We start from the raw sequence: 144179 nt of genomic DNA, 5'->3' as shown, positions 1-144179 counted from the left end.
TCGTCAGCATACACACACCCCCATGGTGGGGATAGTAGGGGGAGTGTCCTGGCGTCCACAAACCCCACCCCATTGGTGGGGGTGGGGAAGCTGGAGAGTATGGGGATTGCATATCCTCACAGGTAAAGATAGTAACATAGTAACATAGTTCATAAGGTTGAAAAAAGACCAAAGTCCATCAAGTTCACACCTGGGAGTCAGTGGGAGGAGCCTTACCTGTGGGATATAAAAACCCTGCACGCCCTCCAGTCTTGGCTTAGTTATTGAGCTCTCTAGTGCCTCTTATCCTGCTCTGACCCAGTCCTCATTTATCCTACCCTTTCTACGTGTTTGACCTCCCGGTACCTGACCTCAGCTTTGTTCTTTGGACTTAGTTTACCTCTCCTGTTCTGACCCAGCTCTCTCGTTGTTGCTCCTCCACTACCTTCCTGGACTCGGATTTTCCTCTTGGACTTTGTCTTTGGCTACTTCCTTCCATTTGGGGCCACCCTGCTCTACGCTCCCAACCTATCCTACAAGCGTCCCGACACACTGTTTCCATTTATCCGGGGATTACCGTGGTTGAAGAAACACAATCCAGTTATTCAATGGGCTACAGGATGTGTCACATTCTCATCTTCGTTTTGTACTTTGCATTGCCTGGGTAGAGCTCATTCCACAATAAACTCTTCTATCCCAGGGTTACCGTCCTACTACATGGAGTTTAAAGATGTACTTGATGAGAAAGGTACTAATTCCCTTCCGCCTCCCCAACCATATGATTGTCCAATAGACCTCCTACCCAGATCCAAGATACCCTACGGCCGGATATATCCTTTATCAGACGCTGAACTTAAAATATTACGAGAATACCTCGATGAACATTTAGCCAAAGGATTTATTCGTCCCTCTACCTCAACAGCCGGGGCAGGGATCTTCTTTGAGGGCAAAAAGGATGGAGGCTTACGCCCTTGTGTGGACTATAGAGAACTTAACGCCATTACTGTGAAAAACTGGTACCCTCTTCCACCTATCTCTGAACTGTTTGAACACCTTAAACAAGCCACCATATTTACTAAATTGGATCTTCGAGGGGTGTATAATTTAATTTGAGTCAAAAAAGGACATGAGTGGAAGACAGGGTTCCGCACTCGTTATGGCCATTTCGAATATTTGGTTATGCCATACGGATTCTGCAATGCTCCAGCAACCTTCCAGAACATTGTCAATGACATTTTTTGGGATTTATTAGACACATTTATGGTGGTATATTTAGATGATATCTTCATCTTCTCATCTACACTTCAAGAACATCGCAATCACGTATGTCAAGTCCTTACCCGTCTTCATACCCATCATCTATTCGCCAATATAGAGAAATGGCAAGTTGAGACTGCCCAGATTGACTTTTTGGGGTTCTGCGTTTCCTCAAAGGCCATCAAGATGAACAAGACCAAGGTACAGGCAATTGAACAGTGGCCACAGCCACAATCTTGTAAAAAAGTACAACATTTCCTCTGCTTTGGGAATTTCTATAGACGCTTTATTCATAACTTATCTAAGATAATTCTACCCCTCACGTCTCTTTCGTCTAAAGCCACAAAATTTCTGTGGAGTATGAGTGCCGAGGACGCCTTCACCACCCTAAAACAGAGATTTTACTTCCGCTCCGATACTGGTACACCCCAATCCCAAATTCCCTTTTGTTGTTGAAGTAGATGCCTCCACAGTAGCAGTGGGTGCAATCCTCTCCCAAAGACAAGGGGTTAAAGAGTTGCTTCATCCCGTGGCTTTTTATTCACGTAAGCTAACCTGAACAGAACTATGACGTGGGAGATCGTGAGTTGTTGGCAATAAAATGTGCATTAGAGGAGTGGAGACACCATTTAGAAGGAGCACAACATCCATTGCTCTTTTTCACTGATCACTGTAACCTTGAATATCTGCAAAGAGCCAAGAGATTCCGTCCCCGACAAGCTAGATGGTCTCTCTTCTTTACTAGATACAACTTCCACATTACGTACAGACCAAGGAGCAAAAATGGTAAAGCTGATGCTCTGTCCCGTTAATTCAGGACAAGAAGGGCTTTCTTCCGATACCATTTGATCATATTATCTAATTTTCTATGAAAAAAATATGGTTAAAAAATTGAAAGAAAAGAAAAAACCTTTTCTCACTTTTATTTGAAAAATATTTCACTCATCCCAAAAAAGCTAATAAAAACCTGCTAAATAGATTCTACTATTTGTCCTTAGTTTAGAAATACCCAATGTTTTTATGTTTTTTTTTGTCTTTTTCTGAAAGTTATTGGGCAATAAGTACAAGCAGCGTTTTGCTATTTCAAAACCAATTTCGGTTATCTTTAAAGCCCGCCAATGCAATTTACCCCGTCAAACCATATATTTTTGAAAACTAGACACCCCAAAGCATACATTTTTGGTGGTGCTTCAAGTGCAGATACTTTGTCTTCTATTGTTCTTATTCCACTTTCATCTACAATATACCCACAAAATTCTAATTTGGGCACCATAAGGATACATTTTTCCAAATTTGCTTTTAGTCCATGCTGTTGAAGACAACTCCACATTCTTTTTTGTGTTATTCCATGGATATTCTCTTTATAAGCATGTCATCTAGCATGCACCAGTCATCGGAATTTTTGCCACTATACTGTCCATCCGTGCAGGTGCTATTCCAAAAATCATTTGATTGTAAGTATACAGACCACGATGTGTATTGATGGTAAGTAAATGTTGTGGGTTTGGATGAATTTCAAGCTGCAGAAATGCTTGCTTGAGATCGATTTTTGTAAATAATTTTCTACCAGCTAGCGAAGCAAATATTTTCTCTGTCTTTGCCAAAGGATATGTATCCACCACCAGATCTAGAGAGAAGACATCACAGATGCTAAAGGGGACCCTTGTTTTGTACCATTGCGTATTTCAAAAGGGTCTATTCTGGCTAATAGGGAGTCATATAGGGCACAAATAGCCACCAAAAAGGAATCTGTGATACCAAAAGATATCAGTGTCTCCCTTAGGAAAGTCCAGCTGACCCTGTCAAAGGCCTTCACAGCATCCAAACACAGGGCCAGCATTGGACTCCCCCCAGTTTCTCGCTTTAAACATCACATCACTGATTTCATCATCCTGGAGAAGGTGTAAGAAGCACTTTAAAGGCCAAGCGCCATCACTGTCCATTGGCAATTTTGACCCCTCCAATTAAATCTCAGAAAGATCTGATAATCCTTCTATTCTGAGCCACTTTTCCTTGAGAAAGGTGTTTACGGCTTTCATGATTAACAGTGGTGTCCACAAACCATCCGATTTTGGTATGTGAAATAGGGGACTGATCTATCTTGAAATTGACTGGTCTGCTAATTCTATCTTTCCCTGAACTAAGGCACTGGAAATCTCCGAAAAGATGGTAGTTGTAGTGATGCCACCTCTGATATAGGAGCCTCTGTTTCCAGTTGAGGACTTATTATTTCCCGCTTGGCAATGGTACTGGGCATGCTCAGGTACATAGCAGGATGTTCCTGAATCCCTGTAGGAAGACCCCCAGTCGAAAAGGGCCACTTGGAACGGGGAAGATTCTTCTTCAGCTCAGGAAATGATCGCCTTATTTTGTAAGACCCTCCACTATCTGAATAAAGGCAGAAACAAACAAATAAGAGTCTTCCAAATTGGGGAATTTATGGGACTTGAAAGCTAAATCAAACATGCCTGCAGATTGCAGCCATCGGGTTCTTCTTATGTTGGTAATATAATTGAAAGACTGTTCAATGAGAAGAACAGCTCTGCTGATACCTTCAGTGAGGCCAATTTAGAAGCTATAAGGGATGAGGAAGATGTGCTCTGTGAATCCCTTTCTCTGTCTGCTTTTTCAAGCATCTGCAATTTTGAACTAGACATTATGTAAGGTCTGATCCATGGTATCAGTAGATACATTACTACTTGTAATAGAAAGTAAAGCCCAGTCCACTTCAGCAGCCATCAAAGATTATATATCAGGAATTTCAATATGCTTTCTGGGTAGTAAATCATCTCTCTTCTCCAAAGATGCTCTAAAAGCCAGTTCAGCAAAATATCTCATTCAGAATGTGAGTCCATAACCCATCTAGAGGTAAGGAGCTTTGATGGTAAATTATTGCCCAGTAAATTAACTCTGGCTATTTGCAAATTGCTTAACTTCTCTCTCTCCTAGAAGATGCAACTGAGCGTACCACTTCCTCAGACTCCCAGTCAATTTCAAATGCACCATGGCGGGAGTTAATCAGACTGGAAGTGGTTAAATGAGCAAACGCTCTAGAAGACAAAGCTGAGGCACTACACTGACCTCCAACAAGCATTATCCTTTATGTGGGAAGTTTGCTTATGTTGCTTTTTAACATTTATGTCCACTGATGGGCCAGGCACGTCACGCAAAAACGGTCAGGTGACGACCACTGACACTGGGCACGTCATTTCATTAAACAAGCTTAGAAAGTGATCTATGATCACTTTCTTCACGGAAACGGTGTTGCTGAATGCCTCGACCTCGAGATCGGCATCAGGGGCCATGTTAACATCTGTATGGTGGCGGATGCCGTTTTAAAAAAGTTTGATTGCCTCCAAAACTTTAATGGTACCGCTGAAATGCCTCGATAACAAGGAATTCAGCAACACCGAACACTCAGCCCAGGACGCACTGTTACTGCTCCAGAAAGCGGTCACAACCGCCACTGCGAGTGATTTTGCCATTCATAAGATGGTGGCGCGTCTTGTAAAAACAAAATAACAAAGTTGGAAGAGTTCGCTAAAGGGTCTCTTGAGAATTCTGGCTCCACTTGCAGGCTGAATACAGGTACTGCATTCAACCATGCAAGTCAATGGAGCCCAGCTTTCTAATAACAATGTGATTAGTAGAATATTTTTAAAAAAGCAAAAAAAAAACCATCCAGTTCCAGCAATATGTAAAAAAAAAAGGCCAAAAAGAATAAAATAAAAAAATCAAGTTTATTATTATGAGCAAGTGCTAAAATTAGCGCTGTATCTTCCCAAAAATCTTGACATGGTGAGAGCATTTCAAATACCAAAGGGGTGTCTAATTTTAAAAAAATGAATGGTTTGATGAGGTAAATTAGAGTGACCGGGCTCAAAGATAAGGCATAGGCACAGACTGACCAACATGGGGGGAAAAAAGCGCACTCCCCAAATGTGGTCTTTTACCCCCCAAAGACCAGACAAACCCATGCATGGGTGGAATCACTGTACTCGGAAGATGTTGCTGAACACATATTGGGGTGTTGTTTGATAGTGACGTATACCTGGAGCTATAAATTTTTACCTGAAGTACAATTTGTGTGAAAAAATAAAAAAAAAATTATTACCACAAACTTTGGCAAAGACTGGTGGTAGAATCTCATGCATGGAAAGGGTTAATTACTAGCAATTGAAATTCCTTGGGGTGTCTAGTTTTCAAAAATATATGGTTTGATGGGATAAATTAAATTAGCCAGCTTTAAAGATGGCCCTATTAGGATATGGGGGGCAGTAGGACCAGATGTAAAAGTTCCAACTTAAAAAATAAGCACTTCCTAAATGTGGCGTTTTACCTCCCAAACCACCAAACAAACCCATGCATGTGGGGTATTCGGGAGATATTGCTGAACACATATTGGGGTCTTGTTTGAAAGTGAGCAATTTTTGTGATAAAAAAAACACAAAATTACTTCCACAAAGTTTGACAAAGGGTGGTAGTACAATTAGTGCATGGAAAGCATTTGAAATACCTTGAGGTGTCTAGTTTTTTAAATTATATGGTTTGATGGGGTAAATTGCATTGGCCGGCTTCAAAGATACCCGAAAAAAGCACATGGGGCAGAATGACCTGATTTGGAAAAAATGGTTTTGAAAGTACTTGTACTTATTGGCCAATAACGTCCAGAAAAAGGCAAAAAAACCATAAATTATTAGGTATTTCTAAACTCAGGACAAATAGTAGAATCTATTTAGCAGGTTTTATATTAGCTTTTTTGGATGAGTAAAAGATTTTTCAAATAAGAGTGAGAAAAGGTTTTTTTTTTCAATTTTTCATCATTTTATAATTTTTTATAGGAAATTAGATAATATGATCAAAACATGGTATCGGAAGAAAGCCCTTCTTGTCCTGAAAGAAACAACATATAACTTGTGTGGGTACACTAAATGAGTGAGGAGAAAATTACATCTAAACACGAGCACCGCAAAAGTATTAAAAAAGCCTCGGTCCCAATGGGTACAAAAAGTAAAAAACAGCCTGGTCCTTAAGGGGTGAAACACACTTTTATTTTTATGGTAATCTGTGCTTTTCCTCAAATGAGCAGCAGGGGGGAAGTTCCTGTCAAATTCTCCTCAGAAGAATCAGAAAAGGAGGAGGGAAGAAGTTTTTTATATTTTTTTATTTTTTACCGGAACCGCATCCGCCTTAAAAGAAGAAGACTGGTCTCTGGCAAGAAAGTCTCTCTTATGAAACCTTTTAATGCTGTGGAGACTGCCTGTATGAGAGGCATCCATCAAAAATCTAAGGTGATTTGGGACTTCCATGTGCTGCGGAACCCACTAGCTGTTTCTAGGTGGGTATTTCTCCTGAAGGGACAAATACAGCTTTCATTTGAAATTACATTTGAAACTGGACATTTTGCCTCAGAAAAAAATCTATAGTAACGGTAAGGCCCCATCCAGGCTGTGGAGCTGCCTATCTCTGGTTTTTCCTTTTTTGCTACAATTCCCTTGTCTCGCTACAGTTCCCTTGTCTCGCTACAGTTCCCTTGTCTCGCTACAGTTCCCTTGTCTCACTACAGTTCCCTTGTCTCACTACAGTTCCCCCTTTGCTATAATCCATTCCTGGATTTCCTTGTGCTCTGCCGCTGGCTTCTGATTCTTGTATTTCGGTCTTGCTCTTAACTTCAAGCTTCTGTTTCCTTTATACGTGGTACCCCACCCATTTGTAATGTTTGTCTCAGTCTGCAGTCTATAGGTATGTTTTATCTCTGTTCTGTGTTTAGATTTAATGTTTAGTTTCAGGTTTGGTGATTCAGTAGGCAGGGTTTAACGCTAGGACCCACCGAATATTGGAGTACTTAGGCGTAGTGGTGGGCTAAGCATACTATGGCCATATGATGTGACTAAATCTCCAATTGTTATCATATAGTCCTAGGCTAGTCCTGTATTTATGTGTGTCAGTGTTTTATGTACCTTTGCCCTATTTTCCCTGAATCATCTTGGTTCCTCTCTCATCTCTCCATGTCCCAGTTTAAGATATCCTATGCTTAAAGGATCTTGGCTACTCACTCCATCCCCTGTGTTCCTTGCCTTGTTCCCTTTCCTCTGTTGTGTCCTATACCATGTATGTCTTGTCTGGTTAAGTTTCTTGCTTTGTCTCCCTGTTCCTTGCTAAGTCCTCCTTGCTCGCTAAGTCCCCTTGCTTGTTATGTTTCTCTTTATCCTCTGCTATTACTCTGCTTAGCTTCCCTTATCCCAGCCTGCAGCATCCTGCACATTTCTCTGTAGAGCTGTCTCATGCTTGCTCCAGTGTGCCTGCAGGATATCAAGTTTTGTTTTGTTCTGGTCAACATCTGCTGCCATGTCAGGGCCCTGGTATATGGCTGCACAACCCTAGGTGCTCAACACTCAGGGAGTGTGGTTACCCAGCACCAGGCCCTGTCTGACTCTGCTACTGCGCATTAACTCCTGAATACCCTCATTGGGTGCTCTGGGTCATCATAGTTGTCTGTATGGACCCAGTCCCCGACAGTAACCAACTGAGCATTAATAATTGTACAGTAGCATACCTCCTCAGGTCCCACTTGTCAGGGGGGTAGTGTCACGTTCTACCCAGGCTGTGGAGCTGCATATCTCAATCTTGCTATAGTTTCTCTGTTTTGCTTCAATCCGTTCCTGGATTTCCTTATGCTCTGCTCTGATCTGCCATTCCTTGCTTCTAGTACTGCTCTTTGCTTCAGCTCTGTTTCCTTCATAGGTGTGCCCCACCCGTTATGTTTGTCACAGTCTGGAGTCTAAAGGTATGTCTCAATGCTATGTGTTTGGATTTCATGTTTGGTTTGTGTCGTACCTCTGTAATCAGGGATTAGCGTTAGGACCCACCATCATTGGAGTACTTTGGCGTAGTGGTGGGCTAAGCATACTATGGCCATAAAATGTGACAGAATCTCCAATAGTTATCATATAGTCCTAGGCTAGTTCCTGTATTTATGTGTGTCAGTCGGTGATGTAACCTGTGGGGTGTCCTGTCTTGTATTCCCAGTAGAGGGGTGTCCTGTCTTGTATCCTCGGTAGAGGGGTGTCCTGTCCTGTTCATGTCTTGAGTATTCCTTGTCTTCCCTGTTGTGCCCTGTATCATGTAATCTTGTCTGGTTATGTTTCTTGCTTGGTCCCCTGCTCCTTGCTCTGTCCCCCTTGCTTGCTATGTTTCTCCTGTACTCTGCTTAGCTTCCATACTCTCAGCCTGCAGCATCCTGCACATGATTCCAGTGCTATGTCTCATGCCTGCTCCAGGGTGCCAGCAGGATATCTCGAAGTTCTGCTCTCTTCTGTCATCATCCGATGCTATGTCAGGGCGCTCGTATGTGGCTGCACAACCCTAGATGCCCACCGGGAGAGTGCTGTCGCCCTGCACCAGGCCCTGTCCAACTCCGCTACTGCACCGTAACTCCTGCACACAATCTTTGGGCTCTCTGGGTCTTTACAGTCATCTGTATGGACCCGGTTTCTGACAGGTAGGCTGTTTCGGGGAGACAGAGATGGCACAGGCAGGTTGCTAAAGGGGCAGCGGTGGCCATTGACGGTAGTGCCACTGCTGCCCCTTTAGCGACCTGCTAAACGGGCAGCAGTGGCACTACCGTCAATGTCTGGCTCAGTGTAGTGATGGGAGTTATGCTGTATCATATCTGTTCAGTAAATGTTACCTATTCAAACTTGTCAAATGTATTTATAAGTTATTTTTTTCCAGTTGATACACAGTTGTGAAATAAATATTCTTGCCAGCATGAATTTCTTAATGGGGGAGGTGTGCCACATAAAGGATCTGCCTCAGGTGCCAAATACTCCCCCCTGTGTCTGTATATTTTTGTAATGCATTTTAACGACGCTTTAACTATTATGGTAGTGAAAGGTATGGCACACACGCTGTTAAATTATGCTACAGTGTTTAAAAGACCTCCAATGTTTAGCCCTGGTAGGGCTAAATAGACCTCAATCACAAGCATTCATTAACAATTATCTCACAAATAAATTCATATATTTTTTTATATAGTTTATGGCATACCTCAAAACCATGCCTAATATTAAAAAAAATATACAATGTTATACAATTTATATAAATTTATAATATATATTCAATATTGCTTTTATTTATTATGTTTATTTTAAAATTATGAAAGTAGTGTTTGCAAAAAATAACGTCATGTTATACACAAAATGTATTCAGTAAATATTTTTGTAACAAAGAAGCAATATAACATTTTAGTTAATTACCCTTATATATGTATAGCTAAATTATGTAAGTCATTTTAAAGCTCGCCAGGCCTGGAAAAATATGGTTACTGTTTATGAGTTTCTTATGGATTTTGTTTTTTAGACTTTTTACATGATATGTAGTTACACAATATAAGTAATAAAACACAGCTGAACGTTACGATACCACAATCAAAACATCATTGGTTAATTAACAAAAAATTTACATTTATTGGGATTTTACTAAAGCCAGATGCAAATTAGAATTAATGCCGTAATCTGGTCCTCCAGTGAAAGAATACATTAAATTACACTGCAATTTCCCTGTCCAATATCCCAAAACAGCGAGTTTCCAAAGTAGAAATGCATTCTAAATCTGTAGCACAAGAGTTCATTGAATATCATTGTTAGTGAGCTGTAAATGTCTGTGCCCTAATGAAGCTGTAAGAAATTTAAAGTGTACACCTACTATTTGTGCATAACTGTGAGCCATGCATTGTGTGAGTAGTCTATATTGTCTTGTTTTATAACACACTTACATTTACACATAGAACACAGGCAACTGTTACCACAAACATATGGTAAGCAAGAGAAAGATATACTGCCCTATAAGTCAAGTTCTATAAAGATTTAACCTCTTCAGAAACAAGGCTATTTTATGCTACACGATAAGAGACATTTCCATGTTTTTGCTGTGTCTTTGTTCAACTGTTATTTTTCTCTTTTAGCGTACCCACACACATTTAATATATATACACTATATGGACAAAATAATTCTACACCTGACCAATATACCAACACGGGCTTTGATGACATTGCATTCTAAATACATAGACATTAATATAAAGTTGGTTCCCCCTTTTCAGCTTCCACTTTTCTGGGAAGGCTTTCCACAAGACTTTGGTGTTTCTTTGGGAATGTTTGCCCATTCGTCCAGTAGAACATTTGTGAGATCAGGTACTGATGTTGAAAGAGAAGGCCTGTGCCGCAATCTCCGTTCCAGTTCATCCCAAAGGTGTTTGATGGGGTTGAGTTCAGGGCTCTCCACACCAAACTTATCCAACCATGTCTTTATGGACAGGTATATAAATTATAGACAGCTGGTAGAAATGGGAATAAATGCCAAAAATATATTCATTAATTATCCCTGATTTGGAAACTGCCCAAATTTCTTGTATGATTTTCATTTAGTTTATGGTTTTTAAAAAAACATTTTTTAAACCTAACCCTAAACGTTTTGTAATGCCCCACTAACTATCCTCCACCACATCTATATAATTTAAATAAAAAAATATATATTAAAAGTTAATCCTTAGGGTCAAGTTAAAAGTGAGCGTCCTGGTAGTATGGGCAATGGGGCAAAAGTACTGGACTTACCTGTTTATGTTCCTTGATGAAGGGGGGGGTGAGAGAGAGAGGGGTTGTGTCTTGGTTTGTTAGTGTGTGTGTCTGGGATTGTTAGTGTGCGTGTTTCTAGGGATGGTGGTGTGTGTCTGGTTATTTTGGTTTGGCTATGTTAGTATGTCTATGTTTGTGTCTGGGTACGCTAGTCTGTGTGTCTGGTTATGTTATTGAGCATGTGTGTTAGTGTCAGTGCATGGTTTTTAATGATACCCTCGAGATGCCACTTTGAATAATTAACACAATGGTCTATGATGGGGAGAGGTCCAGGCTGTAAGTTGCTGGGACCAAAAAGGTAGGCTCTGTTCTACACGCCTTAAAATAAAATTAAAGGATTTTATGGAAGTCCACAGTCTGCAGAATGCTGAGTAACAGGCAAAGCATGACTTCAAAAAAGACCAAGCATGATTATGAATATCATTATGTCCCTTCCTTTGCCTACGGTTTCACCATTAAAAGAGCAATGATATAGGCAGATAACTAGTCATCCTACAATTCACTTTCTACCAACTAATTATTCAAACAAATGTTTGGGAGTGTTTGTATTTAAAAACGTATGCGTATGGGAATGCATCTGAATAATTTGTTTAAAGAATACACCTACTTTTTATTGACACTAAAATCACTTAAATCATTATTATGATGCTTGCTTAAAAATCTTTGAATTGCAAGACTCACAAAAGGACAAAATCTATGTAAATTATATGCAATAGTAGCAACAACAACAAACCCTTTCCAAATTATAACTTTTAATAAAGAATTATTTATTATAAAATGTACTATGAAATCAAGTCTTGAAGTAAACTTTCCTTTTAAATAAGATGTAAAGTAATTATGGTGCTAATTTTGTAGGCTACTTGGTTTTCATTTGCATTTTAATATTACAAAATTAAGACAACAACCCAAAAGAAAATGTTAATAAAGTCTTAACAAAATTGATTTATTTATAACGTACTGAAAATGAAAATAAAATCTAGACCGTAACTACATTTTTACATTTATTAATTTGAGTAACGGTTATTTCTCTCTACACATCTATATCCTTATCGATTGGTCTAATATTTATCCCTGCTGTAAATGACTGTTGACAATCAGACTTCCACTGGTAATGGAAGTTGAATACTCCAATTATATAAATAGTATGGAATCAGAGGGCAGAAGAAACTCTAGGAAACCCTAGATTATTGTTGTTTGTTTATGCAAGTAATGTCCTGTAGTTTATAATTTCTAATTTAATTGCTATAGTTCACCAAGTAATTGAAGCGTGAAGATTTTAATATTGATCTGTTCAAACCACAAGACATTTCACTTGCTAAATATTTTTGTGCATATGTGTAAATGCAAGATTACACTTAATGAAATGCTCAGCAACATCTTTAACCTTAGAAATAGCTTGAAGATGTACCCACACCTCAAGGACCTCTTAAACCAGAAAAGGTTTTCTAGATATACAGTGCTTATGCAATTAAAGAAACAGAAACTACATTGAACAATATTTTTAATTCTAAAGCCAACCTGATAAACAGGAGCATTCGTTTTAAAATAATACTTTATAGATAGTGTACAATACCTAAAGTAATAACTTGCTTGACATGAATCTTGTTCATTGGGTTGCACTGAAAAAAATTCTCATATCCTTTGAAACGTTTTTGACAGTTTTCTTTTCTTCTTTTTTTATGCCATTATTATAAACTATAGGTTAGTGCAGAACACAGTAAGAGAAGTTAAACATACACAATTAAGCATATGGCAATTCTGAATCTAAGACAAAACATAGTTACATAGTAATTTAGGTTGAAAAAACACTTAAGTTCATCAAGTTCAGCCCTTGTACCTACTTTTCCTGCTTTTTATCTGAAAGAAGGCAAGAAAAAACAAACCCGTTTAATCTATTTTTAAATTATGTCACTTATTGATTCCTTAAGGCAATCGTATTTCTCCTTGGATTAAAGAAAATTAGAGGCTTGGAACACCTGGGTGGTATACGTAACCAAAACCTTAAACACAGTGTCCCTAAACATTGTAATCAGTGTAGAGCTTTTTCTTTACCAAATTTTAAAATCATTGGTATTGACGCAGTCTCCCCCCATTGGAGGGGAGGAGATCTACAACAAGAACTAGCACGGAAAGAGACAGAGTGGATCTTTAAATTTCAAACCCACAAGAAAGGGGGACTTAACACAGATCTAGACATCCTGGCATTCATGACATAATATATATATAAAAAAAAATATATATATATATATATATATATAAATACATATTTTCACAGTGATAATTTTTCTTGTCTCTCTTATGGAGATGCACACTCTCTTCTATGGAGATTTCCTCTTTATGCACTTTATCTCTTAAATGCACTTTCATATGTTGGCATGTGTCTAACACTGCACTCCAATATAATTATGTTTTCCCTTATATGGAATCATTTTTGAAAACTGCTTTATATGGCACTTTATAATATCGGCACTTTATACATTGATTTATTACAGTGTATCTATGACAATTCACTATACAGACACTTTAAAGATATGTCAGAATGAATTTTATTCTCCTTAATGAAATTAAATATATAAATTAATTATATGTGTAAAATAAATGTATTTGGGTATCTAATATTCTTCTGTTAAAAAATCAAATTATGATATAATATTTAATATATTTATTAATAATATCCATTTATAATATTAATATTTATACTTATTTATTAAACCAATCATATCTATTTCGATCCATTTTTATCCTAATTTTATCTAATCTTAATAAAATAAATGTTCTTAAAAAAAAAAAATATATATAATAATATGTAAATTAATTACAAAGAGACCAAGAAGGTTTTTATCAGTGGATTTTTATTAGTTGATTATTTATTTGAGGAATATTTATTTACTCTATATATATGTGTATCCATGCAGTGTGATTGATAATGTGGGAAATTCTTTTACTTAACACTGCATTTTGTTGTGTTCTTGCCGTGGTCAATGGCATCATACCCACGAGCTTAATATCTCCAGATGAACCGGGTAAACGATGAGGGAAATGCTATGCCACCCTGCCGATCCTGTATAATCATGTGATTACGCAACCACGCATCCGAGACGTAAAACAAACGGACCGGCAGTCAGACGATATGATGCACGTGACCATGTAATCGCGTGCACGGCGTAGACGCCGGGCAGACCAACAGCTAAATCAGACGCGCGATGACGCGAGCCGGCTAAAACTAGGAAGTGAATTAAAATGAAATAGCCGGATTGGACGCGTGACATCACGGGACGGCCGAAACCCGGAAGAAAAGTAGTATTTAACTAAGGCACGGACACCAAACACATTTACTGACCCTTACAAAAAAAAATACTGTAGTTTTTCTGAAGTAATACTGCAGTTTTTTGGACATGAAAAAACTGCAATACTGCACTTTTAATGCAGTATTACTTCACATTTACTGCACTTTTACTGCATTTGTACTTCACTGTACTGCAGTTATTTTTGTAAGGAAGTACAAATGCAATAAAGCTACAGTACTTTGAAGTACAACTGTAGGTTTGCAATATATAAAAAAAAGTGCAGTAAATGTGCAGTAAAAGTACAGTATTGCAGTTTTTTCATGTCCAAAAAACTGCAGTATTACTTCAGAAAAAACTGCAGTAATTTTTCGTAAGGGGATATTTACTGACTGCATACACGAATCTACTTGTTTTTTTCCTCCTGAAGAAGCCAGCGAACTACTGGCGAAACGCGTAGAGAATATTGATCTTCAACAGTGGACTTGGGTTTACATTGCGTTTTTGCACACTATTTGCATATAGTTGTGCCCTGCTTAACTGTAAGTGTATCCAGACCTCCCTCTTCCCTGAATTGTGAAGATACTGCACCATTTGTGGTCTTTTTGTTCTTATAGATTTTAGAAGATATTAAAATTCTGCAATATCCTACTGAACCTTGATGAGCTTTTTCTGTTCAACAAGTTTGTGAGTGGATCTTACACCCCTTTTTTATTTTCTTCTTTGTTTACATATTGCACTATTAGTGTTGTTTTTGTTTCTCCCCATGTATATGCGCTCCATGGTTGTCGTATTGTGTTTTTGAGCATCTTGAGGAAGAGTGTATTTATTATTATTATTTTGCACTCTTTACACGTGGAATTTGGATTGTTTTTGTATATATCAAGAAGATCTACATGTTTATTTTTGCTAGTTTTAGCCCTTATGTTCTCCTTTTTCAAAACAATATCCAGTCCATTTTTGGAGGCATCTATTGTATTTGATAGCATCAGCTTTCTTGGCAGTTCCATACCTTTATTGTCCTTACTGTAAATATTCCCTTCCTTTGTTGTCTATGAAATCTTTGCTGTTTTTGTTTTAGAAGATTACATCTTGTTCTTTGTACATTTCTCTTAACAGATCACTGGCAAGTTATTTCTATTGGCCCTCAGATATTTATACAATGTTATATTATCCCCTCAAAGACGCAGTTTTTAGTGTATATAGATGTAACTTCCTTGGGAAGAATTCCTTGGGAAGAACAGTATTATTAGCAAAAATCCGCATGGTTTTATGAAACATAGGTCCTGTCAAATGCGGTATTCAATACATTGGCCGCACATCTAGAGAATTAAAAATTAGGGGCATTGAACACTTGGGAGGTATTCGGAATAAAAACATAGTGTTCCCAGACACTGCATAAATTGCACAAAGTTCTCTCTCTCAGACTTTAAGATGATAGGAATAGATAAAGTATCTCCTCATTGGAGAGGTGGAGATATAAAAGAAATATTAGCTAAGAGAGAGACTGAATGGATATATAAATTTCAAACATATAAAAAAGAAGGCCCAAACGTTGAATTGGACATATTAACATTTTTTGAATTATTTATTTTTTATATCTTATTTTTTGGATATATTTTTGATATATTTTTTCTAGCTTTTATATACTACATATACATATTTTTATATATTTTTTTTAAATATTTTTTAATCTATTTATACACATATTGATACTTATATTTGTAATTACATATTCACATTTTATTTTATATATTAATATTTTTATATATTAATTATTTATTATATATATTAATATTTTTTATATATTAAATATATTTATTATATATTTATACATATATATATTTTTTATATTACATATCTATTTTCTTATACATATTCATTTATAAACTTTTTTCATATTAATATATTTACTTTTTTCATATTAATATATTTATTTTTCTAGTTTTTTATATATTTTATATTTTTTATATATATTATTTTATATATATTCATATATATTTTTAATAAATTATTTTATACTATTATCCCCGTTTTTGGGGATTTATTAATAAATTTTTCCAATTCACCATTGATTGTTAGACCTTCTTTTTTGCCCTCCTTTTAATGGTATTTCTTTGATGGTATCTTTTCTTTCTGTGATATCCCTTTCTTTTTCATCCTTGTCTATATATTCGTATGTATATCTATTACTTACCTGTATATCCTAAGCATGAAATACACACACATTATTTCACTGATTTTATATGTTTATTGATTACATCCGTTCTTGTCCGGGGGGTTTTATCTCCACATATCCAAGTCCGATACCTGTAATGAAAGAAGAACATAAAGTTCGCTTTACTTATTTCTGTTTACCTGAACGAACTTTATTGAACACAACCTTGAGGAACACAGAGATCGGTGCGGACGACGGGAATGATGCGGACGTAACCGCGTCAATACATGGTTATGTGATGACGCAATCACACCAGACACAGCCGCAAGGACGCCACCGAGACTCCTTTAAAAACCGGAACCCGAAGAGGTGGATTTACAGATTACTCTTCATCCATTTGGATTTTATTTACTCTTTTTCTCCTGAAGAAGCCAACGGAGCTTGGCGAAACACGTTGAGACCGAGGTTTTATGCTATTTGGACATCCTTTATCTGTTGGACGTTTTATCTTGCGCATTTGCATAACATTTTCGGTTATGCCAACTTATTCACGTGAAGGTGTTTTTTTCTGTTTTAATGTCTTAATCTGGACCTGGAATGCTATTAGGTTGGTTTGACAAGACCTGTTTTTCAAAAAACAATGCTGACTTCTACTAATAATATTCCTATTCAAGATGTATTCTTGAATGTACGCCTTGAGCAACCCTTGAAATAAATTCCCCACTACATATGTCAAGCTCCCTGGCCTGTAATTGCCCGGCTGAGATTTTGATCCCTTTTAAAGTATGAAAACCACATCTGCTTGCGTCAATCTATTGGCTTTTACCTGAACTGAATGAATCCCTAACATTAAAAAATATTGTCCAGAAGTAGGCTTAGGTCCCTAAGTACCTTTGGGTTTATACTATCCGGCCCTGGGGCCTTGTCTACATTAACAGTGTTAAATTGCTTAAGCATTTTCCTGTGTCAGCCAATCCCATGTTTGTTGTAACTGTTCTTCCTTGGTATAAACAGAAGAAAAATAATTATTAAAAATACCTGCTTCCTCCCTTTCCCCACTCAACAAATTTCTCATTTTGGATAACATAGGACTGGCATTTTCTACCTTTATCTTTTTTCCATTTATGTACTTTTTTTCCCCCTACTGATTTTGTACGTTTGCCCACTGGCAAAGACATGATCAGTCTATAATTTTATTTGAACAGTGAGAGACAGAATAACAAATAAAACATCCAGAATAACGCATTTCAAATAAGTTATAAATTGATTTGCATTTTACTCAGTGAAATAAGTATTTGATCCCCTATCAATCAGCAAGATGTCTGGTTCCAAGGTGTCTTTTATACAGGCAACAAGCTGAGATTAGGAGCAGTCTCTTAAAGGGAGTCCTCCTAATGTCAGTTTGTTACCTGTATAAAAGACACCTGTCCACAGAAGCAATCAATCAGATTACAAACTCTCCACCATGGCCAAGATCAAAGAGCTATCCAATGATGTCAGGGACAAGATTGTAGACCTACACAAGGCTAGAATGGGCCCCAAGACCATAGCAAAGCAGCTTGGTGAGAAGGTGACAACAGTTGGTGCGATTATTCGCAAATGGAAGAAACACAAAATAACTGTCAATCTCCTTTGGTCTGGGGCTCAATGCAACATCTCAGCTTGTGGAGTTTCAATGATCATGAGAACGGTGAGGAATCAGCCCAGAACTACACAGGAGGATCTTGTCAATGATCTCAAGGCAGCTGGGACCATGGTAACCAAGAAAACAACTGGTAAAACACTGCGCCGTGAAGGACTGAAATCCTGCAGCGCCCGCAAGGTCCCCCCGCTCAAGAAAGCACATGTACAGGCCCGTCTGAAGTTTGCCATGGAGGAGGTGCAAACATTATGCTTTGGGGGTGTTTTTCTGCTAAGGGGACAGGACAACTTAACTGCATCAAAGGAATGATGGATCAGCCTAGTATTGCCAAATCTTGGGTGAGAACCTCCTTCCCTCAGCCAGGGCATTGAAAATGGGTCCTGGGTATTCCAGCATGACAATGACCCAAAACACACGGCCAAGGCAACAAAGGAGTGGAACAAAAAGAAACACATTAAAGTCCAGGAGTGGCCTAGCCAGTCTCCAGACCTTAATCCCATAGAAAATCTGTGGAGGGAGCTGAAGGTTCGAGTTGCCAGTCAGCCTCAAAACCTTAATGAGTTGGAGAGGATCTGCAAAGAGGAGCCCTCCTGAAATGTGTGCAAACCTGGTGGCCACCTACAAGAAACGCCTGACCTCTAATTGCTAACAAGGGTTTTGCCACCAAGCACTAAGTCATGCTTTACAAATTGGTCAAATACTTATTTCATTAACTAAAATGCAAATCAATTTATAACTTATTTGAAATACATTACATTTTTTTATAAAGCGCCAGCAGATTCAGCAGCGCTGTTACAGTCAGAAGAACAATTTAGAAACACAATCTTACAATCTAGTCGGTGGTTGAGGGGGAAGTGAGACAATAGGAGAGGACTGCTTGGATGAGGATGAGTTAATCTGGTTCCAATGATGTGTTGAAGCTGTTGATTCTGGAGGGTATGGGGAGCCAATGAAGTGGTAGGTTCAAATAAACCTACCATTAAAATTATAGACTGATCAAATTATTTTTTCCCTTACTGTAGGGCCACTAAACCAAAATCTGAAAATGTATAATCTATAATGGGCATGTTCCAACTTTCACCCTGTAATGTCCGAAAAAATTAAAACAAAAAACTGTCCATGCGGGGTTTTTTTGTAATCTGGAGACGCATCTGAACAAATTTGGATGGGTTTTGTAATGTTAATAACACATAACAGGCATAATATGCCTGAAGAAGAGACCTAGATAGTCTTGAAAGCTTGCAGTTAATTATACGTTAGTTAGTCAATAAAGGTATCATGTTTACCATATTTACCCATGGTACAGCGCTACAGAATTTGATGGCGCTATATAAAACAATAAATAATAATAATATTTACTTTCTAACACATAACATGTGCAACACAGAAGGGTTTGTAAAAAAGTGCAAGAAATTATTGCTACGGCTAACAATTGCATGAAGACTGCTCAAATACTCCTGATGAGATACTCTGGGTTGTCTGCTTTACAGAAAAGTATACTTTTATGGGGTATTTTGAATAAGGGGATGCTAAACAAGCCTAAATGGGACTTGAGGCCAGTAAGGCAAAATGTGAAAATTTCAAGTTTGGAACTTGTGCCCAGTAATGTCCAGAAAAAAAATCATAAGTAACGCTGAAGTGATTGGGGACCAAATGGCTGCATTAGCAGTGTACTAAAGTTTCTAATGAGATATTCTGGGTTGTCTGCTTTACAAAAATATATGCTTTTGTGGGTATTTGTTGGTTTCTTTAAAATTGTAGTTGCAAACCCAGCATGCCAAATGTAAAAAAGGAGGCATATCTGTAAACAGGACACCTGAATTGATACATTTTGAGGCTATTTTTGTTTTGGATGCTTTCCAATAAAGCCTTTCTTCAATTGTTGAACTGCTCCAAATTATGTGAATATAAATGTACGTGCACGGAGAGAGAAATAAGACACACGACACACTCTGGGTCCGGTCCAAAATCACTCTGCTTTATTTTGTTTATATTATAGATTATATAGTGTCCGGAAAGAGAGACGTCAGGTTACGTAAATCTTATTAATTGGTTAATCCTGAAACTATGCGGAAATAGGCAGAAAACCGTTAGAAGCAAATGTTAGATACTTTCCTGCAACTATATATAGCCGGATGGCGCTTGTGGTTAGTAAAACATAGATAATTGAATACACTGCTACTTGCGTCTCCCACGTATCTGCGTGAGATGTAACCCTTTATTGGTCGAGGCCAGCTTATATTCATTAAAGCAATAAGCGTTTCTTGCTGATATATAGTGGTTCCATAACATTTTCATCCTATTAAACTAATTTTGTGAGGATTAAGAGAAGAAAATAAATGCAAAATGTGTTTTTGTTTGATATTTTTCTATTGTTACAGAATTATGCATGTAAAATAATCACCTAATTGTGTAACTATGGTTTTAAAAAAAAAAAGCTTTCTCTCCTCGAAAAAAGAATGCATAGTTTACATGGGTACACTACTCGCAGGAAAGAGAAATAATCGTTAAACTGACTGTAATGTCCAAAAAAAATTAAAACAAAAAAACTATCCATGTGGGGTGTTTCTATAATCTGAACAAATTTGGCCAGATTTTGCTGTCATAACACATGACAGGTATGGTTTTGTTTGATACCTAGGAACTGTGTGGGTTTTTTTTGTCTTTTTGTTCATATTCAGGATGCTTGAAAGTGGCCAGCTGGTAGAATACTTTATAGTATATATATATATATATATATATATATATATATATATAGTAAATGTGGTTGTGGTTGAGATTGCCCAGAAAGTATATTTGTACAGAGAGCAGGAGAAGGAAGCAGAGGAGAACAAAGGCAGGGTTTTATCAGAAAAGGAAACGGAGCATGTCACTATTGCAAGTAACAGGGATATTGGAAAGGAGAGGTCCCCTACACTATCATTTTGTGCAATGGGCAATTAACCAGTGATACCAAACACTCACACAGTTTTTTGGAGCACAGTGGGAGATCGTCATAAGTATTTTACATTTTTGGATTTAAAAGATGCCTTTTTTCTGTATTCCCATAGCCTCAGAGAGCCAGAAGCTATTTGCCTTTGAACGGGAAGACATTAACCGACAACATAACTGAGTGCATATCCTTGCTACAACATCTTTGCAGCAAGGGATATAAAGTCTCTCAGAATAAAGTTCATGTAATTCAGGAGCAGGTGGAGTACTTGGGATTATATTATTAGACAAGGGGAGAGGAACATCACACCCACAAGAGTTGAAGTAATATGTCAAACATAACTGCCTAAAACAAAAGATGACAAGGTTTGTCCTATATGGATCACAGAATATGGGACACCTACCAAAAGATTGTACAAGCATTTAACTCATTATGCCCCGAACAAGAGAGAATGGACTGTTCATGCCCTGGCTCTTCTATGTGTAGAGAAACCATTCTGTCAGTATACTCAAGAGAGGGGTTGTGTCTGGGGAAGGGGCATAACTAGAAACCACCGGGCCCTGATGTGAAAGATTCCTCCCCAGGCCCCCCAACTTTGACAGCTAGTTTGTGCCATCATTGCCCCTTTCCCCCCTCCTTCCAACATAAAACATATTTAAACACACAAATTACACACACTCATACTCACTAACACACATTACTTACACATCCATACTTACACACACAAGTACACATCCATGCTCACACACACACAAGTACACATCCATGCTCACAGTCACACATCCATGCTCTCACACACACATAAAGTACACATCCATGCTCACACACACACACACACAATTACAAATCCATGCTCACACATACACACAAGTACACATCCATGGTCACACACACACAAGTTCACATCCATGCTTACATACATGCATATCTATATACACACAGAAACACATATAGATCCTTCCTCCCACCCCGACTAACCTCTCACTGCTCCTGCAGCTTTCCCTCTGGCTGCTCGCACAGTGTTTGAGCAGCCTCTGTTTCACCGTGTGGTAACATGACCCCTGATGCACTCCTGTCCTAGATGGGTGCGGTCCAGGCTGGAACAGCCCTTTCTAAACAATTTCAAACTGGTATGAGGAGACAAGAAAAAAGGTGTTGCAGGGGTCGCACCAGGCCCCCTAGAGGCACAGGCCCATTTGCAGCTGCGACCGCTGCAACCCTTGAAGCATAATGATAGACTGCTTAAAAGACTTGCACTAGAGCACTCATCAAAGAAGCACTGCCATGGCTAACTTTTTGTTGCGGGTAGCCTTAGGGCCAGGATTACATGTGGAATGTCAGCGGATTGTTCAGTCATATGAAATTTGTATAAAATTAAACCCAAAACTCGGGAAAACACCCATCCCAGGTGCACACCAATGGGCCTATGAGTCCTTTGAGCGGTTACAAATGGACTATACAGAACTACCACCTACACACAATTACAAATATATGCTTGAATGTTAGAGTTGGCTCAGTGTCACTAACGGCTGGCCAGGAGGTGAATCCACGCTGCAGTACTAGGAAAGGCGCCCCCCAAGCGGTGATGAGAGACAACACAGGGCAGATAGAAGGAACGGCAACCAGGGGTCCCCAATAATGCAGGAACACGGAACAAATACAAGGGTCAGGCAAACGGATAGTCGGGGTCACGAGCAAAGGTCAGGGCAGGCAGCAAAAAATGGGTAGTCAGGAACAAGCCGAGTTCAGATAACCAAAAGACGAAATTCAATATAGAACGGTAGTGAAGGCAAACAAGGCACTATCACAGGCAAGGGATAGCTATAAACTGAGGGTTTAAATATACCTCCACTCCTAGATCCTCCTACCCACCTAATTAAGGGGGAGGAGGAAAAAAGATAAAGGTCCCTTTAAGACCCATCATGAATATTCATGAGATAGCCGTTCGCGCATGCAATCCACACGGGGGCGCGCGTCCAGCGGAAGGACGGACCTTGCCGCATTTCCCGCGAGCGGGGCGAGCCAGGGGCTGCCTGCGGAAGCTGCGTCTCGGCTCGCCCTGCTCGAGGACACAGCGGATCCGCCGGCAAGGTAACAATCAGGGACGACATTTCACTGCAGAGGTAATTAAACATGTTACTCAGGCCCTTGGGATTGAGCGGAAATACCACACTCCCTGGAGGCCCTATCATCAGGACAAGTAAAGATAATGAATCAAACTCTGAAATGGACTTTGACCAAATTATATGAATAAAGAAAGTTGAAGTGGGTTGAGGCGTTATCTCTAGCCCTAACTCGCATATGCCATACCCCACTAAAAAAAAAACAAAAAAACTCAGATAAGTCCATTTCAATTTGTTTATGGGAAACCTTGGAGTAAAACTGTTTTGTCTGCCGAACCTTGTTTGCATGTGGGAAACCACCAAATTAAGGAGTCTGTTCTCTCTTCTCTCCATAGGTATTCTGTTAACAGCAACACATACCATTGGCAGGTCTGGTGCAAGTGTTCCAGCCAGATGACTGGGTATATGTAAAGTCTTAGAAAACAGATAAGCTTGTCCCTGTGTAGAAAGGACCGTTTCAAGTCCTGTTGACTATGCACAGTGCCGTCAAACTCCACAAAAGGGAAATGTGGATTCATCACACCCATATGACGGGCATTATAATCCCTGACCACCACTCAACAATGGAGATTTTCCCTTTTGTGAAAAAAAGGGATCAAGCTTATCTCAGACCCCACGATGCCCATCCGACATGTATGTATTGTCTTAGCCGTCTGTGGGTTCCTCCTTCTAGGATGGATGACTTACCATATTCTGCAAGGAACTCCCCCTATGAAAGTAGACAACAAGACTACTCTTTGAAAGGAGAGCCCCTGTTACCAGAAAATCCTCTGTTATTATCAGGGAAAAATGTATGGACATACCTGGCTAAGGAAGTACTAAATGTTTCACACGGATGTCTTTCTAACATTGTAAACCCTAGACAATTGTTACGTACTTTAATAGCTATCCCAACTTCCCAAAGGGAGTTGTTTGAGTACTTGGGTTCCATCCGACCAAATGATACTGCAGGTATGGATGTCTAATATACCATGTTCCAGAGCCCTTATGAGTTCTGTTCCACTAGTCCAACCACTCCATTTTTTAAATGGAAAAAAAAATCTAATATTAAAACTGATCAAATCTCCAAATCATTGTATGTTACAAAATGTCATGTGACCTTAAGATAATCAACACAACTATAACTCTTATAGAGGACTGTCAGTCAGAAATGAAACTTCTCTCCCAGTCCAAATATGTCAGTTTAGGGGTGTCCCTTGTGGGGGTAAAAGGAATCTACAACACTCGGGTAATAAATGCCCTTGCATGTTCCATGGTGAAGAACCTAAATCATACATATTGGATTTAAACCCAGTATTAAAAGTATTAAAGCAGCACCAGCCGGCGGCATCAGCACCCAGCGGCCGTATGCGATGGCCGCCAAGTGATGGGAGCAGCGTGAGGGGTGAAACCCCCGCCCCCTCGCACGGACCTTTCACCCCTCACGCTGCTCCCATCACTATGCGGCCATCAGATTGTTGGAAATCTAATCTAAATGGCCGCTGCGTGCTGATCCCGCCGGCCGGAGTTACTTTAATACTTTATTTATTTATTTTTAATATGGCAGGCCGATCCGGCATATTAAATAAATCAATAAAGAATTAAAGTAGCTCCGGCCGGTGGCATCAGCAGCCAGCGGCCGTTTAGATCAGTTTTCCAGCAGTCTGATGGCCGCATAGTGATGGGAGCAGCGTGAGGGGTGAAAGGTGAGTGCGAGGGGGCGGAGCTTTTACCCCTCACGCTGCTCCCAACACTATGCGGCCGTCAGACTGCTGGAAAACTGATCTAAACGGCCGATGCGTGCTGATGCCGCCGCCCGGAGCTACATTAATACTTTTTTTTTTTTCATTTAAAAGCCAATCCGGCTTGCCATATTAATTTTTTTTTTAAAAAGTATTAAAGTATCTCCGGCCAGCGGCATCAGCACCCAGCGGCCGTTTAGATCAGTTTTCCAGCAATCTGATGGCCGCATAGTGATGGGAGCAGCGTGAGGGGTGAAAGCTCCGCCCCCTCGCACTCAGACTGCTGGAGCACCGGATGTCGTGTCACTGACATGTATACATAGAAAACAGTCTGTTGCTACCAGGGGATGGAGGTCTAGACGAAACCCCCCAAAAGTGGAAGTAGAAGGTTAGTAAACCAATTTATTTTCGTACAAGCTATATAATTTTGTATTCGTTAAAAACTAAAAAATAGGTATGTGTGTGTGTGTATGTAAGTGTGTCCCCAGTGTCACTTCTGTCCCCAATCAGCCCCCATGTCATTGCTGTCCCCATTCAGCTCCCCAGTGTCGCCTCTGTCCCCAATCAGCCCCTCCCAGTGTCACCTCTGTCCCCTTTCGACCCCCTCATATCATTGCTGTCCCCATTCAGCTCCCCAGTGTCACCTCTGTTCCCAATCAGCCCCTCCCAGTGTCATCTCTGTCCCCAATCAGACCCTCCCAGTGTCACCTCTGTCCCCCTTCAGCCCCCCTGTCATTGCTGTCTCCATTCAGCTCTACATTGCCACCTCTGTCCCCAATCAGCTCCTCTCAGTGTCACCTCTGTCCCCCTTCAGCCCCCGTGTCATTGCTGTCCCCATTCAGCTCTTCAGTGTCAGCTCTGTCCCCAGTCAGCCCACTTTAAGGTATGATCCTGGTAGGGTACTCATATTAGCCTTTACAATTTTCCTGCTGCTGTGTACTATACTTCCCATAATCCTCAGCCAGTATCATGGGGGGCATTTAACGGGCTGAGTATCAGGGGGACATTAGGTTTTGCTTTTTTTTTTACCATCCTTTGTTGCTATTAAATTTACTTATGTTGAACCACATTTGAATCATATTTGTATTTTTATAATGAATATGCGTTCAGGAAAAGATGGGCATGTATGGTGGGCTGATTCGTGGCACAACGGCCACTTCACTTGACTTGCCCCCCAGGCCTTAGGCTGCCAGCCCTCCCCTGATTTAAACGGTGCCAAAGAGGCTATTTTACAAAATAGAGTTGACTCTTTAGAAGATAAGGTATAAGGGTTCGAGAAAATGTTTACTTTTAGAGCTTGCATATCCTATTCTTGCCATGTAACTTGCACATTGTCTTTACGAATACGTCTTCCTGTTTTACCAAAAGTTCACGCATCGTCTGTTGCACCTTATTATGGAACGAGGAGTCAGATAGTTTTGCGAACACTAATTTAATAAACTCCTCCATCCCTGTGGCCACCCTATGCCCTAATACTGAAGCCCCTCATCAGACCAAGGACTGATTAAGGTTTGAGTCTTTAAAGCAGGAAACAATGGGCAGACTAGATGGGCCAAATTACTAATTTGCTGCAAAATTCTAGGTTTCTATTTTTGGTAAAAAAAAAATAATAAAAATTCCATTGCTGTTGAGTATTTTTGTGTATGATTACGTGGGACCCTGCTCAAATATGTATTGAATTACTCACTTATAATACAATTTGACAAATCCAAAAATAGAATGGCTTTTTTGAATAAATTTGAATCCATTCAGGCAGCATATACTTTTACCCTTACTAAGCAGTAAACGACACGTCTGTGTTTTACTGTCAGTTCCTGCCAGCAGCTGCTTACTCTGTGCTCTGAGAATATCTTAATACCAGAAGCTTCTGAGTTCTTGTTACTGGTGTAAAGTAACACACAACGCAAACTGAAAACGATGATCAACTGTGGATCAATCTTTGTACGTGTAACAGGAGTGTGAATATGGAGTACTTGGGAGCTCACCTTGCCTTCAAATCTCGTTGGCATAAAACAGATGAAGAATTATGCAGACATAGTATGTCTTTTGTTCTTCACAAGGCCATACGCACAGATTTCTTTGACAGCTACCTCTATCTTCTTGAAAGATATCCTCTTGGTGAGTTCAGAAAAATAGAACTGAAGATTCAGGCAAGTAAAAACCAGCATAACTTTCAGGTTGATAGGGATTCCCCTGAAAATTAGTAACATTGCGTGGAAACCAAAAATAGCTAGGGATATAAGTGGTTAATGTTCTAACCTCTTATATTTTCAGATTCTTCACATTTAAAGTTATGTGTTCCCTATACGGAAAGTTTTTTTCTTGACATGTAACCATACTTGCCACGTTTTGTTACAGGTGCCTTGGCACATAAATAGGGCTCTCTCAGATATACAAAGCTTAAATGCAGTGCTACCTGTGCACACTGTAATGCATTATGAATAGACAGTATTTTTTTGCCAAGACAGACCCATATTTGACAGTACCAAAAAATCAACTGTCCTGGCAACTTCAGGACTGTTTGTTGTCATTGTCATTATTTGTTATTTAATATGCTATGCTATAATAATGAAACTTGCTTAATATATGATTAGGTTTAAATGATGGGGCTTATTTATTAGAGGGAAAGTTGTCAGCAGATTTTGTAAAACAGTTTACTATTCATTATGAAAGGCCCTTGTGAAAATACTTCAGTGAGTAGGTCCTGAGTAACACAGAATTCAATGTGTAATGAGGCTTTAGATTTAACAATGCATTATACAGAGCCAGCATTGTTGCCCCTTCCTAATGTATAATGAAGTAAAGGAGTTGAAACCGCAACTTTCTTGCAAACCCAGACACAGATGTAATATAGTTTTTTTTAAATATTCATCAACTGAATTACTCAGCAAATAAGAACAATATTAATAATATATATCCGCAGGCCTGGACTGGCCAGCTACCACACAGAACAAATGCCCGCCTACACGCTACACATACAGCTGTGCATATCAAGCTGCCGGCCATATCCAGCCGTCGGTCCTGTATATTGGATATGGCTTAAGAGTTATATTTGGAAAGTATATTAATCATGGGTATATTATGGCTTTGTAATATGTGATACATTTAAGTGACATAATTATAGGAATATATTATTGATGATTCAAGCTATAAAAATTCATAAAGGCATGTCTTTTACGGTAAAGAAGAAAAACAAACACACACTCTAAAACAATGACATCAGTGTAAAAGAACATTGTTGATTTTACTATTCTATACACCGCAGTAAATTGCATGATAGTAATATGGATTTGTATATGTCCATCTTTCCAACTGCTTCTTTGAATAAAAGTGAACATTTAGTAGCATTTCCTAGTTTAAAACAAATGTTGGTAATATTGTATTCTTTATTTAGTTTTGTTATACTTAGCCCTGTTGTCAGTCCAGTATGTTAGATAAACATACCCAAGCTTCGTCTTCTACATTTCAGATTACTTTCATTGCATTAATACCGTATTGGCTCGAATATAGGCCGCACTTTCCCCCCCACTTTAAGTCTTTAAAGTGGGGGTGCGGCCTATATTCGGGCAGGCAGCGGGGTTAGGATACAGATCCCCCGCAGCGGTGCAGGGGACCTGCATCCTACTCCCCGATACGCTCAGACAGCCTCCCCTGCCAGCACTTCCCACATCCAGTGCCGGCACCGGAAGTTGTATACGCGTATTGTGTAGATGTCCCCCGCCGGCCCCGCAAGACACCCGGGAGTCTGCTCCGGTAAGTCGGGGGGGGCAGAGGTGGACAGTGGCAGCATATTCCGGGGGGGGAGGAGGACAGTGGCAGCATATCTCGGGGAGGGAGGACAGTGGCAGCATACCTCGGGGGGAGTACAGTGGTAGCATATCTCGGGGGGGGGAGGAGGACAGTGGCAGTGTATCTCGGGGGGGGGGGGGGGGACAGTGGCAGCATATCTCGGGGAGGGAGGACAGTGGCAGCATATCTCGGGGGGGGGGGAGACAGAGTGGCAGCATGTTTTTTTGGTGCTTTTTTAAAGAAAAAAACTTTTTCTTTAAAAAAGCACCAAACTTTTAGGGTGCGGCCTATATACGGGGGCGGCCTATATCCGAGCCAATACGGTAATTATTTATGCAATGTCAACTCAGCATGGTTAAAGGTGAAATCCTACCTCCTCTGCTAAATGTAACACTTTTTATAACTAATGGCAGAATTATAAAACTCATTCATTGTATTTCTTAAATGTCCAAACCCCAACAAACCATATATTTTTTAAAAAAATAGACAATACAGTTTATTTCAAATGGTGGTATTTTAATGCTTTCCATGCACTGATTCTACGACCAGCCTTTGTTAAAGTTTGTGGTAGTAATTTATTTTGTGTATTTTTCACACACACATTATACTTAAGGCAGTAGCGTACCTAATGGGGTGCCACTCGTCAGGGTGGTACCCGGTGGGCCTGGGGCTGGCTGAGCAGATGTCTTTGCGACCCGATGGCCGCCTAATGCGGGCCCGCAGCTTACAGCTTTGCGAGGAAACTCTTTTGCCACCCAGGTTCCTATTTCCTCACACAGTGTGTAGGCCCCACAGCGGTAAGCTGCGGGCCTGTGTTAGGTGGCAATTGGGCTTCATAGACCTCTGAGCAGCCCCTCTTTCTGAGAGGTAAGGGGGTGCGGGAGAGTGAATGGGTGAATGAATGAGTGAGTATTTAGGGGCAGAAATTCGACAGGCTGGCTGTTTGGGGGGCAGAGTTGGCACAGGCAGCTGTTTAGGTGGGCAGAGGTGGCACAGACAGGCTGCTAAAGGGGCAGTGGTGGCACAGGCAGGCTGTTTTAGTGGCAGAGGCCTACCACGTCAAAGTCTTGTATAGTGTATAGTGATAGGGGCTATGCTGCACCACCATCAATGTCTGGCTCAGTATATTATAATGGGAGTTATACTCTACCAAATCTGTTCAGTAAATGTTAATTTATTTTTCAGATTTTTTGTTTTTTCCGCTTGTCAATAATTTTTTTTTGTGTGTGTGTGGGGGGGGGCATATACAGGATCCAGCCCTGGTGCCAAATACTCTAAGTACGCCCCTGACTTCAAGTATGAATTTACAGCTCCTGCTATATGTCAATGCCAAACACCCAACATTTCCTGAGTACAATGATACCACCAACGCATACGTTTGTTGGCTTGTTTGGAGGCTAAAAGAATTTCTACATTGGTCATCCTGCACCCATGTCCTACTTGGCAGCCAGTTCAATTTACCCTAGAAAACTAGACAACCCAGGGAATGTCAAGTGCTGGTATTTTAACACTTTTGTATGCACTTATTCTACAACCAGTCTTTATGGTGGGAATTTTTATTACACAAAAAAATAGTACCAGAAGCTTTGGTAAAGCATCTCCAGAAAGAAACACAATTTTATGTTTAGCAGTATCACCCAAGTTAGTGCAGTTGTGCCAATTCACTGTTTATTGAGGTGGACCAATAATAGCAAGTTTGCTGTTACATACACTTTTAAAATCAAGGCCACTAAAGATGTACTAAAGCAAATATTAAGCACAAATAAATTATAAAATGTATTTTTTTTATTTTTTTGCAAAACCTGACCAGTATTTTAAAACTATATACAAATATTCCTGTTTAATTTTACTGATTTCAATTGAATTAGGGGCATTTAGGGTACTCAGGGGAAGGTTGACAAGTGGGCCATAGGCACAGTTAGCCCTTGAACAACTTAAGGCAGAATGTACATCCCAAGTGAATCATTTCTATGTACCTTTTTATTGCTTTCTTTTCTCTAACTGTGCACTGTACAGGACTGAATGGTGCCAGCCCCCCCTGTGAATAAAAGATGATAGAGTAAGCCCCTGGCAAGATCAAACTATTTCAAGATGCCATTCCGAACATGGCATTAGCTTTGCAAATGATTAATTCATAGTTACAGCATACCAAGTGCATTTGCAAGAGAGAGTAACACTTCAATATAAATTCAACTAATGTGAAATGTTCATCATGATTTGCCATACATGCATTTGTTGGCCAGCTAGCTCTTCTGAATACACCAAGACGCCAAACAGAATTCAGGTGTGATTAATGAAATGTACACACCTCCCCCGGGTTAGCTCCCCCATATTAAGAATTTTTACAAAAGATCATTGCATTTGTTAGATCTTTGTTAGATCAGGTTTGATCAACTGTTTTTTTCATTAGATCTACTCTAAAATAGACAATATTAACAATCTTTTTCGGGGGGGGATAACCCATAGCCAGCCCCCCCTCAACAAAAATTTAAACAAAATGTTACTGATTATGATAGCTCCGCGTTAGATTAGGTTTGATCAGACAACATTTTTGTTAGATCTAGTCTAATTACTGAGATATTGCATATTTAATCCAACTGAAATTTGGATTTTTTTTTATATTGTGTGCGGGGGATGGGTATACATACGAGTTGGCCCGCCCTCAACTGAATTTTTGAATTTTTTTTATGGATTTTGGTAGATATTTGTTAGATCCGGTTAGATAAACAGTTTGTTCCGTTAGATCTATCACGCAGGAGGCGGTATTCACAATCCTATTCACACCCTCAACTGAAATTTGGAATTTTTTAATGGATTTTGGTAGATATTCGTTAGATCTGATAAGATCAACTGTTTTTTTTATTAGATCTACTACGCAGGTGGCGGTATTCACAATCCTATTTTGTGTGAGGGGGATGAGAATACATACGGGTTGGCCCCCCATTTTGTCTGATCTAACCTGATCTAATGCGGAGCTATCATAATCAGTAACATTTTGTTGAAATTTTTGTTGAGGGGGGACTGGCTACAGCTGAAAAAGATTGTTAATATTGCCTATTTTAGAGTAGATCTAATGAAAAAAACAGTTGATCAAACCTGATCTAACAAATGCAATGATCTTTTGTAAAACTTCTTTTTTTTTTTTTTCAAAATCGTGTTTTATTCAGTTTTTCAAACATTTTGGGAAGGAGAGGGGGTAGGGGTACAGAAAGGAAAAGGTGGGGGGGTGGGGACATAGAGAGACAGGAACACATGGTATGAGACAAAGGAATGCAAGAACACAATGCCAGGCACCGTCTACAAGTACACGGGAACAGCGGGCGGTCCACAGACGACAGAGAGTAGTATCACAAAAATTCGTAACAGTGGCAGAGCATACAGAGCAAGACAGCCCCATACACATCGCAGGTAAGTACGCCGACCAGCCAAACAGCCCGACAGTATAAGGCATCTATGCATCATGCCCAACAAAAGAGGACAACCAATAAAACCAAGTGGCCGTGTAGGCCTCCCTGAGTTTCGGAGTCGATGCAGAAAGATCCTCAATCCTCCTGATCTCCTCCACCCTTGCCACCCAGTCCCGATGAGAGGGAGGGTGTGGACCTTTCCAATGTAGGGGTATAAGGCTTTTAGCAGCGTCAAGCAGATGCCGCACTACAGATCGTTTGTAATGTGAGAGTGAGCAGGATGTGTGGTGTAGGAGCATGGGCAGAGGCTGGAAGGGAGGGGGGGAATCAGAGAGCTCCGAAATCACCCGGTGAACCTCTTTCCAGTAGGGCTGTATCAGAGGGCATGACCACCATATGTGTAGCAGGGTACCCACCTCCCCATCACACCTCCAACATCTATCAGAGGTGCCCGGAAACATCCTATGGAGCCTCTCCGGCGTTCTGTACCAATTCGTCAGCAACTTATAATTAGTCTCCTGCGTCTTAGTCGCCCTAGAACTTTTGTGGGTGAAAATGAAAATCTTATCCCAGTCAGCGTCGGAAAGCCGAACGTCGCAGATGGACTCCCAGGTTGCGCAAAAGGGCGGTCGAGTCGTGTGAGTCGCAGTCAAAAGCAAGGAGTAGAGCAGGGAGACGGCCCTCTCCGGTGGGTGGTCTCTTGTGAACAAGGTTTCAAAGCCCGTGAGAGGCCGGAAGAGACGGTCCCCAAGTGGCAAAGTGGAGAGGTAGTGCCTAATTTGGTGGTATGTAAAGCGCTCCAGCCAAGTAGGCGAGCGGCCCGGCACCAAAGACTCCAAAGATAACAGACCCCCCTCCCCCAGGAGTGCCCGGACCCGGACAGGGACAGGGACCCCGAGGAAGTCCAGTCGGCCCCCCACGCACCCCGGCGCAAAATCTGGGTTCCCCCAAAGGGGCAGCGAGGGCACAGTAGAGAGGCGGGCACGCCGGCACACATCCCTCCAAACCGCCAAGGTCGCCCGAATGAAGGGGTGCGACACGCCACCACCAGGGCCCCACAAGGCATGAAACACACGTCCCCTCAAATCGCCAAGCTCCAGAGCGACCCACGGCTTAGTGAGGGGGCCAACGGCACCCCACTCCAAAATACGAAGCAGGTGGGCAGCCCGGTAGTACCCTAGAAAATCCGTCAAGGCAAGGCCGCCCGAGGCTTTGGGTCTCGTGAGCTGAGAAAAACACAGCCGAGGGCTCTTATTGCCCCAGACAAACCTTGTGACCAAAGACCGCAGCGTCCGGAAAAACTCTTGCGGGACCCGAATCGGAAGAGTCTGGAACAAATACAGCACCCGCGGTAAACATAACTCGTCCTATCCATGAGAGATACAACGGCGTCCACCGCCGCAGGTCCCCGGACAGGGTGGTGAGAAATGGCGCAAAGTTCACATGGTAAAGGCGGGCAGGGTCGGCGGTTAGCCGGATCCCCAAATACTTCAGCTTCTCCGGGCACCACCTAAAGGGGAAACAAGGGAGGAGCGCGGTCGCCTCCCGCAGGGGCAGGGAGACATTCAAGATTTCAGACTTCTGGTAGTTTATTTTAAGGTTGGACAGCTCACCGTATAAACGAAACGCTGCGAGGATATTCGGGAGCGTAATACTGGGGCGATCCACAATAAAGAGAAGGTCGTCGGCATAGGCCGCTACCTTGTGATGTCTACCGCCTTCCTGGAACCCCAATATGTTCGGGTCCGAGCGGATGGCCTCCAAGAAAGGTTCCAAAGACAGAGCAAAAAGCATCGGGGACAGGGGACACCCCTGTCTAGTCCCGTTCCTTATCGCTATGGGGGGGATAAAGCGCCGTTAACCCGAACTCGCGCGGTCGGCGAGGAGTAAAGGGCCCCTATCCAAGTCAGCATTGAGGGACCCAGGCCCAGGTGCACCAGGGTAGCCTCCAAGAACACCCAGTCCACCCTATCGAAGGCCTTCTCCGCGTCGGTCGATAAAAATAAAATACTACGGGTGTCCGCCCGCGCCCTGTGGACGATGGAGAGAAGCCTTGTGGTATTGTCACGCGCCTCACGCCGAGGGATGAACCCCGCTTGGTCGGGGTGAACCAGCTGCGGCAGGAAGCGAGCCAGGCGCAAAGCCATCATCTTAGCGAAGAGCTTTAAATCGGCGTTGAGGAGCGAGATGGGTCGGTAACTTTGACACAGACCAGGGTCCTTACCCTCCTTCGGAATAACCGTGATCGTGGCAGCCAATGATTGGGGGGTGAACCCGTGGCCATCGCGGAGGGCGTTAAGCGCCGCAAGCAGATGAGGGAAAAGGTGCGCCGAAAAGGTGCGATAGTACCCCAGGGGTAGACCATCCGGGCCCGGACACTTGCCCCGCTGAGTGGCCTTCAAAGCTAAGGAGAGCTCCTCAGCCGTGAACGGGTCCTCCAAGGACTCCGCTTGTTCGCGAGTAAGCCTACGCACACCATGTTCCGCAAGATAGCTGTTGATACGGGCCCGGTGAGCGTGATGGGCCTCGCCGTCAGAAACCCGTGTGGACCCGTAAAGGGAGGAGTAGTATGCGTGGAACGCATCAACTATCTTAGAGTGGTACGGGGACAAATCCCCGGTGGGCGTCCGGATTTTAGGAATATAAGTGGTACGCTTAAGGGGGTTAATCATCTTGGCTAACAATTTGCCGCATTTGTTGCCGTGCTCCCTGAAAAAACGCTGGCTGTACAAGGAGGCCCGCCGAAACCGAGAGTTTAGAATGTCAGATAAACGACCCCGTAGGGAAGTCAATTCAGCATAGGTCTCATCGTCTAGGGTATCCTTGTGCGTGGATTCTAAGTGCTGAATTTGCGTGGTCAGCCTATCAATCTCCAGCGCACGCTCCCGCTTCCTCCGCGCACCCTGTTGTATGAAAAAACCCCGGAGCACGCACTTGTGAGCCTCCCACACCACCAGAGGGGACATCCCCTGCGTAGCATTGTCCTGGAAATAACGCTGCAATTCTGTCTCCGTCTGGGAAACCAGGGCCTCGTCCAGTAAGAAAGAATCGTTAAGTCGCCACGTCCACTCCCTGGCCCTACACAGCTGGGAGTCTAGCGTGATGGTGACCGGGGAATGATCAGTCCAGGTCATCGGCAGGATAGCAGCCGTCTGCAACAGGTCGAGGTGAGTCTGAGAAAGAAATATGTAATCCAGGCGAGAATAGCAAGCATGGGGCGATGAATAGAAAGTGAAGTCACGGGTCGTCGGGTACACAGAACGCCAGCAGTCAATCAGGCGCTGCTCGGCAAGAGTCTTGCGAACAGAGCGCAGCTGATTCACCGGAACACAACTAGAACCAGAGGATGTATCAGCCTCTGGCAGAAGGGGGACATTCAAGTCCCCCCCCAGAACCACGAGGCCCTCTCCAAAAGCAGAGAGGGATGCCACAATAGAGCGGAGAGCCAAGTGTTGAGCCCTGTTAGGGAGATATATGCTAGCGAAGGTGTAAAGAGCCTCCGCTACGTGGCCTTTAACGAAGGTAAAACGACCCGCGGGGTCAAGGAGAGTATCCTTTACAACGAACGGGACCCTGCTGGAGATAAGTATAGCGGTACCTTTGGTCTTAGACTCCGGATTGTTACTAAAATATCCCAGAGGGTAATGGGAATTCCTGAGGCTAGGGGCCTGGCCCTCCCTAAAGTGGGTCTCCTGAAGCAGCACCACAGAGGCATCATGCGCCTTAAATTCTCTCAGAGCCCTGGACCGTTTTTCGGGTGTATTAAGACCCTGTGCGTTAACAGAATAAATAGTCAGCAGAGCAGGCTGGAACGCCATGAAAGCCTATATGTGAAAGAGATCTCAGAATCGTGGAGGGGAGAGGGGGGGGTGGGGGAAAGGGAAAGCCGGGGCGGGGAGGAGGAAAGTGTGGGAAACGTGTAGTGTGTGGGGAAAAATGTGTCAAGTGCCGGGCAGACTCCCACCCCCAAGGAAGGCGAGCGGGGTCCCCAGCAAACAGGTCGTGACACCAAGCCCCGTGGGGCAGAGAACTAAACAGGCAAAGAGGTCAAAGAGCGGCAAAGGCTCTACAGGTGAACCAGGTATAACAAAACCAGAAACGCCCCGCCGCCCGCCCAAAACAGAGCGAAAAAACAGGGCAACACCAAATTTGAAGAAAACAGGCAGTAATCGATGAGACACAGTGTTTGTAAAACTTCTTAATATGGGGGGGGCTAACCCGGTGTTAGGACAGTAATTGATTGGTTAAGGAGTATTTAATTTTAGTGTAGGATATATTGCTTGCTTCTCTGAACAGGTGGTTTTCAGAGAGCATTCCAAGAGTGAAAAAATTAGAGGAGTGACAAAAAGACGTAAAATGTTCCAGAGAATAAGTACAACTCCTAAAGGAAGAAATGATTGCAGCTTAGGCAAGATACATGTCATAGGAAAGAGAAGAGGGCAGTTGAGAGAGTATTTGGATATTACATTGGGTTGCCATGCTGTGAGTGGCTCAAAGTTAGAGCTTGGAGTATGAATTTAATTCTGTTAGGTATAGAGGGCCAGTGGTGAGGCAGACATAACAGGGCAGCCAATGCAGCTCAATGCCTTCAGCAGATCACGGTATATACAGAATGTACAGAATGTATATTTAGGCAGAAAAAGAGATTGCAGAGAATGAGATTACTATCAAGTAAATATGTGTAAAATATTCACGGGATTGCATAAACAGCATGTTTTGGATTGGTAAATAAATTGTGATTGCATCATTAAATACTTTCTGAAAATGTATACTACACAGTTGCAGATTGAAATTTCTTAATAATAATAATAATAATAATAATAGGCATGGCGAGTATTACTGTATTTGCTCTAATATAAGAAAAGGTTTTTTGGGAGCCAATGCTCTGAAAAATACCACTTCTCTTATATTTGTGGTTATTGTATACTATAACCTCAAATAGAGGTCTGACTATAAGATTAAAATCCAGATTCCCCACAGCGCTGCAGGAGACCAGGATCCTCCTCTCTGGCAGCCAGTGGACGTCTGCGCAATGCGCGCAGACAACCTCTGTTGCTGCCTGGTACTTCTGCTGGGGCTTCTATGATGGAGCGCCGGCGTGACATGACAGAAGTGCCGGACAACTGCAGAGGTTGTCTATGCGCATCGTACTGATGTCCACCGGCTGGCTCCACTAGACACCAGGGAGTCTGAAGCATGTGGGGGGGGGCAAGTCTGGGGATGCATTGGTAAGTCTGGGGGGCAGAGTGGCATATAAGGAAGTATAAGGCATATCTGAGGGCAGATGTGCATAACTTGGGAACAGGTTGGCAAATAAAAGGAAATAAAAACAAGAAATACATTTTTCGCAATCATAGTTTTATATGAAAAAATAGTTTACATGTGAATTAATATTTTCTAGTAAAACCTTTTTCCTATAAAGTAGTCTTATATTCAGGCCTTTTCTTTTTTCCTAAATTAATGTTCACATTTTTGGGGGTTGCCTTATAATCAGGGTAGTCCTATAATATAGCAAATATGGTATCTTTCCAACATAATGGCACAACTGTCTACAATTCCACTCAGCAGAAAGATGCACCATAAAGCCCTGTATCTGACTCTTACTGTGTTTGCTAATTGAAATGGCAGTTAATGTCTGCTTTAACATTAGAGTGATGTCATGCCTATAGAAAAGGGAGTATGTTACACAGTCGTGTTTTACTCTGCCAGTTTATTTTTTTCCCCAGTAGGGTATGGATTGGGAAGAAGACTGTATTCTGTCTCATACATTATTTCCATCCATATTGTTAGTTATGTTAACACATTTACATAGAACATTGCTAAATTCATAATATTTGTTTCTGGAATTTGTCCTGATCTTATTATTTTATGTAATGGTTGCTTAAAAAAATTAGACAATTATACTCAACATTACTTTAATTTAGTAAGTTTAATTGTGGTTTGGATTTTCTTTGGTTTATTTTTTATTTGTTGATGACCTAAGATAATATGTGTATATAGTCTGCTGTGGTAATTTATATTGTATACCTGTTGTTGGCGTGACCTGTTTTATGCAAAATTATGCTAATATTTAAATACACAATTTAGACAAAACACATCTAACAATACAACAATAAATTTGATTCAGGAATACAGTTAAATTATGTAAAGACGAATACCAACAGATGTTATGATATATAATGATATACTTTATTAATACCTCTAGCGGTAAAAACAATATATCGAAAAAAGGTTACCATAACAAAGTTACAGACAGTCAACAATTATATTCTAATAACATTGTAATAACATATGTACTTAACTTCAGAGAGTATCAGCATATCAAATGACTCCTTTGGTGTTCAGTTTCCAAAATGGCTCTAGATATCAGGATCATATAGAAGACTTTAAAGGATTCTTTCAGTAGTTGTTTTCTAATTCTTAGTTACAATACTAGGCACTTAACTAGTCCTAGCTTCTTGGCACTTAACTAGCCCAAGATGGAAGAGCAGCTTTCTATTTCATACTTTTTCCCTGGCAAACTTTCACAGCTCCCTTAGCTTCTGCCATGCTGCTTCCTTCCTGTCCTTCCAGTCTCCTCTGCTCCTCCCCCTTCTTCCTGGAGTTCCTGATATCCCATTGTTCCTGGCATAGCCCACATGGCTTTTCATGTAGGTAGCCATTATCTATGGTCTTAGATAAACAATAGATGTACACGTCACTCACTCTCTAGTGCTACCTGGCGGTGGAGGTAAGGCACTTCTTAAACAATAGAACTAATTGGTATTGTAATGTATGCCACAGTTAGGGGAGTGGTTTATCCAAAGGGAGATACAGATATTGCATCTGTGACGTGAATCACTAATAATGGACGATGCAATCCATGTCCACAACAATACCTTATGTTTCTCTTCACCCCATTTCCTCTAGAGTATAAGCTTGCGACCAGACCCCTCTTTTCATAAAGTTTGTCTTTGTCAATTGTAGTTTTGTCGTACTCCTTGAATATATGTATTGTAAGAATCACTACATAAATTGTTGGGGCTAAATAAATGATAATAATAATATTATTAACACACAACCAATAAAACTGTAGAACTATCTTGAAAGAAAGGAGACTGTGTTCAGATACTTAAATTCCTTATGTAACCCCTTCCGTACCGGGACGTACCTGCTACTTCTTGGTCACATGTCACCGTCAAACCGTGACGTACCAGGTACGTTATCCCCCAAAAATGCCCCCACATTGCCACAATCATGGTGATCGCGGGGGCGCTGCTGCTGCTGTCTGCCCGGGTGTCTGAGCAGACGGAGTGATTCTGTAGGCTCAAAACTCGATTGCAGGAAAACCAGCAACCGCGTTTTCAGCTGCCACAGGCAGGTTCAGGGAAGGGGGTTGTTTGTTGATTGGGTCTCCACACAAGTGTGGGGACCTGACACAACATCCCCCTGCTGCCTGATCGCCCCTTCAGTGCTGCGATTGCGGTATTTTAGGGGTTAATACCCGTTTCGTACAGGGCTCTGCTGCTGGTGGTCTGCCTGGAAGCCCAGACAGACCAGCAACAGCAAAAACGATCCCCCACAATCCCTTTGATCTCTCCTGTAGCCCCAACCAGCCCCAACCCTCCCCTGCTGCCTGATCACTCCATGAGAGCGACAGTGCTGTGTTAACTCCTTCAATGCCATGATGTGTATTACCTGACACACTTACACTTGCCGGTGACATTTTAAGTCACTGATTATTGAACGGTCTCCCTGATCAATGTCAGTGGCCTAACCTTGTCACTAACAAGCCTGTAAAAATTACCCTAGTTGACTTGTCTACTGTTCATAAACATATACTTTTATGGGGTAATTTAAATTGGGGGGCTTCCAAAATGTCCCAAATGGGATATGGGTCCAGCAAACCAATTTCTGAAAATCTGAAAATTGAAAACTGAAATGCGCATATTCCAGTTTTGGCCTTATAGCTTCCTCAAAAAATGTATGAACCATGCATGAGGCCTTGTTGGAATCAGGGGAAATTGGGAAAAGAAAAAATGTCGGTGCGCTAAGCTAGTCACAGGCTCAAATAATACAAATGTATAATACGAGGCCTACCAAACAGGTGTAAGCATGCTGCAAAAACAGTGTATTGGCTGTACAATGTATACAAAAAACAAAAACTGTCTGCGCTTCTTACCCTAATAAAGTTGGCAACAAATATATAAACATAATATAAATGAGAGGTTTTGGTTATATGAATTGGCCAAAGCATAATTAACGCTGCTTTGTGTGCCCACTATGTAGGAGGTGAGCGTAGGTTCTCACCCTATTGAGAGTGTGCCTTGACGTGGCAGGTGAGCTTAATTATGCTTTGGCCAATTCTATAACCAAAACCTCTCATTTATATTATGTTTATATATTTGTTGCCAACTGTCAAAATTACCCTAGTTGAACACCTTGACTTGTCTACTGTTCATAAACATATACTTTTAAGGGGTAATTTACAGTGGGGGGCCTCCAAAATGTCCCAAATGGTATATGGTCCCTGTAAACCAATTTCTAAAAATTCCAAATTTGAAAACTAAAATGCGCATGTTCCAGTTTTACCCTCATAGCTTTTTCAAAAAAGGTGTTTTTTTCTGCAGTTTCACATATTCTATACAAAATATAATATGAAATCTAAAGCAACATTGCAACAGATGCAAAAAAACACAAAAATATAAAAATACCTCAAAATTTGGCATCAATTGGTGAAATAATCCCTGTTCATAAAACATATATATATAATATAATAAACATATAATTTTTGGGGAATAATCAGTATCTGTGACAACTATTGCAGTTATTAGCCTACAATGCCAAATTTGAAAAAAATTAAATTTAAAAACATGATGCATGCCTTGCAATATTTGCCCTATACTGGTCAAAATAGATGAAAATCCTGGCCATATTGGGTGGTTTCCAAATCATGACAAGTTAATGAATATATTTTGGATAATTTTTTTCCCCATTGGTTCAAGTGTGTACATGTGTGATCATGCCTGTAATAAAATAATCCACCATTATGGAATTATTTGGGAAGATCTTAATATGCAAATCTGTTTTTGCTGTTACTTTGATATCAAACATCAAAAGTGAGTAATTCCACATCCAAAGAAACTTGCGATACCTTTAATTGGACCACTTTCATATATAGAGTGAAAACCCAAACCTCTTTAGACTAAATCCTTTCGGAACAATATGATAATATCCACTTCTGTGTAAAGTCATTGTTTGTGAAGTTCTTACTATTTATATATGGTGAAAGTGGAGAAAGTATCCATTAGTTGTTATGGTGATCTTGACTGATGTGTTATGAATACCATAATGCTATGCGGTAAAGCCTATAAATAGACTTGTACCATCTGAATTGAGTGAGCCATACAATTTTATGAACACACACTATAATGCTTGTGAGTAATGTCAGTTGAGATAATAGGGTAAGAATTGAAGCTAGACTGCTATCATGTAAGCATATTTCTATACTGAAGAGGACATAGTCATAAGCTAGAGGGGAAAAGGTTTAATGGTAACATCAGAAAATATTACTTTACGGAAAGGGTAGTGGACGCATGGAATATCCTTCAAGCAGAAGTGGTAGCTGTTAATACAGTAAAGGCATTTAAGCAAGCATGGGATAGGCATAATGCCAAGCTAGATATAGGATAAGGGCAGTTACTAAAGGAAAGTACTCAGAGGTTGGGAAGACTGGATGGGCCTACTGGTTCTTATCTGCCGTCACTTTCTATGTTTCTAAGTTAACTGCTGCTTATGATGTCCAGCACTAGCACATATCAATCGAGAATGACTCCCTTAACTATAACCAAAAAAATATAGGCCAGAGCAAAGCTTTATTTTTATAATTTCATTGTGATTTTGTCACTGTGTAAATAAAACACACAGTTTGCAGTGGGTATTTATCTTATATTTTGTCTCTTTTTCTCAGTGAAACTTTATGCTCTGACAAGTGAAGTAATAGATGGCGAGATGCAGTTTTATGCTAGAGCAAGAAATTTCTACAGAGATGTGCCTGCAACTGAAGAAGGCATGATGGGGGATTTCTCTGACCTTTCCAATACAGATATAGAGTTCTCTAGTGAGTTCCTGAGAAAGTTCATAGGGGTAAGTGTAAAGATTTTGATGCAAAACTAAATACCGTATTTGCTCGATTATAAGACGAGGTTTTTTTCAGAGCAAATGCTCTGAAAAATACCCCTCGTCTTATAATCGGGGTCGTCTTATAATCAGACCTCAAAGTCTGACTATGAGATGACTAAGATCCAGGTCCCCCGCAGCTGCAGGGGATCTGGATCCTCCTGTCTCAACCCCCCCGCCCCACTTACCGGTACTTCAGAGTCCCCGGGGTGCAGCTGGGGCAGCGTGTAGATGTCTACGCGATTCACGTAGACAACTTCCGCTGCAGCCGGAAGGAGGTGTGGCTAGCAGCGGGGGTTGTCTGCGTGCATCGCGTAGACCTTCCCTGGCTGTCAAAGATCAGAGTTCCCCGCACCGGTGCGGCGCCGGCGCGGGGAACTCTGATATCTGACAGCCGGGGAATGTCTGCAACCCCCGCTGCTAGCCACGCCTCCTTCTGTCTGCAGCCTGAGTCTACACGCTGCCCCAGCTACATGACAGGAGACTCAGTAGTACCGGTAAGTGGGGCGGGGCGGGGGGGGGGTGTTAAATGGGGGGCATAAGGCATTTCTGGAGGCAGGGTGCTCTGTGAAATGCCTTTTAACCCCCTTAATGCCACTCTGCCTCCAGAAATGCCTTTTTAACCCTCTATACGCCACTCTGCCTCCTGCAATGCCTTAAACCTCCCTATATGCCACTCTTCCCCATAATATGCCTTTTAACCCTCTAAGTGCCAGAGAGGCATATAGGGTTAAAAGGCATATCAAGGGGCACAGTGGCATATAGGGTTAAAAGGCATATCAAGGGGCACAGTGGCATATAGGGTTAAAAGGCATATCATGGGGCACAGTGGCATATAGGGGGTATAAGGCATTTCTGGGGCAGATGTGCATAACTGGGGGGCAGGTTGGAAAATAGAAGGAAATAAAACCAAAATATTTTTCTCAATCATAGCTTTTATTAAAAAAATAGTTTAAATGAATTAACATTTACTGGTAAAACTTTTTTCCTATAGGGTCGTCTTATATTCAGGCTTTTTCTTTTTTTCCTAAATTAATATTAAGATTTGGGGGGTTGTCTTATAATCAGGGTCGTCTTATAATCGAGCAAATATGGTACAATGTGTTCATAAGGCAATTCATGAGCTTGTAAGGGACATAACCAAAGCTTAATAAATAAAGACACATAGCAACAAACTTGGATAAAACAGGCTGTGGTCTTTTATTTAGTTTACCAACAAAACAATAACCAAAGACTTAACCACCTAATAACTTAACAGAACCTTGTCAACTGCCCTATAAGCCAGAAAACATCACATTACACCTTAACAATTCACCCCTTGCTTTGAAGAGGGTAACTTTATCCCAACAAAAGTCACAACAACGTATTTATACTGTATAATAACATCCATAAATAATACATTATGGGTGGGCGGGAGGAGGCATATTTATCAGCTCTTCCATTATGTCTTCAGCTCACCTTCCTTGCTCACCAGACTTAAGGTTACTGCAGACAGCTTAGCTGTTTGCTTTAGTCAATGACACTCAGTCTCATAATGCCCATAGCGCATCACGAGCCATTTGAGCCAGCCAAAAAAAACCCCCAAAAACAGTAAAGCAGGGCTTTGTCAGTCCAGATTTAAAACTTTTATTCACAGCTATTGTATCAATTTTTAGTCAGTCAATAATTAACACATATAAAATAGTCATATAATGTTAGTGGTATAAAAGGGAGATCACAAAAGTAAATTCATAATCCACTTGTATATAATTTCACCCTGTTAAATGCTTTGTGTGATTTGTGTATTTTTTTTTATATAAAACCAGTGTATATGCTGTGCAGTAGAATCTTTAAATTAATTAATGTAATAGACACCGTAACAAAGAATGTACCGTATTTGCTCGATTATAAGACGACCCCCCTAAATCTGAATATAAACTTAGGAAAAAAAGAAAAAGCCTGAATATAAGACGACCCTAAAGGAAAAAAGTTTTACCAGTAAATGTTAATTTATGTAAACTATTTTTTTTAAATAAAAGCTATGATTGAGAAAAAAAATTTTTTTGTTTTTATTTCCTTGTATTTTCCAACCTGTCCCCCAGTTACGCACATCTGCCCCCAGGCCCATGATATGCCTTTTAACCCTCTATATGCCACTGTGCCCCATGGTATGCCTTTTGACCCCCTATGTGCCACTCTGCCTCCAGAAATGCCTTATACCCCTATATCCCATTCTGGCATTTAGGGGGTTAAAATGCATATTATGGGGCAGAGTGGCATATAGGGAGGTATAAGGCATTCCAGGAGGCAGAGTGGCATTAAGGGAGTTAAAAGGCATTGTATAGAGCACTCTGCCTCCAGAAATGCCTTATACCCCTATATGCCACTCTGGCATTTAGGGGGTTAAAAGGCATATTCAGGAGGCAGAGTGCTCTATTAAATGCCCCCTTAACGCCACTCTGCCTCCTGAAATGTCTTATACCTCCCTATATGCCACTCTGCCCCATAATATGCCTTTTAACCCCCTAAGTGCCAGAGTGGCATATAGGGGTATAAGGCATTCCAGAAATGCCCTATGCCCCCATTTAACACACACACACGCACACACACACACACACACTTACCGGTACTTCCAATTTCCTGCTGTATTGCCGCTGCAGCCGGAAGGAGGTGGAGTTGGCAGCGGGGGTTTGTCTGCGTCCGTCGCGGATACCTTCCCCGGCTGTCAGAGATCAGAGTTCCTGATCTCTGACAGTCGGGGAAGGTATCCGCGACGGACGCAGACAACCCCTGCTGCTAGCCACACCTCCTTCCGGCTGCAGCGGACGTTGTCTACGCGCATCGCGTAGACGTCAACCCACTGCCCCGGCAATACAGCAGGAAGCACCGGTAAGTGTGTGCGTGTGTGGGGGGGAGACAGGAGGATCCAGGTCCCCTGCAGCGGTGCGGGGGATCTGGATCTTAGTCTCATAATCAAACCTCTATTTGAGGTCTGATTAGAAGACGACCCCGATTAAAAGACGAGGGGTATTTTTCAGAGCATTTGCTCTGAAAAAACTTCGTCTTATAATCGAGCAAATACGGTATATTAAACAATTTAATATTTTTAAGATGTATTGTACCCTATTGCTAAACCCACAACAGCTCCAGAAGGAATTTTCTTAGTTCTTTGATTTACTTAAACAATTCCAGAATCACTCTTGATGAGTCTATTTATAACCATTTGCACCAAACTGTCTGCTTAAGCTGACATTAGAGATAGAGTGTAAAGGCATCATCTCTCATCGTCAAAACAGGATATGCTTAGAGGCTTGAGCCAGATCTGGTCTAATTTTATCTGCGGAGTGTTCAGAGAAGGTTTAATAATCTGGGTTTTAATTAAGTGTCATCATTAACACGATTTATGTCAGATGAGATAGTTTATCTTCACTACTGTATTGATATGCACTGCAATCCAATATAACCAAAATGTCTCACTTGAAATGCACAGTCATGCTAAAAATGCTTTTGCCATAAAGTGGACATAATATTGTCATCAGCAGCTAAACTGCCCTTTGCACATTTTTATTTTTTTTCTGGGACTCATGATAGCAGAGTTGTCCCACTTTTCAGTGTTAAAAGCTACAATGTTTCACAGCTAAGAAGATGAATCATGATTGAAACAATTTTGTTCCAGTGAGTGCCAGAAGATAAACAAGGGATGGCCCTCTTAGCTGGAAATAACCCTTGTAATGCGGGCACTGTTTTCATGGCCGCCATCAGAAGTTTTAGGTCTCCTTACAGAACAAACGGTCTGGGCCTCCCTCCCCACACCATCCTCCCTATACACACCATCAGGATGTTCTCTTCTACTCATGTTTCTTTGTAGTTTGTCTGCGACATCTTTGCCACTAAAACGTCATTAAAGCATTGTGGATGACTAACAATGCTTCTACCATTGAGGGCTAGGGGGACCCCATTTTTATTTCTGCCATCACATATATACATTGTACACATAACTACATTTTATATTATATAAATTATTAGGAACCATGCTGATTTCAGATTTAAAAATATATATTATAAAATGTCCACTACCAGAAATAAGCAGTCTCATATAATTAACTACCTCCATTACCAGACATGAGCAGTCTGATACCATTAACCCCCTTCATTGCAAGACATGAGCAGCTTCAAACAATTAACTATAATTCCAGATTTTTCGAACGAATAGTGACATAAACTCACAATTTTATTAAAGACAGGAGGCGAGTATTATGCTTTACTTTCTTTACTACTCCCAATAGCAGCAAAAATGGAGTAAACTTTTTTAAAACATATATAAAGAGAAAAAAACTTATCAAGTGCATATACATGTGCATAACATAACCTAGATAACTGATAACCAATCACAGTGCAGCACAGGCTATAAAAGGTAAAGTCACAGAGTGTAGTTCCTCTTTCTTTCTGCGACCGTATATGATGAAACAACAGGTAACATGAAGAAAACCATAATCTCTTCCTTGAAACTCAGCATAAGAAGAGTACTGGAGCCGGAATTTGAAGAAAACGGAGGGACAATCCAAGAGATGAATCTTGAATCCGAAGGGCATGGAAAAAATAATCAAGCTGAAAGGATAAAACACATGCCATTAACAAATGTAAACCGGACTAAGAAATATATAACAAACTGCGGTGGGAGTACTAAATATAGTCATAAGACATATAGTAAGTGGAGGGATAATACTCGCCTCCTGTCTTTAATAAAATTGTGACTTTATGTCACTATTCGGTCAAAAATCTGGAATTTCATTAAAGACAGGAGGCTCATATTATGCTAGTTTAAAGCTAACACTGACATAAAATAAAACTATACAAATACGTGACTAGAAACATGTTGAATGGGTTTAAAATAAAATGTTTTAAAGGTAGACTCTGCAGACCAATTGGCTGCTTTAATAATGTCATGAAAGCTACCGCCTGCAATGTAAGTCTTAGAGGTCATTGTGGCACGTGAAGAGTGCACTCCAAATTTAGTAGTATCAATCCCTGCCCTAGCCATAATTAACCTGATCCACCTAGCTATAGTAGCCGTGGAAACTGGCAAAAAGGGCTTGCGAAAAGAAATGAGTAATTGAGTACATGAGTGTGATCGCAAGGGTTTAGTCAACGATTCATATATTTGCACAACATATAATTTTGGATTATGTGGGAAAGCAGGGTAAAAGACCTCAGCTAAATTAGTCTTAGTGCGTCTAACGACATTAAAACGTACACCATCAGGACTAAAGATTCTATTTGAGACATCTAAGGCCTTAACATCAGAGACTCTTTTAAAAGAAATCAAACATAACAAGGTGGATAATTTTAAAGTCAAATCTTTAATAGACAATCTATCATTATCTCCCCAAGATAGAAACATGTTAAGGATTAAGTTAACATCCCAGGTGTCTTGATATTTAGGAACAGGAGGTCTCTTCAAACGGATACCTTTCATCAGGCGACAGACTAATGGATGTTTTCCGATCGGCACCTGGTCCACAAACATATGTTGAGCAGAAATAGCAGAATGATATACACTGATGGTTCGATATGCTTTGCCTTTGTCGTAAATGGATGACAAGAAATTCATTATTCGTGGAATAGGTGCACATACGGGATCCAAGTTTCGTTCCACGCACCAGCTAACCCAAATTTTCCAGGCTGATCGGTAAGTACTTCTGGTACCTGGTGCCCATGCCTCTGATAAGAGTTCATGAGTAGATGTTGAAAAGTGCTCGTGGAAACCGGATTCCCGGAGATCAGCCACGCCATGAGAGAAAGGTTGTTCTGTAGAATCAGTGGGTGATGATCCCCTTTGGAGTTTGTCAAAATATTCTGCCACCTCGAAAGTCTTTTGACAACTCTGCCAGTTCCTTCGATCATGTGCCTCCTAGCTTGTTGATGTATTGAACTGCTGAAATATTGTCCATGCGAAGGAGGATACAGCAGTTGACTTTGTCTTTGGCTAGACTTTTCAAAGCAAAGGACCCTGCCAATAATTCCAGACAATTTATATGAAGATCCGCTTCCTCCATGGACCATTTCCCGCCTGTAGAGGTCTGGCCTGCTCGAGCTCCCCATCCTATGAGGCTGGCATCCGATTCTATGATAAAGTCTGGAAGAGAGTTGAAAATGGCTTTTCCATTCCATGCAGTTATATGTTTGAGCCACCAAAGGAGTTCCTCCCTGGCTTTGATGGTCAGAGAAATTTCGTCGGAATATGCTAAGCCTTGACGAAGGTGTCGAGCCTTCAACCTTTGAAGCGCACGATAATGAAGCAGAGCTGGAAATATGGCTTGGATTGAAGATGATAACAGGCCCACTATTCGTGCCAGCAGACGAAGGGATAACTTCTCCTTGCGAAGAACTGCTTTGATTTCCTTGCGAATCATCTTTAGTTTTGTTGACGGTAGACTGAGAGTTTGATGAATAGAATCTATCGTAAACCCCAGGAATTCCATATGGGGAGATGGTCGGAGATTCGACTTGTCCCAGTTGATGCAGAAACCTAGTTGCTGAAGCAAAGTGAGCGTCCAAGAGGTATGAATGTGGATAGTTTTCCAATCCTGGGCCATGATGAGGATATCGTCCAAATAAATGATGAGACGTATCCCTCTGCTCCTGAGGTTTGCCACCACTGGTTTCATCAACTTGGTGAAACACCAAGGCGCTGAAGATAGACCGAAGGGAAGGCATGTGAATTGCCATTTCGTCCATTTCCATATGAATTGAAGGAATGGTCTGGATTCCGGGTGAACAGGTGCTGTAAGATATGCATCTTCTAAATCTATCTTCACCATTAGATCATTAGGCTTCAGGAGGTCCCTTAGACAGTGGATTCCTTCCATCTTGAAATGATTGTACTTCACCCAATGATTGAGAGTTCTCAGGTTGATGACTGGTCTCATGCCTTGTTCTTTCTTCTTCACTAAGAAGGTGTTGCTGAGGAACCCTGGAGCATGAAAAGGTACTTGTTGGACAGCACCTTTGGTGATCAATTCTTGTATTTTGTTGTCTACAAGTCTGCTTTCTTCCTTGGAGAAAAGGAAGGGAGACGGAAGACTTACCTGTTCCGGCCATGCGTAAAACTCTATTCTGTATCCTTTGATCGTGTTTAAAACCCAGAGGTCAGAACTGAGTTCTGACCAGGTCTGGAAAAAAATGGGCGAGTCTGCCACCCAACAGAACACGAGAAGAATTCAAAGCAAAATGTCTTACCTGAGGAAGGTGTTGTTCTAGCGAAACCTCGCTGACCCCGAGCACGCCATGGTCTTCCTCATGAAGGAAAGAATGGGTAGGATTGGTTCCCAGATTGGTAATTGGACTGATACCCGGGTTGATATCCGGAATAGCTTCTGCCTCTGTTTGAGGAGGAAAGGCCTCTGTAACCCTGTTGGAATGAATCCCCGCGGCCGGAAGACCGGCCTCTTCCTCTTCCGGCCCGGCCAAAAATTTGGGGCTGAAAAACCTTTTTTAGAGATTTCTGGGCCTTGTCCAGAGATGAGAAGATGCCCACAAATTTCCCAATATTCTTTAGAAACTCATCCCCGAATAATAAGCCATCAGCAGATGGTCCTGGCTCCTCAGTGGCCATATGGGCCAATTGGGGGTCAATTTTTATTAAGATAGACCTACGTCTTTCAGAGGATAGTGACACATTAGCGTACCCTAATAGGCACATTAATCGTTGCAACCATCCACGTATAACATGGACATCGACAGGAGTGTCTGTGTAAAGGGACTCCTCGGTTAGATCAAGCATTTTAGTGACAGGTCCAACCAAATCCAAAAGCCTGTCTTGGCAATTTCTAAATGGGCTATCCATCCCTTTTTTGGGATCTTTGCCAGATTTTTTCAGATATTGGACAATTTTCGGATCAAGTTCTGGCGTCCAACATTGGACGGGGGCATTCAGCCCGCATTTTATTCCTAGAGGCCTTGGTTAAAGGTTTCCGGCCCCAATGCCCCATTCGGCTGATCTAGGATGCCTGATCTTCTCAGGATTAAAAAAGGGATTCCCTAAGGAATCTACTAAGCCAGAATCTGAATCTGATCCAACCTTTTCTGAAGGATCACCAGTATTGTCGGCATCCTCCCATTCAGAATCAGAATTATGATCAGGCTCTGATTTATCATCATCCACCTCGCTATCACTAGTTTTAAACGAGTCTGGTTTCTCTCACCGAGAAGGTTTACCTCCGGTTTTTTTCCTCCTCCCGGGGTGAGGGTTTTTTGTGTGAACTTTGTGCACACGTCAGAGAGCTGCTTGAACTTTGCAGCATATGCTTAGATTTGTCTTGGTCCAAGTTACACTTTTTAGAAGAGTAGTAGTAGTAGTGGGACCGTCAATGTGTTTCCTCTTCTCAAGTTTTTTGCGAGGGGTATAGTGTTCATCTGAATCACTATTAACATCAGCTACAGACCAAATGGTTTCAGCAGGAGATAAACTAGTTTTCTTACTCTGAGGCATAACTTTAGACATTGCCACAGCAGCTGCAACAGATTTGGTTAGGGTATGTTGCATATTAATCATTGCTGCATTAACAGCATCCTGAACAGACTTCTGGACAGAGGCATCCAAAAGGGCTTTAATTTGCTCCTCAGGCATGTTATCAACTATATTAGATAAGTCCTCTTGAGAGGAAAGTGCAGATCCATTAGAGGTCATGACAGATATAAAGGATAATAATCTGAGGGGAAATATTTTTGCCACAATATGCTTATATATACTATACTAATAACTGAGGGTAAAAGACCACAGGGAACGAAAGGCCAATGAAAACTAATAGAAAAATGAACTTCCCACACTAAGGGGAAAGAAAAGGCAAGCTGACAGGCTAAACTGATATTTCTGACAGGAAAAACGCTGTAACAGCTGGGAATGGAGCCTGCCCAGTAATAAATATTCATATTTCCCGCCCAAATTATGAGGAGATACAAATATACAGGGACTAAATGTATAAAATAAAAGGTACAGAGATTCAAAATAAAGGTAGTAAATATGATAAATATAATAATATATCACAGAAATATAAAGGAAATTAGGCTAACACCAGAAAATTTTTTGTCTTGAGAGAAACACAAAATTGTACTTATCTCTGTGCTGGAGCAGCAAAGAAAGAGGAACTACACTCTGTGACTTTACCTTTTATAGCCTGTGCTGCACTGTGATTGGTTATCAGTTATCTAGGTTATGTTATGCACATTTTTTCTCTTTATATATGTTTTAAAAAAGTTTACTCCATTTTTGCTGCTATTGGGAGTAGTAAAGAAAGTAACGCTTAATATGAGCCTCCTGTCTTTAATGAAATTAACTATTATCAGACATTACACACACTCAGACAAACACAGTCGCATATATAGACATATCACACATGCAGTGGGTTTCTTACCTGGTGCTGCCTGCAGCTTGTGCCATCTTAGCTAATCAGGAAAGTTGATAAGTCTGGACCAGTGGTCCAGTGCAGAGAGTTTTTATTTTTTTTTCTTTTCTTTTTTTACAACAACTTACCTTAGAACTGTAATGGTTGTACCCCAACCACTAAATCGAGGCAACAATTCATGTATTACTAATTGTTAGCATTATTATTATTTTTATTAATATTAGAAAAATAGAATTTGACATCAGATAAAGATCTGCCCATTTAGTCAGCCCAATTTACCTGATGTAAAGAATCAGACCATAATCAATCAGTCTTATCTTCAGAATTCAGGATAGCTTTATGCCTGTCTCATGCATGTTTAAGTTTGCTCACTGTTTTAAACTTTACCAGATTTGCAGGGAGGCTGTTCCACTTGTTCACCACCATCTCAGTAAAGTACAATTTCCTTACATTACCTTTAAGCCGCTGACCCTCTAGTTTTAGATTATGACCTCTTGTTCTCACATTTTGCCTCCTTTGAAATAAACTTTCCTCTTCTACTTTGTTATCAATTTAAATCTGTCTGTCACCTCTGCTGTTTCTATTTTCTCCAAGCTATACATAGCTTGGAGTATTTAGTATTTTTTTGGTAATTGTTATCCTGCAAAACATTGACCTTTATAGTAGCCTTCCCCTGCTCTCCCACTTTCTCATATGTCAATTGTATATGAGGTTTGACCAGATATCTGTTAAGAGGCATAATCACCTCCACCTTCCTACTACTAATGCTCCTAGTTGTACAACCTAGCATCCTACGTGTTCTTTCTGACACTTTATTGCATTGCAAAGGCATCCTAATTTAGGTCCCTCTCTTCTGTTGTCACTGATAGAACTGTGCAGCCAATGCTATATTCTGTTTTGGGATTTGCATTATTTTACATTTAGCAACATTACACCACAGCTGCCACATGCTAAACCATTCTTTTAATTTACTTAATTATTTAGCTTGTTCCACCTTAATGTCTACCCTGTTCCAGACCATTGTATCATCTGCAAAAACCAGTACTGGTTCCTGAGGTACTCGACTAGTAACAAAACCTTCCTTTGAATATTAATATCACTAGCTACAACCTTCTGGCTCCTGTCACTCAACCATTGCCTTACAATCCAAACATTGCAATTAATTTTTGAGGGGCAGGGACAAATATCTCACTGATATATAGAAAGGCTATATCTACTGCTCTTCTCTAGTCTATTATTTATTAACCTAATAAAAAAATGCATTAATTTCATGCCATTTTGCAAACTACGGTATTTACATTCATATATTTAATAATCCTTTCTTTTGGCATGGTTTCCATAAATTTTACAACTACTTATTTAAGACTCATTGGCATACCTGGGAACTCTCCGGGTTTGACCCGGAGAATGCCGGGTGAGCGCTGCTCCTCCGGTTCTCCGGGTCAAGACCTGAATTCTCCGGTTCGCGGTAGCGGGGTCTTGACATGCCCCGCTCCCCGCCCATTTTGGTCTGTAGTTGGTGGAGTCTTCCTTGCTACCCTTCTTGCAAAACCATAGTACAATTGACAACTTCCAGGTTTCTGGAACTACTCCTGTCAGTAGCGACTGGTTAAATAAATCTGCTAGCGGTTTTGCCAGCTCTTTAAGCAACTTTGCATGTATCCCATCTGGTCCCATGGATTTGTCCGTTTTTGGGTTTTTTTTTGTTTTTTTTTTGTAAATTCGTTTTTATTAAGTTTTCAAAAAAGAGAAACAGAAATATAAGGGAGTCCAGAAGTAGGACAAGACGGTACAAATAACAAAAAATTACCCGGCGCAGCGGGTCACGAACCATCAAAATTACAAAGTACAGAAGCACAGGGTAAGCTCCCCGCAAGGAGAGCCAACAGCACCCAAAACAGGACCTCCCAAGAAGGAGAAAGACAAGAGGAAAAGGAGAGAAAGAAGAGGAGGGAGAAGGAGAAAAGAAAAAAGAGAAGGAAAAGGGAAAATGAAAGCCGAGAAGAGAAAGGAAGACAGAGGACCATGAAAAGGAGCATCAGATGAAAAGAGTGAAAGGCCCGACAAGACGGGGAGTGGAAGAGGAACCAAAGGCAACAAACAAGAACAGGACGAACAGAAGTGACAAGGGACCAAAAACAATGACCCACGCACAAACAATGACAAAAAAAAATTAAAAAAATAAATACAAATAAAGGGGGGGGTGAAGAGGGGGGGGGGGTGAAGAGGGGGGGGGTGAAGAGGGGGGGAAGGGGGAGAAAGGGGCAGACACAAAAAAGAGCCTCACACAAAAGGGTAGGCACGAAAAAGAGCCTCACACTTGGAGCAAGGAACTCGAGGAAGCCTCCCCCAGAAAGGACAGCCAATGAAACCAAGTCTGGGAATAACTCACGGAACGATCCTCCGAATGCGTCGCCAATTCCTCAAGCGAACGGATTTTCTCAACCTGAGCAATCCATTCACCAACAGAGGGTGGTGTGACAGATTTCCAATGGAGAGGGATAAGCGACTTCGCCGCCGTAAGTAAATGGCGAACCAGAGATTTTTTATAGCTAGAGATAGGTTGAGAAGTATGGTGGAGCAAATATGGGCCAGGTAAGAATGGAGGTGGGTTATCTGTAAGGCGCGTGATGATCCCGTGCAGCTGTGACCAAAACGGGACGATAATGGGACAATCCCACCAGAGATGAAGCAGCGTACCAGGGGCCGTCCCGCACCTCCAGCACACATCCGACACATCCGGGAAAGCCTTATGAAGGAGAACTGGAGTCATATACCATTGAGTAAGCAATTTATATGAGGTTTCTTGAGCTTTGGTAGCACGCGAGCTTTTGTGCGTGAGAACAAAGATCTTGTCCCACTCAGCTTGAGTCCAAGAGGTGTTCAACTCTCGCTCCCAGAACCCCTGGAATCGCAAAGGTGCATTCTCTTGTTTCTGGATCAGCAACAGGTACAAAATGGAGATGCCGTGGGCAGGAAGGGCAGCGCCGCTACACAGGCGTTCAAAGTCAGTAAGATCTCTCGCGAGAGCATGTTTCCGACGAATGCTCCGCCAAAAACTGGAAAGCTGCAAGTAGTGGAAGCGATCCACAGCCAATAGGGTGCGGTCCCCGAGAATGGATTCCAGAGACTTGAGTTGGGTTCCAGATAAAAAGTGAGATAGAGGAGTAGAGTCAGCAGAGGAAGACCCCAGGAAGGAGCCCCCCCCTGTCCGGGAGGGAAATCCGGGTTGCGTCGAATGGGTGTCTTAGGAGACGGATAGGTAGTAAGATCTCGGGACCGGTGAAGGGAATGGATAGTCCAAAGCGTAGCAGCAATCAGAGGGTGAGCCCGAGCAACCGTTCTGGCATATTGTAGTGGCAGCCAGGGAAGACGGCACACTTGTTGGCCTACTAAACAGGTCTCAATGTCCACCCATAATTTATGCAGGGGTCGGTGCGACCACTCGAGGATTCGCAGCAAGTGACAGGCATGGTAGTACGTGCATGGACAAGGCAGACCAGCGCCTCCAGCCGACTTGGGGAGAATCAAAGTCGAGAACTTCGTCCTAGGGCGTCTGTTGGACCAGACAAACTGTAAAAACATGGATTTCAGTGAGGCGAAGAAGGCCAGTGGGAGCCGAATCGGAATGGTCTAAAAGAGGTAAAGTATCCTAGGCAGCACATTCATCTTCAACGCATTGATTCTACCAAACCAAGATAGGTACTGTGGCGACCAACGACGGAGATCCGCCCGTAACGTGGACAGAAGCGGGAGAAAGTTGGCAGAGTACAGGAGGGACAGATCCCTGGTGAGCCAAATGCCTAAATACTTGAGTCTATCGACACACCACTTGAAAGGAAAACTTGATTCCAGCTGTACAGCCTGCGACCGTGGTAAAGTCAAGTTCATAATCTCCGATTTGGAGGCGTTGATTTTAAAATTCGAAAGCTCGCCATAAATTTGAAATTCTCGAAGGATATTCGGGAGAGACACAGTCGGGTTAGAAATAATAAACAAAAGGTCATCAGCGTAGCCAAGCACTTTATGATGAGTGTTGCCAATTTCCAAACCCATAATATCCGGATGATGTCGGATAGCCTCCAAGAACGGTTCAAACGCTAGTATGAAAAGCAGGGGAGACAGCGGACAACCCTGTCTGGTGCCGTTAGAGATGGGGAAGGACTCCGTCAGGACACCGTTGATCCTAAGCCTGACAGAAGGACGAGTGTACAGGGACCGCACCCAGTGACGCATATTAGGGCCGAAGTTCAGGTGATCTAGAACTGCAAACAGAAAGTTCCAGTCCAATCTGTCAAACGCCTTTTCAGCGTCGGTTGACAAAACGACAGCCTTCTTCCCCATAGTAGACGCAGCGTGAATGAGATTGAGAGCGCGGAAGGTGCTGTCCCTGGACTCCCTCCCCATCACAAAACCGGTCTGGTCCGGGTGAACCAACTGGGGGACAAGGGTTTTCAATCTGGTAGCCAGAATTTTGGAGAACAGCTTGAGGTCCGTATTAAGCAAGGAGATCTGCCGGAAACTGCTACACAGCTCCGGATCTTTTCCTTCTTTGGGAATCAGGGAAATGGTGGCCATCAAAGAGTCAGCAGGAAAATCGTGACGATCAACCAAGGCATTTAACGAGGACACCAGGTGAGGGCCGAGGATGTCGAAGAATTTCTTGTAATAGAGTAATGGAAAGCCATCAGGACCCGGACACCTGCCAGCTCTAGACGACTTGAGTGCCATTTCTAGCTCGAGTAGAGAAATAGGGGCCTCCAAACTTTCCGCAACCTGAGGAGTAAGTTTCCTGGATAAGTGCTTAGCAAGATACTCCGAGATCAACTCCAACCTCCGGGATTGGGGACCACCGCTACCCTCCGAAGAGAGATTATACAGCTGAGAGTAATACGTAACAAATGCATCCATCACGGTATGAGGCAGTCTATGGAGGACACCCGTCTGAGATCGAATGTGAGGGATGTAACACAACTTACGCCGCTGGCGGAGAGCCCTAGCTAGATATTTTCCAGGCTTGTCCCCGTGTTCGTAATATAACGCCTTCAACTTGAGAAAGGACTGACGGGCCCGAGAAACGAGGATAAATGACAACTCCCTCCTGTACTCGAGCAATTGCTGAAGATCTGCAGCAGCGGCAAGGTCTTTGTGACGGCGCTCCAGCTCCGCGATTTTGGTGTACAGCGCGCTTATCTTCGCTGAGTTGGCCTTTTTCCGCCAAGTTCCGAGAGCAATAAAACGGCCGCGGATCACGCATTTGTGGGCTTCCCACACCGTCAAGGGCGAAATGTCCGGGGACAAATTGCCATTGAAATAGTTAGAGAGTTCAGATCGAAAGTCAGACACCACAGAGGCATCTGCCAGCAGAGATTCATTGAGACGCCATGAAGCAATGGACGGTCGGGTCAAATTCGATGAGAGGAGCATGATCCGACCACGTGAGAGAGCCATATCGGGCAGCAACCAGGCGGGTGAGGTGATAGTGAGGGATGAACAAATAGTCTATTCGAGTATATACACCCATAGGCGAAGAATAAAAGCTAAAGTCCTTGTCACATGGGTGTAACGCCCTCCAACAATCGACCAACTGAAAGTCCCGGAGAAGCAATTTGATCTTGTGAAGAACATGTGAGGAGGTGCTGGAACGGCCCACCGACGTGTCCAATCTGGGATCAAGCGCCACATTAAAATCGCCCCCAAGGATTAAGGTACCCTCCTGGAAGGGGCGCAACAAACGTAACATTCTCGAAAGGGCCCTGTGCTGTTGTCGATTGGGTAAGTAAACATTGGCAAACGTGTAAAGACCTGCTATAGTACCCTTAACAAAAATGTATCTACCTTCTGGGTCAGATAAGTGCGCCGTCTCTTATGCGAGTATGCTTATCAAATAGGATAGCGGTACCATTGGACTTCCCGGCAGGGTTGTTACTAAAGTAGCCGCGAGGGTAAGCAGCATTGAGTAAGTTAGGGTGCGCAGCAGCAAGAAAGTGAGTTTCCTGCAGAAAGGCCACAGAGGCCTTGTGAAACTTTAAATCACGTATGAGACATGACCGCTTTTCAGGGACATTCAGCCCTTTCACATTATAGGACAAAACAATGAGGTGTTTAGGAGAAAGGGAATGAGGAACGACAGGGGACAACATAGTACAAGGAAGGAACTAAAAAAAGGGAGGGGGAAGAAAGAGAAAGAGAAAAAAATAAAAAAAAATAAAAGAAAAAGAAAAATAAAAACAAAACACAAGCACACACACACCACACAAAGAACACAGAAAAACAAGTGGCACCACCGCCTTTGGGATGAGTATTAGACGGGAGACCAAGAACCTCAACAAAAGAGGAACCCGGAAGGCCGCCAATAACCAAAAACGTCCACGGCAGGGGGTAAGTAGCAGCCGTCAAGAGAGAAGACAACCAAGTAGGAGATATCAGAAGCAAGAGAAGAGATGGTATGTAGAAGAAGAAAAAGGAAAAAACATCAGGGAGGAGACCGTCCCCCCCAATCATGAAAAACAGGCAAATAGAAACAGAAACCCATGCAGCCAAGAAATACAAATGGCAATGACGGGCGTTAGAGAACAGGAAACCAAGAACCTAGAAGAACATCAGACCCCTAAACCCACCGCGGCACCCCGAGCGGACAAAGGAGAGGCCTGCGTCACCGCACATTACGAACACATCTTTATGCATAAATCAACCATAAATGTATACAGCACACATCTAATAATAATAATAAATAAAAGAATAAATAATAAAATAAAATAAAAATAAAATAAAATTTAATAAATAAAAGTCCTTGCGAACAAATGTAGTGTCACCATAACATGAATGTGCACTGGCAAAAAAAAAAAAAAAAAAAAAGGTATTCAAATGTGACACTCCGCGACCGTATGGCTGGAGTGCCCCTGTAAGGAGCAAGAGTGTGTCTATGTTTATTACGGTAAAATTAAAAAAACAAACAAAAAAAAAAAAAGTGTGCCTAATTGTAGAACTTTGAACTAGTATTTAAGTACAAGTGTCATGTCAGTTCACAAGACCCACAGGTTGGAGGTTTCAGAACTGCCTTGGGGGGAAAAAAAAATAAAAAATGTGTGCTCTGACCTTGTGCGTATGCCTTACTGACGACCAACGTGCAGATATCTAGATTAACTTATCTGTTGTCTGTAAACCCAGATACCACAGAGGGGTTATAATTAGACTTGGGCACCAGGGGGCTCTTCGTGTTCGTCTTCGTGCTCGTCTTTGGGGGGAAAAAAACCTTCGTATTCCGCGAATATTCGCCCGTTCCTGTCTTCTCTTCGGGCGAATATTCGCGGACATTCTTCGTGCTCGTTTAATCTTCGTTTCCTTCCCGGTTGCCTAGCAGGGGTTAATACGGGGTTAACAACACATCGGAGCAGCAGCAGCTGCCGTGAAGGAACGTGTGTGCAACTCTATTGGTCGTTTCGGCAGGGGGCTGGTCTGGCATCAACAAGTGAATTGCAGAACGCACTTCATTCGTTGATGGCAGGCCAGCCCCCTGCCGAAACGACCAATAGAGTTGCACACACGTACTGAGGTGTACTGTACACAAAATGACCTAGAGACAAATGCTCCAAGGAACTTGGCCTCCGTTTATCATACACAGTCACACATCCATAGATGTTTAATAAAAGAATAGGGATTATTTTACATTTTTAAATTGATTTTGGACCACTTGTAATACATGCCTAACATTTGCTACCTATTCACAATGGCATACTTTGCAACAACCCAACTTTTACTGGACAGGACTGGAAAAAAGCAGGACTGTCCACCAAAATCTTAGGTGTGTTGGCAGGTATGCGGATGGAAAAATGTTGGACAAGAACTAAAAAATAGCTTAGGGTTAATGTACGGTTATGTTTAAGATTAGTAGCAGTGCACTGGTTTGGTTAAAGATGTATTATGTCTAAATAATAATTTAATTTTAATTTTAATGGGTTTTAAAAAATTAAGGGGTTTATTTAAATGTATTTTAAAGTTAGATTTATTATTTAGTACTTTATTATATTTATTTAATGTTTATACTAGTGCTACCTACCGAGCTATAACTACCAACGTGTATTTGCATACCTAGATAGCTAAATTAGATGGGACAGGACTGGAAAAAAGCAGGACTGTCCCTGAAAAAGTTGGGTCTGTTGGCAGGTATGTGGATGGAAAAATGTTATAGTATGAAGTGTGAGTTATAGCGTTAATGCTAGTGAGTGTAGAAGTGAAGGCCAGGACAAATAACAAGAGGAAAGGTCCTTGTGATTTGTGCATTGTACGTGTATGTGTTATGTGTGTTATGTGTGTTGTCACTGTGTGTTATATGTGTTATGTATTATGTCACTGTGTTATTTGTGTTATTGTGTTATGTTTGGTTGGTTGGTTGTGTATCAGAAGGAAAATAATGAAATGGAAATGGAAAAGGAAATGGAAAAGGCGAATGAGTGGGCAATTGGCGACCCACTCACCTGTTTCACCCCAGGGCAAAGCACCCAAACAGTGTCAGTCTTAGACGTTTGGCAGCAGACTTCCAGAGCTCAGACACTAGGCCCTAGCGTAAGCTGGCCACTCCGGCGGAGGTAGCAGGCGTTGCCACACCGCAGACAGAGGCAGCCAGGGGGGAGAAACTGCCCTTACCGTTAGGGACATTTTGGGCATGACTCTAGCCAGGAAGCAAACTGGCACGGAAGAGATGCTGGCACCACCACCACAACCACCACCAGCAGCAGCAGTGAAAAATGGGAAAGGCGAATGAGTGGGCAATTGGCGACCCACTCACCTGTTTCACCCCAGGGCAAAGCACCCAAACACTGTCAGTCTTAGACGTTTGGCAGCAGACTTCCAGAGCTCAGACACTAGGCCCTAGCGTAAGCTGGCCACTCCGGCGGAGGTAGCAGGCGTTGCCACACCGCAAACAGACGCAGCCAGGGGGGAGAAACTGCCCTTACCATTAGGGACATTTTGGGCATGACTCTAGCCAGGAAGCGAACTGGCACAGAAGAGATGCTGGCACCACCACAACCACCACCAGCAGCAGCATTGAAAAATGGGAAAGGCGAATGAGTGGGCAATTGGCGACCCACTCACCTGTTTCACCCCAGGGCAAAGCACCCAAACACTGTCAGTCCTTGGCGTTTGTGAGCGGACTTCCAGAACTCAGACACTAGGCCCTAGCGTAAGCTGGCTACACTGGCGGAGGTAGCATGCGTTGCCACACCGCAGCAAGTGCAACCAGGGGGGAGAAACTGCCCTTACCATTAGGGACATTTGAGGCATGACACCAGCCAGGAAGCGAACTGGCATTGAAGAGACGCTGGCACCACCAGCAGCAGCAGCAGAATTGGGAAAGGCGAATGAGTGGGCAATTGGCGACCCACTCACCTGTTTCACCCCAGGGCAAAGCATCCAAACACTGTCAGTCCTTGGCGTTTGGGAGCGGACTTCCAGAACTCAGACACAAGGCCCTAGCGTAAGCTGGCTACACCGGCGGAGGTAGCAGGCGTTGCCACACCGCAGCAAGTGCAACCAGGGGGGAGAAACTGCCCTTACCATTAGGGACATTTGAGGCATGACACCAGCCAGGAAGCGAACTGGCATTGAAGAGACGCTGGCACCACCAGCAGCAGCAGCAGAATTGGGAAAGGCGAATGAGTGGGCAATTGGCGACCCACTCACCTGTTTCACCCCAGGGCAAAGCATCCAAACACTGTCAGTCCTTGGCGTTTGGGAGCGGACTTCCAGAACTCAGACACAAGGCCCTAGCGTAAGCTGGCTACACCGGCGGAGGTAGCAGGCGTTGCCACACCGCAAACAGACGCAGCCAGGGGGGAGAAACTACCCTCTCCATTAGGGACATTTAAGGCATGACACTAGCCAGGAAGCGAACTGGCAGAGAAGAGACGCTGGCACCACCACCACCAGCAGCAGCAGCATTGGGAAAGGCGAATGAGTGGGCAATTGGCGACCCGCTCACCTGTTTCACCCCAGGGCAAAGCATCCAAAGACTGTCAGTCCTTGGCGTTTGGGAGCGGACTTCCAGAACTCAGACACAAGGCCCTAGCGTAAGCTGGCTACACCGGCGGAGGTAGCAGGCGTTGCCACACCGCAAACAGACGCAGCCAGGGGGGAGAAACTACCCTCTCCATTAGGGACATTTAAGGCATGACACTAGCCAGGAAGCAAACTGGCAGAGAAGAGACGCTGGCACCACCACCACCAGCAGCATCAGCAGTATTGGAAAAGGCGAATGAGTGGGCAATTGGCGACCCGCTCACCTGTTTCACCCCTGGGCAAAGCATCCAAAGACTGTCAGTCCTTGGCGTTTGGGAGCGGACTTCCAGAACTCAGACACAAGGCCCTAGCGTAAGCTGGCTACACCGGCGGAGGTAGCAGGCGTTGCCACACCGCAAACAGACGCAGCCAGGGGGGAGAAACTACCCTCTCCATTAGGGACATTTAAGGCATGACACTAGCCAGGAAGCGAACTGGCAGAGAAGAGACGCTGGCACCACCACCAGCAGCAGTAGCAGCATTGGGAAAGGCAAATGAGTGGGCAATTGGCGACCCGCTCACCTGTTTCACCCCAGGGCAAAGCATCCAAAGACTGTCAGTCCTTGGCGTTTAGGAGCGGACTTCCAGAACTCAGACACTAGGCCCTAGCGTAAATTGGCTACACTGGAGGAGGTAGCAGGCATTGCCACACCGCAGCAAGTGCAACCAGGGGGAAAAACTACCCTCTCCATTAGGGACATTTGAGGCATGATTTCAGCCAGGAAGCGAACTGGCAAAAGATACTGGCACCACCACCAGCAGCAGCGTTGGAAACGGAAAAAGGTGAATGAGTGGGCAATTGACGACCCGCTCACCTGTTTCACCCCAGGGCAAAGCATGAAAGTCTGTCAGTCCATGGCGTTTGGGAGCGGACTTCCAGAACTCAGACACTAGGCCCTAGCGTAAATTGGCTACACCGGCGGAGGTAGCAGACGTTGCCACACCACAAACACGTGCAACCAGGGGGAGAAACTACCTTAAACATTACAGAGAAAAAAAATTAACTTTCCAAGCTAAGAGCTGGGTAACCCAACTTGGGCAGATTGAATTTTAAAAAAAGGCAATCTGCTCCATCAGGTGAGGTGCCATGCGTGAGCGCTGTGGACTCAGTATGTTTCCAGTCATAGAAAACACGCGCTCACTTTGAACAGTGGTTGGCGGACATGATAGTAGCTGCTGCGCAACCCATGAGAGTGCAGGCCACACACTCTTCTTTTCATCCCAGTAGCTAAGAGGATCAACATTAGGCGCAGAAGGAACTTCACAGAGGTAAAGTTTGACCATTTCAGCAGCACTACTCTCCTTTCTGCTGCTAGCTCTGTCAGATGGTCCAACTATACTCCCAAGTGCCTCTTCCCAAAACGCAGCTGCTCCACTCAGCTGTGTTGTGCTGCTTGTGGCACTGCTGCTGATGCTGCTGCTAGGAGTAGCAGACCACATCATCTCTTCCTCCTCCTGCACCTCTCCCTCCTCGGACAGCATTCCCATTTTACGTTGCCAGTCACGCACCTTGTTGACCAATTGCTCCCGGTAGCTACTGAGAACATTAAATTTCAAAGCTAGCTTTCCCTTAATTCTTGGATCGCAAAGGCACGCTAGCATCATTTCGGGACTCTCTTCCATTCGTTTGCGAAGGTGTACTTTTAGCAGATCCTTCAGCTTCCTGGCTATGGCTGCTACGTCAGGATGTAGAGTGCCACCTTGAACAGCCTCACGGTTTCCAAGGAACACATCCATCTTGCTGCCTAGATGGGAGAACACTGGGATTACCTGGGCCAGACTGGCAGTGTTTGAGCTTAAATTTTCTGTGGCATCCCTGAATGGTTTAAGGACTGCCATTAGCTGGGCGATCACTGTCCAATCCTCCCTATTCAATGGAGAGGTAATCCCAATATTGTGCTCTGAGGCAAGATTATGGATTGCCCTCTGCTGCTCCAAAATCCTCTCCAGCATGTCTAACGTGGAGTTCCACCGTCTACTGACATCCTGACGTAGGCAGTGTACGGGAAGACCTGACCTCTCTTGCTCTTCCCTCAAAAGTTGGCTAGCCTTAACACTATGGTGAAAGTTCCCAGCGATCTTTCTGCAGCGGGACAGAACTACTGCTGCCACATTAGTTCCTTCTGACATTGCTGCCTTCACTACAAGATGGATGATGTGGGCTGCACAGCGCACACCAACAATATGACCATCTCGCAGCGCTTTCACCATATTGGCACCTCCGTCAGTTACCACAAAACCAACTTCAACATTGGTGCCCGCCTCTGCTCCCACCCAAAGGCTAAACATTTTCCTCATTGCATGCAGAATATTTTGGGAAGTGTGCTTTTCATCCATCACTTCTACATGGAGGAGGAAAGATCGGTAGCCTGCTGCAGCAGCTTCCTTAGACACACCGGGCTGCCACCAGTGTGCTGTCAAAGAAAGAAAGGCATGCTGGCCGCTAGGTGCACTCCACAAATCTGTAGTGAAATGAACACACTGACCAGCAGCCTTGGAAAGCTCCTCTTTCACTGCTGCAACACAGGACCGATACAATGAGGGGACAATGTTCCTGCTGAAAGTGGAACGTGACGGAACTGTATATTGTGGAGCCACAGCCGCCATCAATTGTTTGAAAGGCTCCCCTTCGATCATAGAGAAGGATGCCCCTCCAACAGCAATGAACTGACCAATCAGTCGCGTTATTTTATTGGCCTGCTGTTTGGGCATTGACCTTTTGGATTGGAATGCCACAAATTGTTCCAGGGTGGGCTGGACATGCAGTGCTCCAACCTGCCTTGGTCTCTGGCTGCCAGCACTAGCTGCTGCTGCTGCTATTGGCTCAGAAGAAGAAGCTGTTGGGGTTTTTCCACGGCCACCAGCTATGCTGCCTGCACTAAGTTTTACTTCTGCATCTTTCCCCAATAGCACAGCGTTGTGTTGAGTGCTGAGGTGATGCTTCATGCTAGCACTGGTAAAATGGCCAGACACTTTCCCTCTGCTTATTAGCTTCCCACAATGTTTGCACTTTCCATAGCGCCCTTCTTCAACATTTTCAAAGTGCTCCCAAATTGGGGCGCGCATAGCCTTGGAGTGTGCCTTGGGTGCTGCTCCTACTGCTCGGGGTGGATGAACAGAGGCAGAACTAGTGGTGGTGGGACTGGTGGTAACAGTACTGGCCATAGTGGGACTGCTAAATGCTTTAGATTTGCTAGGTTTTGCTGCTGCTGCTGCTGGTGGTGGTGGTGATGGTGATGATCGTAGCGGAGAAGGTGGAGGCTCAGGGGAAAATTGTGCACTAGTCATTTGGACACTGCTCCCTGAGGAATCTGATTCCTGACCACTCATCTCCTCTACTTCCTCTGGCTCATAGTCTAGCTCTTCATTAGCCAGATCGAATGGAATTCCTGCTAGGCTGGAGCTAAGACTGATATCGTCGTGAGACTCGTGACTAGTAGTAGTGCGAGCAGGAAGAATAGACTCTGCACTTGGCCTCTCAGTCTCAGGCTCCTCTGCTACCTCGCTAGGTGGAGTCCCACTATGTGTAGCCCTCTCTCTAACTGTCTTTACAAAAATTTTGTAAGGACTTGGTGGCTTGCTAGAGGTACTAGGAGGACATGGCGTGGCGGTACCAGTGGGAACAGTAGGCGCAGCACTAGTGGTGGTAGAGGCGGTGGGGGTGGTGGTGGTGGTGGTTTCCCTACAAAGGAATGAGATCACTTTTGTTTGGGACCCCTCTGAGTCTTGCTGCTAATTTGGCTCTGCTTGGTACCTTGCATGCTGCTTGTGGATGGGGAAGAGGCTTGGGGCAAAAGGCACTTCTTTTTAGTCACTGGGCTGGTACTACTTGTGCTACCCTTTAACTTTGAACGTGCTTCTGGTGCTTTAGGCTTTCCGTAAAAAACCATAGAGCTTGTGGGCCTAGCCGCACTACTACTGCCTGCTTTTGGTGCCTTTCCTTTACTTGATGATCCTTCAAGCAATGCTTCCCCAAATGATAAGCGAGAGCTTGGCCTACTTGGCCGACTAGACTGACGCAAAGGCTGCATCTTAGAACTGGTGGTGGTGCTGATGGTGGTGGTAGATGGAGCTTGTCCCTCCTTAGTCCCAAAAGGAGGATCCATTTCAAATTTTGTGTAGTGTAGTGTTTAAAAAACTATAAAAAAATAAAAAATAGGAAAAACGAATTAAAGACAAAAAAATTAGAGGAAGTTCTCTTCAGTGCTACTGCTTAAAAAGTAAAACTATGCACTACTGCACTGTGCTGTTGTGTGCAATCTGGCAAAGTGCTAAAGTTATTTAAATTATTAACTCAAGATTAACTATTTAATAACTAGCAGTATTTTATTTTTAATTTGAATTGACACGGGCCTAAGAGCTTAGCCTACTACTATGCTAGCCTAAAGCTATATTTCCTTACTATAAGTCTACCTCTAGGCAGACGCTCTCAAACCCACTAAGCTAAAGTGAGGTTAAATCAGATTCAGTATGATTTATTAATTAATATTAAGTTATATAATATTAATAGATTAGAAATAATTTACTTATATATTATGTATTATAGATAGAAGAATATAGATTATGAATTAGAATTTAGAATTAGAATTACTTATATTATAGATTATGAATTAGAATTTATATTGTTATATATTATTTATAATATATTATAGATGAAGATTAAAGAAGATTAGAATTATTTTAGTACTACAGCTAGTAGCTTGAAGCTTTGCTTAGTACAGCTCGTCACAGTCAATTTTTCTTGAAAAGAATTAGAAATAAAATAAAATGTCACAGCAAAACAGTTAGCTTCACTGCTTGCTGAACAAAAACACACAGCACTAAACACACAGCACTAATGCGGCTGCACTCACTAGCCCAACAAGTTCACTTCACTGATGGACTGAGGTGAGCAAAACACTAAGGGTACTTTTAATAAAATTGAAATAAAATGTAAAATAAATGAGAAAATCTTTGCAAAACAGTTAACGTCACTGCTTGCTGATCAAAAAAAAAACACAGCACTTATGCGGCTGCACTCACTAGCCCAACAAGTTCACTTCACTGATGGACTGAGGTGAGCAAAACAAATGAAATAAAATGAAAGATTATTAATTAAGAAAAATTGACTTGGTCTCTTGCTGTTGCTAAAACAAAGCACAAACTATAGAGCTGCAGCACCAGTACTAATAAGATTAGCTGAACTATACGCTAGTAGTAATTAATTAATATTATTACTTTTATTTATAGCTAATTTAATTAACTATTAAGATAAGAAAGAATTATAGAATTATTGATATTACTGATTTTAGATTAGACACTAGTAGATGTCTTGAATGTCTACAGTACACTCTACACTAGTATACTATTACTAACTATAACTGACAAATATATATATAATTTTATAATGAATTCAATTATTAATTATATTAATTAATATTACTGATTTTAAATTAGACACTAGTAGATGAATGTCTACAGTACACTCTACACTAGTATACTATAGTATATATATATATGACTGACAAATATATATATATATATAATATTATAATGAACTATTAAATTATAGACTCTATTAAATTATTATTTATAAATTCTATTTAATTTATTTAAGCAGGACAGGCAGTAGGCACTAGTGCCAGCCCAGGGCAAGGGCACCCCAGTGCCACTGAGACACTGGGTGCACTGTCAACTCAACAGCACTTACACTACAGTTGATGACAAATTAAATAAAAATTAAATTAATCAAATTATTATTATTAATTATATTAAGTAGCACTGAAGTGAGGATGAAGTACACTGTGAGAAATGGCAGGCTAAGGCTTACCAGTCTCACACAGAACAGAACAATCTCTCTGTAACGCTCGGATGCAGCACAGCAGTGTTGCCAAAGCAGTCACAGCGAAAAATGAATGGATCTCTCAGGCAAGCTCTGGTCTTATAAAGGCGCCTTCAGAATTCAAAAAACAGCAGCACAGGCATTGGACGAGACCCTTAGCGTGACGTCACAAGAGTGAGCTGATTGGACAGACGAGATCAGCTCACTCCTGTTTGAAATTTTGGCGGCTGCGCGGCAAAAACGAAGACGATCACGAAGAATCTTCGATTCTTCGTGGTTGTGAGTCTTCGTCTTCTCCTACGTTTTGCCGGCACTCTATTCTCTTCGGCGTGTCTTCGGAACGAACAAAAAAACGGCCTCTTCGTGCTCGTTTTCATGTTCGCCCGAAGACGAATGCGCAAGTCTAGTTATAATGATGACAGTGGGGAGAGATGACCCGGTACCCAAAAGGTTAGAGAACCAGATCGGTGATAAGTATGAGTTTTGCAGACATACGGTAGCTGCTGGATACAAGGGTTGTAACATCAGACATTTCCCCATGGTATGTATCAGGCCAGCACTGGCCATCTGGCACACGCCGACAGCACCCCGTACTCACCCGGGCTACAATGTGTGGCCACTGAATGAAGTAAGTGAGCAGAAAACCATAAAAAAAACAAAAAAAAACCAAAACATTTTGCATATCAAGCCGACAGCAAAAGCTACAGTCTGGTAGCCGCTGGCCTTACAGTCCTTGCGAACGAATGTACTGTGAGCGGCGGATTCAGGATCCCCTGAAGCACAGCAACCGGCTTAGGCAACGAGGCACAGGAACATAAAACAGGCCCGCAGATATCTGAGCATGGGGTAGCCGCTGCAGGAAAAGGAGTCATAGGTGCAGGAACTATTCCTCACTTTCATGAACCCCGCCAGGATTCTCTCCGCCACCAGGCCGCATCGGTCCAGGGACGACCCGAGCAGGGTGGGGGCGTCCCGATGGGACCCGACCCCGGCTCCCTCGACGTGAGGGCCCATTCGCGGGAACGTGCTCGAGGTAAGGATCCGTCAGGTTCCAATCAGGGATAGCAATCTCGGGAAGATTCAGCGCCCCCAGGAAGGCCGGCAGCTCATGGTAGAACCGCAAGATCTCAAGGGAACCACCAACTTGCACCCGGAGACAAAAGGGAAACCCCCAACTATAGCGCAAACCACGGCGTTGCAGTTCGGCTGTGAGAGGGCGCAGACATCTACGGGTATGCAGGGTGATATCAGATAGGTCTTGGTAAAAGGATATCTCCTGACCTTCAAAGGACCAGGAACCAGCTTCCCTGGCTCTCCGCATAATATCCTCCTTGAGCCGAAAGTTCACCACACGGCATAGGAGATCCCTCGGGGGCGCAGGGGCAGGACGTCTAGGCCGCAGGGCCCTGTGGGCGCGATCCATCTCGACAAGGGCGTCCTCCGGTCGGCCGAGCAGCGAGTTAAAGATGCGGGTGAGTAAAGCAAAGACATCTTCCGAGTCGGCAGAGGTGGACTCCGGAACTCCCCGAACCCTCACATTATGCCGCCGTCCACGGTTGTCGACATCCTCCAAACGACGACGGAGCTCCGCCAGAGATCTCGCGTGTTGAGCGGTAAGTGAAGACACGTGCGAAAGTGTCTGGGCCTGCTGAGTGAAGTTACGCTCTTGCATTGAGACACGTTTCTCTAGGCCCGACAGGTCGGATCGCAGAGTAGCAATTTCATCCCGCACGGTCTGCTTCAGCTCCGTAATCAGAGTGCTGAAATCCGCTTTCCATGGAGCAGAGGAAAACAGGCGAAGGACCACGTCCTGGTCCAGTCGGTCGTCCGACGGCCCCGGCAGATGAGAGTCCACACAGGTCACATCACTGGCGCCCTCAGAGCTCGAGGGCGAGGAAGCACCAGAGGCCTCAGGCCCCAGCGAGGCCAACTCCCGAGGGGTCTGGAAGTATTCCCTCAGCGACAAGGAAGCCCGTTTCCAGAGGTAGTCGGGGTCTTGGGGTCGCGTTCACCGCGTTTGTTCCTGCCCATGATGGATCGGGTATTCCGCAAGCACAAAATATAACGGGAGGGAGACAGAGCTCTCACTTCAAGCTGCCATCTTCCAGAGTGGCCGGCCACGCCCCCCGATTTGTCCGTTTTTACTCATGTATCCCCTTAACAACAATCCATTTAGCGTTATTTGCCGTTCAGCTCTTCCGATCACTGTGATTCACGGAGATTGGTGGTTTAAACAATAGGCCTGTGATGAAAATCACCGGTCTGTTAAACATTCCAGGCTGCCTCTTCATTGGGGGGCCTCACAACCTCCCGATCACCATGATTCACAGTGAATCGCGGCGATCGGTGGGTTAAACGACAGACCAGAATCAAATTTTGACTCCCTAGACACATTTTGCAGATATAACAGCCGTACACACTTCTTGTTCTGAAGGTTCTTCCCAACACTGTTACAGAAGTTCCCACAAATGTGTTGCACTTGTATAGTTGCTTTGCTTTCACCGTAATGAAGTCTGGAGACTGTGCTGGCCTTTCCATGATTTGAAGCCTGGAGGTATGTTGTGGGTCATTATCTTGCTGTTTGATGAACCGCTGACCAACTAGGCGTGTACCAGAGGGTATTGCATGGAGCTGCAAAATGCTGTGGTAGAGGTATTAGTTCAGGGTGCCACTCGCTTTGTGCAAGTTGCCTAATCTGGATCTAGCAAAAGAGCACCAGACCATCACGCATTTTCCTCTATGCGCGATGAACCGAAGATATAAAATTTTCATTCATCGGCCCATAAGACCTTCTTTCAGGCTTCAGTAGTCCACTGGCAGTGCTTCATGGTACTAGTAAACAAATCTACTAGTAGACAGCAAGCCTAATAAAATTACATGAGAATACTGTGTTACCAGGTTTTGGTATCATGCTCACAGGGACATAATGAGTCCTGTATTTTAAGTAGTCTCATATATAAAAATATTTGAGGGAATGTATGTCATAGAAATCATAGCAGTCTGTAATTGATTGTATTAATATAATAAATATGAAATGATAAACCTATTGGGACCAGCTTAGAAAGTTAACCATTTAATGTAAATCACATACTGAGAGCAAGCTACTTAAAAGCTAGTTTGTTAGCAAGAAGGCTAAAAAATGATAAATACATATAATTTCCGACACAAAAGGCCACCCTGTTTCTCAATCCGTCCCAGATGGCTGAAGTGTTTGCCAAGTACTATGCGGGTTTATAAAATCTGAAACATTATAGTTTGGCCCCTCAACATCCCAGGGGCAAATTGATAACCATCTATCAGGGCTCAATTCACCCATTGGATTAACCCAGACACAAGCCCAAGGATTGTCCTGCACTTAGGCCAGGGGCCTGTGCACCACGAGCTGAACCACACCATGCCGTGCCTCCAATAACCATGGCCAGAGAGTGTGACACCTTGCATCTCAAAACTGATTTGAACATTCAACAACCAAATGTCAAGACCCTCATCAGACAGGCGAGTCCCATCCTGTCTGAATAATCCAGCAGGATCTTACCATGCTTAACTATAACCCCCACGTAAGGCAATGAAGCGAAAAATTGTCTTATTGACCTGTTTCCATGCTCACTCTATCCCAACCTGAGAGTTAGCATCCTGCCACCCAAGGAGAGGAACAACCTCTGACCATACGAAAAAGGTCTGCAGATAGGCCGCCCACACTTGCTGAAAGTCAGCTTTTATTTGGGAAATGAGTCCCCTCATGGGAACCTAACCCAAATCATTCCCACCCACATGAAGCAAAAGGATCTAGGGCACCCCATGAACCCTGCCCAGTAGACACAAAGGAGTTCCCCAGGATCCATACAAGGACTTGTATGATTATTCATAATAACATCCTGGTTTCGTAGCCTGCAGGACCACAAAACGGCCAGCCTGGTCTGTCTTAGATTGCCAAATCTTGACCCGGACCACGCCCCCATCCAAAAACACATTTGAAAACTGGAGACCCCAGGAACCCTCCTTGGGACTAACCGATTTCCCCCAAAAACGAAGGCCAAGCGACACAAGGAAAAATTCCACTACCGACTAACCAACTCCACCAGATGCACATAAGAAATAGGCTTCTGAGGATCCTGATCCTGGGACCCCCTCTTAAAACCTTGCAATGCCTGCCGCACCAAAAAACCTTTAGTGTGATCCTACTTACCTAATGCCTTAAAATTAAAAGCCAACGTCACCATACTGGGGTCCAAGCCAGAAACTGAAATGCCCGAACTAAACAGGTGCCCATTAAACCACAACAAAACCTCATTTTTTTCAGCTGAACCTGAAGGTGATCCAGCCTGCTTCCAAAACTCACACCAGTCAACCTACACCTTACTGTAAAAATCCCAAGTAGCGAGCATCAAAACCCTCCTCAAAAGCTGCTCTGCTCTGACTCTCCCAGCCGCTACATCCATGTAGGAAACTGGACACCCACCTTGACTGCCTTCGGAGCCAACCGGAAAAGACGCTGTGAACGAGAGAGAATTGGCAATGCCGTTATCAACCACTGGAATATACACTGCATGAAAACTCATATTAAGTTGCAAACACTTGAAAACAAAGCCAGTCCCCACCAATGAGCCCTCTGTCCCTGCGATCAGTCATCTATGACTGGCAGACCCTAAAGCCCCTTAAATTACCACCCAAGGTGAACAACAACAAGAGGAGGCGGTTGAAAGGCTTTCAACCATCCCCTTAGTCATGGGGCCCCTAAGTTCAATTTTTTCACCCCAGGGCTACATTGGTCATTCCTGTCATCAGTTGATAAGTGCAATAATGGATCTATATAGCTCCCAATGAGCAAGCATTTCTATGCAGAATCATTTAAGATCATGCCAGGGTTGCCCTTTTCCCCCCTTGCTTTATATACTAGCTTTAGAAACTTTGTGGTGCAAATCAGAGCCTGTCGGAGGTTGTGAACCTACTCTTGGATTGGTTGCTGATGACATCCTTGCTTCGTTAACTAAATCGAAAATTAAATTAAATCTTTTCCAGGAGTATGCAAATATCAAACAGTGGGCAAGACCCTGGAAAATTCCTATGAATTTCAATGGACTTTAAATATTTAGGTATCAAAGAATATGCAAACTATATGCTCCTTAAGTGTAGATATAATCTGGAAGCAAATAAGAGAGGTCTTGCAGAAGTGAAAAACATATGAATTGTCATGGATGAGTGGGATGGCCACCGTGAAGATGTCAATCCTACTGAAATTTTTATTCCTGTACCTTTTAAAAATTCCTAAGCATTTACTTGTTTGTATTCAAAATGCCCTTACTGGCTTCATTAAGATTCAAGGTAAATCTTGAGTGGCGAAAATGATCTTATATACCCAAAGATTGCAAAATGGGTTAGGAGTACCATATTTAGAATACTATTCATTAGCCTGTGCCTGTGAAATAGCTCCATCATGGGTAGCACAAGAAAATGGGGAACTGGGTCAATAATTAGTTGCCCAGTTGCTTTACTTTCCAAGGCCGGAGAGGCCAAGGTTAGTCGTCATGTTGCCCTCAACATTTGCCATCAAGGTTTGGGACCAAGTAGCGCAAAGGGTTCCATATTTGAGACAAATAACTGTAGGTACACCTATTATGTCTCTAGAGGTTAAGATAGAATATAAGGGACCAGGCAGATACAGAAAAAGTAAAATATAAAGACCCCTTTATTAAGGCAAAGGCAAGGTAACAAAATAGGGATCCAAAAGACATAATCCAATAAACAAGCTGGAGTAAGCAAACAAAGCGAGTAATCAAACTAGCTGGGGTCAGGTGTATGGAGATCAGCGAACTCAGGGTATGGAAGTCAGGGAACAGGAACCAGGAGGGAAGTCAGGCAAAGCCAGGTCATTCATGGGAACACAGGATACTAAGGAATGCATTTGGTAGCGGCTAAATCTTATCTATTAACTTAGGTTGTTATCTTAATATATTGGCATAATATATATTGATATAATCAGAAATCTAGATTTTGGGATAGGAATAGAGTACAGGACAGAGACCACTGTTGGCTGATCTCATTTACCCCTGTAAAGGACGAAATTTAACTTTTTGTTTATATCTGTTTGCTATTATAAATGACAGCTTTTTGCCGAGGTTTATATAAGACGGAGATTTCAATTGCAATATGACTCACTTATTGATTTGTTCTAATGTATTGTACCTTATTATGCATTAAGGTGTACTTTCATTTTCGTTTAACTCTTAATAAATTATCAAAAAATAAAAATTATTTCAAAATCTTCCATACATGGTAGCTGAACTGAAAGCTATTATTAGTATTAGCTAGTAAAGACAAATAAGTCGATGGGGCCTGATGGGATATACCCAAAGTTATTAAAAGAGCTTAGTGATGTGCTAGCAAACTCATTGGTTATTTAACCAATCATTGTTAACAGGAGTAGTCCCAGAAGATTCGAAATTAGCAAATGCCGGGCAACTATAGGCCAGTAAGTCTTACATTAGTAGTGGGGAAATTAGTCTTAAAGCATAAGGATTGTTGAACATCTAACTTCACATGGATTTCAAGATCAGAAACAGCATTGCTTTAACTTTAGGAAGACCATGCCAAACTAATCCTATTGATTTTTTTGGTTTGGGTGACTAAAATAATAGATTCAGGGGGTGCAGTAGGCATTGCTTACCTAGATTCAGTAGGGCTCTTGACACTACCACATAGAAGACGTATCAATGACCTCCAATCTTTAAGTTTAGAACCCAATGGTTTAGTCCAGGGGTACCGTTTGGTAGTGGTATGCCAAAGTAAAACCTTCAAGTCCCTTGGTGTGCCGGCAATAATTTAAAGAGGAGCGAATAGTTGATGTCGCGCGCCGCCGCAGCACGTACCTTGGGGGCTCGCGGCGGCTTGCCCGTCACTGCCGCCGACGCCGTGTGTACCTTAGGCGACCCGACGTCGGCAGGGTAGTCCTGCCTCCACACCCTCGGCCGGGATCGCGCCTGCACGCCGAGGACTCCTCCTCGTACTGCCGGGACCGCGGGTATGCCGCGATGACGTCACGCAACGGACGCCACGCACGCTACGCACGCCACGCCGCGGCCTGTTTGTGAGTACCTTCACCTATTTAAACCCCATTTGTTTCCATTTTCTTTACCCGTTCAAAGTGTAATGCTTTTTGGGTGTGCTGTTCCTTGCCATTTATCTATTGCCTTGTGTACCGACCTTTGCCTGTTTTTTGACCACGATTCTGCGCTGCCTGCCTACGACCCCTGACCTGTTTATACCGTTTATGCTTCTGATCTGCCTGCCTTGACCTCGGACCTGTTTAACCGTTTATGCCTCTGATCTGCCTGCCTTGACCTCGGATACGTTTTGACCTCGCTGCCTGCCGTTGCCTTTTGATCACGGACTGTTTACTGGACTGCTCTACGTCTACATATCTGCATAGTTGAATCCTCCTTCGCTACCTGACCCCGTGACAGTTGAGAAAGTACCGTATTGGCTCGGATATAGGCCGCACCCTAAAAGTTTGGTGTTTTTTTAAAGAAAACGTTTTTTTTCTTTAAAAAAGCACCAAAAAAACATGCTGCCACTCTGTCTCCCCCCCGAGATATGCTGCCACTGTCCTCCCCCCCGAGATATGCTGCCACTGTCCCCCCCCCGAGATATGCTGCCACTGTCCTCCTCCCCCCCCCCCGAGATATGCTGCCACTGTCCTCCTCCTCCCCCCCCTGAGATATGCTGCCACTCTGCCCCCCCCGACTTACCAGAGCAGACTCCCGGGTGTCTTGCGGGGCCGGCGGGGGACATCTGCGCAATACAACTTCCGGTGCCGGCACTCAGCGGATGTGCCGGCAAAGGAAGTTGTATACGCGTATTGCGTAGATGTCCCCCGCCGGCCCCGCAAGACACCCGGGAGTCTGCTCTGGTAAGTCTTGGGGGCAGAGGTAAAATGCAGCGTGCGGACGGTCACCGGCTGCGGCAATGCGGGTAAACAACCTCCGCAGCCGGTGACCGTCCGCACGATGCGCTTAGACAACCTCCCGTGCCGGCACCCCCCCCGTGGAAAGTGCTGGCAGGGGAGAATGTCTGAGCGTATCGGAGAGTAGGATACAGGTCCCCTGCACCGCTGCGGGGGATCTGTATCCTAACCCTGCTGCCTGCCCGGCGCCCGGCCTATATGCGGCCTGTATTCGAGCCAACAAGGTAAATATTTTATTTATGATAACAAATACAAATAAATCATATGTCTTTTGAAAGAACATAAGTTTTAAAGACAATTAACAGCGAATCATATTAATTTGTCTTTTCCTTTTAATGTCATTTTTAATTAGATTTACACTTGCTAAAAATATATATATTTTTATTATTTATAATAATAACAAAGCACACAAAACAACAAACTTTTTTGTTAAAGAAAACTTAGTGAGATCCTTATCCTTGCTTAGTCAGGAACATACTGCGTAACTTTACGTTTCACACAGGCTTCAGAAGCAGTTGTTATCACAGATATATTTTGATCCAAAGGCTGAAAGCAACGCAAATGCAACTTTCTTCAAGCAAATACATTTTTCAGGTAGATTGGTCCAGCACTGCAATATGGCAGGTGATCTATCTGTGCAATTTCCCTCCAGAGTTTTCCGCAGTTCTGTGAATTTTGTTCTCCATAACCCTTAAATTCAATATGCTCAAAATCATCAACATCCATCCATTCAAAAAGAGTTAGATCAGATTGGATGGATTCAATTAAGTCGGGCTTGATAAGCAAAGAAAAAGGTGGCCCATGGGTCTGAAAATCTTGACATTGTTCTGTGAATTCTTTTGTCAGCGCCTCAATGTACTCTTGCAATTCTTCCGAGTTGACTGGAAAATTTGCTGAATGTGCTTTTACACTGTGAAAATACTTGTATGTCTCAGTAGTGATATCATGACAATAGACATTCAGTTTTTCCATGAAGCCTTTCCAATATTCATTAAGATGAAGAACAGTTTGTCCTTCTCTCTGCAATTGTAAATGCAGGTCATTCAGGTGTGCGGTTATATCAGCCAGGAACATAAGCTTGCAAAGCCAGTTGATCTCACTTATTTTTGGGAAATTATAACCTTTTTCACTGGTGAAACTCTTGATCTCCCCCAAGCATGCTACAAATCTGTTCAATACCTTGCCCCGGCTGAGCCAACGAACATTATTGTACAGAGGGAGATCTGAATACAAACTCTCCGGTTCCTCCAGTAAGCACCTGAACTGTTTGTGGGTTAATGAAAGTGACTAAAACATTTACAATTTTCATAACTGTTTCCATCACAAAGTTCAAGGATGAAGATGAGATTTTTGCACACAAACTCTCTTGATGAATTATGCAGTGAAAGTTCAGTATTGGACGACCAATGCGTTCTTGGAGAAGTTTTACAAATCCTTTGTTTTTTCCAACCATAGCTGGTGCACCATCTGTAGTACTACAGAATATTTTATCTATGCTCTGTTTTCCAAAATAATCTGCAAATGCAGACACAATGTCCTCTCCCTTTGTTCCTTCATAAATTCTTCATAAATGTGATCATTTTCGCAGTAGCAAGACGAGCCATGTCATTTACATCTACACTTTCATCCACAGCGACACTTAAGACAATAACATCTTTTAAACTTCTTCTCTGCTTGTCTTGTATATTGTCCGTCATTTCGGTCACTCGTCTTTCTATTGTTCTTGCAGAAACGGGTATATCTTTTAACCGAGATAAGATTGTATCTCTATTAGGCAAATCACCAAATAAAACTTCAGCACTGTTTATAAAGGCTTCTTTAATATATTCACCATCTGTGAAAGGTTTCCCTTTTCTTGCTACTACATTCAGTAGCTTTATTCTTTGCTCCAATTACTTGGCTGAATATACTTGCTTGTTTTTTATATCCAGAAACTGCTCTTTTGATGGCTTCCATTTTATCATCCATGTCATTACATGATTCGTGTTTGGTTTGAAAATGTCTTTTAACACTTGATGTTCGGCAAAACAACGCTTTCACAGCATACCGCACACACAACACAATCTGTTTGCTGTACAACTCCATATTCCCCAGTCCATGAAGGTTGAAAAGTACAGATGTCAAGCTTTTTCTTTTTGCTGGTAGACATTTTAGCACACGTGGAAGCAGGATTTGAAATCTAAAGTTGAGATGTGGGGACGACTGTTCTTGCAAAAACTGTGATTGCTCTCTGTGGATCCTGCAATAAGCAAAAAAAATTGTTTGCAAATTTTCAGTCTTTTTTTGGATTTTTCTCTTCTTTCTTTCCTGATATTTTTTTTACCATTGATTCCATTCACACAATAAGACTAATGATGTTACTAAGAAAAAAAAGGTGCATTTTCTATTTAAAAAAAAATTATATTCCTTAAACAAAAAGCATTTTTTCACCTCTTTTTTTTATACACTGGAACAAACCTCCTACCTACCCCCTCAAAAAAAGAAATTGAACAGGAAAATAAAATTTATCAAGAGGCGTAAGGAATTTTAAAATATTAAATAGGTGTAAATGTCCCATTCTGTCAGAAATGTCAAGAAATGACAAGTACAGGGGACAAGCCACAAACAGGCCTAGAAAGTTCAGCCCCAATCTAATAACAACAGAAAATAACTCAACACAATAACAAAAATGGGCTTCAAGTGGGTAAAAAGGTACAAAGATCCTTTTTCCATTTTATTACCGTTATATTTATATAACAACAGTTAAAGGAACACTGTAGGAACCATAACCGCTTCAACATAGTTAAGTGGTTATGTTGCCGGGAGTCCGTGGGTGCAAGGATCCACTTCGCTACTAAGTGGTTTGCTCACCATTTAGCAGAGAAGCTTGGTACCTGGCAGCCCGGCCTCCAATGATGATATGAGGGAAACTGAGCTTCCACCTGTTGTCATACCAGTTCATACCAGAGATTAGGACAGTGATTGAGAGCACTCAGTTGACACTCTTAGCCTCCCACTGCCCGCTACTCCTGTTTTGGTGTAAAGCCGCATAGTAATTTACAGAATTTAAGTTTAATACAGGACTTATGTACAGAGCAAATGAGCTGCTCAGAGACACCACTCACATTAAAGTGAGTGCATCAATTCACCACAGAGCCCCATAGCAATAAAACGTTCATGTATGTACGGAGTGTATGAATGTATCACAGAGCTCAATAGTAATAAAACACAGTAATATGCAGTGTATGAACATGGACGGGGAGTCAGGACCCCGCTCCCGCAACCCGGAGGATTCGGGTCTTGACCCAGAGAACCAGAGGAGAAGCGCTCACCCGGCAATCTCCGGGTCAAACCCAGAGAGTTCCCAGGTATGGTGATGTGGAGGGGGGGTTCGGCTGAGTGTGTAGTCTACTGGTTACACGTTATCATATGTAATCTCTTCTGGTCTCTCACAGATTGCAATCACTGCAGGAATGGCTCCAAGAGCTTGTAATCTAACTCAAGATAACATTTGTTTATAATCTTTACTTAAATTATTTAGGAAATGCTAACTTGACTTAGATTGCAAGCTCTTGGGAACAATATCTATATGTCCTGATGAGTAGGCCTATGTGACTAGAACAGTGGCACTAGCAGCAGGTAAATAAATGTAAAGTATAATTTTTAATTAAAAGTAATGTAATGTAATTAAAGTAATGTACCTGACTTTGCCGCCCGAAGCCCTTTTTTTTTTAAAGCGAAAGAGAGAGAAAGGGGCGCCGAGTGGTTTTCGCTTACCAGCTTGATAAGTACCCGCTCGGCGCCCCTCTCTCTCTCTCCTCTGCGGCGAGTCTCCCTGTTCGGTCTCGGTGCCGGCTTGTAATGCTGAGTGCCGAACAGGGAGACTCGCCGCAGGACTGCTGAAAGCAAGGTAAGTACAAGGGGGGGGCAGGGACGGAGGGAGATGAAGGGTAGATAATGGGGGGGGGGGGCATTTTAAAATTTGCCTCAGGCGGCATTTTGCCTTGGGCCGGCCCTGTACCTGACACAGAAGTAATGACACAGAGGTAATCGCCAATCTTGTGAGACAGCCAGCAGTGACCCCTATGCACACTGGAGCTTCTGATTGACTCACACAAAGAAGAAGCCTCACACAGATTTGCTCTGCCCCTCTGTGACCTCCAAATATTTCAGCCAGGCGGAGGATACGGCTGGCAGAGTGGGAGGGCTGGAGCAGGAGCCGAGGTGAGAGTAGAGCTGTGGCAACTGACATTTGATGTGGATAAGTGCAAGATGCTGTATTCATAACTGTTTTTTTGTTTTTTTTTAACAGGGTCCCGGAAAAGCAGGTACTTATTTTGCTCTGGATTGTGGTGCTGGTATTGGAAGAGTGAGTAAACATGTCCTACTGCCAGTTTTTAGCAATATTGAACTTGTGGACATGATGGAGCCTTTCTTAGAAGAAGCCCAGAACTATCTGGAAGAAGAAAGTGACAGGGTGGAAACCCTTTACTGCTACTGTCTGCAAGACTTCACTCCTGCCATCAGAAAATATGATGTGATCTGGATGCAGTGGGTGTCAGGTTGGTCAGCAGCTCATTATTTCACATTGCGTTAACCATGGATCAACATAGCCCTATTACTTGGTGTCACTAGCACTACCTTACCTTGATGGAGGTCTGTGGACCATCACCACCTACCCCGGCGATCTGCCCCTCACACTGAAGGGCATCACCGGGGCCACCCGATCTGCCCGGTGACGTCTCACGCAATTACGCGATGACGTCACCGCGCAACTTTATTAACAACTGACAATTGTCAGTTAAAGAGGTATGGGGGCATGCTGCTTAGATGCCTGTATCTCAGGCATCTAAGCAGTTACATACCCCCAACATATACCATTGGAAAGGTAATCGCCTCACCTTTCCAACGGTATATAGATTGTAAAAAAAGAATAAAAAAATATTAAGTAAAAAAAATAAAAATGTAAAAAAAATGATTTGGGGGTCTCTTAAGGCAGATAAAAAAAGATCAAAATTGCCTAGAGACCCCCAAATTAAATTATTTAAACATAAAGTAGTTTAACTTTAAAAAAAAAAAAAGTTTAAGTATTCTAGCTAAATGATCACTGTGGTAGCCAATGTTACCACAGCGATCATATAGCTATAAAAAGTCACATTCCCTTTTTAAAAATGGCCGATACTAATTTTTAATCCTATGATCCCTTTGATCATGGGGTTAAATTTAGCTAACGGTAGAGGGAGGCAATTTTTGAAATCCTGATGAACTGCAAATATTATTAAAATCAGCCATTTAGCCTGTGCTAAATCAGCCATCATCCCTGGAGCGCCTTGCATTTTTACGGCAAAACTTATTTTTGCTGTAAAAGTGATTTTTTTTTTCTCCCTTTACCATCATTTCTTTGGGATTGTAAGGGGAAAGAATGGTGTGTATGCTTCTGTGAGTGAATGTATGGAAAGTATGGTGTGTGCTTATGTGAGTGAATGGAGATATGAAAGGCGTGTGAATGATCAGTAATTAGGGTTGAAGCCTTGACGTGGCATTACTGCTCACATAGGAAGTTAAATTATGGCACAAAAAGTACACATTTTCAAAAACGACATCCCTTGGCGCATCAAATGAGGGGCTGCATGTGTTTCTAGTACAAACCTGGAGTGCGCAAGACACAAATGAACATGTTGTTATGGTTAGAAAAAACATATTTTCAAGCCAAAGCGACATATTCCATCATTATTTGTGCACTCAACTTTTGTCCTAGAAATACATGTAGCCCCTCATTTGAAGCTCCAAGGGGTGTAGTTTCTTAAAATGGATGAATTGTCTGAATGAGGGAGAGCATGAGTTAATATGTGGATGATTTGTCTGAATGAGGGAGAGCATGAGTTAATGTGATTGTGTGTATCATAGATGTATAATTGTGGAAGGGCAAAGATGGCACTAGGGGAACAGGATGGCACAGACAGGGTGTATATGGGACAAAGATGGCAAATCTTATGTGTGTTATCTGGGTGCTGGCCAGGTTCTATGTGGGCAGCGTGGTTGGGGTGTGCAACCTGTGATCTAGGGGGTTTTAAATATACCTTTAATGCCGTGTTTTTATGTGAATTCCAATTGATCTGTACCTGCAAAGCTGGGTTTGTGTGTTCTTCTGTAGATCCATATCTGCTATGCTATGTTTCCATACATTATTTATGTATACCTGCAAATACAGGGTTTGAATGTCTTGTTCAGTTGATTAATACCTGCAATGCTGTTTCCATGTATTGATTTGATCTATACCTGCAATGCTACATTTCATATATTATTATTGTATACCTGCAAATACAGCATTTGTATGTCTGATTCTGTTTATTTGATATATACCTTCAGTGCTGAGATCACAAGTGAATTTCAATTGATCTATACATGCAAAGATGGGTTTGTGTGTTAATGTGTTGATCTATGCCTGCTATCGGCAGCAGGGTCTAATATTTATATATATATTTATATATATATTTATATATATATCGGCAGCAGGGACTAATATTAGGCCCTGAAATCATTTAGTGGAAAAGTTAAGGTATTGTGTTGTTTAAAGGATTTCAAGGATTAGTCGTACTAAATTGTGGCTTCAGGCTTCCCATGTTGAATGTACAAGTATTGTATTGTCCAATAACAAAAGTATCATTCCATAGCACATTACTTTTGGCAATATATATATATATATATATGTGTGTGTGTGTGTGTTTTTTCAGTGGTATGATTTAATGGTGGAAATTATTAATGCACCCCCAGTTTGACTGTGGTATCTTGTGTCCCCCCTATATATTGTTTCTAGAGTCGCCACTGCTCCCCACCCTGGCACTTTACCTCTCCTGCTCTTTACCTTACCCTTTTTCTCTATCTCTCCTTCTCTTTCTGTACATCACTCATGGTTTTTTTTGTCTCTTTTTGCCGATCTCCCCCCTTCTCTCCCTCTTTTTGATTTATCCTTTGTCATCATTTCTTCTTTTTCTTTAGCTCATTTCATTTCTCTTTATCTCTGCTAATATTTCTCTTTTTCCATTATCTCTCCCCCTTCTCTCATGATCTCATCTCTTTCTTTTTTTCACAAACTAACATTCCCACCCAGACACCTACACTATCATACCAAGATACTCAAACCAACACAACCACACACACACATACTAATATAACCAAAGACACAACCATGTCAAGACACACGCTAACATATAGACGAACACAGACACTAACAGACCCAAGGACACATGCTTACATACCCAGACAATAATACCAACAAAGACAAATGCTTACACACAAACACACATATTCTCACACTCAAATACTCACACAAACATACCAAAGACACACCTTCAAATACTGATATACCCCCACATATATTTATTAACATACCCAGACACATGTTCACACACTAACATACTCAGACACACGTACATACCCAGGCAGATACACAAAAATACTTATCCAGACAGACACACACACTAATATACATACTGAAGAAGACACACATACATACCCAGACTAACACTACCATTCATACCCAGAAACACACATACATGCAGCCCACTTCCCCTGCAAAGCCTCAGCGGGTCTTTGATGCAGCTTGCCCTGCTTTACCCAAAGCCCACCTCCTCCTGAAACTTAGGGAGATAGAGGTAGTTCCAAGTGTCAGGACTTACCGCTTTATCTTTAGTCCCAGAGCATTCTCTGTCTATCCCAGGGGTGGGGCGATTGCCCTATTGCCCCCCTTGGATCCACCAATGTTCCATCATATGACATCATTTGCAGCACCAGCAGAATCACAAGGGATCAGTGAGACTGAGCACTGAACAGACCCCATGCTCCTTTTCTTTGGGGCCTGTTAGAGGCATATCCTCTAGCACAGTGGTTCTCAACCCGTGTATCCTCAGGACCTACATTTGTCTTTGGTCATTAAGTCACGACCCAAAAACAACCTCAGAAAAGATGAGGGAGTGGAAAGGCTGCCCGCGGGCTGCAGCAGGAAGAGGGGAGGAGCAATCAGAGAAAAACTTTATTCAGCTCCCACTAGGAACAGACAGTGACCGCAAACCAATCAAGCAACTTGCTTTGCGTTCGGGGAGTAATACTAAAGTACATGCCGGATCGGAGGCTGCCTGATGGCCCTGATTGTTGCGGCCACGGTTCTGACAGCCTGCTGCTCGCGGATTGCCCCTAGAATGTGTAAGGCAGCCCCAGGAAAGTGAAATTTTCCCGGTATGCCTCCAGTCTGGCCCTGACCCGCCACGACCCACTGAAGACAGGGTCGCGATCCACTTTTGGGTCGCGACCCATGAGTTGAGAACCACTGCTCTAGCAGGCTGCCTCTGCTTTATGGTACATTTGCACATGGTTTTAAGGAACTCAGCAGGTAGGTTTTTCAAACACCTTAAAGAAAAAGTGCTCAAGCAATTAAATACTGTTAAGATAGACAAGGCCCTGGACCAGATGGTATACACCCAAGGGTACTGAAGGAGCTAAGCCTAATTCTGGCCCAACCATTACTACTAATCTTTAGGGATTCTTTCAGCTCAGGCCTAGTTCCATTAGATTGGCGCAAGGCAGATGTTGTGCCCATATGGGGAAATTATTTGAAGGGTTGCTAAAGGTATACATTCAAGATCATATCTTGATCCATAATCCAATTAGTAGAAGTCAACATGGATTTGTGAAAGACCGGTCTTGTCAAACCAACCTATTAGCATTCTATGAAGAAGTTTGTAAAAATATAGACCTGGGTGTGGCTGTAGATGTGATTTATCTGGACTTTGCCAAGGCGTTTGATACGGTTCCACATAAAAGGCTACTCTAAAAATTAACAGAAATAGGCTTAGGGGGAAATGTCTGTATGTGGATCAGAAATTGGCTAAAAGATAGAATGCAGAGGGTTTTTGCGAATGGATGTGTCACAGTCCCGGGTCCCGGCCAGCACAGGCCAGCTAATGCCTGTGTGCCTGTGAACATCGGGGTCCCGGTCTATCTCCTCGGGTCCCGGCAGACACAGGCAGGATGATGCCTGTGTACAGCGGGCACCAGAATTGAGGACATCCGCGTTGGATGTCGGCGAACGGGTGCCCCGATCGCCGGCCTCGGACGTGCAGGGCTTTCTCCGGGGGTCATTCTACCACGCTGCAGCAGCCTGCCCGCCGCGGTAGAGACCCCCAGAGACTTACCCGATCCCAGATCTTCCATATTCCTTGCGACGTTGACGGGGGCGTTTCGTTGCCGCGTAGCTGGAGATGCGGTCTGGACGGCCGGCTGGAGCTACAGCGGTGACGTCATCTTGGGGCGGGGTTTGGTTCTGGCGCTGGATTTGAAAATCCGGAAATGCTCTAGCCAGTTACCCTGTTGTGGTCTATGCATTCAGTGTGTTCCAAGTTGTTTCCAGTAATTTTGACCCTTCGCTTGCCTGATGTCTCTTTGCCTGCCGATTTTGTACTGTTGCTTTTCTGATCCTGTTGCCGAATTTTGCTTGTCTGACTACCGTCTCTGGACCTGGACCCCGGCTTGTATGACTACCCTCTCTGGATCTGGACCCCGGCTTGTATGACTACCCGTGTCTGTGCACCAACTCGGCTATCCTGACTTTGCTTTGCCTTAAACCTTGTTCTGCCAGCTCCATTCCTACAACCTATACCTACCTTATCTGGCCTCCTTGCTGTTGGGATCATCTAAATCCTGGGGTGCTGCTGCCAGGGGCTTCTCCTTTGGTTGTAGTATTCCAGGTGGAAAAACTTCTGCGGTGAGTGCCAGTGTAAGGGTGGTCGTGACAGTACAACAGGGTCATGGATCCCTCGGAGTTGCACAAGGTTCTGTCTTCTCATGACCAACTGCTGGAGTCTCACGAATCCAGATTTAAAATTATGCAAGACACCCTGGAGCAGATGGCGCTTGCTGTTCAAGTTTTGGTTGCCCGATCTGACGCCAGTTCGGTTGGCTCAGCTTCTGGGTCCGCTTCCTCGTCTGCACCCGCTTCTGCGCCTCCAGCTTCAGCCGCTGTCTCCATGTCGGCTCCTGTGAAACTGCCTGCACCTAACAGATACAATGGCGATCCTGAATCCTGTCGAAGCTTCTTAAATCAGTGCTCCATCCAGTTTGAAATATCTCCGCATATGTTCCCCTCAGAGAAAGCCAAAGTGGGATATCTGATCTCATTACTCACCGGCAAGACCTTGGCCTGGGCTTCACCGTTATGGGAAAAGGACTCTCCTCTGATTTATAATTGCAGTTCGTTTTTATCTGCCTTTCATAACACTTTTGATGTCCCGGGCAAGGCTGCTACAGCTTCCTTATCTCTGTTGCATTCCGCTCAAGGAGCTCGTTCGGTGGCTGAATATGCCATTGAGTTAAAAACTATCACGGCAGAGGTTAATTGGTCTAATGAAGCGCTGATTGCGGTCTTTTATGATGGACTCTCTGAGAGATTAAAGGATGAGTTATCCACTAAAGACCAACCAGGTGAATTGGAAGATTTTGTTTCCCTGGCTCTCAGGCTTGATAACAGAATGAGAGAGAGACAATCACAAAGAGCCAAAAGATGGGAGAAGAATTTTTATCAGTTACCTCAATCTGTACCTACCTCTGGTCCTTTTACCCCAGCTTCCTCTCCTGTAGAACCAATGCAATTAGAGGCTACTAAATTAACCCTTGCCGAGAAGAATCATAGAATGGAAGGACTCTGTCTCTATTGTGGGAGCAAGGGTCACTTTGTCCGATCTTGTCTTATTAAGCCGGAAAACTCTCGCACCCAGTTCAATTGAAGGAGCCTTGTCTGGGTGAGATTTCTCGAGCTCCAGATTTCAAGAATAAAGACTGTGTTCTCCTTCCTATTTCTTTAGAGTGGAACAAGGTTAAGATTTCTACCGTGGCTATGCTGGATTCGGGAGCTGCAGGTTCGTTTATTGATCTTACCTTCGCTCGTTATCACCAGATTCCTCTTTGCAAGATTTTTCCGCCTATTGCTATCACAGCCATTGATGGCCAACCTCTCCACTCGTCCTTCATCACTCAACAAACTTCTCAGTTGCTGCTTTCGGTGGGATTATTGCATCAGGAATCCTTGAACTTTCATGTCATCTCGTCTCCTCGATGTCCTGTCATTCTGGGTCTTCCCTGGTTACAGGCCCATAATCCCTCCATTAATTGGCAGTCTGGGGACATTATTGCTTGGGGTTCGTCTTGCTCTAATCACTGCCTCTCCTCCATGATATCAAATAACAACTCCATCTCTGCAATTTCTACGTCGGCTATACCCTGTGCTTATCAAGCATTTCAAGACGTTTTTGACAAAAGACAAGCGGAGGTTCTTCCTCCTCACCTTCCGTATGACATTCTTCCTGGTACTATACCTCCTAGAGGACGCACGTATACTTTGTCCTTACCGGAATCCAAAGCATTGGAAGAATATATAAACGATAACCTTAGGAGGGGGTTCATTTGGAAATCCAACTCACCAGCAGGAGCAGGATTCTTCTTTATTGCTAAAAAAGATGGAGGCCTGAGACCCTGCATTGACTACAGAGGTCTTAACCGTATTACCGTTAAGAAAAAATATCCTTTGCCGCTCATTTCCGAATTGTTCAATCGTCTCCGGGGTCCACTGTTTTTACCAAATTAGATCTCAGGGGGGCCTATAACCTGATACGTATTCATGAGGGACATGAGTGGAAAACTGCATTCAATACCCGCATGGGGCACTATGAATACACCGTTATGCCTTTCGGGTTATGCAATGCCCCGGCTGTATTTGAGGAATTTATTAATGATATCTTCTGGGACATCACTTTACAATTTGTCATCGTATATCTGGATGACATCCTGATTCACTCTTCTGATTTACAATCTCATCGTAAGCATGTCCGTATCGTATTACAGCGGTTGCGTCAGAATCAACTTTATGCTAAACTCGAGAAATGTGTATTTGAAGTTCCCAGAGTCTCCTTTTTAGGGTTTATAATTTCGGCATTGGGATTTGAGATGGATCCCAAGAAACTTTCGGCAATCTCGGATTGCCCCCAACCCCAGGCTTTAAAGCCCCTTCAAAGGTTTCTTGGGTTTGCCAATTATTATAGAAAATTCATTCGTGATTTCTCCAAGATTGTGGCTCCTCTCACTAACCTGACTAAAAAGGATGTGGACTGTCAACATTGGTCGGAAGAAGCAATACAGGCTTTTGATCAATTAAAAGACGACTTCGCCACAGCTCCGGTGTTGAGGCACCCTGATGTATCTAAACCGTTCATTATTGAAGTTGATGCCTCTGAGGTAGGGGTTGGAGCAGTGCTTTTCCAAAGAAGGGAGTTTAACGATAAGCTTCATCCATGTGCGTATTTCTCTAAAAAATTATCTCCCGCGGAAATCAATTATGATGTGGGCAATCGGGAACTTTTCGGCATAATCATGGCCTTACAAGAGTGTAGGCATTTATTAGAGGGTGCCAGGAATCCCATCACCATTTTGACCGACCATAAAAACTTAGAATATCTCAGCACAGCCAAAAGACTTAACCCTCGGCAAGCTAGATGGTCTCTATTCCTCTCCAGATTCCAATTTATTATATCTTACCGTCCTGGTTCCAAGAACATTAAAGCTGATTCTCTTTCTTGCCAGTTCATTAATAACTCTGACAGTAAGCCTTCTCTGGAACCTATGATTGCACCCTCTCAAATCGTTGTGTCCGTTACCACTCAGCTATCCTCTCCTATGGTATCTCGGATTCTCAAAGCCCAAGAAAGAGCCCTGGTTCACAGTAAATGGCCTATGGACACCTTGTTTGTTCCCGTAGAGGAAAGGAATAATGTTTTAGCCTGGGCGCGCGCATCTAAATCTTCAGGACATCCCTGCGCTCGTCGTACTCAGGAGTTCATGGGGAGACGTTTTTGGTGGCCTACTATGGTGGAGGATTGTAAGGATTTTGTTGCTTCGTGTATTCCCTGTGCCACTGCCAAAAGTCTTCATTCTAAACCTGCAGGTCTGCTTCAGCCTCTACCGGTCCCTTCTCGCCCTTGGTCTAATCTAGCAACGGATTTCATTGTAGAACTCCCCATGTCACAAGGGAACACTGTGATTTTGGTTATTACCGATCGTTTCTCTAAAATGGCTCATTTCGTTCCCCTTCCTAAATTACCCTCGGCCCCTGAACTGGTTCCCATTTTCGTTAAAGAAATAATTCGGCTTCATGGTCTTCCGCAACAAATCGTCTCTGATAGGGGAGTTCAGTTCACTGCTATGTTTTGGAAGACATTCTGTACATCCCTTTACATCTCTCTAGCTTTTTCCTCTGCATACCACCCGCAAACTAATGGTATCTCTGAAAGAACCAATCAATCACTTGAACAGTTTCTTCGGGTATTCATTAATGATCACCAAGATAACTGGACACAACTTTCGCCTTGGGCTGAATTTGCGAGGAATAATTCTTGTCATGAGGCCTCTAAACTGTCCCCATTGTTTTGTGATTATGGATATCACCCTACTATGTTGTCACACACATTTACACCGACTCAAGTGCCTGCAGTGGATCATTACATATCTCAATTACCTGCCCTTTGGAACTCTGTCCAACAATCCTTATCTAGGGCGGCTAATATGTATAGGTGTCAAGATAATCGGCATCGCAGGTTATGCCCCTCCTACTCTAAAGGGGATAGAGTGTGGTTGTCTACTAGGAATTTCAAACTTAAAGTCCCTTCGATGAAATTTGTCTGTTTCGTATTTCTCGTAAAATTAACCCTGTCACATGAATTACTCCTTCCTTCTTCTCTTAGAGTGCCTCGGACCTTTCACATTTCCTTACTTAAACCCCTCATATGTAATAAATTACCAAATATACCCCACGCCCCAAATCCATTTTTATTGATTCCCAAGAGGAATATGAAATCCAGTCCATTCTAGACTCCAAGAAAATACGTAATTCGGTACATTATCTTGTTCATTGGAAAGGGTACGGCCCGGAGGAGAGAACTTGGATCCGTTCAAGAGACCTTCATGCCCCCGCATTGCTTCCATACGAAATTTCCTAATAAACCTGGCCTTTTTCGGCCTGTGGCCGGCCCTCGAGAGGGGGGTACTGTCACAGTCCCGGCCAGCACAGGCAAGCTAATGCCCGTGCGCAGCGAACATTGGGGTCCCGGGACATCCGCATCGGAATCGGACCACGCTGCAGCAGCCTGCGGTAGAGACCCCCAGAGACAGAGACTTACCCAATCCCGGATCTTCCATAGTCCTCGCGACGTTGACGGGGGCGTTTCGTTGCCGCGTAGCTGGAGGCGCGGTCTGGACGGCCGGCTTGAGCTACAGCGGTGACATCATCTTGGGGCGAGGTTTGGTTCTAGCGCCGGATTTAAAAATCTGGAAATGCTCTAGCCAGTTACCCTGTTGTGGTCTATGCGTTCAGTGTGTTCCAAGTTGTTTCCAGTAATTTTGACCCTTCGCTTGCCTGATGTCTCTTTGCCTGCCGATTTTGTACTGTTGCTTTTCTGATCCTGTTGCCGAATTTTGCTGGTCTGACTACCGTCTCTGGATCTGGACCCCGGCTTGTATGACTACCCGTGTCTGTGTACCGACTCGGCTATCCTGACTTTGCTTTGCCTTGAACCTTGTTCTGCCAACTCCGTTCCTACAACCTATACCTACCTTATCTGGCCTCCTTGCTGTTGGGATCATCTAAATCCTGGGGTGCTGCTGCCAGGGGCTTCTCCTTTGGTTGTAGTATTCCAGGTGGAAAAACTTCCGCGGTGAGTGCCAGTGTAAGGGTGGTCGTGACAGGTTGTTTCTCAGCCTATACACAGGTATTGGAGTGCCTCAGGGGTCTGTCCTCGGTCCTCTTCTTTTTAATTTATTTATAAATGATCTCCCAAGCTGCATTTAGAGCCATGTCACAGTTTTTGCTGATGACACAAAATTAGGCCGGGTAATTCAGACTAATCTTGATGTTTCTACTTTGCAGGAAGATTTAGACAGAGTTGGGGACTGGACGTGCAAGTGGCAGATGAGGTTCAATATTGAGAAATGCAAAGTTATGCATTATGGTAAAAATAATAAAAATGCAACCTATTCTTTAAATGGAATATCCTTGGGGGAAACTACCAATGAGAAGGATTTAGGAATAACGGTTGACAACAGTGCGCAATGCTAGCAAGCAGCTGCAAGGGCCAATAAGGTTTTGGCATGCATAAAAAGAGGTTTTGATTCAAGGGAGGAGGATATTATTTTGCCTCTTTACAGGTCATTGGTAAGACCTCACCTTGAATATGCGGTACAATTCTGGGCACCAGTCCTTAAAAAGGACATTATGGAATTAGAAAAAGTGCAAAGGAGGGCTACAAAATGAATAAGGGGATTGGGAGATACTAGTTATAAAGAGAGACAAAAAAAGTTTAAAATGATGTACACTAGAAAAACGGTGTCTCAGAGAGGGTATGATAACATTATATATATGCAGGGCCAATATAACGAGCGCTTCAGTGACCAGAATTTGAGGTAGCTTAATTAGGGGATTTTTTTTGCCTTCTTTTGGATCAATAATAGGAAGGTTAGGTAGAAGGGTTAAACTTGATGGTCAACCTTATTTACTATGTAACTTACTACAGTTCTGTGGCATTAGGCAACATAAATTGCCCCTTTTCTCTTTTCATGTAATCCAAGACAGACTTGATAACATTCAGATTGGACTTTGTTGGGTCCATACCATCCCTTCTATGACTACTTGTTGTTTTTGTTGATGAAGATAGTTCTTAAAAATGTCTTATAAATTTTGGTCCAATCAGATGCCTCCCTAATGGTATTGCATGGAGGATAAGTATCTGCTTGTACTTCTCAGCATTGAGGAGCCCATTAATTCTGACCAGATACCCAACTACATTTGCAGAAATGCAGTTCCAAACTTGCAAGGAACCTCCACTATTCTACACTGCTGCTTACAAATACTCGTTCTTGTACTACTCTCCAGCCCTTCAGTGAACAAACTACCTTCTGCTACAGCTGGTTCTATCCTCTGTGGGACCTGGCAGAATGGCTAGTTCTTTATTTGTAGGGGAACAATCACATAGTGTGGGATAAGTAGAGGAGTGATGTTTGAGGGTGTAGGTGGTAGTTGAAGAGAAGTCCTATCTGATTCTTTTCATCTTGTCTTTGAACTGGGTGGCAAGATTTGGGCATTGATAGAGGTTTGTGGGGTGGAGGAGGATTATGAGAGTGGAGAAGTAGAGTTTTAGGACCATAGCATAAAATGAGTAGTAAATAATGTATATGAATAAATGTAGTGAATCTTCACCGGATGTTCTGAATTGGCATTCAGCAGTGCGGCAACGTTTCAGAAGGAAGCATATGTTTTTAGTATGCCATGGCTAGTGTCAGGTAGTATAAAGTAATAGGCGTAATGCTGTTGAGATATGAGGAAAAGTGTGTTGTTATAAATAGAGGATGCTGTGTCTGGACAGGGTTAACATAGATGGTAAGACAGGTTCCAGTGTGGCTGAGAGTTGGTGAAGTTTATTATCTTTCAGTGGCCTATAAATATGAGGTGAGCTCTGTTAAAATAAAAAAAACTATTAAAATAAAAAAATATTATTTGCCCCTGGTTAGTTATTGATTATATTAATTTGATTTATTTTCTGCTCCAATTTTATAGTGGAGCATGCCATTTATCTTTGTTTATAGCAAGGAACTGTTATATTCCTTAACAGTGGATAAGGAAGCACCCAATGCTGTTACTCAATGTCCGCCAAGTAGAATATGCAAACATTTAATGCAAAATATATCTTTTTATAATTTTTTTTATATGAATGGTAACAGACTAGTGCTACATTTCTAATTATGTCACAGTAGATCATCTTTAATATAGTGTTGCAGTAATATATTACTAATTAATATTTTCAACATTTTACAGGTTATTTGACTGACAAAGATCTTCTGGAGTTTCTTCTCAGATGCAAGAATGGCTTGAAAGCAAATGGTGTTATTATTTTGAAAGATAATGTTGCAAGACAAGGCTGTATTTTAGACCCCACTGACAGTAGTGTGATTAGAGATATACATATCTTAAGGAACATCATTGAAAAAAGTGGAATGAATATTCTTGCTGAAGAAAGACAACCAGGATTTCCAGAGCTTTGTGTCCCCATATGGATGATTGCAATGCAGTAGGGTGACTAAAGATCTCATCTGTATCCCACAACTCGATTAACTAAAGTGGGGTTTGAGTTGGCTGTCAAATGTTGATTAACTCCTTAAATCATTTTTTTTAAAACAATGTTATATGGTACTCGTATCCATAAAATCAAAAAAGGCACATTTGGTAAGGAGAAAAACCTAATGTCATAGTTTTTTCTTTTCAGCTACAAACCAGGTCTAAGTTTAAAGTATCAAGTCAGTAAACATGGCAGCACAAAATAAAAAGTAAGAATTTTTTTTTAATTCTCTACTCAGCTGAACCAAAAAAACATGTCATTCAGTTCCTTATTTTTTGAGAGTTGAAATTAACTGATATAGATAAATTTATTATTTTTTCCTTTGTGATCTTGGTGATCATCAATAAGTAGCAGTGGGTCCTAAATTAGCAAAAAGCTGAACGAGAGCTCTTTTTATGAAATGTAAGCCTTATTTTTCTTCAAGTGTAAAATAGTAAGAAGTAATACAAGCATATAAGTAAGGTCGCGCTTAAAAGTGGACAAACCTAAATTATTAGACTGCATTTAAGAATATTCCCTCAGTGGAAGAATTTTTTGTAGTGCCAGTGTAAAAGGTACATTCTATTTATTACTGTACATGTTAAACCTTAAGATTTCTTCCTCTAAACAAAATCACTAAAAAAAATGCTTTATTACTATTTTTGAATTTTTGTGAATTTAAAATATATATATAATATTATAATATACAGAACTGGCATGTTCCTTATTTATGTGCACTTACAAATGTTTACATCAGCTCAGTGTTTTTTTTTTTTTTACCATTCCCTTCCAGTTGCACTATGATATTTAAAACTTGTCTTTGAGAGAATCACAAAAGGAAAATGTTTTGATTATTTTAAATGTTACCACTTTACTTGGCTGATGTAGGGGGTAGGTAATTTTAAAAAGAGCAAACATATATATTCTGGCACTTTCATACCAGAAAAGTGTGGAGCGCTAAAATAGATATTTTTTTAAAACTCACCCTTTATAAGTAGTTGCTGGGTGGTAACATGTAACAGAAAAAACAGAAATACAAAAACAATAGTGCAGTATGTCGTATATGGATATAGATAGTATATATATATATATATATATCCTACGGAGTGCGTACTCACAATTTAGACGGAGCCTTTAAAAAAAACGCTCCTGAAAATCACATGACTGTGCCCTTTAGGCGGCACTTCACCTAAACGTCTTTCTGTGTTTTTTTTCCTCCCTTGCTCCGAGCCATAAAATTACCTGGCTCTGAGTGTTGTGGCTTGTGCCTAATATAGGGTAAGCAGACCCTTCTTTGAAACAGGTAGCAGCTGTAGCACACCAAATGTTTGGAAATCCCAGGATGCAGTAAAATCACATTTATTTTGTAAACTTATGTTAAAATCAACAAAGTATACAAAGAATAAAATAGTGTGTACTTTAAAAGTCCTGGTAGTCCTCCAAATACGTGTTTCACCTTCTGTCTTTATCAATCTGGAATGGTATGCTCACTTCCTGATTCCTCTTTTATGTCCGTTTTGACCCCTCCTCTAGGTGATTTTGTGGTGACCAATCCTGCCATGAATCAATGTGTCCACTTGATGTGTCCTCCGTTTAATTAAGAGTTCATATTAAGTGTATAATTGTGCTTATAGGGCATTGGTTTATGGTGATGAATGAATTATTTACATTGTAGTTTAGTGCATCAATGTGAAATTACATTTGTAAAGTAATTTTACTTTTATCTGTGCATTAAAGTGTTGTGCAAATAAAAAATTGCTAATAAGTGAGGGATGACTTTATTATTATTTACTAGTCGATAGATAGTATTTTCTGATGATATTACAATTTAAACTGACAGTGCATTAATAAATTACATAATTTTATGAAAACATTTCAACAATAAAATACATTTAAAATCAGGCATAATTTTATCAATATAAAACTTTGAAGAGACAGTAATAAATAGTTATAAAATTATAAAAAATGACAAATCGCAAAATCAACATTTAAGCCAAAGGGCTGGAGGGTGTTTAGGTAAAATATAGATTTCATTTCTTCCTGTCCCAACATTTTATCCTGATCTTCACCCCTCCAATTTGATGTTACTTTCTTAATTGCAAAAAATTGCATAGGGGCGGGATTGCTCTTGTGGGCCTTGTTTAAAATGGAGGGACACATTGTGCTTTTCATATCCATTTTTTATATTACGCATGTGCTCCCTAATCCTCACATTTAATGCCCTTTTGGTACGTCCTACGTAAAATAAATTACATGGACAAATGATAACATAAACTACGTTGGTTGAAAAACAGGTAATAAAATCATCTATATTATGTTCTTAACTAGTTTTATGTGGATCTTGGAATTTTGTTATGTCTCTTCTTGTTATTTGTACTCTTACATAATAGGCAATTGCCACATCCCATTGTCTGTGGTGCCTCTAGCAATCATAGTTAGAGGAGTACATAAGGGGACAGGGACAAAAGTAAGGGGCAATTATAAAACTCTATATAATATATGTGTACACAGACACAAAATATTTTTAAAGCATTTATTAATCAACAAAATTCTGATAAATGTACTGCTCTCTTGCTTACTTGCTTGACTGGCTGTTGTAATTAATTCTACAATGCTGCTCTGCTTTGGCTGACTGCCTATCCTCGCCTAAGTTTCCCACACTGGCAAAACAACCTTTGACTTCAGATGCAGCGTGAAAAAAGTGTGGAAAATCACGCTACACCTCCACACTGGCCGCATGTCCTAAAAACTTGCTGGCTTAAATATATAGGCACCGCTTGTTATATCAGTGTACCGCCACAAAGCTGTAGCTTATTCCTTTTGTAAACAGGGAAAAGAAGAAATGTCGGTGCGCTAAGCTAGTCACAGGCTCAAATAATACAAATGTATAATACGAGGCCTACCAAACAGGTGTAAGCATGCTGAAAAAACAGTGTATTGGCTGTACCATGTATACAAAAAACAAAAACTGTCTGCGCTTATACACTGTTTTTGCAGCATGCTTACACCTGTTTGGTAGGCCTCGTGTTATACATTTGTATTATTTGAGCCTGTGACTAGCTTAGCGTACCGACATTTCTTCTTTTCCCTGTTTGCACATATTTGAGGTTGTTGGCTCCTCATCGGTCTGGTTGCAGCTTGCTGCTAATAGGGAGGAGGTTTAATTGCACCTCCCCCAACACATTAATAAGGTTTTGGTAGCAGTATAAACTGCTTTGTGTGCCCACTATGTAGGAGGTGAGAGTAGGTTCTCACCCTATTGAGAGTGTGCCTTGACGTGGCGGGTGAGCTTAATTATGCTTTGGCCAATTCATATAACCAAAACCTCTCATTTATATTATGTTTATATATTTGTTGCCAACTTTATTAGGGTAAGAAGCGCAGACAGTTTTTGTTTTTTGCTTACTCCTTTTGTGCCCGGCAGGAACAGAAAATTGTCCCCCTCACACTATAGTTTTACAGAGTTTGGTTTGAGAAAAGTGGATAAATTAACAAGGAAATTAATGATATTAGTGCACGGCAGAGGAATAAAAATAACACTAAAACAATTTTTCTCAAACCCAATTGATTTATTCACATTGTGTGCTGGTCAGGGCATGAGCTTAATGGGACATTATGGACAGTAAAGTATTTTTGGCACGCAATAGGTTATGTACCGTATTTGCTCGATTATAAGACGACCCCCCAAAATCCCCGGTAAGGGGAACTCTGATCTCTGACAGCCAGGGAAGGTCTGCTCGATGGACACAGACAACCCCCGCTGCTAACCGCACCTCCTTCCGTGAATTGCTACACACCGGGGATTCAGAAGCACCGGTAAGTTGGGGGGGGGGCAGGAGGATTCAGGTCCCCTGACGCGCTGCGGGGGATCTGGATCTTAGTCTCATAGTCAGACCTATTTGAGGTCTGATTATAAGACGACCCCGATTATAAGACGAGGGGTATTTTTCAGAGCATTTGCTCTGTGCCATGGCTCTGCCTTTATGCAGAAGTACTCAGAGAATCCAGAATATTGCAGACAGATTCAGGGAGAAAGATAAAACTTTCTCTCTGAATCTGTTTGCAATAATCTGGCTTCTTTGAGTATAAAAAATGCCAATGGTGTTTCAGTTGGGGGGGCACATGAGAAACACAATGTTTTGTAGGGGAGCCATGACCCTTTCTGTCATCCCATAGCGACACCACTGCTCATTGTAGGTTGGCCCAAAGGTGCGCAGTGTACCAACTCTAGAGGAAGTAAGCATTTTGAATAGCTAACTGAGTATTTTGAGGGGTTAAAAAACATTGGGGCTTCTACACAACATCAGGTACAAAAAGTGCACTTCCCTACAAAAGTCCAACATCTTTCCAGCCTGGCCCAAAAGCAATTTTGCCAATAAAAAAGGGTGCCCATTGTGCCATTTTTGTGCCCCCAGATTTAAGTATTATGAATAAGCAATTGAGGGATTAAACTCAATTGGGCCGCCCACATTTACATTCAAGTACGAAGAGACCACTACTGAAAATCCAACTGATTGTAGCCTGCCCCAAAAGTGGTTTTGCCCATAAAAAGGGTTCCTAGTGTACCAACCCCAGATGTAGTAAGCATTTTGAATTAGGAAACTGAGAATTTTAAGGGGTTAAAAAAAAACATTGGGCTATCCACATCACCACCCACATCACCATACAAATATTAAGAGGTCATTCCACTACATAAAACCCAACTGATTGTAGCCTGCTTCAAAAGCGGTTTTACTCATAGCAAAAACGCTTTTGGGTCCGGCTAGGAACACGTAGGTTCCATGTAGGGGAGTAGACCCTTGGTATCTGTACTGTGATGTGGAGAATGGAGAAAATCCTTAGTTACTTATTCAAAATGCTTAAATCTGGAGGTTAGTACACTAGGCATCCTTTTTATGGGCAAAAGTCGTACGTGTATGTTAATATAGGTGGCCCAATAGATTTTAACCCCTCAATCTTCAGTTACTTATTCAAACCTTATGTGAATTCATGCCAAGTGTGCCATCTTTTTAGTTAACCATACCCGTGATTTTAGAAGTGTTTGCAGTATTTATCTATTGTGGATGTATTGTACAAAAATATTATTGTGGTATTGATTTATAATGCAAAATACTTTCTGTTTTGAATACGAAGCAGACTGAATAACTGACTGGGACTGACTGGGCCTATGCAAGGCACCAGGGCCATCTTTAACGCAGGGCAAAAGGGGCAGCTTGAGTCTGCAGAAACCGGGGTCGAAACTGCGATCACTTCCGCAGGGGCACGCTACTTACCTGTGCTTGCTTCCCAACTGAGTCACGTCATGTACGTCACATGACCATGTTGAAAGTCTGCTTCCCCTGGACGGTAAAACAGAAGTTATTCGCACAGAAGGAAGCAGCAGGCCCCTGTAGAAGTCTTGAGTGACACAGACATCTGCAGTTCAGGTAAGGGGGATTACCCTATATCAGATAGAGTGTGAGAGAGTGTGTAAAGACCCAGGGCCAGAGACCTCTGGGACCGAGGGGAATTTCCATTTGCCTGCTAATGCTTATTTACAACGAAAAAGGGGCGCATGTACATGTGGGAAAAAAATAAAAAAGCAATAGTGTAATAACGTAAGAAAAATAATATAATGTAAATGTGATGTGGATGCACTCACAAACACAGCTGGTATAAGAGGCTCTTCAGAATAAAACGTTCTTTATTTCTTCTATTTGTCTAAAATTGAATAAAATAGAAAAGACCAATGGTGCAGTATCTTCCTGCAGTGTTTAAAAGAAAGTCAGACTGCACTTACAGGATTGTAGAAATAACAAGGCACTTCAACTCGAAAAAGTCCAGGGGTAGAGGGAAAAAAATTCCCAAACTGCTCCTATCAGATGATTCTCAAGGCCTTTCGCCTTTCGGCTTCTTCAGGAGAAAAATGTAGATTCAAGCTTTTAATCCGCAGTAAATTTTGTAATGTCCGTGGTGGTTTAGAGTCTATTTATAAGTCCTATCGGTCTCCTACATCGTTTCTTCTTTATAGCTTCCGGATACGTCTTTGATACGTCGTATGCAGCGTCTCCAGGCAAGTTGTGCAGAGGAAAAATAGAATAGAGGTAGAGAGAAAAATATCTGTACATCTACAGATAGTACAGAGATAAAGCTGATAGGTAATGTTCTATTTTCTTACAGACATCCCAAAAATAGGATATTGAGGTATTAGGGGAAAAGATATAACTATATATCTGCAATATATATATTATTTATTTTGATTTTGATTAATAATTTGAGAGATACAAAATTAATAAAAGGAATGTAATACTTTAGTTATGAAGAAAGGTTAATTAATTTAAATCTGTTGAGTTTAGAAGATATGATAGCATTATATAAATATATTTTGGGCCAATACAAATCATTGTGTGGAAGTCTATTCATAAGCAGGACTATGCATAGGGCACGTGGTCATGCATTTAGACTGGAATAAAAGAGGTTTCGTCTAAGGTTTTTTAAAGTAAGAACAATAAGGATGTGGAATTCTCGGCCTGCAGATGTAGTTTTATCAGAGTCAATATAAACAACAACTGGATGAATACTTGCAAAAGCATAATATTCAGGGAGATAATTTTTAAATTATGGGGAAACAGCTTCTTGATCCAAGGAGAGATCTGACTGCCATTCTGGGATCAAGAAGGAATTTTTTCCCTAGTTTGTGCAAAATTGGAGGAGCCCCAATTGGGTTTTTTGCCTTCTTTTGGATCAGCAGCAAGAAATTAACAGATATGGGAAAGGCTGAACTTGGATGGATGCATGTCTTTTTTTCAGCCTATTTAACTATGTAACTATGTAACTATGTAATATAGCGCTAATTTTAGGACAATATATATTGGGATTTTGTTTTAACATTTTGTTGGACCTTGCTGATTTGCCTGATGGTGTCACCAGTGGGGAATTATTGTTACCAAATTTTTATTTGTTTAAACTATTGTTATTTACATTTTTTATTTATTTATTTTACTAATCACATTGTGATTAGTAAGCTGGGCTCCATTAACTTGCATGGTTGAATGTAGTGTCTGAGAGAGACTTGAGAACTTAATTTATTTAAAGGGTGCCGCTACCTTGAGGCCAAATCTCTTGCAGTGGCCACAGTGCATCCTGGGTTTTCCATGTCCCTGAATGCTAGGCATTTCATCGACACCATTTAAGCTTAGGAGGCGACCAGAGCCGCCCTTAAGTGTTTTGGCGCCCTGTGCGGACTATTCCTCTGGTGCCCCCCCATCCCCTACTCACTACCCCCCCACTCTGCCCCTTCTCACTGCCCCCCATCCTCTGCCCCTTCTCACTGCCCCCCGTCCTCTGCCCCTTCTCATTGTCCCCCCCTCCCCTTCTCACTGCCTCCTCTGCCCCTTTTCCCTATCCTTACTTACCTTGTTGCCGGAGTCCTGCAGTGGGAGCGGGAGGCTTCTGTCTTCCCGATCTGCCGCGGTGCGCACTTCACAGCTCACAGAGTCACGGAGAGTGAGGGGCGCCGAGCGGTTGCTGCAAAACTTCACGAGCGCCCGCTCGGCTTCCCTACCCGGGACTTAAATTGAAACATTGGTTTTTTTTGTTTGTTTTAACTTTATTTAACATCCTTCATGTTAAATAAAGTAAAAAAAACTTTATTTAATATGGAGGATGTTAAATAAAGTAAAAAAAAAAACAAAAAAAAAAAACTATGCTTTAATTTAAGTCCCGGTAAGGCGCCCCTGTTAGCATGGCGCCCTGTGCGGCCGCAGACCCCTAAGGCCGGCCCTGGAGGCGACCATTGATTGCCTCCTAAACTCTTTTAAATCAGGGGCCCCATTTAATTGCATCTTGCGAAACACGTAGTGTGATTGTGCAAGCTGACTTCACTGGAGGAGGAGCTATTCACACCATTGCACACCCTGGCTGTGCTGTACCGCTATTACATTGAATTATTGACATGGAGAAGTCCCGCGGTGCCCTCCACAGATTAACTCAGCCCGCTTTAGACAACAAATGTAACTACCCAATTCGTAACCTCTTCCTGGAGGGTTGATTTTCTACTGCTGGATTCGTTTCAAGAGACTGTCTGTGCCTACAAACTTGAGCAAAAACTGCTCTATAGAAGTAAGGGGCCATTCTGCCGATTTTTTGTCAGAAATATATTTTATTCTATTTCTAAGAATTACTACACTATAAGTGTTTTATCTGTTTCATTTTTATCTCCTTGTCTGGGAGTCTGAAATCAGAAAAAATATATATTGGGAAGTATCATATTTTTTTTCTTCCTTTTAGATGTGCGCCACTCACATTCTTCTTTATGTCTGAAATAGGGCATGGGCACAAATCATAAAATCAGCCATTATCACGAAGGGATTAAAAGAATAGGGGGGCAAGAGAATATTCTTACCTGGGGTGCCATGCCTGGTCTAGAACCGGCCCTGCCACCATACCTGTTTTCTGCAACATTTTTTAAAAGCCCCATCATCTGTGGCTCCTATTTAATCAACCTAAGGTTTCATTTCAGACAATATTAGCATTAAAAAGAGGAAATAGGTTAACCAGATCCTGCTTTGTCACTCTTATCAAATCAACTGTTTACAACCAAACAAAATTCCCCACTGCATAGATAATGGCTAAACTATACCTATTGCATAATGGCATGTATTCAGCCAAAGTATGAGGCGATTGCCTTCCATTGGATTCGGGCGTCATGCAAACCAAAACCAAAGTTACCTCAGCTCTATGAAAGGCCCAATACACATACACGTGCCTACGTGCTTTTGGCAACGGACAGGGGTTAGCATGGGCACCCTGACTGGGTCTGTGCAGTACCAAACCCAACAAACTGTCATGCATTGTGTGTTCTGACACCTTTCTATCAGAACCAGCATTAACTTCAGTAATTTGAGCTACAGTAGCTTGTCAGTTGGATTTGACCACACGGACTCGCCTTCACCCCTCACGTGCATCTATGATCCTTGGCTCCCCATGACCTTGTTGCCGGTTCACCGGTTTTCCTTCCTTTTGACATTTACTGACCACTGCACACTGGGAAAACCATAAAAGAGCTGCAGTTTTGGAAATGCTCTGACCCAGGTGCTAAACCATCACAATCGCTCAGATCCTTACGTTTTTCCATTTTTCCTGCTTCTAACTAGACTTGGGCATTCGTCTTCGGGTGAACATGTAAACGAGCACGAAGAGGCAGTTTTTTTGTTCGTGCCGAAGACACGTTGAAGAGAATACAGTGCCGGCAAAACGTAGGAGAAGACGAAGACTCACAACCACGAAGAATCGAAGTCGGCAAAATTTCAAACAGGAGTGAGCTGATCCTCGTCTGTCCAATCAGCTCGCTCTTGTGACGTCACGCTAAGGGTCTCGTCTAATGCCTGTGCTGCTGTTTTCTGAATTTCTGAAACCGCCTTTATAAGACCAGAGCTTGCCTGAGAGATCCATTCATTTTTCACTGTAACTGCTTTGGCAACACCGCTGTGCTGCATCCGAGCGTTACAGAGAGAGATTGTTCTGTTCTGTGTGAGACTGGTAAGCCTCAGCCTGCCATTTCTCACAGTGTACTCTGTTCACTCAGTTCTACTGAATTAATATTTAATAATAATAATTTTATTAATTTAATCATTTTTTAATTTAATTTCTCTGTCATCAACTGTGTAGTGCTGTTGAGTTGACAGTGCACCCAGTGCCACACTGGCACTGGGGTGCCCTTTCCCTGGGCTGGCACTAGTGTTATGGAACCAAAAATATAATATACTATCAGCAAGAAACGCTTATAGCTTTAATGAATATAAGCTGGCTCTGACTAGTATAAAGGGTCAAACCTCACGCAAATATGCGAGAGACGCAAGTAGCAGTATATTAGGACATTCAGTATCATGTTAAACAAATAAGTATTCTATGTTTTACTAACCGCAAAGATATCCGGCTAGCATTTTGTTCTAGTTATAGGGAAATTGCTTAACATTGTGTAATGTCTGTTTTTAACGGTTTTCTGCCTATATCCGCATAGTTTTAAGGTTTTAACCAATTGATGTGATTTACGTATTAAGACGTCCTTCTTTTTGGACACTATATAACCTATAACACAAACATAATAAAATAGAGTGATTTTGGACCGAGCGTGTCGTGTGTCTTATTTCTCTCTCCGTGCACGTACATTTATATTCATATAATTTGGAGCAGTTCAACAATTGAAGAAAGGCTTTATTGGAAAGCATCCAAAACACTAGTGCCTACTGCCTGTCCTGCTTAAATAAATTAAATAATAGAATTTATAAATAATTTAATAGAATATACACTGCTCAAAATAATAAAGGGAACACTTAAACAATACAATGTAACTCGAAGTCAATCACACATCTGTGAAATCACACTGTCCACTCAGGAAGCAACACTGATGGACAATCAATTTCACATGCTGTTGTGCAAATGGAACAGACAACAGGTGGAAATTATAGGCAATTGGCAAGACACCCCCAATAAAGGAGTGGTTCTGCAGGTGGTGACCACAGACCACTTCTCAGTTCCTATGCTTCCTGGCTGATGTTTTGGTCACTTTTGAATGCTGGCGGTGCTTTCACTCTAGTGGTAGCATGAGACGGAGTCTACAACCCACACAAGTGGCTCAGGTAGTGCAGCTCATCCAGGATGGAATCAATGCGAGCTGTGGCAAGAAGGTTTGCTGTGTCTGTCAGCGTAGTGTCCAGAGCATGGAGGCGCTACCAGGAGGAGGCCATAGGAGGGCAACAACCCAGCAGCAGGACCGCTACCTCCACCTTTGTGCAAGGAGGAGCACTGCCAGAGCCCTGCAAAATGACCTCCAGCAGGCCACAAATGTACAGGTATGAGGGCCTGATGTTCACAGGTGGGGGTTGTGCTTACAGCCCAACACTGTGCAGGACGTTTGGCATTTGCCAGAGAACACCAGGATTGGCATATTCGCCACTGGCGCCCTGTGCTCTTCACAGATGAAAGCAGGTTCACACTGAGCACATGTGACAGACGTGACAGAGTCTGGAGACGCCATGGAGAACATTCTGCTGCCTGCAACATCCTCCAGCATGACCGGTTTGGTGGTGGGTCAGTAATGGTGTGGGGTGGCATTTCTTTGGGGGGCCGCACAGCCCTCCATGTGCTTGCCAGAGGCAGCCTGACTGCCATTAGGTACCGAGATGAGATCCTTAGACCCCTTGTGAGACCATATGCTGGTCCGGTTGGCCCTGGGTTCCTCCTAATGCAAGACAATGCTAGACCTCGTGTGGCTGGAGTGTGTCAGCAGTTCCTGCAAGATGAAGGCATTGATGCTATGGCCTGGCCCGCCCGTTCCCCAAGACCTGAATTCGACTGAGCACATCTGGGACATCATGTTTCGCTCCATCCACCAACGCCACGTTGCACCACAGACTGTCCAGGAGTTGACGCATGCTTTAGTCCAGGTCTGGGAGGACATCCCTCAGGAGACCATCCGCAACCTCATCAGGAGCATGCCCAGGCGTTGTAGGGAGGTCATAGGGGCACGTGGAGGCCACACACACTACTGAGCCTCATTGTGACTTGTTTAAGGACATTACATCAAAGTTGGATCAGTCCGTAGTGTGGTTTTCCATTTTGATTTTGAGTGTGACTCCATATCCAGACCTCCATGGGTTGATAAATTTGATTTCCATTGAGAATTTTTGTGTGATTTTGTTGTCGGCACATTCAACTATGTAAAGACGAAAGTATGTCATACGATTAGTTCATTCATTCAGATCTAGGATGTGTAATCTTAGTGTTCCCTTTATTATTTTGCAATAAACGTTTATTGACCATACAAATTGGAACAGCATGAAGATCATATCACAATACAGTAGACCGAGACGGGCAGTCCTGAGAACTGACATAGCATCAATACAACATAACGATGCGTGACACCAATCGAAACGGCCTGGTATGAATAAGAGCCAATAATGCGTAGGTATAAAAGAGCGTATCACGCAATAGGTGCAACAGAAACAAAAAAACACTGTAATAATAAAGAAAGTAACATGTAAACCAGTGGCGTGTGCCTCGCCGTTGCCTGATGGTCTTATAAAAAAAAATAAAATTGTAAAACAAATAGAAAATAGCAGTGCGTGATATTGGGTGAACGCAGGAGTGTGTTACGATCAATCACATGTGTGGTAGCAGAGGAAAAACACGGGCCAAGTAGTCAGGCAGCCTATACACAATCTTGTACCACTTAAGTGACGGAACCCAAGAAAGTAGTAAAGGTCGGCGATGTAATAAGGGTCTTCCACCAAAACCATCGCTTCTCATATAGATGGGATTGCCCCCTAGAAGACCAGACTAAATCCTCCATGTGGGAGATAAAATGCATCTGACGAAGCCAAGCCTGGATCGGAGGAGTACACGGTTTCTTCCAGAACCGTGGTATGACCACCTTAGCCGCACTAAGGACATGGTAAGTGACCGAATGTTTATAAGTGTGCGGAGGTATCTTGCTATAGTGTAATAGGGCAGCCGCAGGGGTCAAAACATAGTCAGGTTCACCCACCTCCCTAAGGACTCGCTCAATCACCTTCCAGAATGGCTGAATAAGGGAGCATTCCCACCAAATATGTATGAACGTGCCCGGTCCTGAGTTACAACGCCAACAAAGGTCGGGCACCTGCGGCAGAAAACGGTGGAGATCATGTGGAACGCGGTACCACCTAGCAAGTAATTTGTAAGACGTCTCTTGTATCTTACTAGCTATAGCTCCCTTATGTATCGACTGAATAATCCAATCCCAGTCCTCGCCAGAGGAGATAGAAGGCAGGTCAGCTTCCCACATGGCCAGGTAGTACGGTTTCAGGACAGTATGGAAGGACAACAGCAAGGCCCTTTATTATTTTGAGCAGTGTATTATATATACTATAGTTAGTATAGTAATAGAATAGTATACTAGTGTAGAGTGTACTGTAGACATTCAAGACATCTACTAGTGTCTAATCTAAAATCAGTAATATTAATAATTAATACATTATAAAATTATATATATATTTGTCAGTTATATATACTATAGTTACTTAGTAATAGTATACTAGTGTAGAGTGTACTGTAGACATTCAAGACATCAACTAGTGTCTAATCTAAAATCATTCAGTAATATCAATAATTCTATAATTCTTATCTTAATAGTTAATTAAATTAGCTATAAATAAAATTAATAATTAATTATTACTAGCTTATAGTTCAGCTAATCTTATTAGTACTGGTGCTGCAGCTCTTTAGTTTGTGCTTTGTTTTAGCAACAGCAAGAGACCAAGTCAATTTTTCTTAATTAATAATATTTCATTTTATTTCATTTGTTTTGCTCATCTCAGTCCATCAGTGAAGTGAACTTGTTGGGCTAGTGAGTGCAGCCGCATAAGTGCTGTGTGTTTCAGCAAGCAGTGAAGCTAACTGTTTTGCTGTGACATTTTATTTCTAATTTCTTTTCAAGAAAAATTGACTGTGTGACGACAACAACTGTACTAAGCAAAACTTCAAGATACTAGCTGTAGTACTAAAATAATTCTAATCTTTAATCTTAATCTATAATATATTATATAATATAATATAAATTCTAATCCATAATCTATAATATAAGTAATTCTAAATTCTTAAGAATTAAGAATTCATAATCTATATTCTTCTATCTATAATCCATAATATAAGTAATTCTTCCAATATTTATTATATAACATAATATAATAAATTCTAATTCATAATCTATAATATATATAAGTAATTCTTTCTTTTTTTGTAAATAAAATTTTATTGAGGACCAAGGAGATAAAAAATACGAACACATGAAGAGCATACGCAACCAGCAATCAGTATACATCATATCAGGAGCAAAGACATGGAGCAGAAAAATACAGATCCACATTGGGTTTTGTAGAAGACATAGGTTGCCCAAGGTAGAGTTACAACGTTGTCAGCATACCGAACATGTCGGAGAAAACACATAGTGGAGGTGGAATAATACGATTGCGTCAGGAAATACAGAAAGTGGCCCAATTTTTACATATAAAGGCAATGTTGTGAACCGAACTGAAATAAAAGAACCAAAGAAAACAAAAAATATTGTACTCTGTAGTAATGCATTCGGTGGTGTAAAAAAAAAGTACTAGACATGGCAAAACAAGCTGGGAGGAGGTCAGGAGAAGTGTGTGGCGTAAACGGAGCTGTGCACCCAGGGAGACCATACCCGGTCATAGATATGTGGTGTGTGATTTGCCATGTGTGACATCTTTTCCATGATCCTGTGTTTTTCCAAGGTGGAAACGACTTCTAAAAATGAAGGCGGGGACGATGCCTTCCATTTTTTAGCTATGCACAATTTAGCAGCCAGGAAGACATGGATAACCAATTTCCGAACGGGAGAGGGAGGGGGATCATCAAACATATGAAGGAGGGCAAGTTCAGGACGAAAATCTAAATTAATTTGACATAATGACGGGAAAAGGGAAAATATTTGTTTCCATAAGGGCTGTAATATCGGGCAGCTCCACCACATATGGGCCATAGAACCCACGAGACCACATCCCCTCCAGCAAAGAGAAGAGTGACCAGGGATGACATGGGACAGGCGAGCTGGGGTAAGGTACCACCTGCAGCTTATTTTCTTCTGAAGCTCAAGGTGATTTGTGCAAAACGAAACACCCCTCATCATGTCCTCCACCTCAAGCCAAGATTCGTGTGACAACTGTAGGTGTAATTCCCTCTCCCACGCCACCATATGGGGAAGCTTATGGGCATAAAAACGTTGCAATATGAGAGAATACCAGGATGAAATAGCACCCTTACAGTGGGGAGCAACCACGCACAGTGATAGGATAGGACGAAGTGGCTGTATATGTAGGGTCAGAGAGCAAGACGTAGAGTTGAGAAGGTGACGGATCTGGAGGTATTTATAAAAATCGTGGCGGGGAGGCCATGATGAGATGCGAGGTGCGAGAAAGGATGCAGGTCGCGGCCACCATAAAGGCCACCCAAAACCTGGAGAGTAGGCCGGAGCCAGTGGGCAAGACTAAAGCCAGGTATCAGTAATTCGAGAGAGCAGAGTGGCGTGAGAAAGGTAAGTTTGGTCAAGGAGGGCAGGTGTTTGGAGACGGCGTCCCAAGTTTCGAAAATAAATAAGGTCGTAGGTGGTAAAGGTGGCAGAGAGGGACGTGAAGAGCCCTGCACCCACAGGAGTTGATCTAAAGTGTAGGGAGATAATATAGCGTTCTCCTGGTGTACCCAAGTCAGTGAGAGCATAAAATGACAAAACGTGTGAGAGAGCACAGGCCGAATAGTAAGAGGGGACATGTGGAAGCCCCAGACCCCCTCGCAGCCTGGGGACCACACGGGTACGAGCAGCAACCCTGGAGGTGGCTTTCACCTTGGTGAAGTGCATAAAATTTTTTTAATCGTGGTCAAGAGATTAGCCGGGGGGCAGACAGGGACAGTACGGAAAACATAAAGAAGTTTGGGGAGGGCTGTCATCTTAAGGGCGTTCAAACAACCCAACCAAGGTAGTTCATACTTCTGCCACCTAAGAATGTCCGCCCTAACACATTTCCAGGTAGCTAAAATGTTGAGATGGTTTATGTGATGGATACATTTAGGCAGCTTGATCCCCAGGTAAGAGATATGAGAACGTTGCCATGTGAAATCATAGGAAGCAATAAGGTGAGTGCGCTCGACCGGGTCCAGATGGAAACTCATAGCTTGTGTTTTGGGTATGTTTATTTTATGGTAAGAAACATGAGAATATTGAGAGAAGTGGCGTTGCAGAGCGGGCAGGGATTGGGATGGAGAAGTAACGGAGACCAGAATATCAGCTGCGAAAAGACCCAGGACACATTGGGGGTGATTAGGAATGGGAAATCCCATAACCAATGGGTCCGAACGGATGGAAGCCGCCAAGGGCTCCAATGCTAAAATATAGAGTAGAGGGGATAAGGGGCATCCCTGACGTGTGCCGTTGGAGATACCAAACGGAGAAGACAGGAAACCCAGCATGGAAATGTGGGCAGAGGGGGAAGAATAAAGTGCCATGGCCGCTCGTATAAATTTTGGGGGAAAATTAAATTTAGACATGGTAAGTTCGAGGAACTTCCAATGGAGCCTGTCAAAGGCTTTTTCAGCATCATACGAACAAACCCGGAAGCTTTTTCCTGTTGGCTTCCCATAAAACATTAATAAACTTACGGGTGTTGTCCGAGGGTTGTCTGCCTGTGACAAAGCCAACTTGGTCAGGATGGAGAAGCGATGGAAGGAGGGGAGACAAACGATTAGCTAAGAAATGAGCCTGTAACTAGAGCAAACGTCCATAGGTTTACCGGGTTTTGGTAAGGTGACAATGTGAGCTGTTAAATTCTCACAAGGGACAATTCCAGAGGCCATGTAGGAGCGAAATAAGGAAAGTAAGTGCGGGCCTAGTGTGGGTAAAAAGGTACGGTAGTAAGTGGTAGTGTAACCATCTGGACCCGGTGCTGAGTTCTTTTTAAGTTGAGCCACCGCCCTCTCGACCTCGCCCAATTCAATGGGAGCTGCCAGAGAGGCAGAGCCATCCAGTGGGAGAGAGGGCAAGGGAATAGGGGCAAGGTAGGAGGCTATGTCAGTGTGAGAAGGATGATGTAGAGAGGAATCGTTCTGTAGATTGTATAACTTGGCATAGTAGGAAGCAAAAACTTCCGTCATTTGAGAGGGATTACTAACACGTAGACCAGAGGGTGCGTTAATGTAATGCGGTCTAGAAATGGCCGTGGTATGGCGTAGTTTACGTGCTAACAAAGTATCGGCCTTGTTACCCTTAGCATAGAATTTTTGCTTAATGCGAAGAAGCATGTGAGCTGTAGTTTGTGCGTTAAGGTCCGATAGCTGAAGTTTGATACGTGTAATGTCGCGTGTGAGGGAATCCGTCGTGTGTGTTTTATTGAGCATATTTAGGTCATATAATTTCCTCAATAAGAGGAGTTTCGAGTCAGATCGTTGCTTCTTAACATAAGAGGCTAGACTAATAAGTCTTCCTCGCAGGACCGCTTTGTGAGCGTTCCATAAGGTCTCGATAGGAGTCAGGGAGGGCATTGTCCTGAACACAGAGAATGCTAGCGTGAAGAGATTTGGCCTCATTCCACAGCAGGGCACGTTTGTGCGGCGTGTTAAGGCCTTTGGCATTTATAGAGAGAATCTTTATATCAGCCATGGCGCTGAGTAGGAGGAGAAAGCAATATCAGCAGCCGGAGCCCCAGAAAAAGAAGAAAAAAAAATTATTTACCGTATAAGCAAATGAAAAGAAAAATAACAGGATCCGAGGGGAGACACCCCACCACCCAATCCACATCAAAGACCAATGCATTACAATACATAACAGCGGATAAGTCAGGAATAGTACTTGCAGAGTAGCGATAAAGTGAATAATAAAAAAAAAGACCCAGTAAACCAGAAACAGAAATCGGCTCATGGCCAAGAGCAACGTATAGTAGAAAACCGTGCTAATGATATAAATAGCACCGGGGGGGCACTAAACAAGTTGGGGAAATAGGACCCACGGCGGCCAGCCAGCCCAAGGTATTAGTGGGTACGTCTATGTGTGTGGTGTAGTGAGCGAAAACGTGTAAAAATAATAAAAAGAAACTAAAAAAAAACATAAGAGTGAAGTGTATCACAGGTAAGGCCTATCAGGCCATGAGGTCGAGAGAAAAAAAACCATATATGAGTCAAGCGACCAGAAGTTACCCGTCGCCGAATGCCAGCAATTCAGGTTTTAGTCGACCAGTCCCGTTTCAGCTTCTTCGGGGTGGAAGTGGTTTTCAATGGAGTGGTGGCTCGTGCTGGATCCGGTGCGGGGGCGACTCTAGGCCCCAAGATTTTACTCGGGCCAGGCCATCCTCAGGTCAAGGATTCGTCGTAGTTGAAGCGTGAGCTGGGAAAGGTCCGTCAGAAGCTGTACATCTTGGAACCTGGATGGTAAGGTGGGTTGATTGCGCGCCGCTTGCATGATCTTGTGCTTGACATCGAAGAAATGAACTCTCGTCAGGACGTCACGTGGAGGGGGTCCTGGAAGAGTCTTCGGGCGGGAAACACGATGAAGACGGTCCAGGCGAATGTCGGCAGGTAAGGTATCACCAAGAAGAGCGGCAAAAAGGGCTGTGACATACTCATGAAGATCGGCTTGATCAATAGATGGCCATCAGCGAGAGCATTATGGGCATCTGCAAATTCTTCCATACGGCGCTCCAAGGCGTCCGTCCGGTCCCCCAGGCCATCTAAGTCTCGCCGCAGGGAAGAGGCTATGTCATGGAAGTCCTGGCGTAGCTGATCTCTCATCTCACGAAGCAAGGCTTTCATCGTGGGCTTTCATCGTGTGTGAGGTAAGTGGCTGTTGGAGGTCAGTAAGCTCCTCTTGGGAGGGTAGTGCAGGAGATGGAGGCCTTGAGTGTGATGCCGAAATGCGACTCATGGAGGCGTCTGAGTCCTCATCCTGGTCATGCGGTAGGCCCAGATCTCGTGCGGGAGTTTTCTTCCGCGATTTGGGCTCAAAGAAATTCGGCATTTTAGTCGATTTCCTCCCACGGTGAGTCGACATAGACGGACAAACTTAAAAAAATAAGAAATAGGTGGAAAAGTCCACTAAATCGTGTGGATGTAATGCGATAGAGCTGGCAGGTCGCGGAGCACCAGCAAAACACGTCCGATCAAGGCCGCCATGCAAACCACGCCCCCCAGAGTTTTCTATAAGTAATTCTTTCTAATTCATAATCTATATTCTATCTATAATCCATAATATAAGTAAGTCTAATCTATTAATAATATAATATTATATATAACTTAACCTCACTTTAGCTTAGTGGGCTTGAGAGCGTCTGCCTAGAGTTAGACTAGAACACTAATATAGCTTTAGGTTTAGCATAGTAGTAGGATAGGCTGTTAGGCCCGTGTAAATTCAAAGTCTTTAATTTTTTTATCCCCCCCCTTTTTTTTTTTTTTTTATAAACACTACACTACACACACACAACACAAAATGTTTAATGGATCCTCCTTTTGGGACTAAGGAGGGACAAGCTCCATCTACCACCACCAGCACCACCAGCACCACCACCAGTTCTAAGATGCAGCCTTTGCGTCAGTCTAGTCGGCCAAGTAGGCCAAGCTCTCGCTTATCATTTGGGGAAGCGTTGCTTGAAGGATCATCAAGTAAAGGAAAGGCACCAAAAGCAGGCAGTAGTAGTGCGGCTAGGCCCACAAGCTCTATGGTTTTTTACGGAAAGCCTAAAGCACCAGAAGCACGTTCAAAGTTAAAGGGTAGCACAACTAGTACTTCTACTAGCCCAGTGAGTAACAAGAAGTGCCTTTTGCCCCAAGCAGCATCTTCCCCATCCACAAGCAGCATGCAAGGTACCAAGCAGAGCCAAATTAGCAGCAAGACTCAGAGGGGTTTTCCCAAACCAAAGCGATCTCATTCCTTCGTAGTGTCTGGCATTTTACCAGTGCTAGCATGAAGCATCACCTCAGCGCTCAACGCTGTGCTATTGGGGAAAGATGCAGAAGTAAAACTTAGTGCAGGCAGCATAGCTGGTGGCTGTGGAAAAACCCCAACAGCTGCTTCTGAGCCAATAGCAGCAGCAGCTAGTGCTGGCAGACAGAGACCAAGGCAGGTTGGAGCACTGCATGTCCAGCCCACCCTGGAACAATTTTTGGCATTCCAATCCAAAAGGTCAATGTCCAAACAGCAGGCCAATAAAGTAACGCGACTTATTGGTCAGTTCATTGCTGTTGGAGGGGCATCCTTCTCTATGATCGAAGGGGAGCCTTTCAAACAATTGATGGCGGCTGTGGCTCCACAATATACAGTTCCGTCTTTCAGCAGGAACATTGTCCCCTCATTGTATCGGTCCTGTGTTTCAGCAGTGAAAGAGGAGCTTTCCAAGGCTGCTGGTCAGTGTGTTCATTTCACAACAGATTTGTGGAGTGCACCTAGTGGGCAGCATGCCTTTCTTTCTTTGACAGCACACTGGTGGCAGCCCAGTGTGCCCAAGGAAGCTGCTGCAGCAGGCTACCGATCATTCCTTCTCCATGCAGAAGTGATGGATGAAAAGCACACTTCCCAAAATATTCTGCATGCGATGAGGAAAATGTTTAGCCTTTTTGGTGGGAGCAGAGGCAGGCACCAATGTTGAAGTTGGTTTTGTGGTAACTGACGGAGGTGCCAATATGGTGAAAGCGCTGGTCAATATGGTCAAAGAGATGGTCATATTGTTGGTGTGCGCTGTGCAGTCCACATCATCCATCTTGTAGTGAAGGCAGCAATGTCAGAAGGAACTAATGTGGCAGCAGTAGTTCTGTCCCGCTGCAGAAAGATCGCTGGGCACTTTCACCATAGTGTTAAGGCTAGCCAACTTTTGAGGGAAGAGCAAGAGAGGTCAGGTCTTCCCGTACACTGCCTACGTCAGGATGTCAGTACACGGTGGAACTCCACGTTAGACATGCTGGAGAGGATTTTGGAGCAGCAGAGGGCAATCCATAATCTTGCCTCAGAGCATAATATTGGGATTACATCTCCATTGAATAGGGAGGTTAGGACAGCGATCACCCAGCTAGTGGCAGTCCTTAAACCATTCAGGGATGCCACAGAAAATTTAAGCTCAAACACTGCCAGTCTGGCCCAGGTAATCCCAGTGTTCTCCCATCTAGGCAGCAAGATGGATGTGTTCCTTGGAAACCGTGAGGCTGTTCAAGGTGGCACTCTACATCCTGACGTAGCAGCCATAGTCAGGAAGCTGAAGGATCTGCTAAAAGTACACCTTCGCAAACGAATGGAAGAGAGTCCCGAAATGATGCTAGCGTGCCTTTGCGATCCAAGAATTAAGGGAAAGCTAGCTTTGAAATTTAATGTTCTCAGTAGCTACCGGGAGCAATTGGTCAACAAGGTGCGTGACTGGCAGCGTAAAATGGGAATGCTGTCCGAGGAGGGAGAGGTGCAGGAGGAGGAAGAGATGATGTGGTCTGCTACTCCTAGCAGCAGCATCAGCAGCAGTGCCACAAGCAGCACAACACAGCTGAGTGGAGCAGCTGCGTTTTGGGAAGAGGCACTTGGGAGTATAGTTGGACCATCTGACAGAGCTAGCAGCAGAAAGGAGTAGTGCTGCTGAAATGGTCAAACTTTACCTCTGTGAAGTTCCTTCTGCGCCTAATGTTGATCCTCTTAGCTACTGGGATGAAAAGAAGAGTGTGTGGCCTGCACTCTCATGGGTTGCGCAGCAGCTACTATCATATCCGCCAACCACTGTTCAAAGTGAGCGCGTGTTTTCTATGACTGGAAACATACTGCATGGCACCTCATCTGATGGAGCAGATTGCCTTTCTTAAATTCAATCTGCCCAAGTTGGGTTACCCAGCTCTTAGCTTGGAAAATTAATTTGTTCAAGGTCGTTTCTCCCCCTGGTTGCACGTGTTTGTGGTGTGGAAACGTCTGCTACCTCCGCCGGTGTAGCCAATTTACGCTAGGGCCTAGTGTCTGAGTTCTGGAAGTTCGCTCCCAAACGCCATGGACTGACAGACTTTCATGCTTTGCCCTGGGGTGAAACAGGTGAGCGGGTGGTGGTGGTGGTGCCAGCGTTTCTTTTCTGCCAGTTCGCTTCCTGGCTAGAGTCATGCCCAAAATGTCCCTAATGGTAAGGGTAGTTTCTCCCCCCTGGCTGCGTCTGTTTGCAGTGTGGCAACGCCTGCTACCTCCGCCGGAGTAGCCATCTTACGCTAGGGCCTTGTGTCTGAGCTCTGGAAGTCCGCTCCCAAACGCCAAGGACTGACAATGTTTAGATGCTTTGCTCTGGGGTGAAACAGGTGAGCGGGTCGCCAATTGCCCACTCATTCGCCTTTCCCAATGGTGCTGCTGCTGCTGCTGCTGGTGGTGGTGGTGGTGGTGGTGGTGCCAGCGTCTCTTTAATGCCAGTTCCCTTTCTGGCTAGAGTCATGCCCAAAATTTCCCTAATGGTAAGGGCAGTTTCTCCCCCCTGGTTGCGTCTGTTTGCAGTGTGGCAACGCCTGCTACCTCCGCCGGTGTAGCCAGCTTACGCTAGGGCTTAGTGTCTGAGCTCTGGAAGTCCGCTGCCAAATGTCTAGGACTGACAGTTGTTTGGATGCTTTGCCCTGGGGTGAAACAGGTGAGTGGGTCGCAATTGCCCACTCATTCGCGTTTTCCATTTTTCAATGCTGCTGGTGGTGGTGCCAGCCTCTCTTCTTTGCCAGTTCGCTTCCTGGCTAGAGTCATGCCCAAAATGTCCCTAATGGTAAGGGTAGTTTCTCCCCCCTGGCTGCGTCTGTTTGCAGTGTGGCAACGCCTGCTACCTCCGCCGGAGTAGCCATCTTACGCTAGGGCCTTGTGTCTGAGCTCTGGAAGTCCGCTCCCAAACGCCAAGGACTGACAATGTTTAGATGCTTTGCTCTGGGGTGAAACAGGTGAGCGGGTCGCCAATTGCCCACTCATTCGCCTTTCCCAATGGTGCTGCTGCTGCTGCTGCTGCTGGTGGTGGTGGTGGTGGTGGTGCCAGCGTCTCTTTAATGCCAGTTCCCTTTCTGGCTAGAGTCATGCCCAAAATTTCCCTAATGGTAAGGGCAGTTTCTCCCCCCTGGTTGCGTCTGTTTGCAGTGTGGCAACGCCTGCTACCTCCGCCGGTGTAGCCAGCTTACGCTAGGGCTTAGTGTCTGAGCTCTGGAAGTCCGCTGCCAAATGTCTAGGACTGACAGTTGTTTGGATGCTTTGCCCTGGGGTGAAACAGGTGAGTGGGTCGCAATTGCCCACTCATTCGCGTTTTCCATTTTTCAATGCTGCTGGTGGTGGTGCCAGCCTCTCTTCTTTGCCAGTTCGCTTCCTGGCTAGAGTCATGCCCAAAATGTCCCTAATGGTAAGGGCAGTTTCTCCCCCCTGGCTGCCTCTGTCTGCGGTGTGGCAACGCCTGCTACCTCCGCCGGAGTGGCCAGCTTACGCTAGGTCCTAGTGTCTGAGCTCTGGAAGTCTGCTGCCAAACGTCTAGGACTGACAGTTGTTTGGATGCTTTGCCCTGGGGTGAAACAGGTGAGTGGGTCGCCAATTGCCCACTCATTCACCTTTTTCTTTTCCTTTTCCATTTCCATTTAATTTTTTTCCATCTGATACACAACCTACCAAACATAACACACACAATAACACAGTGACATAACACATAACACACATAACACAGTGACATAACACACATAACACACACACATGTACAATTCACAAATCACAAGGACCTTTCCTCCTGTTATTTGCCCTGGCCTTCACTTCTACACTCACTAGCATTAACGCTATAACTCACACTTCACCCTATAACATTTTTCCATCCACATAGCTGCCAACAGACCCAACTTTTTCAGGGACAGTCCTGCTTTTTTCCTGTCCCATCAAATTTAGCTAAACTAGGTATGCTAGTGCACATAGGTATAGCTGGGTAGGGTAGCACTACAACATTAAATAAATATAATAAAGTAAATAATAATAAATATAACTTTAAAATAAAATTAAATAAACCCATTAAAATTAAAATTAAATTATTATTTAGACATAATACATCTTTAACCAAAACAGTGCACTGCTAATAATCTTAAAAATAACCGTACATTAACCCTAAGCTATTTTTTAGTTCTTGTCCAACATTTTTCCATTCGCATACCTGCCAACACACCCAACATTTTCGTGGACAGTCCTGATTTTTTCCAGTCCTGTCCAATAAAAGTTGGGTTGTTGCAAAGTATACCATTATAAATAGGTAGCAAATGTTAGGCATGTATTACAAGTGGTCCAAAATCAATTTAAAAATGTAAAATAATCCCTATTCTTTTATTAAACGTCTATGGATGTGTGACTGTGTATGATAAAAAGGAGGCCAAGTTCCTTGGAGCATTTGTCTAGGTCATTTTGTGTACAGTACACCTCGGTACGTGTGTGCAACTCTATTGGTCGTTTCGGCAGGGGGCTCGCCTGCCATCAACGAATGAGGTGCATTCTGCAGTTCTGCAATTCATTTGTTGATGCCAGACCAGCCCCCTTCCGGCGACCAATAGAGTCGCACACACGTACCTTCGTTTTTCACACATGACTTCTCCATTTTGGCTATATTTTTGTTGAAAAAATCATGACATGTAATGTAATAAGCCATGTATGCCATGTTTTGTTCATTTGAGGTTCTAGTTAACAAATTTTTAGACCTGCTAAGGATGGACTTTTTCATACAACTATGTATATATATATATATTTGTCCTAGCACTCATATTCAAACAGACACAGGACTTATCTTGCACCCACAGTGGTCTCCTCTCTGAGTTTCTGGTCTCCCTGTGTTTGGCGCTCCCTGTGTTTGGGGCCAGTTAGAGGCAGATCGGATCTCTCCAACTGGCCCATACCCCCAAATGGAGACTGGTGCTAAACTATTTTTTAGTCCATAAAGCATATTTTAGCCCTAGAGTTTGTTTCCAAACGTAAAATCCTCTCTGATTTTCTCCAAACCCAAAATTCTTGCTGTCCAAAAACAAATGGATCAAAAAAAGTTGAAAAACAAAAACATTTCTTTTGTTTTTATGATAAAATAATAAAATTGCAGATTTGATTAACATGCAATTAACCCCTTAACCCCTTAAGGACCAGGCTGTTTTTTACCTTTTGTATCCTTTTGGACCGAGGCTGTTTTAACACTTTTGCGGTGCTCGTGTTTAGATGTAATTTTCTCCTCACTCATTTAGTGTGCCCACACAAGTTATTTATTGTTTTTATCAGGACAAGACGGGCTTTCTTCAGATACCATTTTTTATCATATTTTTTAATTTCCTATAAAAACAATAATAAAATATGATATTGCTTTTTTCTGCAAGTTATTGGGCAGTAAGTACAAGCAGTGTTTTGCTATTTTAAAACCATTTTTTCCCAAAGCTGGTCATTTTGCCCCATGTACTATTTCAGGTATCTTTGAAGCTGGCCAATGCAATTTACCCCATCAAACCATATATTTTTGAAAACGTGACACCTCAAGGTATTTCAAATGCTGATATTTTAACCTTTTCCATGCACTAATTCTACTACCACCCTTTGTCAAACTTTGTGGTAGTAATTTATTTTGTGTTTTTTAATCACTAAAATGGCACTTCAGGTATGGATTTACAGCTCCTGGTATACGTCACTTTCAAACAAGACCCCAGTATGTATTCAGCAACATGTCCGGGTACAGTGATACCACCCATGCATGGGTTTGTCAGGTTGTTTGGGATGTAAAACTCCACATTTAGGAAGTGTGCATTTTTTAACTTGGAACTTTTACATCTGGTCCTACTGCCCCTATGTGTCATTTTTTAAAACTTAGACACCCCTTCGGTATTTGTAATGCTTTTACTTTAACTCTTTCCATGTCAAGATTTATGGGAAGATAAAGTGCTAATTTTAGCACTTTTGGTTTTTTTTACATTTTGCTGGAACTGGATAGTTCCTCTGATGCATAATTATTTTTACAGTTCAAAAATATGGTATACACATATCAACATTATATAAGGCAGAGAAGGTACATTTTTGTAAGTACGAACAATACAGGTACAAGAAAAATATAAAGGGATCTGGTACATAAAGTGCAAAGAGCAGGTAACACAGGCGTAATAGGGAGGTACAATACACGTGTATCAGCAGCATACAGGGCGCGAAAAGCACAGGTATTAAAATCATGAAATGAACTGCAACAACACACAAGCTGCATAAGGCACCAGTATGAGAGAATCCTGATAGTCCCTAACGGAACAGCCGCCAATTAAAGAGATAGACCTAGGGAGGGAACCAGGGAGTTAATACGAACATGGGTAAAGAAGACTGAATAAAACACAAAAAAGATAAGTAAACCTGTGAGAACTCAGCTCCAACACAATCCCTAACCGTAGCCAGAGCAGGTCGGAACCCTGGTATCGGAAAGGACCCCCTCAGCGTCTGAAGGCAATACCAACCAGTGGACTTAAACGCATTGTAGAGAGACAGTTTAATGGAATCATCAATAACAGTAATGAATGAAGACCACTTCCGGAAGAAGGATTTGGCCTTCACTTCCTTATGCATGGTAGCCTCCAGCCAGTCCAAGCGAAAATATAATGTAACCGGCCCACAGCCATGTCAAGAAGAGGCGGGGTAGGCTGTATCCACTGGGCCAAAATTTACCACCCCACGGGAAGCTCTGAAGAGATCGATGATGATTATGCACATCAGCCCGTCGTAGAGTAATCGGAAGCATATGAATAGGATAAAGAAGCTTAGGGAACGTGGCCATCTTATACAAATGACATCTACCCGTGAAGGAAAGTGGAAACTTATCCCAGGTTTTAAATAAACTGTCAACTTGCTGGAAGAGTGGAGGGATATTTAACTTATAAAGCTGAGAAAGGGAGGACGAAACCAGTCAGGATCTTAATATCCTGGTTAAGGAGGAAAATTGGACGGTAGGAAGACATCAACTCAGGATCCCTATTAGGCTTAGAAAGATTGAAGTCTCTCGGGGGCATCTCACCCGCGAGGAGGTGATTGTATAATTCATGGAGATGAGGCAACAAGTGAGGTGCCAAAATTTTATAGTATTCCGCACTGAGGCCATCAGGCCCCGGCGTCTTGTGAGTTGGTAGAGATTTAATAATAGAACGGATTTCCTGCAAAGAGATAGGGGCTTTCAGTAAATCCCTATCCTGTTGGGTGAGTTTAGGAATTTGCGCTAAGTGGAAAATCTCAAGCACCGCATTAATATCGACAGGCTCTGCAGTATAGAAACTACGAAAATAGTCAACAAATAATTGGGTCATTTTTGTAGGGGACGCGGTCCGAGATTGGTTATGATCCTTCAGGTGGGAAACAAACTGCTTCTTATATTTAGAACAGGAGACCAGGTTAGCCAGGAGTTTCCCCTGCCCTATTTGCCCAGCGAAAATACAGATTCCGCAAATAAGCATAGAAAATCTGAGCCTTCTCAGTGGCTCATGTATCATATAATGCCTTAGCACCCCTATAGACCTTTTTGGATTCAGCAGATTTGGTTAATATGTGGTTGAAGAATAAGCTTGGGAAAGATCCCGACCCAGGCGCAAGAGCTGTTCCTCAGCCTCTCTTCTATGACCCGCCACATAGCTTATAATGTGCCCTCGCAACACAGGTTTAGACGCTTCCCAAAACAAATTAATATCGTCAACATGTGTTAGATTATCATCAACATAGTTAAGCCATTCCCTTTCCAGAAAGGACCGGAAGTTATTGGAGTGGAAGAGATTGGAGGGGAATCCCTAACTATAGGAGAAGGGCCGGGGGTTGTAAGCATAAGGTCCAACCCTATCGGAGTATGATCGGAGATAGCAATAGGAAAAATTTGAATATCTTTGACACTATATACCAAAGGCTCCGGGACAAAAAAATAATCCAGTCTAGAGAAGGAGTCGTGAGGATGGGAGTAAAACATATATTGCTTGTCGACAGGATGGGCATGCTGCCAGGGATCCACGAGATGAAAGTGATCCAATAGGGGCGTCGATAGGAGTCAAGTAGAGCGAGAGTCTAAACGTAAGGCGTCGAGACCCGGGTCAACTGTAAGGTTAAAGTCTCCCCCAGAATGATATTAGTAGCGGATAATTCCGATAAAACAGTATATATTTGAGCCAGGAAGGAGCAATGGCCTGAGTTTGGCGCATATATATTAACTAAAGTGAAAGTGTTGATTCCCAACCAAAATTTTAAGATTGTAAACTGCCCCTCAGGGTCATACCTCTCCGCTTCCACAGAGAATGGGTGTAAGAATAATAGACGTACCCCTGGATTTCTTGGTATAAAATGTAGAGTAACAACTGGCAATCCAGGGGGCCATTAGTTTGTTAGTAACCGGGTCACACCAATGAGTTTCCTGTAACAAGACAATATCAGGACGAAGTCGATTAAGATGGGTTATAATTTTTTTACGTTTTATAGGGGAATTAAGACCCTCCACATTCCAGGATATAAATCTGAGAGACTTGACAGTATGCACCTTATCCGCGGAAGCATATGAGGTAGTAGGAGTAGATGCCATCAGCCCACACCCTTACGGGGAAGCGGAACTCTACAAAAGTAAACAGTAATCAGCCGTCCCAGGGGGTCCCAGTGAGCCCCCAACCAGACAGAGACCTCGCGACAGAAACAAATTTGACAAACAGTTAGCCTATAAATGGAAGAAGACCTCTTAATTTTTACCCACATTTTAACTCAACCTATGATGCGAGAACAAACGCACCAAAAAAACCAACAAAATAAAAAACTCTTAAACAGCACAGAAAAAACCATAGCAGTTTCCATGGAACAAGTGATGTGCGGCAGGCATTACTTGGCAGTAACAGAGGTAGAGAGGGGAGAAAGAGAAGAGGAAGGAGCAAGAGGGAGGGACACAGTGCCCCCCTGTGGTGCCTGCACATCCGTCGATGGACCCAGATCATCAGCAAGAAAACTTCTAGCATCCTCTGGGGAGTCGAATAAGAAGGAGGTATCAGCATAGTGCACTCTCAACTTTGCCGGGTATAGTAAGACAAACTTTACTTTCCTATTGTATAATTGTACAATAGACTTAGGAATACTGCCGACGTTTTGCTGCAACGGCCGAAGAGAAGTCTTGAAAGAGTAGTAATCGATGCCCTTGGTAACGAAGGTCTCGGATTTTACGGTAAGCTTCAAATATTCTTGTTTTATCTTGAAAGTTCAAAACCTGAAAAATAAGAGCTCGAGGCTCAGCCATCTTGCGAGCCGCAAAATCACTTGCAGTGGCGGTTGTGACTGCTCTCCGGTTCATTACGTTTACCTGGAAGGGGCTGGCTCTATTAACCATATCATACTGGGAACAAAGAGCTCTCCAACTTGTTATTCAGTGAATTTAGGCAGCCTCACTTGCGTCTCTCTCTTAATGTATCTCAGACAGACTCAATGATGTTCAGGGGCCATACCATAACTTCCAGGACTCCTTGTTCTTCTTTATGCTTCTTAATGACGTTGGCTGTATGATTGGATGAATGTATCATGCTGCAGAATATATTTGGGGGCAATTAGATTGCTCCCTTATGGTATTGCAAGATGGATAAATATCTGCCTAAACTTCTCCAAAACTTGGCCGAATAGCCCACCTGGAACTTTCAAGGAACTTCCACAATGCCTTACTGCTGCCTGCAAACACTAATTCCTCAGCCCTTAGGCGAACAACTGCCTTCTGCTACAGCCAAATATTTACAATTTTACTCATCAGTCCAGAGCACCTGCTGCTATTTTTATGTACCACAGTTCTTGTGCTTCTGTGAATAGTTGAGTTACTTGGTCTTTTTTTCCACATCAGAGGTATGGCTTTTTGGCCGCAAGCCTAAATAGATTGGTATATTAGGGTTCTTCTCTTTCCTGACAATGCTAAGCTGGTAAAACTGCTGGACATATTCCAATTGTGAAGGGAAATCATCATGGTTATTATTATTTATTGTTTTATAAAGCGCCATCAAATTCTGTAGCGCTATACAATAGGTAGACAGGACATAAAAAGTAGTATGTAACATAACAATATGACGTACAGAACTGTTTTGGATGCTTTCCAATAAAGCCTTTCTTCAATTGTTGAACTGCTCCAAATTATGTGAATATAAATGTACGTGCACGGAGAGAGAAATAAGACACACGACACACTCTGGGTCAGGTCCAAAATCACTCTGCTTTATTTTGTTTATATTATAGATTATATAGTGTCCGGAAATAGGGACGTCAGGTTACGTAAAGCTTATTAATTGGTTAATCCTGAAACTATGCGGAAATAGACAGAAAGGCAGAAAACAGTTAGATACTTTCCTGCAACTAGATATAGTCAGGATGGCGCTTGCGGTTAGTAAAACATAGATAATTGAATACACTGCTACTTGCGTCTCCCACGTATCTGCGTGAGGTGTAACCCTTTATTGGTCGAGGCCAGTTTATATTCATTAAAGCAATAAGCGTTTCTTGCTGATATATAGTGGTTCCATAACAGTCCCCCCTTGAATATATAATGGCCAACTGTCCCTAATCCTGACAGATCCTACCGGACATGATCCCGCATCCTCTTCACCTGCAGCGGCGACAAATTATCCCTACTGGATAAAATCCCGGTTTCAGGTCTTGGACATGTCCCTCGGATCTATATGTCCCTACACGGGACGGGGATTACCGTTGGGGGTGACTATCGAGTCGAATGCTGTTTCATAAGAAGGCGCAAGACTGCTTGGCTCAGTATCATCGTACATGAGCATTAAAGGGGTTGTCAATGGTTACCATACGTCGGATGGATGGGCCAGCATTTGGAGCCAGGGGATTAGGTGGAGGATCTCTTTGAGGCTCTTTCCATTCTGGATTATTTGACAGACTCCGCCTTTTTCTGCCAGAATCATATCTGTGCCATGCGATTCTGAAAAGTCATCTGGGTTGCGGCCTCCAATTGATCCGAAAGTCCTTGGAGCGCATCTCGGGCTTTATACTCATCTGGGACCCCCCTAGGAACTCCTATTGCATCTATATACACATGGGGGTCGAAGCTTCCCTCGGGGGCTTTTGAGAAACTGCGTTTCTTACGGAACAGGGTAGACTGGGCCTCAACAGCTTCTGGCTCTTCCGACATTATAAATAACGGCATTATAACTTTGGCCAGTGCACATTCACCAGTCCAACTACCTTCTAATCTGGTGCGCAGTTTCATGTCTCCACATAGCCAGTAGATGTCTCCCAGAAAATATACTTGATTCTGTGTGGGGGGACCGGTCAAATTGCTGCACAATTACCATTAGAGAATTTACCAAGAAATTTGCCTGTCCCTTTGGTGTTTGAAATACAAATGTAAGTGTCAGAATATATAGTAATTCCTCCGTTGAGCTTGGGAGCCTCGATTAATAGAGGATATTCTCTTTTCCATTTCTCACATTCGGTGAATTTGTTACTGGTATTGGTATAAAGACTCAATAGACATAACAGTGACTGATAGGGCAACTGTAGGGGTACTGTACCCAGATGTGGACGGGCTCTACCACACACATAGCAATTGGACTTATTGTGCTTAATAGCAGAATATTGCATCCACTCGAGCCATAGATTAATATCATTATATCCAGTTTCTATGGCTACAGTATCATCATAAATGGGATTCGCTATAGCTATCATACGTTGAATGGCGCACAGAGCATTATATGGAATTTCCGGTGGTTTCGAAACTGATTGGTTTGATGGTTTACCTTGTGGCTCTTTCCATTCTAAACTATTGTACATATCTTTAAGATAGAAGGGGGCCTTGCCGCTCATAAAACCATATTTGTAAATCCCGAAAATATATTTTCGAGCATCAATTGGCCGGGGATTCTCTATAGTAAGGGTGTATCGTTGGTTATCACCAGTTCCGGTGGATATGAGAGTCATTCGTGAGAGCAATGATTTACCATATTGATCTTTGAGGGCTAGGGCTTCAATCCTCATTTGGTACCTGAATTAGTTATAACAGAGCCCCAATACCTACAGTTGTCCCCCCATTGCCCTCCAACATAGCATATGTACCCAACACATTCTCCTATTTGAACATCACAATACCCGGGGTCAAAATTGTCGGTGGTATCCCCTTCTTGTGTCATCACACCGGTATATACATTGGTGTAGCGTTTAGAAACACAATCTATAATGTGACAAAATTGGAATAAGTATATGGCTACTGGAGTTGTACCAAAAAATGGGAGGACCTGCCTGTCGTGCGTCTCTTGTAATGGCTACCCAACCCCCCTGGTGACTGGTAGCTTGTGTTGGTTTTCCCCATGTATGTTGGAAAATGAATAATAATAATAATAGTGGGATGCCCACTCTTTTGCAAAGGATATGCATTTTAGGAGTCAATTGCTGGAGGATTGTATCCTTTGACTCTTGCAGTGCGATGTGTGTATCCACGTGGGCTTCTCTTCAACTTTTACTGAGATAGAAATTGTTAGTAGCACTTGATAAGGGCCCTCGAATTGCGGTTCCAGAGTGGATCGGACGTGTTTCTTCACAACCACCCACTCCCCAGGCAATAGGGAATGGGTACCTTCGAGGTATTGGGATCTGGAATAGAAGAGAAAACTTGGGCATATATATTAGATCACTGAGTAGTCAAAGCAATAACATATTTTGCAATTGTTTCATAATTCATTTGCAACTGCTGTGGGAAGTACTGTCCTAGCCTGGGACTACTTCCAAAAAATATTTCATGTGGAGTCAGTTTATGTGACGCCTTTGGCGTATGTCTAATAGCAAAAAGTACGATGGGTAGGCACTGTACCCAATTTAGACCAGTCTCTTGTGTCATTTTCAACATTTTTGACTTGATAATGCCATTTAGTCTTTCCACTTTCCCGCTACTCTGGGGTCTGTAGGGAGTGTGAAAAGCAAGATGTGAACCTATAATCTTCCACACTTCTTGGGTGATATTTGCAGTGAATGCAGGTCCCTGGTCGCTTTCTATGACCTCAGGGACCCCGAAGCGACAAATAAGTTCTTGAATAAGTTTCTTGGCGGTAGTGGGTGCAGTTTGGTTTCGTACTGGATAGGCCTCTGGCCATCCGGAAAACACATCGACCACTACCAGTACATATTGAAATGTCTGACACATCGGCATTTGAATGTGGTCAATTTGAATCCGTTGGAAAGGGTATTGAGCATTCGGTAAACATTTGGATGGTGTAGGTTCTGTCCTTCCGGTATTGCACTGAGCACAGATTAAACATGATTCGGTGGTTCGTGCTAGCATCGGGGTGATTCCTGGTGCGATCCAGATTTTCTCGATAATCTCCTTCATAATGGTTTTAGACTGATGCGTCGGTCCATGAGCCAGTGATACGACTAAAGGATATAAAGTCCGGGGTAAACAAAGATATTGGCCTCTGGCTCAGGCTCCCCGCTCATCCTTGGATGCTTCTTCTTGTATCCATTGATTTTGTTCCTTGGTTGAAGCTTGTTGTTGTAATTGAATTAAAATATCCCAGTCTAATTCCATTGGTGCTTCCTTGGTCACCGTCATTAAAGGGACCGCTGAGTCTTCATTGAGGGCTGCTTGCTTGGCTGCACTATCTGCTAAGGCGTTTCCTTTTGCTTCCATAGTGTCAGCCCGTGAGTGTGCCTTAACTTTGATCACTGCAACTTGTTTCGGGAGTAGGGCCGCAGTCATCAAAGCTTCAACTGCTTTCCCGTTCTTGATTGGAGTCCCTGCTGCAATGATATAATCTCTTGCCTTCCAGATGACTCCAAAATCATGTACAACTCCGAAGGCGTACCTGGAATCCGTATAGATATTTGCGGTAGAATCTTTAGCCATAATGCAGGCCTCGGTGAGGGCAGCTAGTTCAGCTTCCTGAGCTGACTGATCCGGTCGTAGAGCTTTTGCACAGAGTACAGTGGTGTCAGTCGTAACCGCCATTCCCGTATGGAAGTGACCCTTGTCATCGGCATATCTGGAGCCGTCCACAAATAGGGTCCATTCTGGGTTTGAGAGTAGGGTATCCTGTATGTTCGGAGGCGAACCGACTTCCGCTTGCATCATGGTCAGACAATCATGTGGATCGTCCTCGGGTGGTACATCTGGAAAATCGACATTTGATGACTGTATATGCCACAATAGCTGTTCCTGAAGATCTTCTTCTGTGGCTAGATCAATAAAATCCGTAGACGGAATATCAGTATACTCCCCCCTTGGAAGTGGAAGGAGGGCAGCCGGATTGAGAACACTGCATCGTTGAATAGTAACATTGTCGGGCAATAACAGACTCCCTTGGAGACGAAGATGACGCTGAGCAGTGAGATGTCTGGGTTGGGTCTGTTGTAAAATAGCTGAGATGTCATGTGGAGCTAGAATTGTCAAGGGATGTCCGAGGACAATATCTGAAGTGACGTCCAGAAGACAACTGGCAGCGTGAATAGCCCTTACACAGGAGGGTGTCACGCGAGCAACTGGGTCCAATCGTTTGGAGTAGAATCCGAGGGGACGATGTCGACCACCGTGCATCTGAGTGAGAACGCCTGTGGCATGGCCTTGCCGTTCCATAACATAGAGACGGAACGGAAGAGAATAGTTCGGAATTCCTAAAGCTGGAGATGAGGCAATCATTTGTTGTAGAGCGTCGAATGAGTCCAGTGCCTCTGGTGTTAAATAAAAAATTGCTGGTAGTTCTCGAGGTATACAGTCATATAGTGGTTGCATTAGAACAGAAGCGTCGGGAATCCAGGGACGACAGTATAAAATGAGACCCAGAAAGGTCTGTAGCTGATATGGAGTTTCTGGCGGAGCCAACTCCAGGATGGCCTTTTTCTGTGCCATTGTAAGGTGTTTACGGCCTTTGGTAATACAATGTCCCAGAAAAATCACTTTTTGAAGACATAACTGTAGTTTCAATTTGGAGACCTTACAGGCAGCTGTAGCTAGAAAAAATAGAGTAAGTCCAGGGTAGTTTCTTGATACATGGATGGGTCTGGAGCACAAAAAAGTAGGTCATCCACGTATTGCAGGAGCTCAACTTCCGGGTGAGCGTCCTGCCATGAAGAAAGCACAGAAAACATAGCTTTGCTGAAACTGGACGGGCTGTTTTGAGCTCCTTGTGGCATCACCGTCCAGGTGTATTGCCGACCAGCATGTGTGAATGCAAAAAGATATTGACACGAAGGGTGTAATGGAATGGAGAAAAAGGCATTAGCAAGATCAATTACAGTGAACTAGGATGGAATGCTGGATAGAAGAGTATGTGGATTTGGCACAATAGGGGTATCCAGAACCGTGGCTTCGTTGACAGCGCGTAAATCTTGTACCATCCTGTACACTGGAGGTTGGCCTTTGATCTGCTTCTTTTTGACTGGATACAGCGGAGTATTGCAAGGAGAAGTAGTAGGTATTATTGCACCGGATTCTAGGAGTGCAGCTACTTGAATAGATATTGTATCTAGTTGGGCCACTGAAAAAGGATATTGGGCCTTGTATGGAAGAACGTTAGGATCCTTAAGCACAACTTGTACTGGTGGGACGTTGAGACGTCCAATGTCCATAGGTCCAGAGGCCCATAGGGTAGCTGGAAGATGGTCTAGCAAGGTATTCAAAGAATTAAATAGATCATCCCAGGTTTTGGCACCAGGATCATGTATTACTGCCATAAGCATACAGGTTTCTTCAGGGGCAAGAGCAGTGTTGAGAGTGACAGTTCCTTTGTCCGTGACGGAAATATTGGCTTGGATTTTGCTGAGAAAATCCGCTCCTAGAAGATTGAAGGGGCAAGTGGCACTGACTACAAATTGAGCTAGAGTAGATGAAGGCAGATGTATTGAAGAGCTTGTGACGGGTAAGGGGCGTGTGAGTGGGTTGTGTTGAACCACGCCTTCTAACCCACTACAGGGGAGTTGTAATCTCTGATAACCAGGATGGGTGTGCATCCGTCTCACAAAGCACGCTACGAGCAGCGCCAGTGTCAACAAGAAATGAGCAAAGTTTTCCGGCTACATCAAGAGTGATCTTAGGGGAAGGGCCGGAAGGAGGGGCGGAGACGGCCATGCAAATAGAGTCCCCCTCCTCCATTTGCTCGCCTATTTCCTATGGCTGAGGAGGAGGAGGTGGAGGAGGAGTTCTGGTTCTGGTTTTGGTTCTGGGCTTGATAAGCGGCCCACAGATGGCGACTACGACATACTCTTTTAAAATGACCGACTTTTCCGCATCCATAGCATTTACGAGGTTGTCGCTGTCCGTCCGTGGCTTCATTAGTGGCGTCGGCTCCGGTCATTACCGCCACAATGGCGGACTTTTTCTTGCTGTTTCCTGCCTCCAATCCTTTAGCAACCTGTATAAGGACTTCGAGTTCCATTGACCTCCATTCCGGGCGGCAAATGGAAAGTACTTTGTTGAGATCAGAACGTAGGCCGTCTACAAAAGCACGACCCAACATACGGAAATGTGCCATTTCTTGGAAGGAGAATCCTAGATCACGAAAATGCTGCTTGATTCTATGGGCAAACTTTTCCACTGACTCTCCTTTTTCTTGGGTTATATCTTGTAAAGATACCATTTGTTCGGACAATCTGTCCTTTGCCCAGATTTCTAATTGTTTGATGAACAGTTGACCCGACTCAGTAGATCTGGGATCACAAGGTGGGAAAGATGGGTCTCGTATCTGGTCGAGAATGAGGCCTGCATAATCTCCTGATTTGGCTTGGACAATACTAACAAGGTCAGACCAAGTACATCCATAGGTGGTCCAGGCTTGTGAGATTTTGCGATAGAATGGCGTTGGGTGTGTATCGGGCTCGGGGAGATCTTTAACAATTGTTGTGGATTAAATGCTACATACTTGGAGCGCGGTTCTGTAGAAGAGAGACCATCCCGTGGAGAACTTTCTGTGGCGAGTCGGGTGGCTTGCACTATAGCCCCGGACATTATCTCGGCAAATTGTGGAGAGAAAGGGTTGTTAGGATTAGTATTTCCCATAGATGGAGGTGGTTGAGGGGCAGACGTACGAAGGCTGCTTAGGGTTAGAGTGCCGTGAACGGCGGCGAGGGCCTGGGGAAGATCGTGCGAGTTGACCTGGATCAGACCTGCGTCTTCTTCGTCGGATTGGTCAGTATATGTATCTATTTCTGTGGGAACGAGAACAGGTGGGTGTTTGGGTCTAGACCCTCCTTGGGGTTTAGCTGGTGGTTTTGGTCCAGGCAACTTTTTCCCCTTCATCGGCATAGGATTGAGTCGGGGCAGCTGTTGCGCCCTTGGTCGTATCTATTTCCTCCCCTTCTGCACTGTCGCCCGGGCCCATCATCATTATCGGGGCAGTAGTGCTGGGTGTAGGTCCCGGGGGTGTAACTATGGGAGGAGCGGGTGGAAATAGTACTGCTTGAGTGTTTTGCCTCCCTGGAGTAGTAGGCCTTCCTCAGCCTGGTGTTGGGCCGGAAGCATAACAGCACTAGTAGATATATTCGCCTTCTTTGTTTCCTCACCGCTTCCCATTATCATGATTGGGACCATATGTCTGGGTGCAGTAATCTGGGTAGGTAATACAAATGTGCCATCCGGATTAACTACTGGGTACAATGACACTGTGGGAATAGACATAGAAGACAACGGAGCCAGAGGTAGACCAGAATTTTGGGCGTTGTCAGTTAACAAAGATGGCACCGATGCCTGTACCGGATATAACAGAAAACGGGGCAGGCAATTGGTGGGGATTTTTCACTAAAGACAGTTGGTGAAGTGCGTCACAAGATGGCGCTGGTGTCTGTGTCAGACACGACACAGTAGCCGGAGTAGACAGGGGGCGGGGGGCCTCACAGTACAGACAAGAGCGACGGCTTCCTGACGTCATTGCATTACAGGCTGGGCAGCTCCACCCCTTGTCCGGCGACTCGGCGCCATTATAGAGCGGTGGCGTATGAGACATTGGAATTTTACACAGATATCTTGAGTGTTTTTAATCATGCATTTCTTCGCCATCTAACGATTTCAATTCTTTGCTACAATCTAGCCAGATTTTAACAGTATCTTTCAATCCGTCGTCGTCTAATTTTCCTGCTTTTTCATTTAGGAGGTTTTGCCAGGTGCAAATTGATAAGGTTCCTCCTCTGGGTATTTTATATCGTTTTTCCAACTTAGATAATTGCTTAATGTATCTTTTCCCTCGTCTGTCGGCAACTAATTGGGAGGGCGTACAGAACCCACTTGGAACGCTGTTATCGTTCCCCATTCCGCAACGATATCGTAACCTTGTCCGCAACCGTCCGAAACCTTCTGATACGAGCAAGGCACACACACACTGTAGTAATATTATGCACTGGGGACAGGCGACTGGGCTGTCCAAAATAGTGTTAGTCTTACGGCACCGTCTGGGATCAGAGCAACTGGGTTGATCAGGTGTAGACTTGAAACACTTTACCGATTCCTTCCTACTACAGTGTGCTTGGGACAGGCGACTGGGCTGTCCAAATTAGTGTTAGTCTTACGGCACCGTCTGGGGATCAGAGCAACTGGGTTGATCCGGTGTAGACTTGCAACACTTTACCGATTCCTTCCCACTACCGTGTGCTTGCCAGAAAAGGGAGGCACCACAGTTCAACAAGTGACTACGACAGTATATTTACATGGGGTTCTTTTATTGCCTCTCGAGGGTGCGTTAACCACCTGAGTTCCCTCCTCCGAATACACACGTGAGTAACGAGTGACACACAAGGTAGATAAGAAACGATCTTACCTTGTAACTGGGCTGCAGTCCCAGGGTCCAATCGTCAGCTCACGGCGTGAACTCTCCCCGGGAGGGACCTCCGACAGGTACGACTTCCTCGAGCCCCACGTTGGGCGCCAACTGTTTTGGATGCTTTCCAATAAAGCCTTTCTTCAATTGTTGAACTGCTCCAAATTATGTGAATATAAATGTACGTGCACGGAGAGAGAAATAAGACACACGACACACTCTGGGTCAGGTCCAAAATCACTCTGCTTTATTTTGTTTATATTATAGATTATATAGTGTCCGGAAATAGGGACGTCAGGTTACGTAAAGCTTATTAATTGGTTAATCCTGAAACTATGCGGAAATAGACAGAAAGGCAGAAAACAGTTAGATACTTTCCTGCAACTAGATATAGTCAGGATGGCGCTTGCGGTTAGTAAAACATAGATAATTGAATACACTGCTACTTGCGTCTCCCACGTATCTGCGTGAGGTGTAACCCTTTATTGGTCGAGGCCAGTTTATATTCATTAAAGCAATAAGCGTTTCTTGCTGATATATAGTGGTTCCATAACAAAACAACAAGTGAGGAGGGCCCTGCTCAATGGAGCTTACGAAGGAGTTAGGGTGTATTACACAATAGGTAAAAGGTAAACTGTAAAAGTGCCGATGTTAGGGATGGACCAACTACACTAGTGTATCACAGGACAGGGACTAGGAAAGGTGAGCTAAAGGAGTATGGGAGGGCGTTTATGGCCAGGGGGACGGTATATAACTGCAATGTGTAAGGACATGCGTTCCAGAATGCAAAGGTAAAAGAGGGGTAGGTTGACAAGATTTTTGAAGTTTCTGGAATGTTGAATGGGAGAGGTTGTGGTAGAGAGCACCACCAGCACCACCAGCTGCTAAAAGAAGTAAGAGAAGTTGGGAATAGGACTGGGGGAGATTGCTGGGAGTGAGGGGAGGTGGAGGAAAGGGAGGAGGTGAAGTTGGAGTACTTGGACTGAGAGAAGGGGAGAATAAAGTGATGATGTGCAATGCAGACATAGTGTGGAGGTGCTGGTGGCTGGAAAGAGATAACTGTTCTACTAATAATGGATAAGAGTGAAAGGAGGAACAAAAAGATTGTGAGCATGGTAACTGGAGAAAGATGGTAATGGGAATTGAATGGTGCTAGAGCAAACACAATAGGCAGTAGGCAATACTTGATGACAGTTCAGTGGAGTATTGATTGCAGGGAGCCTCTTTGTCCTTCCTTGTTGTCCTCCTTGGTGAACTCCCTTGGTGAACAGTGGCACTTAGGAAAATTGGCACTTGGATGGAAAGTAGTGCACATATGGAAGATATGTGTGTGTGAACATTTTCCTTTTTTTTTTATTTTTTTAAAGAAAATAGAATTAATGATCTAAACCATTACCTAATCATGAGCCAGATATCTTAAGTGCTGAGTAAGTAATAAAGACTTTATGCAAATCCTTGTGATCAATTTGAACAATTCAAGTAACACTCTCTGAGGGAGGCATCCACTATGGAAGTATCTGATGTATAAAAATATAGCTTTTAAGTTTATATAAAGTACAAAATTATGTTGCTTAAACATAGACTCAGGTCAGAGTTTCCTGACACTTCATAAAGTATCTGGGAAGCAATAAAAGAGCTTCAAGTAGAAGGCATGATATTGAATTTTGCATTCTTTAGTTCTTAAAAAAATCATTAAATGTTTTATCAGAAAGAAAAAAAGGCTATTATAGAATTTCTTGGAAGAGAATTTAGGGGAGCGTGAGATCCTAATGGGAATACATTATTTGGCCCATTGGCTTGTTCACACTTCATTAGGGCAGCCACAGTGTAGGATCTCAAAATGGGATCATGAAGCAGAACCACTTTAAATTAGATGGCCTTGCTTAAATTATTTGTAGGCCAAACAGGAATTAAATCTTCCTAGATATTTTCATTAGTGTGATTTGGATTTTATTTTAAATCACTGTGAAAGTAATACAAAACTTTGCTTTTTATATATTTTGTATCAAGTTCAACCTCCCTACTAAACCACACTTGTTATTCCGGAAGGGAAAAAAGTCTCACTAGGTCTCACTAGGTTAGTGTTTCTCAATAATAGGCTTATATTAGAGATTCATTGTATATCAGAGAGAAATAACTGTCATGGTCTCGGGTCCCATCACTGGCGAGCGGATGTCTGCTTGCCGTTCACGGGTACCCAAGACTCCATCCCGGTCTCTCCACTCTGGCGGTCGGCAATTCTACCGCCGGCATGGGAGATGGAAAGTCAGGTCTGGGGATTCCATGACGGGCAAATTAAGGGTTGCCCATTGGCACAGGAGTCCCCAGAGGGAATCACTTACCTGTCCTCCCAGCAGATCCATGGGGGGTGTGGCTAAGTTTCACGGCTGGAGCCATGGGTCTGATGGACGTCTGGAGGCGCAGCCATGACGTGGGTAGGAGGCGGGGTTTCAGAGTACTGCTGCTCTCAGTCAACCTGTTGTGGTCTTATGCTGCGTTCAGTAGTTTGTGTTCCAGATCTCGGATTTTTTACCCTTTGCCTGCCTGACTACTTCTGCCTTGTGATTCTGCACCTCAGCTTGTGATATCCGTGTACCAATTTGGCTTTTCTGACTACCCACTTGTGCTTTTGACCCTTGGCTTGTATGACTACCCGCTTTGTGTGCCGCCACAGCTGTCCTGACTGTCCTGTTGGAGTTATTGCCTCCATTGCTGTAACGCCTGAATACACCCTGCCTGTAGCTGTACCTTGCCACATTGACTCAGTACCTATCTATCGTCTGCCATCACTTAGGCTACCCATTTAGTGTAACAAACTCAGCACTGGCTAACTACCTGCTCTGCACACCTGACTTGGCCTTCGGTGGACCTCTCCTGGCATTTACCTGGAGAATTACCTATTCTGGGATGTGGCGATTCTTGTAGGGCTTTGCTACCTGACCCTCCTCCCTTAGCTTGGGGCTCAACTTCTTGCTAGGTGATTAAGAAGTTCCGCTATGAGTGCTTTTTTGCAGTGACAGTGGATGTTTCATTACAGTTGAGACATGGGATCATCTATTGCCACTGAGGTGAACTGGTCTAGCGAGGCTCTCACTATAACCTTTTATGATGGCCTGTCCAAACAAATTTGGAGAGTTTATATCGATTACGCTCAACCTTGACAGTAGAAGAGAGAGAGAGAGACAGATGCAGAGGGTCAAAAGGTTTGAAAGAATGTACTCCTGGTTTCCTTGAACTACAGTGGCCCACCTGTATCAGCTTCCAAAGTTTGCCAAGTCCTGTGCTAATAAGGTGAAAAGCTCCTGCACCCAGAGCCTACTGGAAAAGACTCTTTCTTTGTTCCTGTCTCTATTGAATGGAATGATGTCAAAGTCTCCCCATCCACCATGTTTGACTCTGGACCTGCAGTCCCTTTCATTGACTTGTTTTTTAATTCCAATTATAAAGTGCCCCTTTCCATGCAGTTCCCTCCTATTGAAGTTTCTGCTTCACCAGGAATCTAAGACGTTTCACGTCATTTCATCTCTCAGTTTTGGGCCTCCCTCGATCAACTGGCAGAGGGGAGATACAGTATCAAAGCCTGGGGAGATTCATGTGTTTCATACTGCCTACAGAAACTTATAAGCAAGTCCATGTCTATTTCCTCTGTTACGGCGTCTTCATTGCCTAGTGCATATAGAAAATAACACGATGTCCTTGACAAAAAGCAAGCGGAGGTACTGAATCCCCATTGTCCTTACAATTGCCATATTGAGTTGCTTCTTGGTACTATCCTGCCTAGATGCAGAACTTTACCTGGAAGAATACATTAAGGATGTGATTTATTTGTAAATTAATGTCAACATCAGGAGCTGGCTTCTTCTTCATTGCTAAAAAAGTTGGAGGATTATTGATTCCAAAACAAATATTCTCTACCCATTATACCAGAACTGTATGATCAGCTTTGTGACTCCACTGTTTTTGCTAAGCTGGACCGTCAGGAGTTAAAGGCCTGTAATGCCAGACGGAGGAACTTGATCTGGGGAGACCCCGCTCCAAAAGTTAAAGGTCCGTACGAGCGACTCTATTATTGATATAATTATCACAAATTATATCATGATTAATACAGCCTTTATTAATAAATCCTACTCTGCGCCTACATCCGGCATTGGTTCATTTCTTTGGCCCCATGCTACCTACTAAAGTGGGTTTTTTCGGAGTCCAGGCACATTTCAGACCCACTGGACTTTCCTTCTTGTACTCTGCTCTTAACCTTGCTAAAGAAACCTATTTCACCTCCCTCATCTCCTCCCTGTCCCACAACCCTAAACGACTCTTTAATACTTTCAATTCCCTGCTTCGACCGATCGCTCCTACCCCTTCCACTAACCTTAATGCATCTGACTTTTCCACATTCTTCAATAATAAAATTCAAACTATCAGAGACGACATATCTGCACAGTCACCTCCCTCTGACTACGCACCCCCCTTCCCACTGACCTCTTCTCCCCTCACTACACTAACTAATTTTTCTGCTGTTGTCAGGGTTTCGGCCTACCTGCACTGACTTTCCTCCTCGTGGCTCTCTGTTTGTTAGGCCGCGCCCCCTTCCTCTTCCAAATTTATGTCCTAGTTAACCCCTCCTCTTCCTGCAGGCTGTGACTATATTAACCAGCTAGTTCAGTTGCTGGTTGCCCTTTCGTGGTTCTGGACCTGTGAGTGCGTGCTTCCTTGCAGTGTTTGATTCTTGTGTATGACCCGGCCTGTCTGACTCCCATTCTGGTGCTGACTCCTGCCTGCTTTTGGACTACGTGGATTTCTGGACTCCTGACCTTGGCTCGTATGACTACCCGTTCTGGCTCCTGACCTTGGCTTGTTCTACGACCACCCGCTTGTCTTATGTTTTGGATTCTTGTTATTTTTTTATTTTAATAAACATTTTGACCAGTACCTTTTTGCCTCCGTCCTGATTCATTGGTGACAGCTGTCACTGAAGAGGATGTACATGCTCTTCTTCTTTCCTCTTGTCCAACCACATGCCCCCTTGACCCCATCCCTTCCCATCTCACCCAGTCTCTTTCATCTACCCTTGTCCCTACTCTAACTAATATCTTCAACCTCTCCCTCACTACTGGATCTGTCCCATCGTCCTTCAAGCATGCTACCATTACTCCTATCTTGAAAAAGTCCTCCCTCGACCCGACTGGTCTCTCCAACTACCGTACCATCTCTCTGCTTCCTTTCACCTCCTAGCTTCTTGAAATAATTGTTTATATACAACTAACTAAGTTTCTAGACTCCAACTTCCTGCTTGACCCTCTTCAATCTGGTTTTCGTCCTCGACACTCTACTGAGACCGCCCTTACTAAAGTTACTAATGACTTACTCACTGCTAAATCCAAGGGCCACTACTCTATGCTAATCCTACTGGACCTTTCTTCTGCTTTTGACACGGTGGACCACCCTCTTCTCCTTCAAAAGCTTTATGATCTTGGCCTCCGTGATACTGCTCTCTCTCATGGCTCACTTCCTATCTCTCTGATCGTACCTTTAGTGTCTCTGTCTCCAGTAACACTTCCCCTCCCCTCCCTCTCTCAGTTGGGGTACCCCAAGGCTCAGTTTTAGGACCCCTTCTGTTCTCTCTTTACACTTCCTCCCTTGCCAAGCTGAAATCCTCACTCTTACTTTCAAGGCCCTACACAGCGGTTCCCCTCCCTACATCTCCTCACTCATCTCTAAATACACTCCTAACCGGTCTCTCCGCGCATCCAATGATCTCCTCCTGTCCTCTCCTCTGATTTCTAGCTCTCATGCCCGCTTACAAGATTTCTCAAGGGCTGCCCCTATCCTCTGGAATGCCCTCTCCCAGTCTATCCGTCTCTCTCCCTGCCTTTATTCCTTCAAAAAATCCCTCAAGACCCACCTCTTTAAGGATGCTTACAACATAGCACATTAACCTCTTTCCCCCCATATTCCTTTAGCTTACCCTTCCTACTCTCTCCCCTGCAATACTTTTACTAGCATGGATCGTCTATCCCCAACAGTGGCACTTTTACCTTTTACCTTTTGTGTAATACAACCCAAATCCCTCTAGACTGTAAGCTCGTTTGAGCAGGGCCCTCCTCACCTGTTGTCTCTGTTAGTCAATTTATGTTATATACTACTTGTTATGTCCTGTCTACCCATTGTACAGCGCTACGGAATTAGATGGCGCTATATAAAACAATAAATAATAATAATAATGCCTACCACAAATATAAAGGCTGTTTTAGAGGTATTTATACTCCTTCAGGATCCTCTCCTTCAGGGCACTTATTTACCACTTACCCGTAACCCCCCACCCAGTTTACGCTTTCTGCTCGCCTCAATCTTTATTCTCTATATTCTCCCTTTCCTATCCCTCTTCCTTCTTCTTTCTGAGAGGTAACCTCCTATCCTACGTTCTAAGGGGGGAGTTTTCGGAGTCTATGCACATGTCAGACCCACTGGACGTTCGCTCATGTTTTACCCCTACCACAAGTTCCTTTAAGTATGTAAATGTTGCTTTTACAGCTACTCTTTCTCTTCTTTCTTTAAAGCCATACATATTGAATTCCTTTAGTCTTTCCTGTATCTTGAAGCCATTTACCAATTTGATTGAAATGGGGTCTCTAGAACTGTACTGAATACTCTAGGTGTGGTTTGACTAGAGATCTGTAAAGTGGCAGAACCACCTCTCTCTTCCTGTTACTAATGCATCTAGCTATACAAACCCTGCTTGCTTTTTTGTGATGCTTTATTGCATTGCCTGCTATAAAAACAGTGCTTCCAGTGCTATATGCTGCCTTGGGATTTTTTCATTCCAGGTGCATTATTTTACATTAACTAACATTAAACTGCTTTTTCTGCATTCTCTGGCATTTTTCTAATTTACTTAAATCACTTGTCATTTGGCTTGTTCCATCTGCTATATACAGTATATTCTGTTGACCTTTGCATCATCTGCAAAAAAATACATAACTTACCATTTAGATCTTGTGTAATATCGCTAATAAAAATATTTAGGACTCCTTCATTCTACAGCTGCAATGGAGTGTTCCATATATCCTCAAAGGTTTCCTTCCCTGTCATCAAATTGTTGGGAACAGATGGAATAGCCATTAGATTCCTACATAAGCATTGCCAATCATTGGTCGGAAGTAAGTAAGATCTTGGAGAATATTGCTGGATAACTGTCCCTTTAGAATTCCAGTTGTCTGAACCTTGTACTTGTACAGAACCTGAAGATTCTCCAAAGGCTTATGCAGCTCAGTAGTAGTGTTCATTTCTTTTTTCTTTGAGTTTAAATTTGGTATTCTATGTTTTTGTGGGAACCCTGTTCAAGCTTTCAAAACTGGTACTCATGGAACCAACCATATTCTGCTGGTGGCTTTTTTAAAAGAGTAGCTTTATAGCTGAGAAGAGCCAAAAGTGGATCCTTACCTTACAAAGTATGTTTTTTACTATTTTACTCCAGGTAATCAACTTGCTTGTGGATATCCCAGGCTGGGTGTTCGATGTTCAAAGTACACTTGGATTCTTGCAATTTGCCATCTTAATGAAATTTGGCAGTTTCGTCAGTTCTTAAGAATCACTGAAAACGAGGCCAGACACACCACTAAACGGACGAAGACTAAACAAAAAGCTAAGAATTTTTGTCATTGTTGTCTCCCTAATTTCTCTGCTGATCAATTCCGCTTCCGGTTCTTGCAGCTCTGCTTCCGTGTCTTGCATCTTCATTTTCTTCTCATCTTCTTGTTGTTCTCTTTTCTCTCCTCTCTCTTCTTTCTTCGTGCGCAGATAAGATAACCTTGTGTGAACGTCTGCCAAGATGGCAGAGCTTCTGGTGAAGTCCTCTTCCCTGAGTGGTGGAATTGCGCCATTGTGTCGGAGGTTTGTCAGGGGGTTATGTCAACGGAGATGCAGACAAAGAGAGAAGAAAGAAGAGAGGAGAACAAGAAGATGCAGAACAAGAAGATGCAAGACACGGAAGTGGAAATGGTCGGAAGAGGAGACATTCAGAGAGCACGACAGTGACAGAAAATGAGTGTGAGAGTAAATGTGGTCATCGGCCAACAAATTTTATCTAAAATGACCCCCGATTTCTCATCCACAATGAATGGGCAGGAAACCTAATTTATTATCCGAAAATGAATGGGTCAAAAACCAAACCAAAAAATTTCTCTTAATCCCTTTTGGTCCATTTACACATGTCTATTATTTAGGCAGTCAGCTAGATCTTTATCATTATTTAAATAACTTCCATCATTTGTCTTTAATTATTCCATGCTTAAATCTTCTCCTTTAATTTATTTAAAAATGGTTTTATCGCCTCTTTCCGTTTGTTAACCTGGCAGTTTTCTTCTATACTTTGGTGCATCTAATAATGCTTTTTATCTCCTCGAGTTTAGCTTTATATTTGCTCTCAGCTTCCGTATTCTGCGTTTGCTTAGTTCATAATTTCCTTTTCTATTCCAATATTTGTGCTGCATCTGCAAAGTACCACAGTTTCCATTTCCTTTAATTAATACGTAACAAGTGTAATGCAATGTTCTTGTGCCTTCAGCAGTGTCAGGGTCCGGCGAACCGACACGGTAACTTACCTGGGTGCCCGCGGGTACCGGGTCCGGCATGACGACAGCAGCTCCGTCTACTGCCCCTCTGGCTTCTGCTCGTCCGGCACGCGCGCACCCTGTAACAACTTTATTGTTCCCCGGACATGGTTTGCGGAGAACGCGCTCCGGTGATGTCACGCTCAGGGGCGGAGCTTCCCCGAGCGGCAAGTTTAAAACCGAGCACAGTGCTCAGTTATTGTGCTTACTACCTCCTGAGTGCGGTTTCCTATTTGATTTTCTGTGTACCTACCTGGCTTCCCTCTGACCTCGCTGCTGCCTGCCCCTTATCTGCTAACGGCTTTTTGGATTCCTCGTGTACCGACCTCGGCTGACCTTTTGACTCCGCTGCTTTCTCGTGTACCTACCTCGGCTTGTGTCCTGATTCTGCATGGGCCTTATCTACTAAGTGCCTTATCCTGTTATCCTGCATACTGACTCTGCTGCTTTCTCATGTACCGTACCTCGGCTTGTGTCCTGACTCTGCGTGGGCCTTAACTACTAAGTGCCTTATCCTGTTATCCTGCATACTGAGCTCCGCTGTATCCCTCATCAACAGCCCGTCTGACAAGCTGATATTATTGATATCCATTGCAGATGCACATTTGTATATATATCTTTACAAAAGTTTGAAAATCTTCTAATCTATATGTAGGCAGATATGATATAATTTTTATTTTCAAGGAATGCTCTCATAAAGGATGGACTTGAATGTTCATAAAGGAGGCTGGCCTTACATAATGAATAGTTAATGCCAAAAGATGAGATCTTTGCATTTACCCACAACCCATTGTTCAGTGAATCAACCCCTATTCAAGTGATGAATGGATCAAGCCTTGCTGAACCATAAGGGAAAACAAGGTGGCTATCTAGGGTGCTGAGCTAGTAGATGTCAGGATTCCACCCTGCCAGTGTCAAGTGGCAGGATTCCACCCTAGACTATGTAATACCTACAGCGCATATAAAAAGTCTACACACCCCTGTTAAAATGCCAGGTTATTGTGATGTTAAAGAATGAGACAAAGATAAATCATGTCAGAACTTTTTCCACCTTTAATGTGACCTATAACATGAACATTTCAATTGCAAAATAAACTGAGGGGGAGGGATTCACAATAACCTGGTTGCATAAGTGTGCACACCCTTAAACTAATACTTTGTTGAAGCACCTTTTGATTTTATTACAGCAATCAGTCTTTTTGGGTAGGAGTCTATTAGCATGGCACATCTTGACGTGGCATCTGCTGTGCACAGCCCTCTTCAGATCACCCCAGTGATGTTCAATTGTATTCAGGTCTGGGCCATTCCAAAATGGTAATCTTCTTTTGGTGAAGCCATACTTTTGTGGATTTGGATGTGTACTTTGAGTCATTGTTGTACTGAAAGGTAAACTTCCTCTTCAGCTTCCCAACGGACGCCTGAAGGTTTTGTGCCCAAATTGCCTGGTATTTGGAACTGTTCATAATTCCACCTTGCTTAAGGCCCCGGTTCCAGCTGAAGAAAAACAGCCCCAAAGCATGCTGCCACCACCATGCTTCATTGTGGGTATGGTGTTCTTTGGGTGATGTGCAGTGTTGGTTTTGCGCCAAACATGCCTTTTGTAATTATGGCCAAAAAGTTCAACGTTGGTTTCATCAGACCATAACACATTTTCCACGTGCTTTTGGGAGACTTGATGTTTGTTTTTGCAAACTTCAGCCAGGGTTGGATGTGTTTCTTTGTAAGAAAAGGCTTCCATCTTGCCACCCTACCCCATAGCCCATTCATATGAAGAATACGACTTTTCATAAATTTTGGAGTGACGTCCAGTTCTTGGTAATGTCTCTGTTGTGCCATATTGTCTCCACTTGATGATGACTGTCTTCACTGCGTTCCATAGTATATCTAATGGAGATTCTTTTGTACCCTTCTCCTGACTAATATCTTTCAACAATGAAATCCCTCTGATGCTTTGGAAGCTCTATGTGGACCATGGCTTTTGCTCTGAGATGCAACTAAGCATATGTCAGGTGAATCCTACAGCTGAACTTTACTTGTGAATAATCAGAGTCACTTTAAATGATGGCAGGTGTGAAATGACTTTAAATCATGGCAGGTGTGTAATGACAGAGGCTTCCGTGACATTTCTCCCCCATCGCAAAGAGACTAACACAGAAGGAGACCCCAGGCGGGTTGACTAGTTGGAAGTTAGTCAGTCCATCCAGTCCTAACTGGTCCCCTAGCCCGGATGCCCCTACAAGGTCAGTGCTCACTGAGCCAACTTCTGCCTTTCCCGATGAACATAGCAGGCGCTGGAGAGAAGTGCCAACTGCCCCTTCTCCCTGGAGTGTACTCCGCTGGAGAGTGATGCTGCCTCCCTCCATGGTGCTGAGGCTGTCGCTGGGGTGATGGGTCGGCTGCCGCACCTCCCTGGACTCCTGTAGCTGTTGTAGTTGTGGGGCAGAGGCCAGCGACGCTCTGTCCTGTTGCCAGCGATTCAGCTGGTGCTAAGGGATCTGTGGAGTCGGCCTGCCGCTGGGGAGGGAGGACAATTTCCTCAGCTCCCTGAATTGGGATCTGCCGCTGGGGAGGGAGGACAGGTTCCTCTCCTTCATGACTTGTGAGCTGCCGCTGGGGAGACTGGCTGGCTGTGCCGTCTCCCAGGCATTCACTCAGGCGCTGGGGAGTAATGCCACCTGCATCCCCTCCCTTGTGCTTCCACTGTCGCTGGGGAGATGGGCCGGCTGTGCCACCTCATGAGTACTCACCCACCCGCTGGGGAGTGATGCTGCTTACACCCCCTTCCTGGTGCTCCTCCTCTGATGCCAGCTCTTCTGCTGGGCTGGTGCCAGTGGAGACCGCAGTCCCATCCACTACCACAGTCTCTGGGATAGGCTGTTTTTCGAGATTGAACAGCCCCTGTGCACAACATTTATATACTTTAATCCGGAGCTAGTCCACCTCTGCAATTACTGCAAGGATGACCTCCCCTGGGGCGTTGGTGCCGTACCGGCACAAGCGCCATCGAGTCTTGCAATCTGTTCGCAATGGGTCCAGCAGCTCTGCATAGCTCACCCATTCTCTTTCCTGGAGATAGATCCCGGTGGTGGTTTGCAAAGTCACTCAGACTAGGAAGCAATCCCGCCGCTGCCACCACTGTGACGGGAAGGACCTGTACCCCGACTGGGTACACCCGCCAGAAGTTGTTTCCTTCTGCCCATAGTCACCAGGAATACAAGACTTAGATCATCAGGTGGAAATACCGTCGATGACAGCATGAAATACAGCCTCTCAGAAACCTCGGTGGCACTGTAACATAGCAATACAGTGCTTTACTGTCCAGCACCAAGGCTTACCGCAATAACAAGACTGAACTTGTATTAAGGTAAAACAGGAACGGCTTTATTTGAACCAAATACAGAACAATATATACAAGTAAGAAAAGGGGCAAGATAAATATCACAGGATCTAATTACCATGTCAGGAAGGAAGTAAATAGATCACATCCTGCAACACAATATCCGGGGAAGGACAGAATAACATGAGACATACATAATTATATTAATTGGGGAGCTAGACATAGAATGATGACAGACATATAATTGAATTGAAATAGACAATAGCTAGGACACAGAGCTAACAGGGGCCAACAGGATTAACAGCTACTGGCTGTGTATTTAGTAACATAGTAACATAGTTCATAAGGTTGAAAAAAGACCAAAGTCCATCAAGTTCAACCTATATACATATTGTGTCCCTACTGTGTTGATCCAGAGGAAGGCAAAAAAAAACCTTATGAAGCAGATGCCAATTGCCCCATACCAGGGGGAAAATTCCTTCCCGACTCTAAATATGGCAATCAGAATAAATCCCTGGATCAACGTTCTGTCCCTATTAATCTAATATCCATAACTTGTAATATTATTGCTTTCAAGAAACACGTCCAGGCTCCTTTTGAACTCTTTTATTGAGTTTACCATAACCACTTCCTCTGGCAGAGAGTTCCATAATCTCACCGCTCTTACTGTAAAGAACCCCCGTCTGTGCTGGTGTAGAAACCTTCTTTCCTCCAACCGTAGAGGATGTCCCCTTGTTATAGATACAGTCCTGGGTATAAATAGGTCCTGGGAGTGATCTCTGTACTGTCCCCTTATATATTTATACATAGTTATTAAATCCCCCCTAAGCCGTCTTTTTTCCAAACTAAATAACCCTAATTCTGATAATCTTTCTGGGTACTGTAGTCCTCCCATTCCCCTTATTACTCTGGTTGCCCGTCTTTGAACCCTCTCCAGCTCCACTATATCTTTCTTGTACATTGGTGCCCAGTACTGTACACAGTATTCCATGTGTGGTCTGACTAGTGACTTGTACAGTGGTAGAATTATTTCCTTGTCGTGGGCATCTATGCCCCTTTTGATGCACCCCATGATTTTATTTGCCTTAGCAGCAGCTGCCTGACACTGGTCGCTACAGGTAAATTTACTGTTAACTAAAACTCCTAAGTCCTTTTCTATGTCAGTCGTCCCCAGTGTTTTCCCATTTAATACATATTCCCAGCCTGGATTTTTCTTCCCCATGTGCATAACCTTACATTTATCTGTGTTGAACCTCATCTGCCACATCCCAGCCCAAGCCTCCAACCTATGCAGATCCATTTGTAATCGTGCACTGTCCTCTATTGTGTTAACCACGTTACAGAGCTTAGTATCGTCTGCAAAGATTGATACTTTACTATACAATCCCTCTACAAGGTCATTAATAAATATATTAAAAAGAATAGGACCCAAAACTGACCCCTGTGGTACCCCACTAGCAACAGTAACCCACTCAGAGTATGTACCATTAATAACCACCCTCTGTTT

The 144179-nt window shown here is 43.1% G+C and overlaps 1 protein-coding gene across 1 annotated transcript; it reads left to right on the top strand.

Annotated features, from left to right (window-relative positions):
- Positions 1–26695: 26695 nt before the first annotated feature.
- Positions 26696–92450, top strand: LOC149279331 (N-terminal Xaa-Pro-Lys N-methyltransferase 2-like). Its single transcript, XM_089501315.1, has 4 exons — positions 26696–26849; positions 41877–42052; positions 79600–79849; positions 92194–92450. The coding sequence occupies exons 1-4, from the start codon at positions 26696–26698 to the stop codon at positions 92448–92450; spliced, it is 837 nt and encodes a 278-aa protein (XP_089357441.1).
- The last annotated feature ends 51729 nt before the right edge of the window (positions 92451–144179 follow it).

The sequence above is a fragment of the Sceloporus occidentalis genome, unplaced genomic scaffold (genome assembly GCF_023333645.1).
Source record: "Sceloporus occidentalis isolate IW3139 unplaced genomic scaffold, rSceOcc1.0.p SCAF_170, whole genome shotgun sequence".
NCBI classification, from domain to species: domain Eukaryota; kingdom Metazoa; phylum Chordata; class Lepidosauria; order Squamata; family Phrynosomatidae; genus Sceloporus; species Sceloporus occidentalis.
Note: the sequence above shows the minus strand (reverse complement) of the source record. Positions and strands in the feature narration are given on the sequence as shown.

Coding starts and splice junctions, on each gene's coding strand:
- LOC149279331 (XM_089501315.1), top strand. CDS start 26,696: ATGGAGTACTTGGGAGCTCACCTTGCCTTCAAATCTCGTTGGCATAAA. Junction 26,850..41,876: donor TCTTGAAAGATATCCTCTTG/GTGAGTTCAGAA, acceptor TCTTTTTCTCAG/TGAAACTTTATGCTCTGACA. Junction 79,850..92,193: donor CTGGATGCAGTGGGTGTCAG/GTTGGTCAGCAG, acceptor AACATTTTACAG/GTTATTTGACTGACAAAGAT.